At 43.8% G+C, this 134,336-nt stretch overlaps 1 protein-coding gene across 2 annotated transcripts; it reads left to right on the forward strand.

Annotated features, from left to right (window-relative positions):
- Nucleotides 1–23,436: 23,436 nt before the first annotated feature.
- On the forward strand, nucleotides 23,437–115,201 carry LOC115110655 (alpha-1,6-mannosylglycoprotein 6-beta-N-acetylglucosaminyltransferase B-like). Of its 2 annotated transcripts, XM_065010222.1 has the most exons (18): nucleotides 23,437–23,502; nucleotides 23,623–23,964; nucleotides 25,669–25,781; nucleotides 52,009–52,156; nucleotides 54,867–54,976; nucleotides 57,063–57,136; nucleotides 57,455–57,622; nucleotides 58,656–58,820; nucleotides 64,765–64,934; nucleotides 82,355–82,486; nucleotides 95,765–95,898; nucleotides 101,997–102,127; nucleotides 104,191–104,346; nucleotides 104,475–104,621; nucleotides 104,812–104,928; nucleotides 109,696–109,770; nucleotides 113,675–113,946; nucleotides 114,259–115,201. In XM_065010222.1, the coding sequence occupies exons 2-18, from the start codon at nucleotides 23,897–23,899 to the stop codon at nucleotides 114,455–114,457; spliced, it is 2,379 nt and encodes a 792-aa protein (XP_064866294.1). In that variant the 5' UTR covers nucleotides 23,437–23,502; nucleotides 23,623–23,896; the 3' UTR covers nucleotides 114,458–115,201. The 2 variants fall into 2 exon arrangements, with proteins under 2 accessions (XP_064866294.1, XP_029492340.1); XM_029636480.1 differs by having other exon boundaries at nucleotides 23,465–23,964.
- The last annotated feature ends 19,135 nt before the right edge of the window (nucleotides 115,202–134,336 follow it).

The following is a 134,336-nucleotide window of genomic DNA, read 5'->3' on the forward strand; positions in this document are numbered from 1 at the left end:
GCATGGAGCCCCAGACTGAGGGTGATTGACCGTCATCTTGAACTTCTTCCAATTTCTAATAATTGCGCCAACAGTTGTTGCCTTCTCACCAAGCTGCTTGCCTATTGTCCTGTAGCCCATCCCAGCCTTGTGCAGGTCTACAATTTAACCCTGATGTCCTTACACAGCTCTCTGGTCTTGGCCATTGTGGAGAGTTTGGAGTCTGTTTGATTGAGTGTGTGGACAGGTGTCTTTTACACAGGTAACGAGTTCAAACAGGTGCAGTTAATACAGGTAATGAGTGGAGAACAGGAGGGATTCTTAAAGAAAAACTAACAGGTCTGTGAGAGCCGGAATTCTTACTGGTTGGTAGGTGATCAAATACTTATGTCATGCAATAAAATGCAAGTTAATTACTTAAAAATCATACAATGTGATTTTCTGGATTTTTTATTTAGATTCCGTCTCTCACAGTTGAAGTGTACCTATGATAAAAAAAATTACAGTCCTCTACATGCTTTGTAAGTAGGAAAACCTGCAAAATCGGCAGTGTATCAAATACTTGTTCTCCCCACTGTATGTGCTACTGGTTGAACTCAACCAGCAGCTCCTGAAGAGGAAGATCACCATGGTTGGCACAGTTACAAAGAATATTCCTGAGCTCCCCCCTGCACTCCTCGCAAACAAGGGGGAGACAGGCCTTCTCATAAAAGTTTGCCTTCACCCCAACCACCACTCTTGTTTCCTACCTCCCAAAGAGGAACAAGAATGTGGTCCTCCTGAGAACACTGCACAAAACGGCTGAGCTCAGTGATCGTGAGGACAGGAAGCCAGCCATCATCCTGGACTACACCCACAACAAAGGAGGCACGGACAACCTAGACAAGGTGATTGGAATTTACAGCTGTAGGAGGATGACTGCCCGTTGGCGCCTGGTCATCTTCCATAACATCATTGATGTGTCCTCATACAATGCCTTCATGATATGGAACAAGATCAACCCTACCTGGATGCCTGATAAGCTGAACAAGAGGAGGGTGTTCCTGGAGCAGCTGGGAAAGGCACTTGTAACCCCACACATTCAAATAAATGAGCCCCTCCCCCACACAGCAGCCTCTGCAGCTTTTCCTGATCCACCTGAGGCTGCAGCTGGGGCAGGCAAGAGGAGGAGATGTCAATTCTGCCCCCCAAAGAAGGACTGTAGAACAAATAGTATGTGCTGAACATGTGAGAAATACATCTGCCAAGTCCATTCACACACACTTGCATACTGTCCTACATGTGCTAATTAGAGTTGATTGATTTATGCTCTTCAAGTTTTTGTTTTGTATCTATTATTTGTTGTTGTTTATACACCTTGTTGTTGGGGGCAATGGTTAAACAAATGTGAGAAGACTAGTATTTTGTAGTTGAATTCGTCATTGTACATTATACAAGAATATATGGGGCGGCAGGTAGTCTAGTGGTTAGAGCGTTGAGTCAGTAACCGAAAGGATTCGCTAGATCGAATCCCCGAGCTGACAAGGTAAAACTCATCATTCTGCCCCTGAAAAAGGCAGTTCACCCACTGTTCCTAGGCCATAATTGTAATTAAGAATGTGTTCTTAATTGACTTGCCTAGTTAAACAAAGGTTAAATAAATTAAATATCACTATGTTGACATAAAAGTTCAAGACTATTATTGTTTCCTTTCAGTAAAATGCATTCAAAACTACTTTCTGCACATTTCTGCTTTCTTAGGCTATACAAGTGCTATCTCTTGCTAAAAATGTTATGTTTACACCTATGCGATACCTTTAGCAATAATAATAATAATAATAATAATGAACCTCTACTTTAGTAAAGAAACAATTATGACAGATGTGTTATAATAAAAAACGAGTGGTGTCCACTGATTAAATGCAGCCTTTCTGCATTGTGAAGAGGGAAAACCCACTTTTATGAGAAGGCCTGTCTCCCCCTTGTTATGAATGACCTGTCTTTGTGAATATGTGGGTCTTCATGCAAAATAGATTTGGGGTTTAAAATTCAATTAAGCTGCTTTATTTTAGGGTTTTAGTGAAGGCGGGTAACTTTTTAAACCTTAGAACAAGCGTGTTAATTAAAACAATTTAATTTTTATTTTTAACCTTTATTTAACCAGGCAAGTCAGTTAAGAACAAATTCTTATTTTCAATGACAGCCTAGGAACAGTGGGTTAACTGCCTGTTCAGGGGCAGAACAACAGCATGTCAGCTCGAGGGTTTGAACTTGCAACCTTCCGGTTACTAGTCCAAAGCTCTAACCACTAGGCTACGCTGCCGCCCCAAAAGACTACACTGGTGTTAAACAGCTTGGTCCTGGCACAGGCTCGATCACAGCATGTTAAGACTACACTGGGGTTAAACAGCTTGGTCCTGGCACAGGCTCGATCACAGCATGTTAAGACTACACTGGGGTTAAACAGGGTTAAACAGCATGTTAAGACTACACTGGTCAGCTGGTCCTGGCACAGGCTCGATCACAGCATGTTAAGACTACACTGGGGTTAAACAGCTTGGTCCTGGCACAGGCTCTATCACAGCATGTTAAGACTACACTGGGGTTAAACAGCTTGGTCCTGGCACAGGCTCGATCACAGCATGTTAAGACTACACTGGGGTTAAACAGCTTGGTCCTGGCACAGGCTCGATCACAGCATGTTAAGACTACACTGGGGTTAAACAGCTTGGTCCTGGCACAGGCTCGATCACAGCATGTTAAGACTACACTGGGGTTAAACAGCTTGGTCCTGGCACAGGCTCTATCACAGCATGTTAAGACTACACTGGGGTTAAACAGCTTGGTCCTGGCACAGGCTCTATCACAGCATGTTAAGACTACACTGGGGTTAAACAGCTTGGTCCTGGCACAGGCTCGATCACAGCATTAAAGACTCTCCTCACAAGGTGAAGCAAACTGACATCTCTAGACTGGTGTGAATCAATGCAACATAGCCACACCAGAAGAACCAGAACCAGGTGCAAATGAGGACAAGTGTGTATTGGTTGAATATTGAGGAATCTTACACTCTGAGTGCTTTTGGTGAGGAGGAGGGGAGAGGTTCAGTTAGCGATGTCACATTTCCATCCAGTCCTACACTCTCTTGAGAGACAAGTTGGTGTAAATAAAGAAGTTACTTGTGTTAAAGTAGTGCTGTCAGATCTCAGACATCTCTGTTTTTCAATATATGTGTCAGAGTACAGCACAGTGCTTCTTATTTAGTGTAGTCTATACAGACGCCAGCACCGCATTCAGCAGTTATTCTTCTGGGGTATAAACCAGCCTGTTCCTCACAGGTGGAATACAAAGGAAAAAGAGGAAGGAAAGAGACTCCAAACCTTCAGAGCCATTTCCCTTTCATGTGTCACTGTGCTGAGCAGTGTACAGATGTAGGATCTTCATTTGATCACTTTTTTGTTGCTGAGAATTTGTAAACTTGTAGTGTGTTTGAGTTTTAAAAATGTTTCTAAATTTCATATTTCCACTTTAAAATGTCAGACTTGAATTTGCCCTTATGAACAATGTATCAACCCCTACAAAAAATGTCCATATAATCCACATAAAAATTCACATAACTGTTGCTGCAGGATTATTTTCCTTCTCTAGCTATCTGGCTCAAATTAAGATCCTACATCTGTACCTGAGTAGTGAACAAATCCCCATCCACCAGCCATAGTCCAAAGCATGACAGATGAAGCAGAAGCCTGGCTGATTGATCTGCATTTCCTTTATACAGGGATTCATATATAGCACAGTACAATATATTCCAGGAAGGCAGAAGTATGATACTTACAGTATGACCTAGGAATAACAATCATTATGTTTTGGTCAGAAATGTATTGTAATGCCAATAACCATTGAGTAACTTGATCAACAACATAAAGAATACTCATACCATATTGCATGATTGTCATGGTCTTCCTCCTCTTCATCTGAAGAGGAGAGGCGAGAAGGATCAGAGGACCAATATGCGGCGTGGTATATGTTCATAGTGAATTTTAATAAAGAGAACACTGAACACTGCAACACTATACAAAATAGTAACAAAAACAATAAACCAATGACAACCGTGACGCTACAAATGAGACCTGTGCTGACACAAGCCACTAACATAGACAATCACCCACAAACAAACAGTGCAACCCAGGCTACCTAAGTATGATTCTCAATCAGAGACAACTAATGACACCTGCCTCTGATTGAGAACCATACTAGGCCGAAACATAGAAATCCCAAAACATAGAAAATCAAACATAGACTGCCCACCCAACTCACGCCCTGACCATACTAAATAAATACAAAACATAGGAAATAAAGGTCAGAACGTGACAATGATAATATTTTTGGTGCAGGAAATCACAGCACCATCATATCATTATGGAATGAAGAAAAAACCTTTCCCCCTTTGTCTGAATTATGATTCATAACTATAGAATTGTGATCAAACTTGAAAATGAGGGTTGGCATTTTGAGTACACAGTTCAGTGAGTTTCTTCTCTCCCTGCCTGCAGGTAATATCGCTGATGGGTAGAAGTGTTCCCGGGTCCCCTTAACCTGGTCTAAGGGGAGGAAGAGCATTCCATCTCTGGAAACAGCTTTGTTCATCTCCCCCTCACCGCCTGGAGCCACAATAAAGCAGCAAACAGTGCTGAAGTGCAGAAAGATGCCCTTTTCTTATCAGTGGGGAGGCTTGACAAAAGAAACCCTCAGGCCAAACGTATATATACAGTGGGGAGAACAAGTATTTGATACACTGCCGATTTTGCAGTTTTTCCTACTTACAAAGCATGTAGAGGTCTGTCATTATTATCATAGGTACACTTCAACTGTGAGAGACGGAATCTAAAACAAAAATCCAGAAAATCACATTGTATGATTTTTAAGTAATTAACTTGCATTTTATTGCATGACATACAGTAAGTATTTGATCACCTACCAACCAGTAAGAATTCCGGCTCTCACAGACCTATTAGTTTTTCTTTAAGAAGCCCTCCTGTTCTCCACTCATTACCTGTATTAACTGCACCTGTTTGAACTCGTTACCTGTATAAAAGACACCTGTCCACACACTCAATCAAAGAGACTCCAACCTCTCCACAATGGCCAAGACCAGAAGGCTGTGTAAGGACATCAGGGATAAAATTGTAGACCTGCACAAGGCTGGGATGGGCTACAGAACAATAGGCAAGCAGCTTGGTGAGAAGGCAACAACTGTTTGCGCAATTATTAGAAAATGGAAGAAGTTCAAGATGACGGTCAATCACCCTCGGTCTGGGGCTCCATGCAAGATCTCACCTCGTGGGGCATCAATGATCCTGAGGAAGGTGAGGGATCAGCCCAGAACTACACGGCAGGACCTGGTCAATGACCTGAAGAGAGCTGGGACCACAGTCTCAAAGAAAACCATTAGTAACACACTACGCCGCCATGGATTAAAATCCTGCAGCACACGCAAGGTCTCCCTGCTCAAGCCAGCGCATGTCCCATCTGAAGTTTGCCAATGACCATCTGGATGATCCAGAGGAGGAATGGGAGAAGGTCATGTGGTCTGGTGAGTCAAAAATATAGCTTTTTGGTCTAAACTCCACTCGCTGTGTTTGGAGGAAGAAGAAGGATGAGTACAACCCCAAGAACACCATCCCAACCGTGAAGCATGGAGGTGGAAACATCATTCTTTGGGGATGCTTTTCTACAAAGGCGACAGGACGACTGCACCGTATTGATGGGAGGATGGATGGGGCCATGTATCGCGAGATCTTGGCCAACAACCTCCTTCCCTCAGTAAGAGCATTGAAGATGGGTCGTGGCTGGGTCTTCCAGCATGACAATGACCCGAAACACACAGTCAGGGCAACTAAGGAGTGGCTCCGTAAGAAGCATCTCAAGGTCCTGGAGTGGCCTAGCCAGTCTCCAGACCTGAACCCAATAGAAAATCTTTGGAGGGAGCTGAAAGTCCGTATTGCCCAGCGACAGCCCCGAAATCTGAAGGATCTGGAGAAGGTCTGTATGGAGGAGTGGACCAAAATCCCTGCTGCAGTGTGTGCAAACCTGGTCAAGAACTACAGGAAACGTATGATCTCTGTAATTGCAAACAGAGGTTTCAGTACCAAATATTAAGTTATGCTTTTCTGATGTATCAAATACTTATGTCATGCAATAAAATGCAAATTAATTACTTAAAAATCATACAATGTGATTTTCTGGATTTTTGTTTTAGATTCCCTCTCACAGTTGAAGTGTACCCATGAAAAAATTACAGACCTCTACATGCTTTGTAAGTGGGAAACACTGCCGATTTTGCAGGTTATCAAATACTTATTATCCCCATTATCCCCACTGTATACAGTGGGGCAAAAAAGTATTTAGTCAGCCACCAATTGTGCAAGTTCTCCCACTTAAAAAGATGAGAGAGGCCTGTAATTTTCATCATAGGTACACTTCAACTATGACAGACAAAATTAGAAAAAAATCCAGAAAATCACATTGTAGGATTTTTTATCAATTTATTTGCAAATTATGGTGGAAAATAAGTATTTGGTCACCTACAAACAAGCAAGATTTCTGGTTCTCACAGACCTGTAACTTCTTCTTTAAGAGGCTCCTCTGTCCCCCACTCGTTACCTGTATTAATAGCACCTGTTTGAACTTGTTATCAGTATAAAAGACACCTGTCCACAACCTCAAACAGTCACACTCCAAACTCCACTATGGCCAAGACCAAAGAGCTGTCAAAGGACACCAGAAACAAAATTGTAGACCTGCACCAGGCTGGGAAGACTGAATCTGCAGTAGGTAAGTAGCTTGGTTTGAAGAAATCAACTGTGGGAGCAATTATTAGGAAATGGAAGACATACAAGACCACTGATAATCTCCCTCGATCTGGGGTTCCACGCAAGATCTCACCCGGTGGGGTCAAAATGATCACAGGAACGGTGAGTAAAAATCCCAGAACCACACGGGGGGACCTAGTGAATGACCTGCAGAGAGCTCGGACCACAGTAACAAAGCCTACCATCAGCAAGGGCATTGAAGATGAAATGTGGCATGACAATGATCCCAAACACACTGCCCGGGCAACGAAGGAGTGGCTTGGTAAGAAGCATTTCAACGTCCTGGAGTGGCCTAGCCAGTCTCCAGATCTCAACCCCATAGAAAATCTTTGGAGGGAGTTGAAAGTCCGTGTTGCCCAGCAACAGCCCCAAAACATCACTGCTCTAGAGGAGTTCTGCATGGAGGAATGGGCCAAAATACCAGCAACAGTGTGTGAAAACCTTGTGAAGACTTACAGAAAACATTTGACCTCTGTCATTGCCAACAAAGGGTATATAACAAAGTTTTGAGATAAACTTTTGTTATTGACCAAATACTTATTTTCCACCATTATTGGCTAAAGAATTCATTAAAAATCCTACAATGTGATTTTCTGGATTTTTTTTGTTGTAATTTTGTCTGTCATAGTTGAAGTGTACCCATGATGAAAATTACAGGCCTCTCTCATCTTTTTAAGTGGGAGAACTTGCACAATTGGTGGCTGACTAAATACTTTTTTGCCCCACTGTATATATATATATAAATATATACAGTTGATGTCGGAAGTTTACATACACCTGAGCCAAATACATTTAAACTCACGTTTCCTGACATTTATTCAGAGTAAAAATTCCCTGTCTTTATTTTAAGAATGTGAAATATCAGAATAGTAGTAGTGATTTATTTCTGCTTTTATTTCTTTCATCACATTCCCAGTGGGTCAGACATTTACATTGAGTATTTGGTAGCATTGGCTTTAAATTGTTTAACTTGGGTCAAACATTTCGGGGTATCCTTCCACAAGCTTCCCACAATAAGTTGGGTGAATTTTGGCCCATTCTTCATGATTGAGCTGGTGTAACTGGGTCAGGTTTGTAGGCCTCGTTGCTCGCACACGCTTTTTCAACTCTGCCCACATGTTTTCTATAGGATTGAGGTCAGGGCTTTGTAATGGCCACTCCAATACCTTGACTTTGTTGTCCTTAAGCCATTTTGCCACAACTTTGAAAGTACAGTCGTGGCCAAACGTTCTGAGAATGACACAAATATTCCTTTTCACAAAGTCTGCTGCCTCAGTTTGTATGATGGCAATTTGCATATACTCCAGAATGTTATGAAGTGATCAGATGAATTGCAATTAATTGCAAAGTCCCTCTTTGCCATACAAATGAACTGAATCCCCAAAAACATTTCCACTGAATTTCAGCCCTGCCACAAAAGGACCAGCTGACATCATGTCAGTGATTCTCTCGTTAGTGATTCATGTCAGTGATTCTCTCTGCACCCCAGATACTGGATAAAGATAAAGATAAATAAATAAATACAGTATGGGGATGAGATAGATTGGACGGGCTATTTACAGATGGTCTATGTACAGGTGCAATGATCTGTGAGCTTCTCCAATTGACTCAAATGATGTCAATTAGCCTATCAGAAGCTTCTAAAGCCATGACATCATTTTCTGGAATTTTCCAAGCTGTTTAAAGGCAGTCAACTTAGTGTATGTAAACTTCTGACCCACTGGAATTGTGATACAGTGAACTATAAGTGAAATTATCTGTCTGTAAACAATTGTTGGAAAAATTACTTGTGTCTTGCACAAAGTAGATGTCCTAACCGACTTGCCAAAACTATAGTTTGTTAACAAGTAATTTGTGGAGTGGTTGAAAAACAAGTTTTAATGACTCCAACCTAAGTGTATGTAAACTTCTGATTTCAACTGTATATCTCTCTCTCTCTCTCTCTCTTGGCCCTGATCTGTGCTATCCCAAGTGCCCCTCCTTTTCCACCTGAGGTAAATGTTTATTGGCATTGAATTAAGTGAGGTCTTTTTCCACTCTGTGCACAGCCAGGAGCAACAGTAGCATGGAGAATAAACCCTGACTGACCTGAACCTTGGTGTTGGTTTTGATTTAATACAAGTTAAGGCATGCTTTTTGTCTCCCTGTAGGAAAAAGAGGACCTAGCACGCCCCCATTCTCATCGACGGTTAAGGCATGCTTTTTGTCTCCCTGTAGGAAAAAGAGGACCTAGCACGCCCCCATTCTCATCGACGGTTAAGGCATGCTTTTTGTCTCCCTGTAGGAAAAAGAGGACCTAGCACGCCCCCATTCTCATCGACGGGGCTGCAGTGGAGCAGGTAGAGAGCTTCAAGTTCCTTGGTGTCCACATCACCAACAAACTAACATGGTCCAATCACACCAAGACAGCCGTGAAGAGGGCACAAAAAAACAGTCCCCCTCAGGAGACTGAAAAGATTTGGCATGGGTCTTCAGATCCTCAAGTGGTTCTACAGCTGTACCATCGAGAGCATCACTGCCTGGTATGGCAACTGCTAAGCCTCTGACCGCAAGGCACTACAGAGGGTAGTGCGAACATTCCAGTACATCACTAGGGCCAAGCTTCCTGCCATCCAGGACCTCTATACCAGGCGGTGTCAGAGGAAGGCCCTAAAAACTGTCAAAGACTTCAGCCACACTGGTCATAGACTGTTCTCTCTGCTACTACACGGCAAGCGGTACCGGAGCGCAAAGTCTAGGTCCAAGAGGCTTCTAAAACAGCTTCTACCACCAAGCCATAAGACTCCTGAACACCTCATAAAATGGCTACCCAGACTATTTTCATTGCCCCACCCTTTTACACCGCTGCTACTCTTTAATAACTCTACCTACCCCCTGCACATTGACTCTGTACATATTACTCCACAACTCTGTAGCACCCCCTGTATTGACTTGACTCTGTACCGGTACCCCCTGACTCTGTATATAGTCTCCACATTGACTCTGTACCGGTACCCCCTGTATATAGTCTCCACATTGACTCTGTACCGTATATAGCCTCCACATGTATATAGTCTCCACATTGACTCTGTACCGGTACCCCCTGTATATAGCCTCCACATCCACATTGACTTGACTCTGTACCGTTGTACCCCCTGTATATAGCCTCCACATTGACTCTGTACATGTATATAGACATTGACTCTGTACCGGTATATAGTCCCCACATTGACTCTGTATATAGTCTCCACATTGACTCTGTACCGGTACCCCCTGTATATAGTCTCCACATTGACTCTGTACCGGTACCCCCTGTCTGTATATAGCCTCCACATTGACTCTGTACTGGTCCACATTGACTCTGTACCGGTACCCCCTGTATATAGCCTCCACATTGACTCTGTACCCCCTGTATATAGCCCCACATTGACTCTGTATATAGCCTCCTCTGTACATTGACTCTTGACTCTGTACCCCCCTGTATATAGCCTCCACATTGACTCTGTACCTGTATATAGTCTCCACATTGACTCTGTACCGGTACCCCCTGTATATAGTACCCCCTGTATATAGTCTCCACATTGACTCTGTACCGGTACCCCCTGTATATAGCCCCACATTGACTCTGTATATAGCCTCCATTGACTCTGTACTACTGTATATAGCTCCACATTGACTCTGTACCCCCCCTGTATATAGCCTCCACATTGACTCTGTACCGTTACCCCCTGTATATAGCCTCCACATTGACTCTGTACCCCCTGTATATAGTCCCCATTGACTCTGTATATAGTCTCCACATTGACTCTGACTCTGTACCCTGTACCCCCTGTCTGTATATAGCCTCCACATTGACTCTGTATAGCTCCACATTGACTCTGTATATAGCCTCCCCGGTACCCCCTGTACTCCCCTCTGTACCGTATATAGTCTCCACATTGACTCTGTACCGGTACCCCCTGTATATAGCCTCCACATTGACTCTGTACCCCCTGTATATAGCCCCACATTGACTCTGTATAGCCCACATCTCTGTACATATAGCCTGACTCTGTACCGGTATATAGCCCATTGACTCTGTATATATATAGCCTCCACATTGACTCTGTACCGGTACCCCCTGTATATAGCCCCCACATTGACTCTGTATACCCCCTGTATATAGCCTCCACATTGACTCTGTACCCCCTGTATATAGCCTCCACATTGACCTGTATACTGTATAGCCTAGCCTCCACATATAGCCTGACTCTGTACCCCCTGTATAGCCCTCTGTACCGGTACCTGTATATAGCCTCCACATTGACTCTGTACCGGTACCCCCTGTATATAGCCTCCACATTGACTCTGTACCGGTACCCCTGTATATAGCCTCCACATTGACTCTGTATCGGTACCCCCTGTATATAGCCTTGACACATTGACTCTGTACATTGACTCTGTACCGTACCCCCTGTATATAGCCTCCACATTGACTCTGTACTGTACCCCCTGTATATAGTCTCCACCCTCTGTACTGTATATAGCCTCCACATTGACTCTGTACCGGTACCCCCTGTATATAGCCTCCACATTGACTCTGTACCCCCTGGTCCACCTCTGTACTCTGTATATAGCCTCCACATTGACTCTGTACCGGTACCCCCTGTATATAGCCTCCACATTGACTCTGTACTCCACATTGACTCTGTACCCCCCCCTGTATATAGCCTCCACATTGACTCTGTACCGGTACCCCCTGTATATAGCCTCCACATTGACTCTGTGACTCTGTATATAGCCGACTCTGTACCCCCCCTGTATATAGCCTCCACATTGACTCTGTACCGGTACCCCCTGTATATAGCCTCCACATTGACTCTGTATCGGTACCCCATTGACTCTGTATATAGCCTCCACATTGACTCTGTATCGGTACCCCTGTTCCACATTGACTCTGTGCCGGTACCCCCTGTATATAGCCTCCACATTGACTCTGTATCGGTACCCCCTGTATATAGCCTCCACATTGACTCTGTATCGGTACCCCCTGTATATAGTCTCGCTATTGTTATTTTATTGCTGCTGTTTAACACTTGTTACTTTTATTTGTTATCCGTATCTTTTTATACTACATTGTTTGTTAAGTAAGCATTTCACTGTAAGGTCCACACCTGTTGCATTTAGCGCATGTGACTAATATATTTTGATTTGATTATTTCAACTTAATTTGTCAATGAGGTGTGACGAATCTATGTGGAAAATTTGTTGGATTAAAAAAAAAAATTGACGGTGAAATTTCAACCACAGGATTATGTTATCATGGTAACCAAATTAAAACAAACATACCGCGGCGGCAGGGTATCCTAGTGGTTAGAGTGTTGGACTAGTAACCAAAAGGTTGCAAGTTTGAATCCCTGAGCTGACAAAGTACAAATCTGTCGTTCTGCCCCTGAACAGGCAGTTAACCCACTGTGCCTAGGCCGTCATTAAAAATAAGAATTTTTTCTTAACTGACTTGCCTGGTAAAATAAAGGTAAAATTAAAAATACCGTGTATAAAACATGTTGAATTTGTACCTGGGCAGGTAGGCTGGGCAGCACCTCCTGCTGGAGAATGAATGTATCTACAGCTACCTTTTGGTCTACCATCCAAGGTTATACCCACAGACTATTACCAATGTGCTATCGTGAGAATGATTGTTGAGAGATCTCTACTTAAAAACTAAATAGATTCACTGTTGCTATTGAAGTTATTCCACAGGGAAGGTTTAACAGAGAAAATGAAATGTGACCATACTTAATCAATCATCAAGGATGTTATTTACACCTGTATAGATTTGCAAAGTCACCAACAACAATTGGTTGAATTCAACCCAGAATTCCACTAAAAATAGACAATACAATAGACCTAGGGTTTCAAGCTCTGGTTGATTTGAAATGTAATGATAGTGATATTGAATTGTGTTTTGTTGTCAATGCAACCAAATATCAACATTTGAAGGAGATGTATCTTCTGCTTGGATAGTTACATCTCTGACACTGGCTTTAATTCCAGTTGGTCTACAAATAAAAAATGTATATTTTCAACCAAAAGTCAGAGTTAAAGAATATGCCTAAATCTTGACATAAAATACATTTAAAGTTTAATTTAATTTATTCCTATTCTATAACTTTTATTGTTGGTTGAGATGGAGATGTGAATCCAACACATCAATGATTATTTTGTAGACAAAGTGGAATTAAATAACTTTAGAAATACAATGAATAGCATATTAACTAATTGACAAGTTAAAACCTTGGGGGTCTAAGCTGACATATGGAATTGTTTTAAGATGGTCATACCATGGATCATTTTAGCTATTTAATTTAGAATTTTAAGACCCATTTAGGCAAAAAACATATATGAATTTGGCCTTCACTACTACAGCCCATAGAAACGCATTGAATAAATGGCAAAAATGACAGTCAAAAAGTAAATCATAAAGAATAAGGTTTTGAAGTGTCTGTCCTACGTGTATATCTAGGTGATATAAGAAATCTCAGGAAATATATATATATTGTTACACATATTTAACCCCTTTTTTTGTGGTAGGCACAAAACTACCTCCATACTTCCATTAATGTCTTTAACCGCTACTGGTTACCTTTAGATGAGTCCTGTGACACTTGTAGAGGTCATAGAGCAAAACCGAGAACACCATCCTGTTCGTGGGAATCTCCCTTTCCACAGTCCATCTGTCTGACTGCCAGATGGTGAAGTGTGATTGATCACTCCAGATAACCTGTTTCCACTGCTCCAGAGTCCAATGGCAGCGAGCTTTACACCACTCCTGCTCATGTTTGGCTTTGCGCATGGCGTTCTTAGGCTTGTGTGCGGCTGCTCAGTCATAGAAACCCATTTCATGAAGCTCCTGACGAACAGTTCTTGTGCTGATGTTGCTTCCAGAGGCAGTTTGGAACTCGTTAGTGAGCGTTGCATCCGAGGAGAGACAACTTTTTACGAGCTACATGCTTCAGCGGTCCCGTTCTGTGTGTCCTACCACTTCGCAGCTGAGCCGTTGTTGCTCCTAGACTTTTCCACTTCACGATAACAGCACTTACAGCTGACCGGGGCAGCGCTAAGCAGGGCAGACATTTTATGAACCGACTTGTTGGAAAGGTGGCATCCTATGACGGTGCCACGTTGAAAGTCACTGAGCTCTTCAGTAATGTTACGCGGAGTGGAACAGGGAAACCCAAGAGCGGACTCAGATGAAGAGACTGGGATGAAGTAACCAAGGTATTTATTGAAACACTGGGAAGACGGAGTGTAGGCCAGGGGAAGCTTGGGCGGGTTGCAGGAAACCAGGTGCGGAGGCTGAGGCTGGAGTGAGAGGAGTTGGGACAGGGTAAGCAGGCCCGGAGGGGAATCCAAGGGAACAGTAGAGTGGGAGATCCAGGACAGAGTAGCAGGATGAGGAGACAGGGACCAGAGTCAGAGCGGGCAGAACTGTAGCCGAAAGGAAAACTATGTCAGGCAAGGAAACCATGCACAACATGATCTAAATAGTAACAACCGGCTAGAACCGTAGACTGACTGAGAAGATATTACGATCTGGCAGTGTGGAAGTGGCAGGACTGAGTATTTGTAGAGGTCTTGATTATGGAACAGGTTGCAGCTGGTGGGGATCTGCTCTGACTCCAGCACACCTGTCTCCGCCCACACAATCACACACACAGACACACACACACACACACACACACACACACACACACACACACACACACACACACACACACACACACACACACACACACACACACACACACAGATAGGGAAAGAGCACTGAGACACAGGATGAGCAGTAGAGGGCATGGCAGGAGCAGATGTAACAAGTAAGGCCATTCTACTGCCAATGTTAGTGTATGGAGATTGCATGGCTGTGAACTTGATTTTGTGTGGCTGAAACATGTGTGGCTGAAATAGCCGAATCCACTAATTTAAAGGGGTGTCCACATACTTTTGTATGCAACTCTACTTGCTCACTAGCCTAACTTCCTTTCGTGGGCAACGATACGCCATGCCTGCTTGTTAACACTTGCAATCTACATCTAGCTACATATTGAACTTCCATCCTCTCAGGCCAGGGGCACAAGGTTTAAATTTAAGGTTAGATCAGAATCGTCATTCTAATCAATGGCCAGTACGGAGAATTAAGTAAAACCACAAGTCCAAATCCATATCTCCATCGATGGCTAATTTAGGATAGGGGCGATTTTAGCTAGCTAGTTAGCTAGCTAGCCACCAGAGGAAAACAACACAACCATACATTTTTTTCTTCAATAATGAAGTTTGACTTCAATAATGAAGTTTGGATTGGGCAAATCCAAACTGGCTTCCCTTGACACGTTTTTTTGTGCGCCAGCACCATACACAGCTGAGCTCAATCAGTTTAGCTCAACGCTGATTGGTTATTATTTGATTTGTTTTATATCAAGGGATGCCAAATGCTCGCTGGCTTCCCTTGCATTCAATGCTACTGGCGGCAACAATGTCATACTCTTTCTGACCAGACAGCATCAGATAGATACCCTACACACACTGAGACAGACGAAAGATAGATAGATAGACAAAAGATACATTATTTTGTGCATTTTGTTGTTGTTGTTTTAAGTGTTTTGGGGGAAGCCTGGCTTTCCTTGGCATCCATGAATACACGTCACTGGGTCTATGTAGCCTACAGTAAGTAGGCTGTTTGTATTTTAATGCAGTCATCTCGGTTTTCATTTTAAGCTGATTTGTATCCTTCGCTTGTTTGTAACAATTGCAAAGACATTGGCAACTTTCTACTTGTGGTCAACTTCGTTGTGAAGTTATCAGTGGTCACAGAGCTTCAGATAAACATCTTGGTTTATATGTTTAGCGGAGATCTTCTGTGTATAAAGTGACAAGGTAGGGAAAAACGCGTCTAACGACAGACTTAGCTGTTCTATGAGTGGTCTGAGGCAGTATGAGTGGTCTGAGGCAGTATGAGTGGTCTGAGGCAGTATGAGTGGTCTGAGGCAGTTGGTAAATTGAGTGGTATGAGGCAGTTGGTATATTTCAATTGCAACTTTAGTAACGATGGTATTGGGACGATGCACCTACGAAGGTTCTAACTACGAACTTAGCCTTAAGATGATTTTGGGAAACTGGGCCCAGGTCATTTGGTTCTGCTATTAGATATATATATACAAAATATCTGACATTGTATTCCCATTTGAACTTTTCTGTGCTTTAAGATGGTTGAAAGCAATAGTGATAAACACATTGTGCTTTTAGATGGTTGAAAGCATAGTGATAACACATTGTGCTTTAAGATGGTTGAAAGCATAGTGATAACACATTGTGCTTTAAGATGGTTGAAAGCATAGTGATAACACATTGTGCTTTAAGATGGTTGAAAGCATAGTGATAACACATTGTGCTTTAAGATGGTTGAAAGCATAGTGATAACACATTGTGCTTTAAGATGGTTGAAAGCATAGTGATAACACATTGTGCTTTAAGATGGTTGAAAGCATAGTGATAACACATTGTGCTTTAAGATGGTTGAAAGCATAGTGATAACACATTGTGCTTTAAGATGGTTGAAAGCATAGTGATAACACATTGTGCTTTAAGATGGTTGAAAGCATAGTGATAAACACATTGTGCTTTAAGATGGTTGAAAGCATAGTGATAACACATTGTGCTTTAAGATGGTTGAAAGCATAGTGATAACACATTGTGCTTTAAGATGGTTGAAAGCATAGTGATAACACATTGTGCTTTAAGATGGTTGAAAGCATAGTGATAACACATTGTGCTTTAAGATGGTTGAAAGCATAGTGATAAACACATTGGAAATGCAACTAACTTTTGTCTGTCTTTTTTTAGTGGGTGAAAATAGTTTGTAATCTCATTTATCAACGTCTCAACCAAATAGGACCCAATCAGTTATCCACGTTGAAATGACGTAGTGTGCTCAGTGGGATGTTACACTGAAACATATTGTCTTCATTGAGCCACTGCAGACAGAGTGCCGTCTGTCCAGTTGCGTGTGGCCATATCGACCACTGTGTACATGATGAATCAGCCCATAGAGGTGATGGAGGCGATAGAGCCCCTGAGAATAAAGGCCTCCCTCTGACTGTCAGCATGAGTCATCATGCTACTGGCAGCACATCACTGTGTTGGCTGTCTATCAGTGTCATTAGCTTGTATTAGTAAGTTCCCTTAATAAGGAATCAAACCCAGAATTAATTACAGTAGGTCAATGTGTTGACTCTTCACTTCATCTTGTAATTTCTACTTGTTTTCCAACTTTAATGGAAGTAAGTTACAAACATTAGCTGTGATGGGCTTTCTATAGCCTAATTGTTATTGGTGAAATTATATATTTGGTGTTGACTATTTGTTGACAGGAGATGTAATTTTCATCATATGCCCTCACCAGCTATGTTAGTCATCATTACGATGCCATTAGGACATCAGAGGTATTTTTCTTCCAATCTGTCTCAGTTGAATTAGCTTCAGCCTGTCCCAGGGTGTTTATACCATATGCAAATGTCTGACTGCCACTTCTGTTGTCATTGCACCTAGAACATCATAGTTCCTTGTCACGCTCTGTTACTCTCAATTCTCCCACTAAGGAAATTTAATTGTCTGAGATATCAAGTCAGGGGGTGTAATTTGACTTTAAAAGTATAGATTCACCAGGAAATGGAAAACCCTGAGGATGGCACTTGAGAACCAGAGTGATGATTTGCCGGCCCATTTCAAAAGTGCTTTAGCAGGTTTGTCATTTCAATCAATTGGTTTTAGTGTAGGTCACAAAGAAGGTTAACTTGAATAGCATTTGAGACAAGTGGAAATATGTAAGTGTTTGGAAAATGAATTTAATGTCTCGTACTATACCAGACATTTATCCGAGAATTATTCACAGTGGAGGGGTGAAATGAACTACACTCCAGTGAAACAACAAACCTTGTCAAAAAGACCTTTCTCAATATAAAATTCTACTCATAATTAGGCTGAGTCTGTTGAGGTTTGGTTCCCTCTTGTGTCAGTGGTTAGTCACAGCTTTTGTTTCCCTATGGGACGGGATGCCCTGCAACTCTCCAATCTTGCTTCCCTCTTCTTCCAGATGTCTGGCAGAAGAGCTGTGGGGGAAAATGCTGGACGGAGGCCAGATAATGTGTATCTAGGCCACCACTAAACTGTGTTTTATTCCATTCTGATCAGAGCTACAGTCTGTATGTAGGCCACTCACCACTAAACTGTGTTTTAATCCATTGTGATCAGAGCTACAGTCTGTATGTAGGCCACCACTAAACTGTGTTTTATTCCATTCTGATCAGAGCTACAGTCTGTATTCCATTCTGATCAGGCTACAGTCTGTACTCACTAAACTGTGTTTTATTCCATTGTGATCAGAGCTACAGTCTGTATGTAGGCCACCATTAAACTGTGTTTTATTCCATTCTGATCAGAGCTACAGTCTGTATGTAGGCCACTCACCACTAAACTGTGTTTTATTCCATTCTGATCAGAGCTACAGTCTGTATGTAGGCCACCATTAAACTGTGTTTTATTCCATTCTGATCAGAGCTACAGTCTGTATGTAGGCCACTCACCACTAAACTGTGTTTTATTCCATTCTGATCAGAGCTACAGTCTGTATGTAGGCCACTCACCACTAAACTGTGCTTTATTCCATTCTGATCAGAGCTAGAACATCTCAGTGAAAGAGAGCTATTGAATTTTCATCTTTGTTAATGACAGTGAAACTAAGGAGTTTGATGATACATGATCGGGGAGTGTGAAACAACACAAACATAGTATCTTTTCTAGTTAACACAGTCACAGCTCAACATAAAGTAATCACTTTTAAGAGTTCTATTGCCCTCCCAGAGGGGTTTCCCTCTGTGAACTCACATGAAAAGCAGACTGAGATAAAACTACTGAGTAGTGAGCAACAGCAGCAGATAGAACAAAGAGAGTTAGCTAGGGCTCTATTGTTTCTACTATATGGTTTGTGCTGAGCGCTGTGACTGAGCACACCAGGTCCTGAAGGTTGTGCAGTACTAACATGTTATGCCTTAAAGACTATTTTGATGCATGCACACACACACACACACACACACACAGTATCTCGTCCTGACATATCCTGCTACAAATGTCAGTCTGCTCTGCAATGAGTTTCCTTCCTGTCCAAACAAATAATTTGAAGGTCATCATAAATTAAAAGGGGGACCAATGCACTGCTCATGTAATGAATTAAAATGCATTTATTGTATGGCATGTTCAATGCAAACAAAGATGAAAAACTCTGACATGTTTTGGCTGCATGGCCTTCGTCAGGGAGTACAAAAATATGATAATGCAATGTCCTCTTTTGAACAGCTTTTTCCAATAAACCCTGATTTGAAGAGGGAGTGGTTACAGAATTCATGGGACAACACCTAGTAAGCAATAACATACACATAAAAAAGTGAAGTACTGTAGATATGTTATCAAAATGCAAATCACAGCTAGAAGCATCAGAACCTCTAGAAAAGTAGTTCTAACCTTGAATATGACTGGGCAAAGTGGTAAGAATAGGAGGATGGCACTAGATCACTAGATCACAGCAGACATGGACCACCGCAGTCTAAACATAGCCGAGGGAAATAGAGCAATATGTCCACTAGATGACAGCAAAGGGACCTCCTACGACCCTACAGGAAAGGTGATAAATCCATATCTTCATTTAAACCAGGGTACCTAGTGGCCTGTAGTTGTAAATCCATATCTTCATTTAAACCAGGGTACCTAATGGCCTGTAGTTGTAAATCCATATCTTCATTTAAACCAGGGTACTTAGTGGCCTGTAGTTGTAAATCCATATCTTCATTTAAACCAGGGTATTTAGTGGCCTGTAGTTTGTAAATCCATATCTTCATTTAAACCAGGGTACTTAGTGGCCTGTAGTTGTAAATCCATATCTTCATTTAAACCAGGGTACTTAGTGGCCTGTAGTTGTAAATCCATATCTTCATTTAAACCAGGGTATTTAGTGGCCTGTAGTTTGTAAATCCATATCTTCATTTAAACCAGGGTATTTAGTGGCCTGTAGTTTGTAAATCCATATCTTCATTTAAACCAGGGTACTTAGTGGCCTGTAGTTTGTAAATCCATGTCTTCATTTAAACCAGGGTACTTAGTGGCCTGTAGTTGTAAATCCATATCTTCATTTAAACCAGGGTACTTAGTGGCCTGTAGTTGTAAATCCATATCTTCATTTAAACCAGGGTACTTAGTGGCCTGTAGTTGTAAATCCATATCTTCATTTAAACCAGGGTACTTAGTGGCCTGTAGTTGTAAATCCATATCTTCATTTAAACCAGGGTACTTAGTGGCCTGTAGTTGTAAATCCATATCTTCATTTAAACCAGGGTACTTAGTGGCCTGTAGTTGTAAATTCATATCTTCATTTAAACCAGGGTACCTAATGGCCTGTAGTTCTAAATCCAAAGTCTTTCCCTTTGGTTTAGCTGTTTAAGACGGTTCCATTTTCTAATTGAGGCCGGAACATGATCAATACCCGTAGCTTGTAGGGAGGCAGGGTTGCCATGGTGTAAGGACTTGTAGTGCCTTGCCATGGGGTAATCGTGGTTGCCTACCCGTATGGCGCACTTGTGTTTGTCATTTAAGGGTGGGACATCTCTTAAAGCTTATGACTGGTGGCTCTGGGAAGACTTTGCATAGTAGCGTATCACTTTGGATGATTCCGCAATTATTTTTTATGTTTCTTTTAATGTTCTCTGCTTCAGTGCTATATTTTGTACCAAAGTACACTCTCTGGTGCATGACGAGGCGCTCTCCTTTGCAAAAAGTTCTCTCTATCAAGTCGTCTGGCCATTATACCTGGATCTTTCAGGACCTGAGCGCTGTAACCCTGGTTCAAGAAGCGATTCTCCAATTCAGCTGTCGTATTTTTCCTAATTCTGCGGACTCTTTGGAATTGGCCATATGGAATGTTCTCTTTTAGCCTTCTGGGGTGAAAGCTGTCTGCCCTCAGAATGGTATTCCCATCGGTAGGCTTCCTTAAGATTGATGTGTGCAAACAAACTTTGTCATTTTTACTGATGTCAAGGTCGAGAAAATGAATGTTATCCTTCTGTCTACCAAAACCTACTATTGTGTACCTTAGCAGCTTCTGTCTATGAAAACATATTATTGTGTACCTTAGCAGCTTCTGTCTATGAAAACCTATTATTGTATACCTTAGCAGCTTCTGTCTATGAAAACCTATTATTGTGTACCTTAGCAGTTTCTGTCAATGAAAACCTACTATTGTGTACCATAGCAGCTTCTGTCTATGAAAACCTATTATTGTGTACCTTAGCAGCCTCTGTCTATCAAAACCTATTATTGTGTACCTTAGCAGCTTCTGTCTACCAAAACCTACTATTGTGTACCTTAGCAGCCTCTGTCTATCAAAATCTATTATTGTGTACCTTAGCAGCCTCTGTCTATCAAAACCTACTATTGTGTACCTTAGCAGCTTCTGTCTATCAAAACCTATTATTGTGTACCTTAGCAGCTTCTGTCTATGAAAACCTATTATTGTGTACCTTAGCAGCTTCTGTCTATGAAAGCCTATTATTGTGTACCTTAGCAGCTTCTATCTATCAAAACCTATTATTGTGTACCTTAGCAGCTTCTGTCTATGAAAACCTATTATTGTGTACCTTAGCAGCTTCTGTCTATGAAAACCTATTATTGTGTACCTTAGCAGCTTCTGTCAATGAAAACCTACTATTGTGTACCATAGCAGCTTCTGTCTATGAAAACCTATTATTGTGTACCTTAGCAGCCTCTGTCTATCAAAACCTATTATTGTGTACCTTAGCAGCTTCTGTCTACCAAAACCTACTATTGTGTACCTTAGCAGCCTCTGTCTATCAAAATCTATTATTGTGTACCTTAGCAGCCTCTGTCTATCAAAACCTACTATTGTGTACCTTAGCAGCTTCTGTCTATCAAAACCTATTATTGTGTACCTTAGCAGCTTCTGTCTATGAAAACCTATTATTGTGTACCTTAGCAGCTTCTGTCTATGAAAGCCTATTATTGTGTACCTTAGCAGCTTCTATCTATCAAAACCTATTATTGTGTACCTTAGCAGCTTCTGTCTATGAAAACCTATTATTGTGTACCTTAGCAGCTTCTGTCTATGAAAGCCTATTATTGTGTACCTTAGCAGCTTCTATCTATCAAAACCTATTATTGTGTACCTTAGCAGCTTCTGTCTATGAAAACCTACTATTGTGTACCTTAGCAGCGCCTCCCTTCCTCCTTTTTTCACAAAATAATGTCAAGGGTTGAACTTGTCATCTTAAATGAATGTGAGCTGACTGTCAATGCCTTTGAAGCCAGAGCTTGGGTATAATGCCATTCTCCACACCATGACCGTACCAGGCCTGCCAGAGAGCCCTGTCGTGTCAGTCTGATTCAGGGCTCATAGGACTGCATGAAAATGGTTTCCATAGCAGCAGGGATGTAGATTGCTCTCTGTCATAGTAGGGATGGCCCTGGGTGACCTCAAGAATGGCTGCCTCCTCTCTGTCTTTCTGTCTCTTCTCTGTGATTTATTGCCTTAACCCAATGACATACTCCTCTCTCTCTCCTCTCTGACTAGTCCTGCAGGTGCAGGAGCACAAGTGGTCAGGCTGGTCACAGACATGTTGATTTTCATGGGTGTCTGAATGAAATCTAGGGATTGTGACAATCGGTTTCATTTATCTCTCCTCCAGTTTTCAGGTCTCATATCATTAGTTATCATATTTTATATAAAACATTTTCACTAGGTTACAAAAAGCCAGAGGGAGGATAGAGGATACATTGTGGAAAGGTGAGATCGTTCAACTTTGTGAGTAACTTCTGCCCATAGTTACCTAGCAAATATATTAGAATAGTAGAGTAGATTCTTAGCAATTGGATTCATAGAATGGGCCAAAGCAGCCCAGTCTAACAGGTGCAAACTCGTCAGGTCCTAGTCCTACCAGTCACACTGCAGCTGTCGATAAGAGACTTGGTTTGAGTGTCCTCCCATTCAGACCATTGAGTGCTGCTGTTGATAAACTCAGCAAAAAAAGAAATGTCCTCTCACTGTCAACTGCGTTTATTACAATGATGTGAAGTTATTATTACAATCTGTGAAGTTATTTGAATTTTTACGAATTATCTTTGAAAGACAGGCTCCTGAAAAAGGGACGTTTCTTTTTTTGCTGAGTTTATGTCTGCTCAGCTGCTGACGGCAAAGGGAACTGGCCATGGTGCTGAAAGTAAAAAAGTAGGCCAAGGCGTCAACGAAAAAATCTGGTAAGAAAGGTTGAAGTAATTTACACTGTCCAAAGACTAAACAACAGCATATTGAATAGCTTGTGTGTTTTTAAATGAAAACTGTAGGAACTAGGCTATCTATGATGTTGGCTTTCTATTCTTGAGACTAATTCACTGCTATTTTGATTTAGGCTTCTGTGCAGAGCTGACTGGGACATTTTTATGAAAACAGGAGTCATTTGTCCTGCAATACTGAAACTTTTGATTGTATGTATCACTCGTTAGATGGCGCTGCACTGAAGACATATCTAGGCTACTTGCACAATCTGGAAATACACAGCCAGTAAGCGAATGGAGCCTAGCACACGTTGTGTGCTCACTGGTGAGCAATGGACTTTTATGCTCGATAACTCTGCTACCCTTTTCCCAACTTGAAACACATACACGTTTACCATGTTAACAATGAGAGGAGTGAACAATATTACTTGTGTTTTTCCAACAGAACGGCTAGGACTCCGGAGTCGGGGTTAATTTACGGACTCATTTAAACTCAGCGGAAGCAAACTATTGTATGCAGCTGGGCAAGCGGAGTGTATTCCGTCCGTCCGAACTTTACTAAACCAAGCACGTGCAGTATTGGTTATCCGATTCCGAAGTCGATGTATCGATATTTTTAAAGCTCTATTCATTCATAATTACTATTTATGTTTGCGCTTAGGACACTGTGAAATATACACAATGTTGTGTGCTCTTTGCGTTTTCTCCTTCTCCGGAAAATGAGTGCTGTGAACACAGACTATTCAACTATGGTGAGAAGATGTCTTCTGACGTTCAAACCATTCAGGTAAGCATTTACATGTAGGCTACTGTTCTCGTGGTCTCAATGTACAGGCAGTGTTCTCTCTCTGTGTAGCCTAAGTCTCAAATTGAGTTGAAAAAAATGAGTTCACATGAAAATGGGAACGTCATGAGTAGACTACAACAAACTCACAGTGGTCAGGTTGCCTTGACAGAAGTACACACCTGTGATATCATAGAGGTGTGAAAATGGATCTGTCATGTCAGAAATATGTTATGACAACCTCATAAAAGCAAGGAGTAGGCTAACTGCATAACGGATGAAGGTGCATTGCAGATAGTGCACAACAAGACTGAATATGAACTACATATTTCTACAGTAGTTTGCATGCATTTTCCCCTGTACACAGAATGACATGCATGTACCTATACAGAAGGCCTATGCACTTGACACTTGAGTCAATATAGATCACTGCATTGTTTCAGAGCTCTTGGGCATACTCTGATCACTATGGTAAACCTGAACTCTGCCAGCACTCTAAAGGCAGTTAGACTTGTGCCTAGTGTCTACTGTGAATGAATTCATTGGTGTGTAGAATGTGTTCAGTGGCATGCAAACACACAAAGGTACACAAAGGTACAGATCAGCTGACAGTAGGTGATATCAACTAGTTTTGTGTATTTCTGAACACACTGGTTTTAGCTTTCATGAGCACAACACTCAGCTCTTCACCATTAGCCCAAATATTGGACAGTGATGGAGTATGACATCGCTCTTAGACAGTAAGAATGTAATATTACCTCTCAATTACATGAAGCTCTCTTTTAAAGGGCTACCCTTTAGGATGAGAAGAAAGAAAGCAATATCATAACCCGTGTTCAATGAGCAGCAAGTGATGTGAGCTGTGGTGTGTAATATGTCAATCTAGCTCTCCATCCAGCAGCTCTCCTCTGGAGGAATGGACCGGAATGGTTTCAAATATTTCAACATTTGCATGAGCATTTCTCAGTGGATCACCTTTCTCATGCAAGGATGTCATCTACAGTTTGAAAGGCATCTGTTATGAGCATTAATTTCCACCCACCATTCTGAACATTTGAAAATGTCTACAGTGATTGTGGTTGCAGTCACACATATGCAACTGTAATCCTTAATGTTATACTTTTTCAGTTGACTTTTCATACATCGTGTTGTACACAAGACCCATGTACTGTATGTAATATGCCATTTACCTTTGTCCACAACCAGATCCCCAGCATTGCCGTAGGTAGATTAGTTAAGAATGGTGATTGATTGATAATTCATCCATATCTAGTCTTGACATTTGGATTCTCTGCACTCTGTTAAATGGCAAGAAATGCAGTAATGGGATCAAAACACTAATTGAAACCTAACTGGACTTAAAAAAACGAAGTAAAAGCATTTGTTTTCATGATGCCGTCAGCTCCCATTTGCCGAGCTATGTGAGGTGCACCTGACGACCCCCATGAAAAGAATTGCAACGCATTAGACCAATGGCCATCAAATTCAAACTTGTCATCTTTAAGTTTCTTTGTTATTTTGCAACATCTTCTTGTGCCCCATTCCTTTTGTACTGTACAGCTCTTTTGCTTTCATTCTGACAGTTGACCCCCCCTCTTCTCTTCTCCCCTGCCTTAACTCCCTCGTTTTTCTCTTATTGTTCCCCCTGAGTTCTAACCCTGAGTCTTGCTCTCTGTCTCCTGGTTGCCCTGGTCCCTGTCCCTGCAGGATCTTTGTGGCGGGGATCGGCTTCTTCAGCCTGTGCTTCCTAATGACCTCCCTGGGGGGGCAGTTCTCGGCCAAGCGACCCGGAGACACTCCCTTCACCATGCGGGCCGAAGGTAAGCTCCAGAATACAGACATTACAGTGTCTTCTCTCTCTGTAAAGCCTGGCAGCCTCTGACTACATACGTTCTCTGCACACAATAAACACGTAAGAACACGCTCAGTGCAGCAGAAGCCCTTGATTGCAGGCAGCCGGCTGACAGACCTCATCAGTCTGCTGCTCACCAGGTGGGGGTTAGGGGGCTTGGGTCTTGTTACCCTCCCCTCACCTCCCTGTAGTCTTGCTAAGATGTCACCCACCTCAAGGTCTTTAGAATTCACCCTGGTCAGTGTTCCGTGCTCTGGGAAAGCAGGCTCTTAAATTTCGGAGCACGTTATCTGTGTTTGTTCTATGTGCCCCTGCATTTATATCACAGTGCACAGATCATTTAGAAGAGTCAATGTTAGCTTGGGCGCAGTTGCCTCTCAGCTGTATTACAGCCTGACACTCTGACACTGTCTCATCCTCATTGGGCAATGTGGGCATTATCAGGTGGACACAACCACCCAACAGAACAATAGAAAGTCAAGAGAACTCAGAATTATTCCTGTGCCTTGTTGTTTTACAGATGATTTGCTTTATAGTTTGTTCAGCAGTTTTGCTTGCTTGTAGACTAAAATGCTGCTGCAGTGCAGTGATAATACACAGTACAGTAGGAATCTCTAGTGACTGTTTGTTTGTCTGTGTGAAAGCCTGATCTAAAGCAGAATCCCTCTCTGTCCTCCAAACTGTGGATAAAATCCATAAGTGATGGATAATCTTCATACAATGTAATCCTCCGTGCTGCACGCCAACTCCAGCAGAGATAGGGAGAGGGATGTGGGCAGGCAGAGGAAGGCTGGAACGCTGCCTGATAAATTAACCACTCACAGGCTGCAGTCTAGGGAAGGCATTTGGCCCTCAGCTCATTAAACACTGCCTGTTACCCAACCAGGGAAAGCCAGGCTAAGTAAACCCTGAGCCTGTGTGTGTGTAATGAATGGGCAGGATGGAGGTCAGTGTTCATTGGAGCAGCACCAGGATAGTAGACACCAAGTCAGCTACTTCTGGCCCCAGGAGTGACACAGAGAGCCTGTTGACTGTGCGATCTGCTTTAGTGATGAGGGTCTTTTAGTGCACCCGCGCACACACACAATTTGTGTTTTGCAAGCGGGAGGAAAAAGGCTAGGGGCCAAGTAAATGTGGGATCGTTTTATGTATTAGACCAACTGAGCATAGAAATATATCCCAGATTGACTGTGATGGGAATAAGCCTTTTAGTAGAGCTCATGAATGGACCCATAGTTGATAGAGGAGGAGTTTAGATCTACAGTGTCACGGCTTTCTTTCTGGGAAGGAGAGGCAGACCAAAACGCAGCGTGGTTAGAGTTCGTGTTAATTTAATAAGGTAACTCAAACATGAACAGGATACAAAACAATAAACGTGAAAACCGAAACAGTCCTAACTGGTGCATAAAACACAAAGACAGGAAACAATCACCCACAAAATACCCAAAGAATATGTCTGCCTAAATATGGTTCCCAATCAGAGACTACAATAAACACCTGCCTCTGATTGAGAACCAATCTAGGCAAGCATAGACTTACCTAGACACCTAAACTGAACACAACCCCATAAATCTACAAAAACCCCTAGACAAGACCAAACACATAAATCCCCCATATCACACCCTGGCCTCACCAAAATAATAAAGAAAACAAAGATAACTAAAGCCAGGGTGTGACATACAGTCGTGGCCAAAAGTTTTGAGATTGACACAAATATTAATTTCCACAAAGTTTGCTGCTTCAGTGTCTAGATATTTTTGTCAGATGTTACTATGGAATACTGAAGTATAATTACACGCAATTCATAAGTATCAAAGGCTTTTATTGACAATTACATGAAGTTGATGCAAAGAGTCAATATTTGCAGTGTTGACCCTTCTTTTTCCAAGACCTCTGCAATCCGCCCTGGCATGCTGTCAATTAACTTCTGATGGCAGCCCATTCTTGCATAATCAATGCTTGGAGTTTGTCAGAATTTGTGGGGTTTTGTTTGTCCACCCGTCTCTTGAGGATTGACCACAAGTTCTCAATGGGATTAAGGTCTGGGGAGTTTCCTGGCCATGGAACCAACATATCTGTATGTTTTGTTCCCCAAGCCACTTAGTTATCACTTTTGCCTTATGGCAAGGTGCTCCATCATGCTGGAAAAGGCATTGTTTGTCACCAAACTGTTCTTGGATGGTTGGGAGAAGTTGCTCTCGGAGGATGTTTTGGTACCATTCTTTATTCATGGCTGTGTTCTTAGGCAAAATTGTGAGCCCACTCCCTTGGCTGAGAAGCAACCCCACACATGAATGGTCTCAGGATACTTTACTGTTGGCTTGACACAGGACTGATGGTAGTGCTCACATTGTCTTCTCCGGACAAGCTTTTTTCCGGATGCCCCAAACAATCGGAAAGGGAATTCATCAGAGAAAATGACTTTACCCCAGTCCTCAACAGTCCAATCCCTGTACCTTTTGCGGAATATCAGTTTGTCCCTGATGTTTTTCCTGGAGAGAAGTGGCTTTTTTGCTGCCCTTGTTGACACCAGGCCATCCTCCAAAAGTCTTTGCCTCACTGTGCGTGCAGATGCACTCACACCTGCCTGCTGCCATTCCTGAGCAAGCTCTGTACTGGTGGTGCCCTGCTCCCGCAGCTGAATCAACTTTAGGAGATGGTCCTGGCGCTTGCTGGACTTTCTTGGGCGCCCTGAAGCTTTCCTCACAACAATTGAACTGCTCTCCTTGAAGTTCTTGATGATCCGATAAATGGTTGATTTAGGTGCGATCTTACTGGCAGCAATATCCTTGCCTGTGAAGCCCTTTTTGTGCAAAGCAACGATGCCGGCACGTGTTTCCTTGCAGGTAACCATGATTGACAGAGGAAGAACAATGATTCCAAGCACCACCCTCCTTTTGAAGTTTCCAGTCTGTAATTTGAACTCAATCAGCATGACAGAGTGATCTCCAGCCTTGTCCTTGTCAACACTCACACCTGTGTTAACGAGAGAATGACTGACATGATGTCAGCTGGTCCTTTTGTGGCAGGGCTGAAATGCAGTGTAAATGTTTTTAGGGTATTCAGTTCATTTGCATAGCAAAGAGGGACTTTGCAATTAATTGCAATTCATCTGTTCACTCTTCATAACATTCTGGAGTATATGCAAATTGCCATCATACAAACGGAGGCAGCAGACTTTGTGAAAATTAATATTTGTGTCATTCTCAAAACTTTTGGCCACTACTGTCGATGGAAGGGAGAGGAAGTATAGAAATGAGGAAAACCAACAGACTGATTTCTAACGTAGGGAAGAGAAGGTTGCTTGATGAAAGGCGTTCCCCAGTGAACAGTTCACTCTCCCTCAGCAGTTTGTTTTTATAATGGAACTCACTTACAATGCAACCACAAGATAAAGCCTCAACAAAACTGTGTTAGGACAGTCCACTGTTTTCTGTTCATTATAGACAATACAGTCATTAGAGGCAGCCTGAGCCTATCATAACATGCTGTCCATAATGTTATTTCAGAGAAGTCTAAATTAAATTTGAGTAGATACGGTATACTACTATACAATAAATGATGCTGCTGTAGGCTAGTGGGAGGACTACAAATCAATGAATTGTTTGTAGATTCTTCCCAGATCCTGTCTGTATAGTATCCAACTATGCAAGCTTTGATGCTATTTACATTGGATTATCTGTTTGTCTAGGGCTTTATGGACTTGTTGTGTGGACAGGGAGATAATTAGCAGGCATACCGGCTCTGTTGTAGGATTCTCCCTGGTTGGATTAGTGACCACACTGGGGATATACACAAAGTTATACAGAATTGATACCCAACAATGAAATAGAATAGATTCCTAAGGTTTCATACAGACAGTTTGAATTTGCATTTCAGTTACCTCCACTTATTGATATGTCTCAATTCAGATCTGTCTGAGTCAACATCAATACCACTCAATATATTGTAGCCTGTTCTCAGTGACTGCTGTTGCTCAATTCTTATTGATAGTACAATATTGTACTATTTACTTCTTCTGTCCCGTTGCTTTACCTGGCTACACCCAGTAGGCCACTGAAATAATGTCTGTACAAACGTTTACCCCATTATTGGTGCAGGTTAACATTTTTGGGGATGAGTCTTGTCCGTGATGCAGAACTGAGTGATATCCACTAGATGTGCCAGCTGCAAAGTCAAAATTAGCTATATTGTAAAAATGAATGAAAACAAAATTTAGGTTAGTGTTAGGCATTAGGGTTAGCAGTGTGGATGGGGTTGTATGACTTTGTGGCTGGGCCAGCTAGTGACCACTGAGCAGAGCTGCCTCCAGCACATGAGTCATCCCAATATATGATCTCCTGCATTATGCAGGTGGTCTTTCATGGAACGTGAAACTAATGATGTGGTGGGGGACTATTTCCTGGAAAGGACGAAGGCGTAAAAGAGGGAAACGTTAGAGAGGATCAATCTTAAAGGCTGCAGAGGTGTTCCAGGGGCTTCTAATTATGTCTTTGAAGCCCTCCCTCACGGAGACCCCTTTTTCCATAGGGGCTATTAACGTGGCCCTGCCTGGCTGTTGGGTAGATGGAGGAAGGGTAAAGTTCATGAGCTCCAAGATTTTCCCTTGGCAGGCTGATGCTGTTTAAATGGTTGATATACAGTAGTTTGGATGTAAACATTGTGTCTATCCCACCTGTACTGCTGAGAGATGAGAGGCAGAAGTTCCATTGTGCTGTTCCACAGACTCAATCTGAGTAGCTATTCTATCAGACTCGCTATACGCACTCAATCAGAGCTAGGTTACAGCACTGTAGCATCCTTTAAGGAACCACCCATTATGAAGCTTCTGTGTGTCTATTCACTCAGTCACTGTAACAGTGTGTTTGTGTACTAGGCCTAAGGTGTTCTCTCAGCAAAATGCCACTGATGGATGTTGGTACACATCTAATTAACAGGAGGAGTCTGGCGCTAATATGGGGCCAGGGAAGTAGACTGGCTCACACACATTAGGCCCGGAGGCCAAGTGAGGGGTAATAACTCATGAACTCTCACCACATATGTTGTTTTCCCCTACATCTTGTAACCCATAGTAGGTCACGTATTGCATCAGAAAACATAGTGGTTGGGCAGGAGCCACTAAGGTGAGGATGAAACAGAGAGCGCTGTTTTCAGGATGTACACGAGTGAAAATCTAATTTGACCTCCATTCAATGTCATGGCTATCTTGTCACAATGTGTTCAATGAAATGCTAATAATGCAGTTAAATACATCAAAGTGCAAGGACTTCCACTGCAGCTATGTTAAGTGACGCGTTTATGACAATGATAGACCATGTATTGTGTAGCTCAGCAGTCATCACTACCTAAAGTTAGAGCAATTAACTGAAGTGAAGACATGGCTTTTTACTGTACAGGTCTCTAAAAAAAAAAAAAAATTGCCTCAGTGAAAGTAAGATGGCACGCTTGAAACAGAGGGCGGTCTTCTCAGAAGTGGTTTTGAAAAATAGGGAAGAATTGGCCTTTGTTACAGCATGCACGTGTAGTCCCCACGGACAGAGAGACACTGCAGGAGGTCCAGCAGGCTGTGTAGTCCCCACGGACAGAGAGACACTGCAGGAGGTCCAGCAGGCTGTGTAGTCCCCACGGACAGAGAGACACTGCAGGAGGTCCAGCAGGCTGTGTAGTCCCCACGGACAGAGAGACACTGCAGGAGGTCCAGCAGGCTGTGTAGTCCCCACGGACAGAGAGACACTGCAGGAGGTCCAGCAGGCTGTGTAGTCCCCACGGACAGAGAGACACTGCAGGAGGTCCAGCAGGCTGTGTAGTCCCCACGGACAGAGAGACACTGCAGGAGGTCCAGCAGGCTGTGTAGTCCCCACGGACAGAGAGACACTGCAGGAGGTCCAGCAGGCTGTGTAGTCCCCACGGACAGAGAGACACTGCAGGAGGTCCAGCAGGCTGTGTAGTCCCCACGGACAGAGAGACACTGCAGGAGGTCCAGCAGGCTGTGTAGTCCCCACGGACAGAGAGACACTGCAGGAGGTCCAGCAGGCAGTGTAGTCCCCACGGACAGAGAGACACTGCAGGAGGTCCAGCAGGCTGTGTAGTCCCCACGGACAGAGAGACACAGAGAGACACACAGGAGGTCCAGCAGGCTGTACTGAGGTGAGCTGCTGTGACTAAAGAAGACATGAGCTTCCATCAGGGTGGCCAGACAAAGAGACGGATGCTTTTCTGTTGGATTTTGATAAGCTCACGACAGCCATGTTATACAGATCTTTCTCACTCTATTTTCCATGATAGGCAGTGACATTTTGCTGAAGGAAAATACCATGTTTCTATGGGTAGGGAGGCTGCACAAATGTTTTTGATACCTAGCAGATCTGATGGCATCCACCAGGGTAAGAAGGCATGGGGTTCTGCAGAGGAGAGAGGAGGGAGAGAGGAGAGAAACCTCAAAGATTCCTCATCTTGAGCAGCTGAAAGGATTTAGTCATCTTGATTCTGTGTTGATTGATCGAACCTTCATCCAGTGAAAACACTGTCACAGTCATTAAGGGATTGTCCTTGTGTTCTCACAAACATTCTTTCTAGAAGATAAACTAATATGTACAATTACAGTGCAAACCTTTTTAAAGTTGTATAACTAACTGGAAGTCAATCTGCTTAAGAGCGCCTGCTAAATGACTAAAATGTCCAATTTAAATGATGAATTAGTTCTCTGGAGTGTTCAAGTATACAAAGAACACCTTCCTAATATTGAGTTGCACCCCTTTTGCCCTCTGAACAGCCTCAATTTGTTAGGGCATTGGACTCTACAAGGTGTTGAAATCATTCCACAGGGATGCTGGCCGATGTTGACTCCAATGCTTCCCAAGTGTCAAGCTGGCTGGATGTCCTTTGGGTGGTGGACCATTCTTGCTACACAGGGGAAACTGTTAAGCGTGAAAACCCAGCAGCGTTGCAGTTCTTGACACACTCAAACCAGTGCGCCTGGCACCTACTACCATACCCCGTTCAAAGGCACTTAAATCTTTTGTTTAGCCCATTCACCCTCTGAATGGCAAACATGAATACCTAATGCTGAACACAGTAGTCAGTATGTATTGTATTGTTTGAAGGAGTGTGTGTGTGTGTGTGTGTGTGAGAGAGAACTGGATGTGTGTACATTACATTGAATCAGAAACCTATCAGCGGTCCCTGTGCAGAGTCCCTGACTCAGCGGTTCCCCTCTTTGTGTTGTTGGTGGGGTCCGATTTCTTATTTACCCTGAAAATACCGGGCCACACGTTCTATCAGAACATAAGAATGGTGGTGGTTGGAGGTCAAATGTGAACTGAATGCTGAATGTAAACATGGTTAGTATCTACATAAAAGCTCCTCATCTAGTTCCACCTTATGTCTGCCATTCACACCAATGAAGAAGACTGGCCTTCAAATTGCTTGTGGTTCTCCTAAAATGTGTTTCGGGTTTGTTTGTGTCTGTGTATATTGTCTGTAGGGAGAGGGAGGGTTAATAGGAGGAAGAGGCAGGTTTTTAATTGAAGCTGTGGAGAAGCATAGACGGATAGTTTCCTCTTTCTGGGCTGTCAGGTGCAATGAGAGAGAGGATAAGTGACAGAGGTTGTCGGCTCTAATAGGTTCTGGTTCTGTCAGCTCCCCCATGGCTGCCGGGTACACTAGAGCAACTCAATCTCAATCAGTCCTCCTGTTAATGAATATTCGTATGAGGAGTGAGAGCAGCAGGGATAGGGGGAGTGTGAATCTACCAATCTAGCAGGTGAGAGGGGAAGGGGGGAGGGTCTGACACCCCAAGGGTCCTCAACCAGGAAAACAACACACACCTACACACACACACACACAGTAATCTCGAGTTATATGTACCAACATTTCTCAGTTGTACACAATCTTGTATAAAACCGTATGAAAAACTGAAGGCTAATTGTCAATAGGGATATGCATAAATGTAATGTTTTATGCGGAAACCACCAAGAATTCAATACAGTATGGTATGTGCAGGGTCAGGTATGTGTGTCTGCCTATGCATGTTATAGCCAATACATTGAATAGATTTGATCAAGATTTGTCTCTTTTTTTTGCTACTGTAGGTAGCATTAGTTGGCTGTACCTATGTTTTTCATCTTATAGCTTGTTCTCTCCTTTTTAAATAGTGAGCCAACATGCCTTCAGCACTTGTATTTCCCTGACTGATCAAAACTAATTTTCTCATGATCTCTCTTGTCTCTCTGCAGCAGACCAGAGGAGGCTGGTGGGAGGAGCTATAGGAGGACAGGCTCATTGTAAAGACTAGGATGGAATTATTGGAATGGTATCAAACACATAAAACATGGAAACCACATGCTGGACTCTGTTCCATCCCAGCCATTACAATGAGCCCATCCTCCTGAAGCTACTCCCACCAGCCTCCTCTGCAGCAGACATATAATGGGCATTATGTTTGGAACATCAAATCGCAAGTATCAAATCACAATTGTGGTGGTTATTTCTTTATTATCAAATGAGGAGAGACAAACTTATCACACAAGTCAGAGTTCTACTTAGTCTTTATTCGTTTTTGTGTGGAAACCAGGGTCTTGCCCCCAAAACAATGCTCACCTCATCATTATCCATACCGGAGAGCCATCTCTCCCTGATACCTTCCAGTCAGACCAGAGCAATCCCCCTCACATGAATGGAATGTGGCTTTTTATTTATTTATTTTTTATTTCACCTTTATTTAACCAGGTAGGCTAGTTGAGAACAAGTTCTCATTTACAACTAAGACCTGGCCAAGATAAAGCATAGCAATTCGACACACACAACACAGATTTACACATGGAATAAACAAAACATAGTCAACAATACAGTAGAACAAAAGAAAACAAAAAGTATATATACAGTGAGTGCAAATGAGGTAAGATAAGGGAGTTAAGGTAATAAATAGGCCATGGTGGCGAAGTAATTACAATATAGCAATTAAACACTGGAATGGTAGATGTGCAGAAGATGAATGTGCAAGTAGAGACACAGGGGTGCAAAGGAGCAAGATAAATAAATAAATAAATACTGTATGGGGATGAGGTAGTTGGATGGGCTGTTTACAGATGGGCTATGTACAGGTGCAGTGATCTGTGAGCTGCTCTGACAGCTGGTGCTTAAAGCTAGTGAGTGAGATATGAGTCTCCAGCTTCAGAGATTTTTGCAGTTCGTTCCAGTCATTGGCAGCAGAGAACTGGAAGGAAAGACAACCAAAGGAGGAATTGAATTGTCTTTGGGGGTGACCAGTGTGATATACCTGCTGGAGCGCGTGCTACGAATGGGTGCTACTATGGTGACCAGTGACCTGAGATAAGGTGGGGCTTTACCTAGCAGAGACTTGTAGATAACCTGTAGCCAGTGGGTTTGGCGACACGTATGAAACGAGGGCCAACCAACGAGAGCATACAGGTCGCAATGGTGGGTAGTATATGGGGCTTTGGTGACAAAACGGATGGCACTGTGATAGACTGCATCCAGTTTGTTGAGTAGAGTGTTTGAGGCTATTTTATAGATGACATCACCGAAGTTGAGGATCGGTAGGATGGTCAGTTTTACGACTGTATGTTTGGCAGCATGAGTGAAGAATGCTTTGTTGCCATATAGGAAAACGATTCTAGATTTAATTTTGGATTGGAGATGCTTAATGTGAGTCTGGAAGGAGAGTTTACTGTCTAACCAGACACCTAGATATTTGTAGTTGTCCACGTATTCTAAGTCAGAGCCGTCCAGAGTAGTGATGTTGGACGAGCGAGCAGATGCGGGCAGTGATCGGTTGAATAGCATGCATTTAGTTTTACTTGCGTTTAAGAGTAGTTGGAGGCCACGGAAGGATAGTTGTATGGCATTGAAGCTCGTCTGGAGGTTAGTTAACACAGTGTCCAAAGAGGGGCCAGAAATATACAGAATGGTGTCGTCTGAGTAGAGGTGTACCAGAGAATCACCAGCAGCAAGAGCAACATCATTGTTGTATACAGAGAAGAGAGTCTGCCCGAGGGTTGAAACCTGTGGCACCCCCATAGACTGCCAGAGGTCCGGACAACAGGCCCTCTGATTTGACACACTGAACTCTCAGAGAAGTAGTTGGTAAACCAGGCGAGGCAATCATTTGAGAAACCAAGGCTGTCGAGTCTGCCAATAAGAATGTGGTGAATGACAGAGTCGAAAGCCTTGGCCAGGTCGATGAATACGGCTGCACAGTAATGTCTCTTATCGATGGCGGTTATGATGTCGTTTAGGACCTTAAGCGTGGCTGAGGTGCACCCATGACCAGCTCTGAAACCAGATTGCATAGCGGAGAAGGTACGGTGGGATTCGAAATGGTCGGTAATCTGTTTAACTTGGCTTTCGAAGACCTTAGAAAGACAGGGTAGGATAGATATAGGTCTGTAGCAGTTTGGGTCTAGAGTCTCACCCCCTTTGAAGAGGGGGATGACCGCAGTAGCTTTCCAATCTTTGGGAATCTCAGACGATACGAAAGAGAGGTTGAACAGGCTAGTAATAGGGGTTGCAACAATTTTGGCAGATCATTTTAGAAAGAGAGGGTCCAGATTATCTAGCCCGGCTGATTTGTAGGGGTCCAGATTTTGCAGCTCTTTCAGAACATCAGCTATCTTGATTTGGATAAAGGAGAAATGGTGGAGGCTTTGGCAGGTTGTTGTGGAGGGTTCCCCGGGCAGTTGGCCGGGGTAGGGGTAGCCAGGTGGAAAGCATGTCCAGCCGTAGAGAAATGCTTATTGAAATTCTCAATTATAGTGGATTTATCGGTGGTGACAGTGTTTCCTAGCCTCAGAGCAGTGGGCAGCTGGGAGGAGGTGCTCTTATTCTCCATGGACTTTAGTGTCCCAGAACGTTTTTGAGTTAGTACTACAGGATGCAAATTTCTGTTTGAAAAAGCTAGCCTTAGCTTTCCCAACTGCCTGTGTATATTTGTTCCTAACTTCCCTGAAAAGTTGCATATCACAGGGGCTGTAACTGACAGTTAGACTTACAGGTTATGTCGTTGTCGTTTGTTTGAATTGTTTACGTGTCCGCTGTGCGGGGGAAATTATAATACAAGCGGAACTACGTAGCTAATACTGTTGTAACGGGGATCCTTATTGTAGCAACACACTTTTGGAGGGAAGGCAATCCTGCGCTGCGTTAGCTAAGTTTTCATGTCATCGGGTGTAGTTCATAAAGGTTGAAGAGTGTATGTTAGGATGAAGTGTGAATTCATTCATTCAATAATAAGTGTGAAGTTTGATTTCCTCCCTTCTGTAATAAGCAGCCAATGAGGTATTTTTTCCTTTATTCGTGTGTTTAATCTGAACCCGTTATAACGCCGGTTAAACTGTTATGTATGTAAGTACTTCAGAGTTATACCAAGCTAATAAGTCACTCGTAAGATAAGGTTGTAAGAGTGTGCTTAACTGTATTTTTAATTTACTTTATAGTTCTCAAGGAAGGTGATAATTCTGACTAAAACTACAGAATAAAGCCGCCAGTTAAAATCAAGGAACGGTTGTGCTCGTGGTTACTGATGGGAGCTACAGGGGCTATTTGATGCTAATGCAGAACGCTACAGGATGTTTTTGTGCTGGTCAAGGGCAGACAGGTCTGGAGTGAACCAAGGACTATATCTATTCCTAGTTCTACATTTTTTGAATGGGGCATGCTTATTTAAGATGGTGAGGAAGGCACTTTTAAAGAATAGCCAGGCCATCCTAACGGGATGAGGTCAATGTCATTCCAGGATACCCTGGCCAGGTCAATTAGAAAGGCTCGCAGAAGTGTTTTACGGAGCGTTTGACAGTGATGAGGGGTGGTCGTTTGGTCGCAGACCCATTACGGATGCAGGCAATGAGGCAGTGATCGCTGAGATCTTGATTGAAAACAGCAGAGGTGTATTTGGAGGGCGAGTTATTTAGGATGACATCTATGAGGGTGCCCGTGTTTACGGATTTGGAGTTGTACCTGGTGGGTTCATTGATAATTTGTGTGAGATTGAGGGCATCAAGCTTGGATTGTAGGATGGCCGAGATGTTAAGCATGTTCCAGTTTAGGTCACCTAGTAGCACGAGCTCAGAAGATAGATGGGGGGGCAATCAATTCACATATGGTATCGAGGGCACAGCTGGGGGCAGAGGGAGGTCTATAGCAAGCGGCAACAGTGAGAGACTTGTTTCTGGTAAGGTGAATTTTTAGAAGTAGAAGCTCGAATTGTTTGGGTATAGACTTGGATAGTAATACAGAACTCTGCAGGCTATCTTTGCAGTAGATTGCAACACCGCCCCCTTTGGCAGTTCTATCTTGGCGGAGAATAGTTAGCGATGGATATTTCAGCATTTTTGGTGGTTTTCCTAATCCAGGATTCAGACCTGGCTAAGACTTCCGGGTTGGCAGAGTGTGCTAAAGCAGTGAGTAAAATAAACTTAGGGAGTAGGATTCTAATGTTAACATGCATGAAACCAAGGCTTTTACAGTTACAGGAGTCAACAAATGAGAGCACCTGTGGAGTGAGAGTGGAGCTAGGCACTGCAGGACCTGGATTAACCTCTACATCACCAGAGGAACAGAGGAGAAGTAGGATAAGGGTACGGCTATACGAACTGGCCGTCTAGCACGTTCGGAACAGAGAGTAAAAGGAGCAGGTTTCTGGGCACGATAGCATAGATTCAAGGCATAGTGAACAGACAAAGGTAAGGTAGGATGTGAGTACATTGGAGGTAAACCTAGGCATTGAGTAATGATGGGAGAGATATTTAAACCAGGTGATGTCATCGCATATGTAGGAGGTGGGACAACATGGTTGGTTAAGGCATATTGAGCAGGGCTAGAGGCTCTACAGTAATGTTTTTATTTTACCTTTATTTATCTAGGCAAGTCAGTTAAGAACAAATTCTTATTTTCAATGACGGCCTAGGAACAGTGGGTTAACTGCCTTGTTCAGGGGCAGAACAACAGATTTTTATCTTGTCAGCTTGGGGTTTTGAACTTGCAACCTTGTCCAACGCTCTAACCACCAGGGTACCCTGCCGTAACCACTAACCAGGACAGTAATGGACGAGGCATATTGATATTAGAGAGAGGCATGCGTAGCCAAGTGAACATATGGGTCCAGTGAGTGGTTGGGCTGACTGGGAACACGGCGATTCAGACAGTTTACAGGCCGATGCTAACAGTTAAACAAGCTAGCAGTTAGCAGACCGGGTTAGCAAGCAAGCAGTTAGCAGAGGCTAGCAGTTAGCAGGCAAGCTAGCAGTTTGTAGACCAGGGCTAGCAAGTTAGCCTTTGGGGGACGTCGCGATGGGGGTATGTTTGTTTTTGCCTCTTCGTGCGGTGACGTTGATAGACCAGTCGTGGAGTTAGTATGGTTCCAAGTAGGTCTAGGTAGCTAGCAGGCCTAGCAGGTTAGCAGAATGGGCCTTCAGCGGGCGTCACGCCTGAGGGGCCTGTAGGAATCCTCGGGCAGATTATGTCGGTTTTCCAGTCGTAGATGATCAGTTGAGTTCAGTGCCCCCTACCGGCAGTAGAAGGGGTCCGGATATTGTAGCCCAGGAGTGGGCTTCGGTGGTAGCACAGGAGCCCTGGCCGGGCTAGCTTCAGGCTAATTGTTGCTTGCGCCGGGATGGAAATGCTAGCCAGGAGTGGTCACCCGGGATTGCAGTTAGCTAGTTGCGAAGATCCAGATGAAAATATTCAGAGTTTGCGGTAGGAATCCGGGGATATGGAGAGAAATAGGTCCGTTATGCTCTGCTTTGAGTCTCGTTGTTCGAACTGGCGAGAGCTTTCCGAGCTAAAGGTTAGCTGATGACCGCTAGCAATGGTTTCCTAACTGATAGCTTGTAGGTAGTTAGCTGGCTAGCTTCAGTTGAATTCCAGATCCGAAGTAAATAGAAAGATTTTGGTTAGGTTTATCACCTAAGGCATCATAAATCTACTGTCAGCACTAAGCCCCAGAGGCCCACTCTCAGTTCACAAACACAATAGAGTTCTAAGAACTATATTCTGTTGCATAAAACAACCATTTGATGCAATAACAGTATTATAACATAATCTTGTCATTTTGCTCTCACACAGTACATATACTGTAGAATCGTGATAATTACAATACATGTCTTATTGGCACCTAAGTATGGTGATAATATCATACCATGAAGTCCCTGGCAGTTCCCAACCCTAAACTAGCACTTTCTTTTTCTCATCCTACTCTCTCTCTCCTCAGCAGCAGTCCTTTTTCCTCCCCCCCCCCCCCCCCCCCCCCCACCTCACCTAGCATCTCATCACACACACACACACACACACTTAGCCATCTAGTACACATACTTTGCAGGTATTGATTTCGTCTCACGATTAAGTCATGAATTTACTTAATCAGTCCAAACATATACCCGCGGTTTAAATAACAAATGAGTGTTTTTCACAAGGCTAATAAAACCATCATCCGGATGTTGGAGCGAGTGTGTCTGCAGGATTAGCGCAGTGTGATGAGACACAATACAGAGCCATCCCTCTGTGATGCTGCTGGAGTGTCAGCCCAAGTCCACACCCACCACAGGAGGCTGAGGAAAGGATGCCCACAGACAGCCACAGTAGCAAAGGCAACACAACACAGGTTGACATTAGCCAAAGCATGGCTTGGCAAACACAAGCATTAAACTGTATCATGTTTGTGTGTCTGAAGCCTTACTGGATTACAGCGTACTGTATGCACACACAGGGCATGGATGATGCTTTACTGTTGTCTATTCCACAATGGTGGCCGTGTTTTTCTATCTTTTGCCAATTTTCCATTGATGAGCATTACTGCCCAAAAACTAGGAGGATGACTGCTCATGATTGTTATGTTAGCTCGCAATGACGCATAGCATGTCTCATGCTCTTGTAGTTTCCTGCAGTCAAATGACCAAATCGCCCTCTAGTGGCCTCACAAGTGGAATGTTATTAATGTTTGTCATAATTCCATAATTAATAAACATATATATACATGTATATAAAGTGTAATATTGGGATGTAAACTCAAAATGTTATACATTTCAACTCTACATCTGACATGGTACATACAGGTGCCTTATTATTTTAAGCCCATAACAATCTGTGTGAGGTGTATACTTTTTGTTTCAAAGTATATTTGTTTAGGACTACCAAGAAACACTCTGTGTGACCCTGATTTAGCCCACTGCAGTAAAAGGTTAATATTATTTTCAGAAAGAAGAAGTATACAGGCTCTTACAATGCTTCGCAGAGAGGGACATGTTCTTTTCTGAAAAGGTCTGGATGAAACGCAAAATAATAACTTATGTGGGAGTGCCCTTTGGCAAGGCTTTCATCTATCTGAACACTTGTATTTCAATCTAAATGACATGCGGCTCAGATTCAGATCTAACAGTGTCCAGGCAGTAAGAGCTCTCAGCTAAATGAATCTTAGCTGGAGTGATCAATAAACCAAGTTGGAATTTGATTAGTACTATGACGTTATATTGCCAACCAGGGCAATATTCACTTCACACCATTGAGTCATACATGCCTTATTAACCCACTGGGAGCCCTTCTGGTTCCTGAACTTATTATCTGTCCTCACCTCAGAGGCTCTGATGACGGGCTGCAGGAAACCGTTGTAGTTCAGACGCCAGACTCTCAGGACCTATAACGTTAATATGTGTCCCTACTAAAAGTCAATGAGAGAGCAGACAATTAGTAACTGTTCATGCAAAGCTGCTCGGGAAGGTACTACACTGATCTAATTAATTATTCCTATGAACAGGTGTTTCTCATCCTAGCTGGCAAGAAACAGAACACAGTGTTATGAGAAAAAGTGGTGAATGTAAGCAAATTATTTTTCACGTTTCTAACAACCCATTATACAGCGAGCCATAAAAAACTAAAATAAAGTGAAAGTCTGTTTGCTGTCCATCTATGTGACCAGTCCCATTTGGGGCGAGCTATTTCAAATCAGTGGTGGAGGCACAGTGACTGTGAAATGAGACTAGTCGAACCGGTGCTCCGCTCTCAGCTTGCTACGGTATGGCTATCTAATTATAATTTGTTCATAAAATCGATTGTGTTGTGGCACTTACGAAATGGAGTCGTTAAAGGAGATTAGTTCTTGTTAAATGGGCCCTTTATTAACCAGTAGATGAGGAATGACATGGCAACGGCCCACATTAGCACACAGATACTATCGGCAAACCGGCTGCTGAAACCACTAACAGCGCAGGACTTGGTGAAAACACATTAGCCTGTTCACCTCCAGGGGAGGCTAGTCGCTGGAGCAATAGAGGTAGCTGATGAACAATAGATTGCGAACATATATAAAATCATTCAAAATGTACTGCGTGGGAGGGGTGTTAGTTTCCATAACGATGATTTATGGGCGAGACGTGTGAGAAACGTCAGGAAAATAAGGGAGGTGTTCTTTGAAGTGTTTCTGTACATTACAGATCTCCCTCCCTCTCCTTTGAGGCATGTTGTTGCCAAACTGGTCCAGTCTGGGAATTTCATTTAAATTGATGTGCATTCTATGCATGTACAGTTGAAGTCGGAAGTTTTACATACACTTAGGTTGGAGTCATTAATACTCGTTTTTCAACCACTCCACAAATTTTGGTTTGTGAAACTATAGTTTTAGCAAGTTGTTTAGGACATCTACTTTGTGCATGACAAGTAATTTTTCCAACAATTGTTTACAGATTATTTCACTAATTCACTGTATCACAATTACAGTGGGTCAGAAGTTTACTTACACTAAGTTGACTGTGCCTTTAAACATCTTGGAAAATTTCAGAAAATGATGTCATGGCTTTAGAAGCTTCTGATAGGTTAATTGATATAATTTGAATCAATTGGAGGTGTACCTGTGGATGTATTTCAAGGCCTACCTTCAAACTCAGTGCCTCTTTGTTTGACATCATGGGAAAATCAAAAGAACTCAGACAAAATTGTAGACCTCCACAAGTCTGGTTCATCCTTCGGAGCAATTTTCAAACGCCTCAAGGTACCACGTTCATCTGTACAAACAATAGAATGCACGTATAAACACCATGGGACCACGCAGCAGTCATACCGCTCAGGAAGGAGACGCGTTCTGTCTCCAAGAGATGAATGTATTTTGGTGCGAAAAGTGCAAATCAATCCCAGAACAAGAGCAAAAGACCTTGTGAAGGTGATGGAGGAAACGGGTACAAAAGTATCTCTATCCACAGTAAAACAAGTCCTATATCGACATAATCTGAAAAGCCGCTCAGCAAGGAAGAAGCCACTGCTCCAAAACCGCCATTAACCTGTTGCGACGAGCAATCCCGTATCCGGGATCCTATTGATAGCCTCAAGCTCATTACCATAACGCAACGTTAACTATTCATGAAAATTGCAAATGAAATGAAATAAATATATTTGCTCTCAAGCTTAGCCTTTTGTTAACAACACTGTCATCTCAGATTTTCAAAATATGCTTTTGAACCATAGCTAAACAAGCATTTGTGTAAGAGTATTGATAGCCTAGCATAGCATTAAGCCTAGCATTCAGCATGCAACATTTTCACAAAAACAAGAAAAGCATTCAAATAAAATCATTTACCTTTGAAGAACTTCAGATGTTTTCAATGAGGAGACTCTGTTAGATAGCAAATGTTCAGTTTTTCCAAAAATATTATTTGTGTAGGACAAATCGCTCCGTTTTGTTCATCACGTTTGGGTAAGAGAACCCCCGAAAATTCAGTCATTACAACGCGAACTTTTTTCTAAATTAACTCCATAATATCGACAGAAACATGGCAAACATTGTTTAGAATCAATCATCAAGGTGTTTTTCACATATCTATCGACGATAAATCATTCGTGGCAGATTGGTTTCTCTTCTGAAGAAAGTGGAACGCGCATGGACCTGGAGATTACGCAATAATTTCGACGGAGGACACCGGGCGGACACCTGGTAAATGTAGTCTCTTATGGTCAATCTTCCAATGATATGCCTACAAATACGTCACAATGCTGCAGACACCTTGGGGAAATGACAGAAAGTCCAGGCTCATTCCTGGCGCATTCACAGCCATATAAGGAGACATTGGAACACAGGGCATTCACAATCTGGACCATTTCCTGTATGAAATTTCATCTTGGTTTCACCTGTAGCATTAGTTCTGGGGCACTCACAGATAATATCTTTGCAGTTTTGGAAACGTCAGAGTTTTTTCTTTCCAAAGCTGTCAATTACATGCATAGTCGAGCATCTTTTCGTGACAAAATATCTTGCTTATGTGGGAGAATTATATACATGATTTGATAACAAAAGAGAAAGATACACTTATGGGTTCATTCCCTGTTTTGGTAAAATGCATTTTCTATTGTATAGGGCAGGAAGCAGTTAAAGGCCGTGGGGGTATGGGATAGCTGAGAAACACTCCTAGACCAGATGTATATACAAAGATCAAAGGGATAGAAAAAGGAGGGTGTCAGCCAAATGACCAACTGATGGATTACAGACATCAATCACAGGGCAGCTAGGCACCCTAAAACTAAAGGAGATGAAAGACACATGCAGAGGGACACATAGAGTTAATTACAGAGCCAAAGCATAGGGTTGTAAAATAGAGGAATGTACACTATTTTTAGTATAGCTGGACATGCTAGAAACTGAGGAGACACATAGTCTGCTGATCCTAGATAATACACAAACAAAAGAATGCATTTAGCTAAGTGCAGGAACAGCAAGGGTCTTGTAATCTGCCGAAAGCAGATGTGGGCGTTACTGGTCTCAACAAACAAGACGCAAGGATTGGGATGTAACTGTATTTGCATTGGGGGATGAACTGATAATGTATGCATGGGTATAAATGGGAGAGCGAGAGCTCTGGAAAGGGGTGGGTCCCGCGGGGCTCTCCGGCTTATGATGCGGGTGTATTAAAAGTCTATCATTGAATTCAAAGTTCTTGGTCGTGTCATGTTTGAACCGATTGGCCACTACACTTAAAACGGGAACGTTTTTTTATCCAAAAATTAAAAGAGCGCCCCCTATCTCGAAGAAGTTAAAAGCCAGACTACGGTTTGCACCTGCACATGGGGACAAAGATCTTACTTTATGGAGAAATGTCCTCTGGTCTGATGAAACAAAAATATAACGATTTGGCCATAATGACCATCGTTATGTTTGGAGGAAAAAGTGGGAGGCTTGCAAGCCAAAGAACACACCATCCCAACCGTGAAGTACGGGGGTGGCTGCATCATGTTGTTGGGGTGCTTTGCTGCAGGAGGGACTCGTGCACTTCACAAAATAGATGACATCATGAGGAAGTAAAATGATGTGGATATATTGAAGCAACATCTCAAGACATCAGTCAGGAAGTTAAAGCTTGGTCGCAAATGGGTCTTCCAAATGGACAATGACCCCAAGCATACTTCCAAAGTTGTGGCAAAATGGCTTAAGGACAACAATGTCAAGGTATTGGTGGCCATCACAAAGCCCTGACCTCAATCCTATAGCAAATGTGTGGGCAGAACTGAAAAAGCGTGTGCGAGCAAGGAGGCCTACAAACCTGACTCAGTTACACCAGCTCTGTCAGGAGGAATGGGCCAAAATTCACCAAACTTATTTTTGGGAAGCTTGTGGAAGGAAGGCTACCCGAAACGTTTGACCGAAGTTAAACAATTTTAAAGGCAATGCTACCAAATACGAATTGAGTGTATGTAATCTTCTGACCCACTGGGAATGCGATGAAAGAAATAAAAGCTGAAAAAATAATTCTCTCTACTATTATCCCGACATTTCACATTCTTAAAATAAAGTGGTGATCCTAACTGACCTCAGACAGGGAATTTTTTATCGGATTAAATGTCAGGAATTGTGAAAAACTGAGTGTATGTAAACTTCCGACTTCAACTGTATGAACAGCCCCTGCTGTCAGCTTTAGTGAATGAAGAGAAGCCTATCTAGCCTGTTTTATTTATTCACTCTAGACCGGTATGGAAGATGTAACCATGACAGAATGAAAGGAAGACATTTTAGACAAAAGCGTGTCTGTATATTTACACACATGTCACACGGGCACACTTGTGCACACACACACACAGTAGATCTCCAGTGCAGGAAGATCAATTCCATTCTAATCAGTCCCCCCCTCCTTCCCTGATTAAGTGTTTTGTCGTGTGGTTTAATTTATGGTCAGTTTAGTTTTTTCTGGCGAAGGTGACTTTCTCGTAGACGGTGACAAATGAAGTCTGACAGTGAAAGCAAGTGAGTCTGCACACAATGCATTTTTAAGAGCCTAATATGCTTGATGAATGACCACATAAAGGTTAAGCTCTATTTCATTCACACCATAATCACAACATTTTGGGGCTGTTGTCGGTCAGTGTCAGTGTTCTTAACGGCTCAGACTGTCAGACATGGGCAAGGATAAGGCTGTTATTTAGTTTTGTATCTAGACTTCTGGTACAATGACCTAAAAGGAACACTCCTCTTTCAACAGCTTGTTAACCAGAGGCTGTACTATTCTCATGTAACGCTCATCGAAATGGGTAGACCAAGGCGCAGCATGATTTGGGTTCATCATAATTGATTTGAATGTGAACCAGCAACAAAAACAATAAAGAGAAACAAACGCACGAACGTACAGCCTTGTAGGGCTCTCAAGCAACAATACAAAAACAAGATCCCACAAAAAACAGGTGGGAAAAGGCTACCTAAATATGATCCCCAATCAGAGACAACGATAGACAGCTCCCTCTGATTGGGAACCATACCAGGCCAACATAGAAATAATAAACTAGAACATCCCCCAGTCACGCCCTGACCTACTCCACCATAGAAAATAAAGGCTTTCTATGGTCAGGACGTGACATCTCATTTAACTGCAGAGCTGGTTATATTGATTCAACATTCGGTTTGACTTGGGTGTGCTCTTTAGTTAATACAGTGAGGGGGGAAAAGTATTTGGACACCCTAAGAGAGCTCTTTGGTCTTGGCCATGGTGGAGAGTTTGGAATCTGATTGATTGATTGCCCCTTTGGACAGGCGTCTTTTATACAGTTAACAAACTGAGATTAGGAGCACTCCCTTTAAGAGTGTGCTCCTAATCTCAGCTCGTTACCTGTATAAAAGACACCTGGGAGCCAGAAATCTTTCTGATAGAGAGGTGTCAAATACTTATTTCCCTCATTAAAATGCAAATCAATTTATAAAATGTTTGACATGTGTTTTTCTGGATTTTTGTTGTTGTTATTCTGTCTCTCACTGTTCAAATAAACCTACCATTAAAATTATAGACTGGTATGTAGGATATGTGTGTATGTATGTATGTGTGTGTGTGTGTGTGTGTGTATACGCACACACACACACACACACACACACACACACACACACACACACACACACACACACACACACACAGTGGGGCAAAAAGTATTTAGTCAGCCACCAATTGTGCAAGTTATCCCACTTGAAAAGATGAGAGGCCTGTAATTTTCATCATAGGTACACTTCAACTATGACAGACAAAATGAGGGGAAAAAATCCAGAAAATCACATTGTAGGATTTTTAATGAATTTATTTGCAAATTATGGTGGAAAATAAGTATTTGGTCACCTACAAACAAGCAAGATTACTAGCTCTCACAGACCTGTAACTTCTTCTTTGAGGTTTCTCTGTCCTCCACTCGTTACCTGTATTAATGGCACCTGTTTGAACTTGTTATCAGTATAAAAGACACCTGTCCACAACCTCAAACAGTCACACTCCAAACTCCACTATGGCCAAGACCAAAGAGCTGTCAAAGGACACCAGAAACAAAATTGTAGACCTGCACCAGGCTGGGAAGACTGAATCTTCAATAGGTAAGCAGCTTGGTTTGAAGAAATCAACTGTGGGAGCAATTATTAGGAAATAGAAGACATACAAGACCACTGATAATCTCCCTCGATCTGGGGCTCCACGCAAGATCTCATCCCGTGGGGTCAAAATGATCACAAGAACGGTGAGCAAAAATCCCAGAACCACACGGGGGGACCTAGTGAATGACCTGCAGAGAGATGGGACCAAAGTAACAAAGCCTACCATCAGTAACACACTACGCCGCCAGGGACTCAAATCCTGCAGTGCCAGACGTGTCTCCCTGCTTAAGCCAGTACATGTCCAGGCCCGTCTGAAGTTTGCTAGAGAGCATTTGGATGATCCAGAAGAAGATTGGGAGAATGTCATATGGTCAGATGAAACCAAAATATAACTTTTTGGTAAAGACTCAACTCGTCGTGTTTGGAGGACAAAGAATGCTGAGTTGCATCCAAAGAACACCATACCTACTGTGAAGCACGGGGGTGGAAACATCATGCTTTGAGGCTATTTTCTGCAAAGGTACCAGGACGACTGATCCGTGTAAAGGAAAGAATGAATGGGGCCATGTATTGTGAGATTTTGAGTGAAAACCTCCTATCAGCAAGGGCATTGAAGATGAAACGTGGCTGGGTCTTTCAGCATGACAATGATCCCAAACACACCGCCCGGGCAACGAAGGAGTGACTTGGTAAGAAGCATTTCAAGGTCCTGGAGTGGCCTAGCCAGTCTCCAGATCTCAACCCCATAGAAAATCTTTGGAGGGAGTTGAAAGTCCGTGTTGCCCAGCAACAGCCCCAAAACATCACTGTTCTAGAGGAGATCTGCATGGAGGAATGGGCCAAAATACCAGCAACCGTGTGTGAAAACCTTGTGAAGACTTACAGAAAACGTTTGACCTCTGTCATTGCCAACAAAGGGTATATAACAAAGTATTGAGAAACTTTTGTTATTGAACAAATACTTATTCTCCACCATAATTTGCAAATAAATTCATTAAAAATCCAATGTGATTTTCTGGATTTTTTTCCCTCATTTTGTCTGTCATAGTTGAAGTGTACCTATGATGAAAATTACAGGCCTCTCTCATCTTTTTAAGTGGAAGAACTTGCACAATTGGTGGCTGACTAAATACTTTTTTGCACCACTGTATGTATGTATGTATATATATATATATATATATATATATACACCAAAAAAAAACATTTTTCTTAATCTTTTATTTTAATTGTTTTTTTATTTATTTTATTTATTATTATATATTTTAACTTATTTTTCTTTTCTTTTTTTAAGCCTGTCACATTTGTGAATGTGGAATGTGTTTTGTTGGTTGATTGAAAAACAAGAACACTTAAAAAACTTTAAATTGAAAAAAAATATATAGACAGTGGGCAAACGTACAAAATCAGCAGGGGATCAAATACTTTTTTCCCTCACTGTAAAATCTCCATTGTGGAGATAGAGCTGAGTAATTCGGTAAACATAAGGGAGAGCATGGCTTTAACATGTGAGTGTGGTGTGGTGGAGAACTGAGTTGACCCTGGTCTAATAGCTACGGGCTCTTTCATTGACCAGGTGAGGGCTAATAGCATCATTCTGGTTCCCTTGCTCTCTCTGGGTCATGGGTAATTGGAGCTGAGAAAGAAGGAAAAAACAAAAATGTTAGCCTAATTTGTTCCCTTCCTGTTGGTCCCTGTGTTCTCTGCCTCGGTAATGAAGGTCAAATGAAGGTATTTTTTTATTTATTTTTATCCCAGCCCGCGTCCCCTTCAGGAGGCCTTTTGGTAGGCTGTCAACGTAAATAAGAATCTGTTCTTACTGACTTGCCTAGTTAAGTAAAGGTTAAATAAATAAAATAGAGAAACTCCTGCATGTTGTTTTGTCAAGGTGCACCGAAAATACCTGGGGCCTGGCTGAGATATTCATGAAACATCTGTCTGCAATACATTGCATTCATAATTCAATCTTAATTCAATATTGGACAGCGGAGTCAATCACCACCTTCCGGAGACACCTGAAACCCCACCTCTTTAAGGAATACCTAGGATAGGATAAAGTAATCCTTCTCCCCCCCCTAAAAGACCTAGATGCACTTTGAAAGTGGCTGTTCCACTGGATGTCATAAGGTGAAAGCACCAATTTGTAAGTCGCTCTGGATAAGAGCGTCTGCTAAATGACTTAAATGTTAAATGTAAATATTGAGTGAATCTGTATTGTGACGCAGCCTTTGAAAAGGCATTGAGCTTCATTTTTATTTATTTTTTTATTTCACCTTTATTTAACCAGGTAGGCTAGTTGAGAACAAGTTCTCATTTACAATTGCGACCTGGCCAAGATAAAGCAAAGCAGTTTGACACATACAACAACACAGAGTTACACATGGAATAAACAAACAAACATACAGTCAATAATACAGTAGAAAAAGTCTATATACAGTGTGTGCAAATGAGGTAAGATAAGGGAGGTAAGGCAATAAATAAGCCATACTTGCGAAGTAATTACAATATAGCAAGTAAACACTGGAGTGATAGATGTGCAGAAGATGAATGTGCAAGTAGAGATACTGGGGTGCAAAGGAGCAAGATAAATAAATACAGTATGGGGATGAGGTAGTTGGATGGGCTATGTACAGGTGCAGTGATTTGTGAGCTGCTCTGGCAGCTGGTGCTTAAAGTTAGTGAGGGAGATAGGAGTCTCCAGCTTCAGTGATTTTTGCAGTTTGTTCCAGTCATTGGCAGCAGAGAACTGGAAGGAAAGGCGGCCAAAGGAGGAATTGGCTTTGGGGTGACCAGTGAAATATACCTGCTGGAGCGCGTGCTACGGGTGTGTGCTGCTATGGTGACCAGTTAGCTGAGATAAGGCGGAGCTTCACCTAGCAAAGACTTGTAGATGACCTGGAGCCAGTGGGTTTGGCGATGAGTATGAAGCGAGGACCAGCCAACGAGAGAGTACAGGTCGCATTGGTGGGTAGTATATGGGGCATTGGTGACAAAATGGATGGCACTGTGATGGACTGCATCCAATTTATTGAGTATAGTGTTGGAGGCTATTTTGTAAATGACATTGCCGAAGTCGAGGATCGGTAGGATGGTCAGTTTTACGAGGGTATGTTTGGCAGCATGAGTGAAGGATGCTTTGTTGCGATATAGGAAGCCGATTCTAGATTTAATTTAATTTTCATATTGGAGAATGGATAGGCCGTGGGAGTTGGGAAGCAGGAGGTTTGTCCCCTAGGTTCTGTGTTGTACTTAGCCCAGGGATTGATTGTTTAGTTGAACTTATTTTGGATGATGCTGATATTCTGACAGTATGGATGAGAGAGGCAATGGTGCTTGTACTTCCAATGTGTCTGATTTAACTGGCAGTTCTATTTGTCAATATAGCAGTTAACCACACAACAGATCTCTATCACTTGTCTGTCTGTCTGTCTGTCTGTCTGTCTGTCTGTCTGTCTGTCTGTCTGTCTGTCTGTCTGTCTGTAATGTAGTTTACGAACATTCAATCAGTAAGGCTGGACTGAATGGATTGTCACTTTTCATTCATCGAATAAACTCACATTCACATTACTATCTCACTCATCAGTATAGCCCATGGCAACTCCAGTCCTCGGGGGCCTGATTGGTGTCACTTTTGCCCCAGCTAACACACCTGACTCCAATAATCATCTAATCATGATCTTCAGTTAAAAATGCAATTAGTTTAAATCAGGTGTGTTTGCTAGGGATGGGGGGAAAACTGACACCAATCAGGCCGGGGGCCTGGATAGCCAGTATTTATAGGGTAGTGCCTATAACATTACCTCATCAGTATAGCCAGTATTAATAGGGTAGTGCGTATAACATTACCTCATCATTATAGCCGGTATTAATAGGGTAGTGCCTATAACATTACCTCGGCCCGCCACAGGAGTCGCTGGTGCGCGATGAGACAAGGACATCCCTACCGACCAAGCCCTCCCTAACCCGGACGACGCTAGGCCAATTGTGCGTCACCCCACGGACCTCCCGGTCGCGGCCAGTTGTGACAGAGCCTGGGCGCAAACTCAGGGACTCTGATGGCACAGCTGGCGCTGCAGTACAGCGCCCTTAACCACTGCGCCACCCGGGAGGCCGTATTTAGCTCTTCAGGGATGAATTGAAGGCAGTCAATTCAGGAAGTGGTTTTAATAATAAAAAATAAAAAACATTGAAACATTTTTGAAAAAAGTAGCTTCTAGTCCTCAGTTTGAGAAGTCCTTAAAAATAGATGCAGTTTTTCCACATTTTGAATTGTTATTTAAGTTTACTTCCTGAATTTGACAGCCTTCAAATTGAATTGACCCCAGCCCTTGTGCTCTTATAATCGGACCTACTGTATGTGTCTGTGTGTTGGCAGTGCTGGGAGGTCCAGAGTCTCGCGGGGTGCTGAGGAAGATCAGTGATATGCTGGAGGTCATCATGAAGAGGATGGACACTTTGTCCAAACTGGGCAACACCACCACAGACTCCCACAGACTGGATGAGCTCAGCTCAGCACTGGACAGGTAGGGTTCTGGGGTTTGGTAGCAGGCCTGCCATTACATAATGTATGGTGTATGCATATATTTGTCTGCATATAAACAAATAATTGGAGGATATTTAAACTAGACGTTGTCTCATTAGTCTCAACATTTTCCTATCGATTTTTCCCTGTTATTGGGTGGACATGGACAGTCAGACAGGGATGCTGCGCTGCCAGACATGCAGAGGCTAACAACCTGGAGTTTGCTCTTCTGTCTCCATGGCAACGGACATCTCTCGTACAGGGGGTTGAGAGGCTCCCTCCTGCCGAGGTTTGCCCGTGTCTGACACTCTGACCATCCCTTCTGGACATCCCTGATCCTACACTCACTGTCTCACACCAGGAAAATAATCCCGGCTCAAACTATGCCTGAGAGTTGTGCTAACTGCCAGAATGCAGAGTTGTGGATGTTTGATATGGATTCTAAACACCAGAGTAGACAGTATTGTTAGAACATAAATTACTCTCACTATTCACATTCCTTGAAAGGTACTATAGAAATGATGAGGATTTTCTTCCTAAATGTTGCCGGAAAGAGGCCATTCATTGCTGTTTAAGTCAGCCTAACTGTAAGCGATTATGAAAAAGGGGGAGCATCTCTAGGCTTCAGTAGTTTGCCTCTGGTAATAAAGTCTAGTCTGCTTGGTGACTTGCTCAGAATTCAGCCAAGGTGCAGTTTAACAGATACAAAAACAATCCAGAGCCATTGAGTCCACTGTTAGGTCTTTAAAAAGGAATCAGCCGTCTCTCTCTCTTTAATGCTGTATATGGTTCTCCAGGGCCAGACACCCATTGTAAATGTATTAGTGGTGTTCTATAGAGGGAGGACAGGATTCTCTGTCTGTCCACAGGAATGTTTCCTATACTGATCAGTCTGTGCTGCAGTCTGGTGCTGTGCAGAGGACCACTCTGTCTGTGTCTGGCTCTCGTCTCTTCTGACATGCTGCCTCAGGAGGGAATAGGAAGTGATGGCTAATAGTTGCCCGTAGGGTCAAGTGATATTAGAGTGGGATTTTACGCAAAGTAATGCAGCATTTTAGACACACATACCACACCCATGCTCATAAACTTATTCCAGAAGCACTGGTCTAAACCATTGCCAATTTCTTCAACAACAAAAAACTCCCAACCATTCATTTAAATGGATATGTTAGATAAAGCTGTACAGTTTGAACAAAAGCAAAAGGCCAGTGTTGACCACTGTGTACAGTCAGCGTCTCATTGATATGACAGGGCTGTTAGACCCCAGCTATTGATTTGACTCTGGTTGATACTCCCTGATAAAACAGTGTCTTCAGCTCTGCAGAGTCCATCTGTAGTACAGTAGTACTCTTTAAGACCAGCATCCTTCCTATTGGAGGGTCCTCAGCTTCCCTGACCAGGTCACAGCAGCCTTGGGAAGACCCAGTGTAGAAGTAACAGATAGAGGCTGAATGGACTGGTGATGATTCTGTCTCGGAGGCCTTGCTTAACCATGGCTATGGCCGTGAGAACGTTTAGTCCTCAGTTCTCTACAGCACACACAGGAGCACTGTTCTTTTATACTGTGGGGCCCAGGCGGCTGACTGACTGCATTGAGATTATACACAATCATCATGGCTCCATAAAGACAGCTGGAAATCTCTGTGCCTCTTTGGACCTTTATGCTACATCAGCGAGGGCTGAGATTTCTGTCTTTATCGGAAGGGAGCCAAAGCAAGTTCACAATGTTCACACTGCCATAATGCTTCAGCTTGGAGTTCCCTGGGCACCTTCCAGTTTTCACTGCTAGTGCCTGAGATAGTTGTGAGTTCAGGGCTATCTCCCTCTTTCTATTGCTGTCTCCTTTTCTCTTTCTTTCTCACTCTCTTTTTTTCTGCTTGTTTTGCCAACACTAACATGGCAACAACAAGCCATGGCAGTCAGCTGCCATAAAAGGCATTTGCTAACAACCTAACAACCTAATTGCGCTCTGTTCTCAGTCTCTCAGGGACTGGCTTTAATGTGCTGAGTCACTTTTTCACCTCAACAAATAAATTGTGTCAGAGTTTAAAAGCTTTTTTATTTCACGCTTCAACCAAGTTCCACACAATCAGCATTTCCTCTCCTTGTTGAAGCTCAATTAGCAGGTAGCCTAGTGGTTAGAGGGTTGGACTAGTAACCGAAAGGTTGAAAGATCAAATCCCCGAGCTGACAAGGTAAAACTCTGTCGTTCTGCCCCTGAACAAGGCAGTTAACCCACTGTTCCTAGGCAAGGCAGTCATTGAAAATAAGAATTTGTTCTTAACTGACTTGCCTAGTTAAATAAAGGTAAAATAAATACATGAATTCTCTTTTGGGAGGAAACGTTAAGCGTATACTGTAGGAGGGTGGACTTAGATGAAAGAAGTAGCCTTCTATGTTTCTTTTTCTAGATGTGTCCAGGGAGTTTAAGGATTGAGATAAAGGATAAAGATTGAATGTGCATTCCCACTGGGCACAGACATCAATTCAATATCTATTTCAAAATAGTTTCATTGAAATGACTAGAAAAAAACGATTCATTCAACCAGTGTGTGCTCGGTGGGTTGTCATGGGGAAAGAGATGGCAGAAATGATAAGCAAGAAAGACATGCCTAACACTTCATTCACCTGTGCCTGCCCTATTGATGGTCATTCCCCTGTGTGTGTGTGTGTGTGTGTGTGTGTGTGTGTGTGTGTGTGTGTGTTGGCAGGATCCAGCCGATTGGTCTGGTGGAGAGGATCCAGGCTATCGCCCAGAACATGTCTGACATGGCTGTGAAGGTGGAGCAGATCCTACAGCGCAGCATGGTCACCAACAGAGGTACAAGAGACACACACACACACATCTGACCACTCTTCACATTTGAAAGGTAGTTGTGTATGTCTGCCACACTATAAGACCCTATTGAACATGACAGGCAGCATTTATGACAGTACTTCAAATGATGAGTCTCCATTCATGTCTTTGTGAAGAGAGCTACGCTGCAGGAGGGCTCCATCTCCCTGTCTCAGCATAATTATAAATAACGCTACATGATGTTCAGTGTATGCTGATGAATTCCCCTCTAGTTAAGAAGATCTGAGACTGTCAGCTTTCTTCTATTAGCTGTCCTCTGCTCAGTTCATTGTGCTCCTGTTCTGTTTGAGCAAGAGATACAGTAGGCTACTTAAATGCAAAGCGAGACTAACTCCACTAGCCGACACATTAGAAAGCCAATTATAGACTTTGCATATTGTCATTATTTGCCTTGTCATTGAGTAAAGCAGACATGTCCTATTCTGTAGAGACTGTTTTTGCTACCAGAACCTAATCCCCTGGCTAATTTAGTGACACCGCTAGTGTTAGCGCTCCACACTGTGACTGCTGTAGTTATAATGGTAATCAAACAGAATGGCTGCTAATCCTTTGTCTGTGATTGCGCTCACCCAGGCTTGGCGGCACGCTGGTAGAGAAACAGCTTCCGCTCTCTTTAATTAGGCTAATTGGAGCTGGCTGCCGACAAGTAGGGAGGGAGGGAGGCAGGGGAGAGAGGGAATGAAGGAGTGAGACTGGGGAGAGAGGGAACGAAGGAGTGAGACTAGGGAGAGAGGGAACGAAGGAGTGAGACTGGGGAGAGAGGGAATGAAGGAGTGAGAATGGGGAGAGAGGGAACGAAGGAGTGAGACTAGGGAGAGAGGGAGCAAAGGAGTGAGACTAGGGAGAGGGAGCAAAGGAGTGAGACTAGGGAGAGGGAATGAAGGAGTGAGACTAGGGAGAGAGGGAATGAAGGAGTGAGACTAGGGAGAGAGGGAATGAAGGAGTGAGACTAGGGAGAGAGGGAACGAAGGAGAGAGACAGGGAGTGAAGGAGTGAGAACGTGGGGGAGAGAGGGGATTTTATCAATCAAGCCCACGCAGTGTTGTCTATCCACTGTTCTCAGTAGGCATCAGAGATCAGCAAGGGAAGCCAGGCTTTCAGAAGTGGCTATTAACTAACCCAACAGTCTGTCTAAGGCTCTGTTCTATCCCCATGGCCAGTAGAGTTAACTAACCCAACAGTCTGTCTAACGCTCTGTTCTATCCCCCAGGAGAGTGGCCAGTATCCCCATGGCCAGTAGAGTTAACTAACCCAACAGTCTGTCTAACACTCTGTTCTATCCCCATGGCCAGGAGAGTTAACTAACCCAACAGTCTGTCTAACGCTCTGTTCTATCCCCATGGCCAGGAGAGTTAACTAACCCAACAGTCTGTCTAACACTCTGTTCTATCCCCATGGCCAGGAGAGTTAACTAACCCAACAGTCTGTCTAACACTCTGTTCTATCCCCATGGCCAGGAGAGTTAACTAACCCAACAGTATGTCTAACACTCTGTTCTATCCCCATGGCCAGTAGAGTTAACTAACCCAACAGTCTGTCTAACGCTCTGTTCTATCCCCATGGCCAGTAGAGTTAACTAACCCAACAGTCTGTCTAACGCTCTGTTCTATCCCTATGGCCAGTAGAGTTAACTAAGCCAACAGTCTGTCTAACGCTCTGTTCTATCCCCATGGCCACTAGAGTTAACTAACCCAACAGTCTGTCTAACACTCTGTTCTATCCCCATGGCCACTAGAGTTAACTAACCCAACAGTCTGTCTAACACTCTGTTCTATCCCTATGGCCAGTAGAGTTAACTAACCCAACAGTCTGTCTAACGCTCTGTTCTATCCCCATGACAAGGAGAGTTCTGTTCTAATACAAGAGACTAGTGCTAAAGCCAATATATGCTCCCTTTTAGGTATGACCCATTGAAAAGCTTGTCTGGTTTCTGCCCCAACTGCTCCACACTATCCCCATAGGACTGAATAGCAAAGTTATGAGCAGGTATTTTAAGGATTCTGACCATAGGGACGTGTTTGTTGTTAATACATGTGTTTTTGTCCCACAGTTAAGGATGGCGCAACAGGACAGTGTGAGGTGCCCAAAGACCCTCACTACCCAGACTGCCCCAGCAAGGTGGATGTAAGTCCGCATGTCATGCAATTTCACAGTGGTTTTCCTGATCCCACGGTCCCTATGTCCTTTTGCTCTTGGACTGTTTATTACCCTGCAACTCCAGCTTTACGATCAGCTTCAATCAACCCTGCCTTGTTTCACAAGGATCAATGTCTAGTGCTGTGTTCAGATCGATGAAAGGACCTTGACCAAGTCCAAGTCAGATTTCATGGGTTCCTTAGCTATAATACATTAATTTCTACACTGACATTTGACCTCCTTTGATACATAGACATACTGTATATATTTATCATTACTTGAGTCTCCCTTGACCTTTTCCCTCAGTGGATGCGTGCCCGCTGGACCTCAGACCCCTGCTATGCCTTCTATGGGGTGGACGGCTCCGACTGCTCCTTCCTCATCTACCTGAGTGAGGTGGAGTGGTTCTGCCCCCCTCTGACCTGGAGGAACCAGACTACCACACCCACGCACAAACCTTTCCCCAAGAGACAGGTGGGCTAGCTGGGTTGGCATGGGCTGTTTACAGGGCTGCTATAGTGTGTATGTGTGTGTGTGTGTACAGATTTAGTGTCTATACTAGTCTTTGTATTTCATCTCCACTCTAATTTCCCTGTATCCGACTGGCACACAGTCTCCTGGGAGGGGAGTGTGGATATACAGTCACTCACAGAGTCTATTCTCCCTCTGCCTTGAATCATGGCTGTTGCTGTTTTTCTTGTGAGAGCAGCATTCCAGTTATTTCTGGGTCCACCAGGGCCAGGTGTTCGAGTTCGTTGCTGCTCCCCGGAGCGCTGTACACTACACACCAATGGGTCGGCTGCTCATTTGAATGATCTGTGCAGCTTAATCATGGATTCTAATTACCTGCCTGGATCCAGCTGGACTAATCCTGTGACTTCTCTCAGGTGTTCCTCTGCGTTCACAGAAGCACCTACAAGTTGCTTTCCAAGCAATAATTAACTTGTAGTGCGAAAGTAATGCATCTCATATTGATTTTGTATGGGTGCATAAGCAAGAGAATGTGTGTGGAAGGAAAGAGGGATTGTGTGTGTGTGTGTGTGAGAGAGAGAGAGAGACGGAGAGGTTTGTGTGACTGTCTATGTGCCATTTATAAGTCCTCTGTGCTCCCTTATGCAGTTACAACATTGATTAGCACTTGGCTGCTCAGATTGCACTGTGATCCAGCGATTATAAAAGGCTGGGAAACACGCGGAGTGAAATGAAGGCAGCATGTTTATGAGCATGAGGCAGGAGTCCCTCAGGCAACACTATCTGGGAGCCCTGCCTCCAGGGGGAATGGGTATGACAGGGAGAGCTGTACTCATATAACACCCATCTCCACTCAACTCCAAGTAGGGCTGCTGGATATTAGTGGTTAACCATGTGGCTGTTTTGTACAGGTTTGGGGAGGTGTTTAATGTATTAAGTGTTTAATGTATTGGACTAATACATAGAAAAAGCTATGTGCTCAAAGTGATTAACATAGTAAGGGGAGAAAAAAAGTGTTGATTTTCCTGTCCTCCAGGCAGCATTCCGGTCAGACATCGGGGCCCTCCTGGAGCAGGTGGGTACGGGGAAGGAGTCTCTGAGTTTCATGAAGAGAAGGATGCGCAGGCTGGCTGCACAGTGGGCCTCGGCTGCACGCAGGCTAGATGACCGTCTGAGGAGTCAATGGAGGGAGCAGAAGAGGGTGAGTGTGTGGTGACTGTGGAGGGAGCAGAAGAGGGTGAGTGTGCGGTGACTGTGGAGGGAGCAGAAGAGGGTGAGTGTGTGGAGACAGAAGAGGGTGAGTGTGTGGTGACTGTGGAGGGAACAGAAGAGGGTGAGTGTGTGGTGACTGTGCAGGGAGCAGAAGAGGGTGAGTGTGTGGTGACTGTGGAGGGAGCAGAAGAGGGTGAGTGTGTGGTGACTGGCGGGAGCAGAAGAGGGTGAGTGTGTGGTGACTGTGGAGGGAGCAGAAGAGGGTGAGTGTGTGGTGACTGTGGAGGGAGCAGAAGAGGGTGAGTGTGCCGTGACTGTGGAGGGAGAGAGAGTTTCTGTGTCTCTGCTATGAGTCAAAAGGTTGACAGTTCACTCATATCTCTTCCCATGACAGTGCAGGCCAGTAATATGTTGTACAGGTAGGTGCACATTTTGGTTTGCTATATTTGATTCCCGAAAAAATAGGCAGACACACAACTGACAACAACAAGATGGACGGTTGACAAAAGATGGATCAAGACGAGGTGGCCTTCATGAACATTACAGTGGTGACGTTTTTCTCCACTAGCGATTACGGACCCATTTTCTGTGAGTGGTGTTACTGTGAATGGCTGAGAGAAGTAGAAGTAGAGGAGACTTACCAGCCGTTATCAGGAGAGCAGGCCTGGGATGTGTTGTCTTTAGTGCTCTTTAACCAGCCTGACATTTACAGGGACATTTTCAAAGAGTGGTGGAGGAGCCTGAATGCAGGAACACTGCTTTACCATCACTGATGAAATGACAATGACTGTAAAATCTCCCCAAGCCTGCCCTTTGTGTCAAAAACCTTTTCGTAATGTCATAAAAGGTTATAAATCAACCTCAGAATAATATTGGCATGTGTGTTTACATGTCTGTGCTTGTCTGCAGTGCACTAGATGGATTAAACAGTACCTGTGCTGATTTTCCTTTCACAGTGAAGTGAACAACATTACATTGACGAGCTAACCACCTCTGTCACCGGCTTCATAAGGAAATGCATCGGCGACGTTGTCCCCATAGTGAAGGGTCACGACGTTGTCCCCATAGTGAAGGGTCGCTGCTTCCCCAAACAAAAGCCCTGGATTAACACGGAGGTTGGCGCTAAAATAAAGGATGGGGGACAAAGGATACCGCACACAAGTCCCGCTACGCAAAATATCAAAAGGACTATAAGGTGGAATAATACTACACAGGCTCCGACACCAGGAGCTACAGTCCATTACGGATTCCAAAGGAAGACGTGCTCTGTCCAACCATGCCTCTCTTCCAGACGAACTCATTGCATTTTATGCACGCTTCGACCATAACAACACCGTTTCATGCGCGAGGGCCCCCACCATCCCAGAGAACTGGCTTATCTCACTCTCCGAGGCCAACGTGAGTAAGATCTTTAATCAGGTCAACACTCTCAAGGACGCGGGGCCAGACAGTACTCAAGGGCATGTTCTCAGAGCATACGCAGATCAGCTGGCAGGCATATTCACTATCCTCGTTCCTGTTCCCAAGAACTCTAAGGCTTCAAGCCATAATGACTACCGCCCTGAAGTGCTTTAAAAGGCTAGTTATGGCACACATCAACTCCATCAGCCCAGACACCCTAGACCCACCCCAATTTGCATTCCGCCCCAACAGATCCAAAGACAATTAATCTCAATTGCACTCCACACTGCCCTCACCCACCTAGATAAGAGGAATACCTATGTGAGAATGCTGTTCACTGACTAAGGACCCTGGGACTGAACACCTGACGGGCCCTCCCAGGTGGTGAGGGTAGGCAACATTACCTCTGCCATGCTGACCCTCAACATGGGGGCCCCACATGGGTGTGTGCTTAGTCCCCTCCTGTACTACCTGTTCACCCACGACTGCGTGGGTGAACTCCAACACCATCAAGTTTGCTGACGACACAACGTTGGTAGGCCTGATCACTGGCGTCGATGAGACAGCCTACAGGGAGGAGATCAGTGACCTGGCAGTGTGTTGCCGGGACAACAATCTCTCCCTCAACGACAGTAAGACCAAGGAGCTGATCAACACATCGATGGGGCTGCAGTGGAGCGGGTCGAGAGCTTCAGGTTCCTCTGTGTTCAACTCACTAAGGACTTTAAAATGGTCCATTCACACATGCACAGCCGTGAAGAAGGTGCAACATTGCCTCTTCCACCTTTTTATTTACATATTTTTATTGAATCTTTATTTAACTAGGCAAGTCAATTAAGAACAAATTCCTATTTACAATGATGGATTACCAAGAGGCAAAAGGCCTCCTGCGGGGACAAAACACACATCACGACAAGAGACACCACAACACTACATAAAAAGAGACCTAAGACAACACAACATGGCAGGAACACAACATGGCAGCAACACAACATGGCAGCAACACAACATGGCAGCAACACAACATGGCAGCTACACAACATGGCAGCTACACAACATGGCAGCTACACAAAATGGCAGCTACACAACATGGCAGCTACACAACATGGCAGCTACACAACATGGCAGCTACACAACATGGTAACAACACATGGTAACAACACATGATGACAACACAACATGGTAACAACACAGCAGGGCTGGCAGGTAGCCTAGTGGTTAGAGAGTTGGGCCAGTACCCAAAAGGTTTCTGGATCGAATCCCAGAGCTGACAAGGTAAAAATATGTTGTTCTGCTCCTGAACAAGGTTGTTTAACCCACTGTTTTCCGGTAGACTGAATTTGTTTTTAACTGACTTGCCTATTTAAATAGTTAAATAAAAGTAAAAGGTTAAAAAAAACATAACACAACATAGCAACAACATAGCAGCAGCACAAACTTTGTTAGGCATAGAAGACAAAGCAGCCACAAGTGTCAGTAAGAGTGTCCATGATTGAGTCTTTAAAGTAGAGCTTGAGATAAAACTGTTCAGTTTGAGTGTTTGTTGCAGCTCTTTCCAGTCGCTAGCTTGAGCAAACTGAAAAGAGGAGTGACCCAGGGATGAGTGTGCTTTAGGGACCGTTAACAGAATGTGACTGGCAGAATGGGTGTTAGATGAGGGTTGCAGTTGGTATCTCAGATAGGGGGGAGTGAGGCCTAACAGGGTTTTATAAATAAGCATCAACCAGTGGGTCTCGCGCCGGGTATACAGAAGATGGCCAGTTTACAGAGGAGTATAGAATGCAGTGATGTGTCCTATAAGGAGCATTGGTGGCAAATCTGATGGCTGAAGAACATCTAGCTGCTCGAGAGCACCCTTGCCTGCCAATCTATAAATGACATCTCCGTAATCTACCATGGGTAGCATGGTAATCTGAATCAGGGTTAGTTTGGCAGCTGGGGTGAACGAGGAGCGATTACGATAGAGGAAACCAAGTCTAGATTTAACCTTAACCTGCAGCTTGGATGTGTGCTGAGAGAAGGGAGGAAGTTGAAAAGGTTTGGCATGGGCCCTCATGACAGATCCTCAAAAGGTTCTACAGGCAGTATGAAAAGAAGGCTCGGAATATCATTAAAGACTCCAGAAACCCAAGCCATAGACTGTTCTCTCTGCTTCTGCACGGCAAGCGGTACCGGGGCATCAAGACTGACACCTATGCACACTCACAGGACTCTCCAACACACACACAACATGCACACACACTCACAGGACTCTCCAACACACACACAACATGCACACACACTCACATACAATCATAATTTGCGCTGCTGCTACTCTATCATCCTGATGTCTAGTCATCTTACCTCTATATCTACCTATTTCACTCCAGTATCCCTGCACATTGGAACTGACCCTTTTATAAACTGTGTTCTTTCTATTTTTATTGCTCATGTGTTTCTGTTCTACCTTGTTATTTTTAGTGCTATAATGATATTGATTACTATATTGCTGGATTTGCAAGAAAGGCATTTCACTGTACTTGTGCACATGGTGTTAAAAACTTGAAGCTTGAATTATTCACAAAACCAAGGCTGGGAAAGGTATAGATTGACTGCAGTATTCTTTGAGTTTACCACTGTGAGCATTCTCTTTGTGCAAACCCCACTCCTTTAATCCTTCTCTAGTTAAAAAGAGGCTCATAACTTCAAACGCCTGAGTGAACATGAGACGCAGGGATTGATAGGTGTTTGCTTTGCTTTGGGAAAGCAGGCCAGTCTGGTCTTTGGCCAAGAGATGCTTTCAGAACATATAGGATTCTTCTTTTCATCAGTCTCTCTTTAGAGAACTATTAGCTTGGATAAGCCAGCACCAGCGTTGTCAACACACAGCATCCCTCCCAAGCCTTTTCATCAGTCTCTCTTTAGAGAACTATTAGCTTGGATAAGCCAGCACCAGCGTTGTCAACACACAGCATCCTTCCCAAGCCTTTTCATCAGCCTCTCTTTAGAGAACTATTAGCTTGGATAAGCCAGCACCAGCGCTGTCAACACACAGCATCCTTCCCAAGCCTTTTCATCAGTCTCTCTTTAGAGAACTATTAGCTTGGATAAGCCAGCACCAGCGTTGTCAACACACAGCATCCCTCCCAAGCCTTTTCATCAGTCTCTCTTTAGAGAACTATTAGCTTGGATAAGCCAGCACCAGCGTTGTAAACACACAGCATCCTTCCCAAGCCTTTTCATCAGTCTCTCTTTAGAGAACTATTAGCTTGGATAAGCCAGCACCAGCGCTGTCAACACACAGCATTCCTCCCAAGCCTGTTCCTTGATCAGCCTTTAACGGCGTGTTCAACAGTAATATTTTCTGTCCATTAACTGGCCCCTCTGGGCTTGGCTGCAGCGTCTCTGACAGAACAGTGTTCAGAAAACAGACGAGGAAGAACTGCTGCGCTGCTGTGAAAACGCAGATGAGAGAACGATAATCTGCCGATGGAAATAGACTCGTTGAAGGTAGACTTCACAGAGGAGTGGAACTAGACAGCAGCCGTCTACCCCACCTGTCTCTCTCCTCTCTGTCTGCAACCTTGATTTTTCTGTGTCTTTCTCTCTCTACACTGAACTGTACTTTCATAGAGGCAAAATTGCTGTAGACAACTTTTTAAACTTCCAATTCCTTTTGTTGTCATTTGAAAATGAATTATTTCATGTAGTTATGGTGACGTGACAAGTATTGTGTGGCTGGCATGAGTACCATGGCACTACAGTGACACGACGATTCACTGGCATCATAGATGCAGGGGGCCTGTTGCGGTACTTCTGCCTGGTCATGGTGAGGCATTTGTGTTGCGTCCACTCTTAACGAAAGCAGAGCAATAAATCGCAATTGATTGTCATCGATTTCCCTCTTTGTATTGAGCGTGCACTGTGCAGTCATCTTGTCCTCTAGCAATTTCCTGCATTGTGCAATATTCAATGGGTCTGTGTTGGCTGCCTTCACTGAGTCCTTCGTTTTCTTCCATCTTTAGTGAGAATGGTTAAACTAGTTTGGAGCACGAACCCCAGAGTGGTTTGCTACTTTACTCTTTAGAAGTAAGATGAAAAAGTTTTGTGAGTCAAAAGTAACTGGGGAAGAATTAAAGGCTGCCATCTGTTGAGAAATCACACAGTCTGATTTCATTACACAGTTAACAGGCTGGAAGTCCCATCTTCTCCCATCAGCAATTAAAACAGTCTTGTACCATTAGGCATATTAATTATCTTCAGCAGATCAATCACTATTCAGATTCAGAAATTGTGTTTTTCAAGATTTGCTTGGGGATGAATGTTTCATGGCTCTTCCTGTCTTTTAGCATAAATATTCAGTTTGTTGCAATTCATCTCTCTTATCTCTATTCCAAGAACAATGGTTTTGGGGGGATCTGAGATGTACAGACATGAATGAAGCTAATATAGATAGCTATGGATAAGAACCATGGATCAGTCCTATTAGTTGGGAGACTGAAAACAATTCAATCCTATGGTTCCAACCCCTCAACCTTCTGTTTTTTTCTCAGATCCTGGTGCACGTAGGCTTCCTGACAGAGGAGTCAGGGGACGTGTTCAGCCCCAAGGTCCTGAAGGGAGGTCCTCTGGGGGAGATGGTCCAGTGGGCCGACATCCTCACAGCCCTGCACATCCTGGGACACAACCTCAAGATCTCTGTCTCGCTCAAGGAGCTGCAGGGGTGAGTCAGATGATGTCATGTTCTATCTATGTCTATATCAATATGTAAGGATGGAACCTATCACAGTATTCAGACTGAGTCTAGTGGTTCAGAACTTCTTCCTCTGGCTCAGATTATATAAAGTCATGCATGAGAGAGGACTTTTTCAGCACCATGGATAGCTCCAGGGAGAACCGTACTGTGGCCATTCAAACTGTTCTGTCAATTCTTAATCCCCTCACGAATGCTCTAGTCCTGTGATATTTATTGAGAGTCATGTGATTTGTCGTGACATCATGATATTTTTCCCAATTTGAGATGTTTTTTTGCACACACATTTGGATGAACAAACAAGCTTAAATTCTCTGGCACTCATGTCATACATATCTTATAAACCCATCTCTATTTATACCGTCTTACCTTTTTAGGTGATGTGTAACCATGTATAAGGCAGTCCATCTCAGGGTTCATTCCCACACAGTGTGTTTGGTCTCACCCTGATAAGCCACCTGTCTCCCTGTGGACTGGAGTTCCAGCCAGACAGACAGCGTTTATGTGTTCCTCTCCCAGCTCACTGACCCCAGACAGACAGCTTTTATGTGTTCCTCTCCCAGCTCACTGACCCCAGACAGACAGCGTTTGTGTTCCTCTCCCAGCTTACTGACCCCAGACAGACAGCGTTTGTGTTCCTCTCCCAGCTCACTGACCCCAGACAGACAGCGTTTATGTGTTCCTCTCCCAGCTCACTGACCCCAGACAGACAGTGTTTATGTGTTCCTCTCCCAGCTCACTGACCCCAGACAGACAGCGTTTATGTGTTCCTCTCCCAGCTCACTGACCCCAGACAGACAGTGTTTATGTGTTCCTCTCCCAGCTCACTGACCCCAGACAGACAGCGTTTGTGTTCCTCTCCCAGCTCACTGACCCCAGACAGACAGCGTTTATGTGTTCCTCTCCCAGCTCACTGACCCCAGACAGACAGCGTTTATGTGTTCCTCTCCCAGCTCACTGACCCTAGACAGACAGCATTTATGTGTTCCTCTCCCAGCTTACTGACCCCAGACAGACAGCGTTTGTGTTCCTCTCCCAGCTCACTGACCCCAGACAGACAGCGTTTATGTGTTCCTCTCCCAGCTCACTGACCCCAGACAGACAGTGTTTATGTGTTCCTCTCCCAGCTCACTGACCCTAGACAGACAGCGTTTATGTGTTCCTCTCCCAGCTTACTGACCCCAAACTGATAGCAGTGGCTGGCTGGGCCACAGAGCAACATCCGGTCTAACCAAGGCTTTATTTATCCATCTGAAAAGATAACGCTATTGATTTTCAAGTCGGCCAGGTGTGACTGCTGGAGTTAAGAGAGCAGATGGTTCAATCTGGGAGTAAATGCCATAAACGTCTTGGAGGACCCAGTCCCTGCCTCTCCTTTTATCATTTACCCTTTCCCAGTTTCACCCGGCCTGGTCTAAATTGCAGTGTTTAAGTCGGACTGGAGATATTGGATATTGTCGATTCCTGCCAGTGCAGACGTGAGAGAAATTGGACAGGCAGCAGCATATGGTGTGGCTTCTGTTATTGAACACATATTCCTCACTGTGGGGAAGCGTCAGAGTTATAGCTTCCCTGTGATCTCAAATTGGAGTTTTGAAGAAAGCGGCTTTGATAAGGGTAGACTGGAGATCAGTGAGAGCGGATGGGATTCTGCCTCTTCTGCCCACGCTATTATTTACCTCACTAATTGGTGTCATGGAGTATTGAATTACTGCATTCAGTCACCACAGGGAATGTGTCTTGTGAATGTTGATGAAACCGCATGAGACTGACAGTAATTGTCAATCAGAAACAAATTGGAGCTGTGCTAAAGCCAAGAGGCTCTGTTTCCAAATGTTGAAAGTGTGTGTGTGTGTGTGTGTGTGTGTGTGTGTGTGTGTTCTAGTGTGTTTGTTTATTGGTATATGTGAATGTGATGGTCTACTGTAAGGCCCATGCAGCTCTCTATTTGTCAGGAAATGGAATGTGCAGCCTTAGAGAAAATATAATAGAAGGTTGAAATTGGAGCCTATTGGATTTCAGACAGACCATTTCCCCCTTTTTCTCGCAGAGAAAAGAGACGCAGTACATTTCCCACTCTTTTTATGATTCTATCTTCTCAAATTGGCCAATAGAAGAGATTCTGAATGTCCAATACATTTCTTTCCAGGATCATTAATGAATAGGAAAATCGGACATTTCTCTCCATTTCTACCCCCTCTCTCTCTCTCTCTCTCTATCTCCGACTATTAAGTTGACAGATTGCTATATGGGTTGAGCTCCCACAGATTCCCCCAGGGTTGTATCTATTTAGATTTCTTCCTCCTATCTCCCCCACTCAGCCTGGGAAACATGTCATCCTAATAGCCCATGATCTGCAGCGGCTGTTATGAGAGGACGATGGTTGATATTGTTGTTTTGCAGATCATGGGTTGCTTGGTTTCATCCAAACCACCAGATACTGTAGCTACTACTACTCTAAGTTAGATATAGATTAGTAGTAGCTACAGTACATGGTGGTTTGGATGAAACCAGCAGTTTGCTTGAGTGGTTGTCACTTCCCCTGCCAGCTTTATGGACTAGTCCTCTGGCTCTCTTTTTTTCATACAATCTTTTTTTATTCAGACGTCTCCGTTCCACTCGCTACTTCAGCTGAGGGTCTTTTTTCTCGGTATAAGCTTCTGGCTCACGTCGCTTGCAGATGCTTAACTAAGCTGCTTTGGTATATTTTTTTGTGATATTTTTGGACAGAGAGGAGGACGCTCCTCTGCATGCAGCCAGATTCATCAAGTCCGCCTTCGCACAGAATAACAGCTTGAAAAGACATTCTCCAAGGACTGTTTCATCTGTATTTTTTCATGATTAATGTAAGCCCATTTTTCTGTTGCGGTAGGTCAAGTTGTGGTAGTAGTTGAGGATGGTATGTATGTTTATCTATGTTACAGTGTAAGTCACTCTGGATAAGAGCTTCTGCTAAATGACTAACATTTAAAAAATGGAAACATCCCATTATTGGTCACCCTCTTCCTCTGCTCAAATCAAATCAAATGAAATGTATTTATATAGCCCTTCGTACATCAGCTGATATCTCAAAGTGCTGTACAGAAACCCAGCCTAAAACCCCAAACAGCAAGCAATGCAGGTGTAGAAGCACGGTGGCTAGGAAAAACTCCCTAGAAAGGCCAAAACCTAGGAAGAAACCTAGAGAGGAACCAGGCTATGTGGGGTGGCCAAGTCCTCTTCTGGCTGTGCCGGGTGGAGATTATAACAGAACATGGCCAAGATGTTCAAATGTTCATAAATGACCAGCATGGTCGAATAATAATAAGGCAGAACAGTTGAAACTGGAGCAGTAGCACGGTCAGGTGGACTGGGGACAGCAAGGAGTCATCATGTCAGGTAGTCCTGGGGCATGGTCCTAGGGCTCAGGTCCTCCGAGAGAGAGAGAGAAGGAGAGAATTAGAGAACGCACACTTAGATTCACACAGGACACCGAATAGGACAGGAGAAGTACTCCAGATATAACAAACTGACCCTAGCCCCCCGACACATAAACTACTGCAGCATAAATACTGGAGGTTGAGACAGGAGGGGTCAGGAGACACTGTGGCCCCATCCGAGGACACCCCCTGACAGGGCCAAACAGGAAGGATATAACCCCACCCACTTTGCCAAAGCACAGCCCCCACACCACTAGAGGGATATCTTCAACCACCAACTTACCATCCTGAGACAATCCTGCTGTGTTGCCTTGATGGGCAGATGAGTCACTAGGCTGAGAGTGGGGATGGGAGGAAGTGATGACGCTCCAGTCTCTGTCAAGGGAGGTGAGGTTAATTGAAGGGGGAGCCTCAGTGGTTGTGACATCATATTTGTCGGGAACAGCATCATATGTGCTAAAAGGTGCCCGGCGGCGGTTAGCCAAGCAGTGCAGACAGCTGTCACTTCCTCTAGGGGATCTCCCCCCTGTTCCTCCCAGTGCGACGTGAGTAATTAGCCAGCACCAGAGGAGGAGAAAGGGAGAGGAGAGAGGGAGGGGATAACAGCCTGACAGAGCTGGCTGGCTGGCTCTGCAGTGACGACAGGGCCAGGAGAATACTGAGAACCCCCCCGCTACAGCAGCTCTGTCTGTCTCCACCTTCACAGACTCTGTCCTCCACCCTCTGAGACCAGTAGGAGAGAGAGAGAGGGAAAGGGAGGGGGTGATTCCACAATATGAGGAACATACATCATTTGAACCTTCAGCACGAGTCCAATCAGAAGCATGATATAGCCGTGCAATAAATGACGAGTGAGCTCAAACTGATCTGGAATCAGAACTAGCATCGATAAGGGCACAGCCACTATGTGTTTGGGAAGGAGGCACTAAGAAACATAACTCTCTCTGTCGTTTTACCCCTATCAAATCACAATTTGAGGCTGATTAGGCTTCCAGAATGGGGGCTGCTGTGTGTGCCTGCAAGTGCTACTGCGCTCTCTCACCCTCCAGCCTTTCCAACGATGTGCTTTTGTTTCTCGGCTTTGAAAAGCCAATCTAAAGCATCCCTGTTAAAAACAGATTGCTGTGTGTTTACAATATGTTGCAGTGCGCAGCACTTTTACAGAATCGTTGAGGGCAGAGTTTTATCGTTCGCAGTGATCAAAGCATTTGGGTCACGGCACGATAACATGATAGAATCATGTGACTTGATTTAGCTGCAGCGAGAGGGATTCGACTTCATCCAAGAGTCGTAGCGTGATGCCTAAATGAGATTGAGAGCAAAGGACTACATGGTGTGTTTTTGAGTGTTGCATGTCAGTTTTCATCCAGTTTGAATCGCTACAGTACTATATGCTGTATTGTAAACTCGGCAAAAAAAGAAACGTCCCTTTTTTTTCAGGATAATTTGTATAAATCCAAATAACTTCACAGATCTTAATTGTAAAGGGTTTAAACACTGTTTCCCATTCTTGTTCAATGAACCATAAACAATTAATCAACATGCACCTGTAGAACGGTCATTAAGACACTAACAGCTTACAGACGGTAGGCAATTAAGGTCACAGTTATGAAAATGTAGAACGCTAAAGAGGCATTTCTACTGACTCTGAAAAACAGCAAAAGAAAGGTGCCCAGGGTCCCTGCTCATCTGCGTGAACGTACCTTATGGCATGCTGCAAGGAGGCATTACACCGAGGCCTGTACCCTGGTGCGGGATCGATTTGGAGGTGGAGGGTCCGTCATGGTCTGGGGTGGTGTGTCACAGCATCATCGGACTGAGCTTGTTGTCATTGCAGACAATCTCAACGCTGTGTGTTACAGGGAAGACATCCTCCTTCCTCATGTGGTACCCTTCCTGCAGGCCCATTCTGACATGACCCCCCCAGCATGACAATGCCACCAGCCATACTGCTCGTTCTGTGTGTGATTTCCTGCAAGACAGGAATGTCAGTGTTCTACCATGGCCAGCAAAGAGCCCAGATCTCAATCCCATTGAGCACGTCTGGGACATGTTGGCTAGGGTCATTCCCCCCAGAAATGTCCGGGAACTTGCAGGTCACTTGGTGGAAGAGTGAGGTAACATCTCACAGCAAGAAATGGCAAATCTGGTACAGTCCATGAGGTGGAGATGCACTGCAGTACTTAATGCAGCTGGTGGCCACACCAGATACAGATTTTGACCCCCCCCCCCCCCCCCCCCTTGTTCAGGGACACATTATTCAATTTCTGGTAGTCACATGTCTGTGGAACTTGTTCAGATTGTCTCAGTTGTTGAATCTTGTTATGTTCATACAAATATTTACACATGTTAAGTTTGCTGAAAATGAACGCAGTTGACAGTGAGAGGACATTTATTTTTTTGCTGAGTTTACATTGTAACATTGCTCTTTGATTTGTTCCACTTGAACATTGTGACATTTAATTGGACACACCCTGTATTTTGAAAAAGTAGGACCAAATATGAACAGCCGTTGTATACTGTATATATCGTGCAGTCGACATGGAGCAGGAGAGCCCAAACACAGTTCACAGTAGCTGCAGTAGTGTCTGCTAGCTCCACTCAATCTTCTCCACATTGAGGTTTTGACTCACAGGACTGACTGTACAGAGCCAAAAAGTGGGCGGTCGACATTCAACACTAACAATAAGCAATCAGTGAATAAAAGTGCGGAAATAGCATAACAAGTGGGTGTTCCACATTAAGAGGAAGCTGTGCTTTTGTTGTTGAAGGAGGCAGCTTCTCAGTCTCTTATGCCCAACTCTCACAACTGGCTCATTACTATGCCTGGCTCTGCTCTGCCAAGCAGGTCTCCACGCTGCCACTACCCTCTCTCTGCCTGTTTCTTTTCTTCCACACTGAGCCCTCTGCACCCCATGGCTTCACCCTGGCCTCCTTCCTGTGAATGTGGCACGGCATCTGCCACGGCCAATTCTCCTCACCGTCTGACTTCCTCCTCTCTGTTAGATAGATTTCTGCTCAGCTACAGTATAAGGTTCTCTCTCTGATATCTGGCAGCACGGTGCAGGTGGCCAGTCCACTCAGTTTGATACACCAAGATGGCCTGGTGCATGTAGCTGGTTCTTTTCTCATGGGGTGCCAGTCCATCCTCCCCTCCTCTCTTCTTCCGCTCCTTCTCCCTCCCTCCCTCCCTCCCTCCCCCTTTCTTCACCTACTCTCTCCCACTCCTGCCGAACTCACAGCAGGACAGTCAGCCCCAGATGTCTTTCCTCTAGTGTGTGCGTCAGACTCAGTGTGTGTGTGTGTGTGTGTGTGTCAGACTCAGTGTGTGTGTGTTTGTTCGTGTGCATGTGTTGCTTCTTATTCAACTGCTGCTCATTTTCAGCTCCATAACTGCAAATGTAATCCCCCTGTTCTCTCCAAGTGTGCAGGGATTTGCATATATCCAATTAAAGCCCTGAACACAGCAGATTTAGTGCATTTGTGTGCAATACTGCCTCATGGGGTCACATAATGCAATTATTATACATTTGTTCTCACATTATCACACCACATCTTTTCTGATCTATCCCTTAAATCATTGTTTTACATGTTCTAATAAATACAGTACCTCCGTTCTATTGGCGAACGTACAATCGCTGGAGAACAAACTGGATGAGTTCCATTCGAGACTATACGTTCAACGGGACCTGAAGGACTGCAATATGTCTTTCTCTGAGTTGTGGCTGAACTAGGACATGGACAATATACGTTTAGCTGTTTTTTCTAAGCATCGGCAGGACAGAACGGCAGTGTCGGGTAAACTCAAAGAGGGAGGTGCGTGTCTCTTCGTTAACAACAGTTGGCGCACGATCTGTAATAATCTGCTCTCCTGAGTAAGAATACCTCATGATCAGCTGTAAACTCTATTTAGCAAGAGTTTTCAACTATATTTTTCGTAGCTGTCTATTTACCACATCAAACCAATGCTGGCATTAAGACCACACTTAACAAGCTGTATATGGCCATAAGCAAACAAGAAAATGCTCATCCAGAAACTGTGTTCCTAGTGGCAAGTTATTTTAATGCAGGAAAACTGAAATCGCTCTTACCTCATTTCTACCAGCATGTCACTTGTGCAACTAGAGGCAAAGAAAACTCTAGATCACTTTTACTCCACACACAGAAACGCATACAAAGCTGTCCCTCACCCCCCATTTGGCTAATCTGACCATAACTTAATCCTCCTGATTCATGCTTTAAATAAAAACTCAAACAGGAAGTACCAGTGGTCCGTGAAGCGGCTGCTAAGCTACAGGACTGTTTTGCTAGCACAGACTGGAATATATTCCGGGATTTATCTGATGGCATTGAGAAGTTTACCACATCAGTCACCGGCTTCATTAATAAGTGCACAATGACATCCCCACAGTGACCGTATGTACGTAGGCACATATCCCAACCAGAAGAGGGATTAAAGGCAATCTCCGCAATGTGCTAAAAGCTAGAGCTGACGCTTTCAAGGAGCGGGACACTAATCCGGACGCTTATGAGAAATCCCGCTATGCCCTCCGATGAACCATCAAACAGGAAATGCGTCAATACAACAGATCGAATAGGCTTTGATGCTTGTCGGATGTGGCAGGGCTTGCAAACTATAACGGAGTACAAAGGGAAACCCAGCCAAGAGCTGCTCTGTGACACGAGCCTACCAGACGAGCTGAATGCCTTCTATGCTTGCTTCGAGGCAAACAACACTGAACCATGCATGAGAGCACCAGCTGTTCTGGACGACTGTGTGATCACTCTCTCCGTAGCCAATGTGAGTAAGACCTTTAAACAGGTTAACATTCACAAGGTCGCAGGGCCAAATGGATTACCAGGATGCATACTCCGAGCATGTGCTGACCAGCTGGCAAGTGTCTTCATTGACATTTTCAACCACTCTCTGACCCAGTCTGTAATACATACTGTACATGTTCAAGCAGACCACCATACCTGTGCCCAAGAACGCCAAGGTTACCTGTCTAAATGACTATCGCCCTGTAGCACTCACATCTGTAGGCATGAAATGCTTGGCTGGTAATGGCTCACATCAACACCATCATCCCAGACACCTTGGAGCTACTCCAATTTGCATACCGCTCCAACAGATCCACAGATGAGGGGATCTCTATTGCACTCCACACTGCCCTCCACACTGCCCTTTCTCACCTGTGCAAGAGGAACACCTATGTGAGAATGCTGTTCATTGATTACAGCTTAGCGTTCAAGACCAAAGTGCTCATCGCTAAGGACCCTGGGTTTGAACACATTTACATTTACATTTAAGTCATTTAGCAGACGCTCTTATCCAGAGCGACTTACAAATTGGTGCATTCACCTTATGACCTCCAGTGGAACAGTAGTGCATCTAAATCTTTTCAGGGGAGGGGGTGAGAGGGATTACTTTATCCTATCCTAGGTATTCCTTAAAGAGGTGGGGTTTCAGGTGTCTCCGGAAGGTGGTGATTGACTCCGCTGTCCTGGCGTCGTGAGGGAGTTTGTTCCACCATTGGGGGGCCAGAGCAGCGAACAGTTTTGACTGGGCTGAGCGGGAACTGTACTTCCTCAGTGGTAGGGAGGCGAGCAGGCCAGAGGTGGATGGATCCTGGACTTCCTAACAGGCCTCCCCAGGCGGTGAGGGTAGGCAACATCACATCCGCCACGCAGACCCTCAACACAGGGGCCCCTCAGGGATGCGTGCTTAGTCCACTCCTGTACTCCCTGTTCACCCACGACTGTGTGGCTGCACACAACTCCAACACCATCATTATGTTTTTGGTGACACAACGGTGGTAGGCCTGATCACTGACGACGATGAGAACCTATAGAGAGGAGGTCAGAGACTTGGCAGTGGGGTGCCAGGAGAAAAACCTCTCCCTCAATGTCAGCAAGACAAAAGACCTGATTGTGGACTACAGGGAATGGAGGGCCGAACACGCCCCCATTCACATCAACGGGGCTTGTAGTACGTGCGTTGAGAACTTCAAGTTCCTCGGTGTCCACATAGCTAAGGATGTACACACCAACCCAGTCGTGATGAGGGCACAACAATACCTCTTCCCCCTCAGGAGGCTGAAAAGATTTGGCACGGGTCCTCAGATTCTTAGAAAGTTCTAGAGCTGCATCACCACTTGGTATTGCAACTGCTTGGCACCTGACTATAAGGCGCTACAGAGGGTAGTGCTTACAGGCCAGTACATCACTGGACCCAAGCTACTGTTTTATATGTTTTTTATTCCTAGTTTATATTTAAATATCTACCTCAATTACCTCATACCCCTGCACATCGACTCGGTACTGTGTATATAGCTGTCACTGTGTATATAGCTGTCACTGTGTATATAGCTGTCACTGTGTATATAGCTGTCACTGTGTATATAGTTGTCACTGTGTATATAGTTGTCACTGTGTATATAGTTGTCACTGTGTATATAGCTGTCACTGTGTATATAGCTGTCACTGTGTATATAGCTGTCACTGTGTATATAGTTGTCACTGTGTATATAGTTGTCACTGTGTATATAGCTGTCACTGTGTATATAGTTGTCACTGTGTATATAGTTGTCACTGTGTATATAGTTGTCACTGTGTATATAGTTGTCACTGTGTATATAGTTGTCACTCATTATGTATTTATTATTACTTTTATTATTACGTGTTTTAACTTTTCTATTATTTCACTATTTTCTTTCTCTCTGCGTTGTTGGGAAGGTAAGCATTTCACTGTTGTCCACACCTGTTGTTTACAAAGCATGTGACTAATACAATTCAATTAAATGTGATATTCAAGGTTATAAATGCCACTTTTCAGTGGGTTAGATGAGTTCCACCTGTCTGAACTGCTGCAAGGTGTCATGGGTGTGTTAGAGAGACATCCGAACGAGCTCAGCCTTTTAATTCTTAAACTGGGAACATTTTGATGCTGTACGGAATTTTACAACATGATGTCATAATCGGAACGATTGGGAACTTTTTCACGCAGGGAACATTTTTACATGACACAAGGCCCTATACACAGGTGAAGCCACAGTATTTAGAACAGTATGTTGCTGTCAGATACACTACATGTGTCATAATATAAAATAGAATAGAAAGCTGTATATTGTTAAATCTACTGTTGTCCCCGGGGAAGGTAGGTATGCCACTGCTTGAGCCATGGTGAGGTTAAATTACTTCTCTAGCTTTTCAAGGTGAGAGAATGTCTCGCAGCTCCTTCACTTCCCCTGTGGGTTGTATTAGATTGACCATTCTGACTTTGCTACAGTGTATCTGTCCTTAATAAAATACAGAGCAAATCCCTCCACACACACACACACACACACACACACACACACACACACACACACACACACACACACACACACACACACAACACACACACAGAGAAGGGTGAGGCATGCCAATGCCATTTTGGGAGTGAAAGTTTGCCACAGTAGACCATAGTGGGGGCAAATCACCCCATTTAGGAGCAGTCATGCTTGAAATTAAGCCTGGCGTGTTCATTTCCAATAGTAAAACATGACACTACCCGACAAAAATGCAAACTGTCCAAGTTGAGTTATTTGAATGCCAGACACAGGGTATGATTTTACTGTAGGTCTTTGGGTTACTATGCAGGCCCACACTGCAATAAGATTAATTTCAGTCAGGTGAAGTGTACAAGGCTTGTGTTTGGGTGCTGTTTGGATGCACATACAGGCATACATCCATACAAGTGGCTTGACTAGTGCTCTGTATTCTTGAGTGAGGTGCTGGCAAAGAGAATTGAATCCACTCTTGAGTGAAGACCCCTTTTTGTTTTTGTACGCCTTTATACTGTCGTGTCTTTGGCATCATTAAAACTATTTATCAAATAACTCTCTGTAATTATTGTTACACGATTTAAGCTGATTAGTCATGTAACTGTAATTAACTAGGAAGTCTGGGCACCAAGAAAAATATTCAGATTACAAAGTTATAATTTTCCTAATATAACTTTAAGATATTTATTATCTGATCAATTCGTCCTCGAATTAATTAATTAGTCTTTACCTCACGTTAGTCTCATTCCAAACGTTGTACATTGTTGGTGATCTGCATGAACCCAGTCTTCACTATGAGTCATCAATACATCAATTGTCTTAAATCATTTATTTACTAACTAAGGAATTCACAGAAATGCATAAACAAACCGTAGATAGTTACAAGGAAATGATAACGGAGTTTCCCTAGTGGGATAAACCGGTATCGCGGCTTGGTGGACAGAAAGGAAGTGGGGGTCAACTGAGATGAGACACTACAAAGTTGATAATTATAACAATTGAAATACTAATCCTTTGCACATGAACGCTCACTCATTCGGGAATAATTGCAATCAATCAATATATTTACGCTCAGTGTGTCGTCGGGATCTCTGTGGAAAAGTTTGTTTCTGTTGGAGAGTTTGTCCTCTCTCTCTCTCTCTCTCTCTCTCTCTGCCCTGGTTATAATGGCTAGTTCAGAGTGACATTCATTCATGTCGTTATAGAATAGTTGTTTTGGCGGTCTTCGCGTTCAATGCTACCGAATTCCTAGCTGCAGACTAGTAATTAATATCAAAGACTTGTCCTTATTCTGTCGCTATCTATAGTCTAAGAGTTTAACCACGTGGGATGGTTAAAAGATTCAGCAATCTATTCAAACCCTTATTTCCCTCTGTGATAGAGGTACTGGTATGGTTTCAAACCTTGGCCCTCTCGTTATCGAGGTAAGCTGGTCTAGTGATAGAAAACCTAGGTGGGGGTTTTATTCGGAACATCGAAAAGGGCTGTCTCATGACGCCAGGTCCTGTCTGTGCCCCTGGGGGCGTGCCAATGACTTAGTGAAACTTTAAACAGAAAAACAATTTTCTCACATTAACATCATTACATAGCACCCGTCCTTTCACATAGTATCATCTTTACTCATTCATTTTGTACAACAACTAGATGAGGCTATTGTATAAACAGCGTTATGGTAATGTGGCGGTATTGTCTCTCATGAGTTTTACAAAATTGTACCAAACGGACCAGTTCGTAGCTTTTATACCTTCTCCAGAACATAAATATATATTTTTTGTTGTTGAATTTTACCCCCCTTTTCTCCCCAATTTCGTGGTATCCAATTGTTAGTAGTTACTATCTTGTCTCATCGTTGAATTTTGGGAAAGACGAAGGTCTTTCCTCTCCCCAATGCTTCTTAACACAGCGCGCATCCAAAGCCAGCCGCACCAATGTGTCGGAGTAACACCGTTGGCGACCTATCTGCGCCTGGCACGCCACAGGAGTCGCTAGTGCACGATGAGGCACCCCACGGACGTCGCGGCCGGCTGCGACAAAGCCTGGGCGCGAACCCAGAGTCTCTGGTGGCACAGCTATCACTGCGATGCAGTACCCTAGACCACTGCGCCACCCGGGAGGCCCAGAACATAAATATTGTTTGGACCTCTAGTTCTGTGAGGTGGAAGAAATTCCTTTGTTCTCTCTATGAAAACTCACTCTCTATACGGTGGCCATGAGGAGATAGTCTCCTCCAGGAATATACGACCTCTCTGACCACAGCAGCCTGTGTGTAAGGAGACAGAGAGAGATGGTGCAGAGGTAGGGGGATGGTGCTCACTGTGTCCAAAGAGGGCAACGTCATGACAATACAATTGACTGATGAAGCTCTAGTCTAAAGCAGGGATGGCTGACAAAGACTCTCTGCTCATTATCAAATCTACTGCAGAGGAACATTCTACCGTGCCTGTTTCCACCAGTTTGCAATTCCGACTAAATCAGTTGAGAAAACAAAAGCAAAATCGATAGCTTTTATTTGCAGGGGTGTGTGTGTGTGTGTGTGTGTGTGTGTTTGTGTCTGTTTATTCACACTGTTTATACAATAGCAGTCTAAGCCTTTCTGCTGTTATCGCAAAGCCTCGCTAGAACAGCTGTGAGCATGAACACATTCAGAAGACCACACAGCAAAGCATCTAAATCAACCACACAAACACTGTCATCCTTCATCTACATAGATCTATACAACTTAGCCTGGAAACTGTGCAATCAGGTTAATATGTTAACAAGATTTTGTGTGCAGAATGCACATTATGGACAGACGTGTTGTGCTGTATGGACCAGATCTGGGTCAAATTCAACTATTCAACAAACTCAACTAGTTGGATAGTATAAAAATAAGTTGCATTGAATTTTGAGGTGGATAACATCATCTTTTAGCTACCATTATCTCTACCTCTGCTTATACCATGTCATGTACAGAACTGCTCCCAGATGCTGTCCATCTCCCTTTAAAAAGGCAATGTGTTGACAATATTCCCGTCTGCTGTGCAATCACAAAAAAATCGTATAATTTAGAGGCAGACATAATTCAGCTGAAAACCGTTTGATTGCAGGGGCCATTTTGTGTCTGACAGCCTACTGAAACTTCGGCTCTAGCAAAGGGAAGCAATTACTCTGGCTGCTGACTAGTGCAATCTCACTGCATCTGAAGAACACTCCAACATTAGAAACCTAGCCACTCTGTAAAGTGGAATCTGGAGGAATTAATCAAGACCTGCAATTAACATGTTTACCTTGTAAACTGGACTAATGTCAGTGTGTGTGGTGCTTGATTTGAGGCACCTGAGCTGAATAGCAAGACTTAGACTGTTTCACAGTCAGTCAGAGAACACGAAGACTCTGTCATTATTGTTTCCCCCCAGCTATTTCTGGAAATTGTAACGAGTGGCCAATTTCCTGGACTCCAATTCTTGGTGTTACGGTCATTAGCATAAGTTGTAGCTGCAGAACGGTGTGCATTTCTGACAGCCAGAGAGATAAAAGTCTGGATAGGGGGCAGATAGCTGTCATTTTCATTCCAATGCCTCACTACCTCTTCCACAGGGTGTCATTTGGAAGCTTCTCCCTACTCAGCCATGCATTACGGACAGCAATGATATGGTAAATCAGGTGTTTAGATATCCCTGTACATACTGCCTGCCTATCCGTTATCTCTCTGAGGTGATTGTGGGTCACTGATATGGCTTAATAATCAACAACATCAATGGTTATTGAGAGAGTCACTCCTATGAGAGAGTCAGGTAATATTGTGTTGACAGACATCAGAATATGTGAATAACAGGCAGGGTCCACCCTCTGTTTTGAAACATTTATTTAAAATCCCTTTGGCCATTTTACAAAGACTGCAGGTGTTTTTCCTAGCCAGGTGGCTGGTGTAGAGAAGGTTTTACAAAGGGAAATAAATTAAAATGTGTTTGTTTGCATTTTGGCAAGCAAGTGATTGTTTTCATGAAAATACAGTTTTTAGTGTGGACAGTCTAAAAAGCTTAGACCTCTTGAGGTGAGCTGAGATGCATTGCTTGTTTTATTGCTCACGGCAACACGTACACCTTTTAATTTCTCTACTAATTGCACATAGAGCGAGTAGCAAAGCAGTGGCTGAATTAGGAACATTTCTGCACCTCCACCTATCAGACTTCTGGTATCATTCCCCTTACACCCGACACATTTAGTTGACGTGACTAGAGCTGGGAGCTCTGATGGCTGGGGCTCCTCATCTCTCTCTCACACACACACCACTTGGGAGATGGCACACAACATTTATGGAAACTTCCAGGCCATTTCAGAGCATTAGAATTACCCCCCTTAAGGCATTTCAGCTTTTTACAGCAACATAGTATGTCCCTGCTTTTTATAGGAGCAGAGTATGTCCCTGCTTTTTATAGGAGCAGAGTATGTCCCTGCTTTTTATAGGAACAGAGTATGTCCCTGCTTTTTATAGGAGCAGAGGATGTCCCTGCTTTTTACAGGAGCAGAGTATGTCCCTGCTTTTTACAGGAGCAGAGTATGTCCCTGCTTTTTACAGGAGCAGAGTATGTCCCTGCTTTTTACAGGAGCAGAGTATGTCCCTGCTTTTTACAGGAGCAGAGTATGTCCCTGCTTTTTACAGGAGCAGAGTATGTCCCTGCTTTTTACAGGAGCAGAGTATGTCCCTGCTTTTTTACAGGAGCAGAGTATGTCCCTGCTTTTTTACAGGAGCAGAGTATGTCCCTGCTTTTTACAGGAGCAGAGTATGTCCCTGCTTTTTACAGGAGCAGAGTATGTCCCTGCTTTTTACAGGAGCAGAGTATGTCCCTGCTTTTTACAGGAGCAGAGTATGTCCCTGCTTTTTACAGGAGCAGAGTATGTCCCTGCTTTTTACAGGAGCAGAGTATGTCCCTGCTTTTTTACAGGAGCAGAGTATGTCCCTGCTTTTTTACAGGAGCAGAGTATGTCCGCTGCTTTTTTACAGGAGCAGAGTATGTCGCTGCTTTTTTACAGGAGCAGAGTATGTCGCTGCTTTTTTACAGGAGCAGAGTATGTCGCTGCTTTTTTACAGGAGCAGAGTATGTCGCTGCTTTTTTACAGGAGCAGAGTATGTCCCTGCTTTTTTACAGGAGCAGAGTATGTCGCTGCTTTTTTACAGGAGCAGAGTATGTCGCTGCTTTTTTACAGGAGCAGAGTATGTCCCTGCTTTTTTACAGGAGCAGAGTATGTCCCTGCTTTTTTACAGGAGCAGAGTATGTCCGCTGCTTTTTTACAGGAGCAGAGTATGTCCGCTGCTTTTTTACAGGAGCAGAGTATGTCCGCTGCTTTTTTACAGGAGCAGAGTATGTCCCTGCTTTTTTACAGGAGCAGAGTATGTCCCTTCTTTTTTACAGGAGCAGAGTATGTCCCTGCTTTTTTACAGGAGCAGAGTATGTCCGCTGCTTTTTTACAGGAGCAGAGTATGTCCGCTGCTTTTTTACAGGAGCAGAGTATGTCCCTGCTTTTTACAGGAGCAGAGTATGTCCTCTGCTTTTTACAGGAGCAGAGTATGTCCCTGCTTTTTATAGGAGCAGAGTATGTCCGCTGCTTTTTACAGGAGCAGAGTATGTCCGCTGCTTTTTACAGGAGCAGAGTATGTCCCTGCTTTTTATAGGAGCAGAGTATGTCCCTGCTTTTTATAGGAGCAGAGTATGTCCGCTGCTTTTTACAGGAGCAGAGTATTTCCCTGCTTTTTACAGGAGCAGAGTATGTCCCTGCTTTTTACAGGAGCAGAGTATGTCCCTGCTTTTTACAGGAGCAGAGTATGTCCCTGCTTTTTATAGGAGCAGAGTATGTCCCTGCTTTTTATAGGAGCAGAGTATGTCCGCTGCTTTTTACAGGAGCAGAGTATGTCCGCTGCTTTTTACAGGAGCAGAGTATGTCCCTGCTTTTTATAGGAGCAGAGTATGTCCCTGCTTTTTATAGGAGCAGAGTATGTCCGCTGCTTTTTACAGGAGCAGAGTATTTCCCTGCTTTTTACAGGAGCAGAGTATGTCTCTGCTTTTTATAGTAGCAGAGTATTTCAGCTGCTTTTTTACTGTGTCTTGTTCCCTTCATTGTGTGGATATACAGTCTTACTTATATTATAGGGAACTGGACAATGTGTAGTATTTATTTTCCAAGTCTGTTATTCTCTGTGTTGATTGTTAATATACATTCCTCTCATATTGACAGTGGACATACAGTACCAGTCAAATGTTTGGACACACCTACTCATTCAAGGGGTTTTCTTTCTTTTTACTATTTTCTACATTGTAGAATAAATGTGAAGACATCAAACCTATGAAGTAACACATGCCAAGAGTGTGCAAAGCTGTCATCAAGGCCAAGGGTTGCTACTTTGACGAATCTCAAATATAAAATATATTTTGATTTGTTTAACATTTTTTTTTGGTTACTACATGATTCCATATGTGTTATTTCATAGTTGTGATGTCTTCACTATTATAATACAATGGAGAAAATTGTAAAAATAAAGAAAAACCCTTGAATGAATAGGTGTGTCCAAACTTTTGACTGGTACTGTTTTGTACAGTGATGAAGTTGTGTTGTGACGTGTTTGCGGTGTCTAAGCCGAGCTTCTCTGTGTGTGTGTGTGTGTGTGCAGGTTTCTTGGGGTCCCCCCTGGAAGAGGAAGCTGCCCCCTGACAGGACCTCTGCCCTTTGACCTCATCTACACAGACTACCATGGCCTGCAGCAGATGAGGCAGCACATGGGTCTCTCTCTGAGGAAGCACAAGTCAGTGGGTTTTTATAATATGTTTTCTATATGCAGTTGCGGTCAAATATCTGCACTTTACGATGCAGTGCAATGGAGCAGAATGGTCTGATTTCTCTTTTCAAAACTGGTTGAATGGCCATTTTTACCCTGTAGGCACCTGCAACTTACCACAGGTGAGATAGATTACACAAAAACGAGAATCACTCTCCTCCAACAAAATTAATTAGAATATTTTATAAGTTAGTCCAGGCCATTTTTTGTTTTTTACTTGAAGAGAAAAATCTCAATTTCAGTTTAGATTTTTTTCTTTCTTGGTCCTATGCAGTTCTAAATCAAAGAAATACACGTGTGAACACCAAAGGTTTTTTAAGTGTCTTATTTTAGAAGAATTTGTGAATCGTGCAAGGGTGCCAAAATATTTGACCACAACTGTATGTGTGTTTGTGGGTGTGTGCTTACTGTGAGTGTAGGCATGGAATGTACAATGCACCATATCAAAAATGAATTCATCTCTTCTGGAGGAGGAACAGACTTGTCCATGTGATGCGTAAGTTAAACTGTCTGTGTGTTTCTTTGTTGCTGGCATTTCTGTTGTGCTGGTTAATCATTGGCTTATTGGCCTGCTGCCCTTATTGGCTGGTATTTGGTCAGCTGGTTGGTCCTGTGAGTCACCATAGCACTTCCAGGGGGAATCTGCATGAGAGCAGCCCACACAGTGATCAATTGGATAAATAATGAGTCCCAGATTAACTAATAGAAATGCTAAATAGCACAGTGGAGAAATGGCCCCGCTTAAAGCCCCTGAGTTCTCTGTATACATTTTGAACTTTGCAATGTACAGGTGAATATAAGATCAGCGTCAACTCACCATCAGTACGACCAAGAATATGTTTTCCGCGACGCGGATCCTGTGTTCTGCCTTACAAACAGGTCAACGGAATTGATTCCTGCAGCGACCCCAAAAAACGACTCCGAAAAAGAGGGAAAAGAGGCGGTCTTCTGGTCAGACTCCGGAGACGGGCACACCGTGCACCACTCCCTAGCATTCTTCTTGCCAATGTCCAGTCTCTTGACAACAAGGTTGATGACAGAAACTTAAACAAGAGGCTCCCACGCTGAGGTCTGTCCAACGCTGGTCCGACCAAGCTGACTCCACACTCCAAGACTGCTTCCATCACGTGGACTGGGACATGTTTCGTATTGCGTCAGATAACAATATTGACGAATACGCTGATTCGGTGTGCGAGTTCATTAGAACGTGCGTTGAAGATGTCGTTCCCATAGCAACGATTAAAACATTCCCTAACCAGAAACCGTGGATTGATGGCAGCATTCGCGTGAAACTGAAAACGCGAACCACTGCTTTTAATCAGGGCAAGGTGTCTGGTAACATGACCGAATACAAACAGTGCAGCTATTCCCTCCGCAAGGCTATCAAACAAAGACAAAGTAGAATCTCAATTCAACGGCTCAGACACAAGAGGCATGTGGCAGGGTCTACAGTCAATTACGGACTACAAGAAGAAACCCAGCCCAGTCACGGACCAGGATGTCTTGCTCCCAGGCAGACTAAATAACTTTTTTGCCCACTTTGAGGACAATACAGTGCCACTGACACGGCCTGCGACGAAAACATGCGGTCTCTCCTTCACTGCAGCCGAGGTGAGTAAGACATTTAAATGTGTTAACCCTCGCAAGGCTGCAGGCCCAGACGGCATCCCCAGCCGCGCCCTCAGAGCATGCGCAGACCAGCTGGCCGGTGTGTTTACGGACATATTCAATCAATCCCTATCCCTATACCAGTCTGCTGTTCCCACATGCTTCAAGAGGGCCACCATTGTTCCTGTTCCCAAGAAAGCTAAGGTAACTGAGCTAAACGACTACCGCCCCCCGTAGCACTAACTTCCGTCATCATGAAGTGCTTTGAGAGACTAGTCAAGGACCATATCACCTCCACCCTACCTGACACCCTAGACCCACTCCAATTTGCTTACCGCCCAAATAGGTCCACAGACGATGCAATCTCAACCACACTGCACACTGCCCTAACCCATCTGGACAAAAGGAATACCTATGTGAGAATGCTGTTCATCGACTACAGCTCGGCATTCAACACCATAGTACCCTCCAAGCTCGTCATCAAGCTCGAGACCCTGGGTCTCGACCCCGCCCTGTGCAACTGGGTACTGGACTTCCTGACGGGCCGCCCCCAGGTGGTGAGGGTAGGCAACAACATCTTCTCCCCGCTGATCCTCAACACGGGGGCCCCACAAGGGTGCGTTCTGAGCCCTCTCCTGTACTCCCTGTTCACCCACGACTGCGTGGCCACGCACGCCTCCAACTCAATCATCAAGTTTGCGGACGACACAACAGTGGTAGGCTTGATTACCAACAACGACGAGACGGCCTACAGGGAGGAGGTGAGGGCCCTCGGAGTGTGGTGTCAGGAAAATAACCTCACACTCAACGTCAACAAAACTAAGGAGATGATTATGGACTTCAGGAAACAGCAGAGGGAACACCCCCCTATCCACATCGATGGAACAGTAGTGGAGAGGGTAGCAAGTTTTAAGTTCCTCGGCATACACATCACAGACAAACTGAATTGGTCCACTCACACAGACAGCATCGTGAAGAAGGCGCAGCAGCGCCTCTTCAACCTCAGGAGGCTGAAGAAATTCGGCTTGTCACCAAAAGCACTCACAAACTTCTACAGATGCACAATCGAGAGCATCCTGGCGGGCTGTATCACCGCCTGGTACGGCAACTGCTCCGCCCTCAACCGTAAGGCTCTCCAGAGGGTAGTGAGGTCTGCACAACGTATCACCGGGGCAAACTACCTGCCCTCCAGGACACCTACACCACCCGATGTTACAGGAAGGCCATAAAGATCATCAAGGACATCAACCACCCGAGCCACTGCCTGTTCACCCCGCTATCATCCAGAAGGCGAGGTCAGTACAGGTGCATCAAAGCTGGGACCGAGAGACTGAAAAACAGCTTCTATCTCAAGGCCATCAGACTGTTAAACAGCCACCACTAACATTGAGTGGCTGCTGCCAACACACTGACATTGACACTGACTCAACTCCAGCCACTTTAATAATGGGAATTGATGGGAAATGATGTAAATATATCACTAGCCACTTTAAACAATGCTACCTTATATAATGTTACTTACCCTACATTATTCATCTCATATGCATACGTATATACTGTACTCTATATCATCGACTGCATCCTTATGTAATACATGTATCACTAGCCACTTTAACTATGCCACTTTGTTTACTTTGTTTACATACTCATCTCATATGTATATACTGTACTCGATACCATCTACTGTATGCTGCCCTGTACCATCACTCATTCATATATCCTTATGTACATATTCTTTATCCCCTTACACTGTGTATAAGACAGTAGTTTTGGAATTGTTAGTTAGATTACTTGTTGGTTATTACTGCATTGTCGGAACTAGAAGCACAAGCATTTCGCTACACTCACATTAACATCTGCTAACCATGTGTATGTGACAAATAAAATTTGATTTGATTTGAATTTGCCCGAGGCCCAATTGTCGACTAAGCAAATAAAACATGTAATTATTGGTCCTAGTTATTGCAGGACAATTTTAAGTGATAGGATTGTAAAAGTGAAAATGATAATGTTTCCATTTCTTGGTTGGAGAGAAACTAATATGTCTGGGGTGTGATAAATCTGTTCTGTTATATTACATTATACTGTGGAGTAGTGTTCCAGTCTGTTTTGTCCCTAGCTGCATATTCAATTTCCTGTTCCACAACCTCCATTTAGCTCATTATACACATGCATGCACTCAAACATCAGCACACTTGCATGTGCACCTAAAGCTACCCCACTGCTTATAACTAACTATAAGTTAAAAGTAGACATATGTCAAAGATGCAGAAAGAATACAGCATAGTGTTCAATTTCCACGACAACTAAGAGCTTTGAAGCGTGAGTCTCAACTTCTCCTTTTTTGTCCTGTGGCTACCACATTACAAAAGTGGGAAGCGAACCTGTGCACATGTTGTGTGACTGTGTGAAAGCAAAGTCGTGCATCTCGCTCATCGCATTATCTGCGATGCTGCTCGTGGCAACATAATTTCACTCAGTCTACCTTTAACTATCTAAGATGAGCCAAATACATTTTCTCCAGCTCCATCTACTGTGTGCACTGCCTGTAACACGGTATACCCATACATGTACATGGTACTTCAGCAGTACTGTATCATTTGAATTATTTTAGTCAATAAGATTCCTGCTACGTAAGCTTAACTTTCTGAACATTCGAGACATGTAGTCCATTTGTCATTCCAATCTCCTTTGCATTAGCGTAGCCTCTTCTGTAGCCTGTCAACTATGTGTCTGTCTATCCCTGTTCTCTCCTCTCTGCACAGACCATACAAACGCTCCACACCGCGTGGCCGCGGCCACTCTAATCTGGTGGTCCCAGCGCGCACGACCCACGTGGAGTTCCAGGTCTCCGGTAGCCTCTGGAACTGCCGATCTGCGGCCAACAAGGCAGAGTTCATCTCAGCCTATGCCTCCCTCCAGTCCCTCGACTTCTTGGCACTGACGGAAACATGGATCACCACAGATAACACTGCTACTCCTACTGCTCTCTCTTCGTCCGCCCACGTGTTCTCGCACACCCCGAGAGCTTCTGGTCAGCGGGGTGGTGGCACCGGGATCCTCATCTCTCCCAAGTGGTCATTCTCTCTTTCTCCCCTTACCCATCTGTCTATCGCCTCCTTTGAATTCCATGCTGTCACAGTTACAAGCCCTTTCAAGCTTAACATCCTTATCATTTATCGCCCTCCAGGTTCCCTCGGAGAGTTCATCAATGAGCTTGATGCCTTGATAAGCTCCTTTCCTGAGGATGGCTCACCTCTCACAGTTCTGGGCGACTTTAACCTCCCCACGTCTACCTTTGACTCATTCCTCTCTGCCTCCTTCTTTCCACTCCTCTCCTCTTTTGACCTCACCCTCTCACCTTCCCCCTCTACTCACAAGGCAGGCAATACGCTCGACCTCATCTTTACTAGATGCTGTTCTTCCACTAACCTCACTGCAACTCCCCTCCAAGTCTCCGACCACTACCTTGTATCCTTTTCCCTCTTGCTCTCATCCAACACTTCCCACACTGCCCCTACTCGGATGGTATCGCGCCGTCCCAATCTTCGCTCTCTCTCCCCGCTACTCTCTCCTCTTCCATCCTATCATCTCTTCCCTCTGCTCAAACCTTCTCCAACCTATCTCCTGATTCTGCCTCCTCAACCCTCCTCTCCTCCCTTTCTGCATCCCTTGATTCTCTATGTCCCCTATCCTCCAGGCCGGCTCGGTCCTCCCCTCCTGCTCCGTGGCTCGACCACTCATTGCGAGCTCACAGAACAGGGCTCCGGGCAGCCGAGCGGAAATGGAGGAAAACTCGCCTCCCTGCGGACCTGGCATCCTTTCACTCCCTCCTCTCTACATTTTCCTCTTCTGTCTCTGCTGCTAAAGCCACTTTCTACCACTCTAAAGTCCAAGCATCTGCCTCTAACCCTAGGAAGCTCTTTGCCACCTTCTCCTCCCTCCTGAATCCTCCTCCCCCCCCCCTCCTCCCTCTCTGCAGATGACTTCGTCAACCATTTTGAAAAGAAGGTCGACGACATCCGATCCTCGTTTGCTAAGTCAAACGACACCGCTGGTTCTGCTCACACTGCCCTACCCTGTGCTCTGACCTCTTTCTCCCCTCTCTCTCAGATGAAATCTCGCGTCTTGTGACGGACCGGCCGCCCAACAACCTGCCCGCTTGACCCTATTCCCTCCTCTCTTCTCCAGACCATTTCCGGAGACCTTCTCCCTTACCTCACCTCGCTCATCAACTCATCCCTGACCGCTGGCTACGTCCCTTCTGTCTTCAAGAGAGCGAGAGTTGCACCCCTTCTGAAAAAACCTACACTCGATCCCTCCGATGTCAACAACTACAGACCAGTATCCCTTCTTTCTTTTCTCTCCAAAACTCTTGAACGTGCCGTCCTTGGCCAGCTCTCCCGCTATCTCTCTCAGAATGACCTTCTTGATCCAAATCAGTCTGGTTTCAAGACTAGTCATTCAACTGAGACTGCTCTTCTCTGTATCACGGAGGCCCTCCGCACTGCTAAAGCTAACTCTCTCTCCTCTGCTCTCATCCTTCTAGACCTATCGGCTGCCTTCGATACTGTGAACCATCAGATCCTCCTCTCCACCCTCTCCGAGTTGGGCATCTCCGGCGCGGCCCACGCTTGGATTGCGTCCTACCTGACAGGTCGCTCCTACCAGGTGGCGTGGCGAGAATCTGTCTCCTCACCACGCGCTCTCACCACTGGCGTCCCCCAGGGCTCTGTTCTAGGCCCTCTCCTATTCTCGCTATACACCAAGTCACTTGGCTCTGTCATAACCTCACATGGTCTCTCCTATCATTGCTATGCAGACGACACACAATTAATCTTCTCCTTTCCCCCTTCTGATGACCAGGTGGCGAATCGCATCTCTGCATGTCTGGCAGACATATCAGTGTGGATGACGGATCACCACCTCAAGCTGAACCTCGGCAAGACGGAGCTGCTCTTCCTCCCGGGAAGGACTGCCCGTTCCATGATCTCGCCATCACGGTTGACAACTCCATTGTGTCCTCCTCCCAGAGCGCTAAGAACCTTGGCGTGATCCTGGACAACACCCTGTCGTTCTCAACTAACATCATGGCGGTGGCCCGTTCTTGTAGGTTCATGCTCTACAACATCCGCAGAGTACGACCCTGCCTCACACAGGAAGCAGCGCAGGTCCTAATCCAGGCACTTGTCATCTCCCATCTGGATTACTGCAACTCGCTGTTGGCTGGGCTCCCTGCCTGTGCCATTAAACCCCTACAACTCATCCAGAACGCCGCAGCCCGTCTGGTGTTCAACCTTCCCAAGTTCTCTCACGTCACCCCGCTCCTCCGCTCTCTCCACTGGCTTCCAGTTGAAGCTCGCATCCGCTACAAGACCATGGTGCTTGCCTACGGAGCTGTGAGGGGAACGGCACCTCAGTACCTCCAGGCTCTGATCAGGCCCTACACCCAAACAAGGGCACTGCGTTCATCCACCTCTGGCCTGCTCGCCTCCCTACCACTGAGGAAGTACAGTTCCCGCGCAGCCCAGTCAAAACTGTTCGCTGCTCTGGCCCCCCAATGGTGGAACAAACTCCCTCACGACGCCAGGACAGCGGAGTCAATCACCACCTTCCGGAGACATCTGAAACCCCACCTCTTTCAGGAATACCTAGGATAGGATAAAGTAATCCTTCTCACCCCCCCCCCCCCCTTAAAAGATTTAGATGCACTACTACACTTGTAAAGTGGCTGTTCCACTGGATGTCTTAAGGTGAACGCACCAATTTGTAAGTCGCTCTGGATAAGAGCGTCTGCTAAATGACTTAAATGTAAATGTAAATACCCCGGTATGGTACAGGAACGGTATGAAGGTGTGCAAATCTGGGTACTGCCCTACCCTATCTCGCGCCCACACACACACACACACACACAAACACACTAATATTATTATAGAGACCACATGAGATTGGTGGCACCTTAACTGGGGAGGACGGGCTCGTGGTAATGACTGGCGCGGAATGAGTGGAATGGTATCAAATACATCAAACACATGGAATGGCATCATACACCTGCTAACCATCTGCTCCTTTTCCCGGCCATTGTTATGAGCCGTTCTCCCCTCAGCAGCCTCCTGTGATAGAGACATGCAAACGCAGCACAATATTTGAAGTGCACACACTATTGTTTGCGATCACACAATGAAGCTCACTCAAGGTCACTTGATTAGCCGATGTGTTTCAACTGTCCAGGCTAATACTTTAATTTCCTCTGCAGGCCTCCCAGACTGCTTAGAGATGCAGGACACTGATAAATCAACCAGATCTGATAATATCCCTTGATTCCTTCAGTCTGGATATGCAGAGCTGAGGAAGCTGGGAGATAAAACAATGCTCCATGCTCGACTCACCCTCTCAGTATTCTCAAATGGCTTCCTTTCCCTATCCTTCCTCAACCTTTCTCATTCCTTCCTTTCCCTATCCTTCCTCAACCTTTCCCTATCCATCCTCTTCCTTTCCCTATCCTTCCTTTCCCTATCCTTCCTCAACCTTTCCCATTCCGTCCTCTTCCTTTCCCTATTCTTCCTTTCCCTATCCTTCCTCAACCTTTCCCTATCCTTCCTCTTCCTTTCCCTATCCTTCCTTTCCCTATCCTTCCTCAACCTTTCCCTATCCATCCTCTTCATTTCCCTATCCTTCCTCAACCTTTCCCATTCCGTCCTCTTCCTTTCCCTATTCTTCCTTTCCCTATCCTTCCTTTCCCTATCCATCCTCTTCCTTTCCCTATCCTTCCTCGACCTTTCCCTATCCATCCTCTTCCTTTCCCTATCCTTCCTTTCCCTATCCTTCCTCAACCTTTCCCATTCCGTTTCCTTTCCCTATCCTTCCTTTCCCTATCCTTCCTCAACCTTTCCCTATCCATCCTCTTCCTTTCCCTATCCTTCCTTTCCCTATCCTTCCTCAACCTTTCCCATTCCGTCCTCTTCCTTTCCCTATTCTTCCTTTCCCTATCCTTCCTTTCCCTATCCATCCTCTTCCTTTCCCTATCCTTCCTTTCCCATTCCGTCCTCTTCCTTTCCCTATTCTTCCTTTCCCTATCCTTCCTTTCCCTATCCATCATCTTCCTCCCCCTTCTTCCTTTCCCTATCCTTTCTTTCCCTATCCTTCCTCTTTCTTTCCCTGTCCGTCCTCTTCCTTTCCTTGTCCTTCTTTCTTTCCCTATCCTTCCTATTTTCTTATTTTTCATCTAATCTAAAGTAGCGAAGAGCATGCCCCACCCATCTGAGGATCTGTTTTTTTCAGCCATATATTTCCTGTGTTTGAGGGCTGCAAAATCCATTTGTTACATAAATCTCCGTGGACTGATTGCTTTTTGTGACTGTTCATACTCTTGCCTGCACATGTCGTTTTTCCCCCGTTAATTTTACGACAACGGAAATGTTTGTAAAGACATGTCAAACACACCCCGGTAATGGTTGAAATGGGCTCAATGGGATACATTGGCTGTTAGTTGAATCGAGAAGAACACTAAAGCTTCATCTGGAATTGAACGTATCGTCTCGACACTTACAGAAAGAGAAGATAACTTTATTTTGATAGGTGTACATTTTTTTGTGGAATTGAAAAAAGTTGTAATTTAATACAGTTGAAATGTTTACAAATGAGATGCACTGAAATGAAAGCAATTTCTGAAAATGAACTCGGATTATAGTGATATTATGTCTGATCTCGCAAACAATGTAAAGTATGTTTAGATAGGCGTAATCGTGTTGATACCCTTTTATCCGAGGGTAACCTGCTATTGACACACTTGCTGAATTATGCAAGAGAATGTGACAACAACCGTTATTAATCAGGCAGTCTAGACAGCGCAGGTGAGTGCAGATAGGGAAGACAGAGCAGGTGAGTGCAGATAGGCTAGACAGAGCAGGTGAGTGCAGATAGGCTAGACAGAGCAGGTGAGTGCAGATAGGGAAGACAGAGCAGGTGAGTGCAGATAGGGAAGACAGAGCAGGTGAGTGCAGATAGGCTAGACAGAGCAGGTGAGTGCAGATAGGCTAGACAGAGCAGGTGAGTGCAGATAGGGTAGACCGAGCAGGTGAGTGCAGATAGGGAAGACAGAGCAGGTGAGTGCAGATAGGCTAGACAGAGCAGGTGAGTGCAGATAGGCTAGACAGAGCAGGTGAGTGCAGATAGGGAAAACAGAGCAGGTGAGTGCAGATAGGCTAGACAGAGCAGGTGAGTGCAGATAGGCTAGACAGAGCAGGTGAGTGCAGATAGGGTAGACCGAGCAGGTGAGTGCAGATAGGGTAGACCGAGCAGGTGAGTGCAGATAGGCTAGACCGAGCAGGTGAGTGCAGATAGGGTGGAACAGAGCAGGTGAGTGCAGATAGGGTAGACCGAGCAGGTGAGTGCAGATAGGCTAGACAGAGCAGGTGAGTGCAGATAGGCTAGACAGAGCAGGTGAGTGCAGATAGGCTAGACAGAGCAGGTGAGTGCAGATAGGCTAGACCGAGCAGGTGAGTGCAGATAGGGAAGACAGAGCAGGTGAGTGCAGATAGGCTAGACAGAGCAGGTGAGTGCAGATAGGCTAGACAGAGCAGGTGAGTGCAGATAGGGAAGACAGAGCAGGTGAGTGCAGATAGGCTAGACAGAGCAGGTGAGTGCAGATAGGCTAGACAGAGCAGGTGAGTGCAGATAGGGTGGAACAGAGCAGGTGAGTGCAGATAGGGTAGACCGAGCAGGTGAGTGCAGATAGGCTAGACAGAGCAGGTGAGTGCAGATAGGGTAGACAGAGCAGGTGAGTGCAGATAGGCTAGACAGAGCAGGTGAGTGCAGATAGGCTAGACAGAGCAGGTGAGTGCAGATAGGCTAGACAGAGCAGGTGAGTGCAGATAGTAGGGACAGAGCAGGTGAGTGCAGGTAGGGTAGACAGAGCAGGTAGGGTAGACAGAGTAAGTGTTTGGTGGTTGCAGCCCTGTTCCTCACCTGTTATGTTAATGTATTCATACACTGAAGAAAAATATAAACACAACATGTAAAGTGTTGGTCCAATGTTTCATGAGCTGAAATTAAAGATCCCATACATTTTCCATACGCACAAAAGGCTTATTTCTCTGAAATGTTTTGCACAATTTTTAAAAAAATCCCTGTTAGTTAGCATTTCTCCTTTGCAAATATACTCCATCCACCTGACAGCTATGGTATATTAAGAAGCTGATTAAATATCATGATCATTACACAGGGTGCACCTTGTGCTAAGGACAATAAAAGGCCACTCTAAAATGTGCAGTTTTGTCACACAATGCCATGCCATAAGTGTCTCAAGTTTTGAGGGACCGTGCAATGACTGCAGGAATATCCACCAGAGCTGTTGCCGGATACATTTTTATGTTATCTACCATAAGCCGCCTCCAAAGTCACTTTTGAGAATTTGGCAGTACGTCCAAATTCGGCTTCACAACCGCAGACCACGTGTATGGCGTTATGAGGGCGAGCGGTTTGCTGTTCACATTGTGAACAGAGGGCCCCATGGTGGCGATGGGGTTATGGTATGGGCAGGCATAAGCTACGGACAAAGAACACAATTGCATTTTATCAATAGTAATTTGAATGGACAGAGATACCGTGACGAGATCCTGAGGCCCATTGTCATGCCATTCATCCACCTCTCATGTTTCAGCATGATGATGCACAGCCCCATGTTACAAGGATCTTTACACATTTCCTAGAAAATGTCCCAGTTCTTCCATGGCCTGCATACTCACCAGACATGTCACCCATTGAGCATGTTTGGGATGTTCTGGATTAGAGGTCGACCGATTAATCGGAATGGCCGATTAATTAGGGCCGGTTTTCAAGTTTTCATAACAATCGGAAATCTGTATTTTTGGACACCGATTTTGCAGATTATTTTTTTTTGTCCGTTAAGAACACATTCTTATTTTCAATGACGGCCTAGGAACAGTGGGTTTAACTGCCTTGTTCAGGGGCAGAACGGCAGATTTTTACCTTGTCAGCTCGGGGGACTCAATCTTGCAACCTTACAGTTAACTAGTCCAACGCTCTAACCGCCTGCCTCTCATTGCACTCCATGAGGAGCCTGCCTGTTACGCGAATGCAGTAGAAGCCAAGGTAAGTTGCTAGCTAGCATTTAAGCGTATCTTATAAAAAACAATCAATCAATCATAATCACTAGTTAATTAACTACACATGGTTGATGATATTACTAGTTTATCTAGCGTGTCCTGCGTTGCATATAATCGATGCAACGCAGGGGGATGATTTAACAAAAGCGCATTTGCGAAAAAAGCACAATCATTGTACGACTGTACCTAACCACAATGCCTTTCTTAAAATCAATACACAGAAGTATATATTTTTAAACCTGCATATTTAGCTAAAAGAAAGGTTAGCAGGCAATATTAACCAGGTGAAATTGTGTCATTTCTCTTGCGTTCATTGCACGCAGAGTCAGGGTATATGCAACAGTTTGGGCAGCCTGGCTCATTGCGAACTAAGTTTCCAGAATTTTATGACATAACATTGAAGGTTGTGCAATGTAACAGGAATATTTAGACTAATGGATGCCAATCCTTAGATAAAATACGTAAGGGTTCCGTATTTCACTGAAATAATAAACGTTTTGTTTTCGAAATGATAGTTTCCGGATTCGACCATATTAATGACCAAAGGCTCGTATTTCTGTGTGTTATTATATTCTAACTAAGTCTATGATTTGATAGAGCAGTCTGACTGAGCGATGGTAGGCACCAGCAGGCACTTAAGCGTTCATTCAAACAGCACTTTCGTACATTTTGCCAGCAGCTCTTCACAAGCACAGCTCTGTTTATGACTTCAAGCCTATCAGCCTAATGGCTGGTGTAACCGATGTGAAATGGCTAGCTAGTTAGCGGGGTGCGCGCTAATAGCGTTTCAAACTTCACTCGCTCTGAGACTTTGAGTAGTTGTTCCCCTTGCTCTGCATGGGTGTTCCTGATTCGAGCCCAGGGAGGAGCGAGGAGAGGGACGGAAGCTATACTGTTTTATGAGCTATAATTCAGTCAATATCTGATGGATTATAAAAATGTTAAAAGTTTGGAGTATGTTCATCCATTGTCCAACACAGGAGGTTGGTGGCACCTTAATAGGGGAGGATGACCACATGATAATGGCTGGAGCGTTTTCCAAAGTGTTTGATGCCGTTCCATTTGCTCTGTTCCAGCCATTATTAAGAGCCGCCTATTAGGAAGCAGCCCCTCACACATTATGCCCCAGCAATGTCAGAGACCCACCAAAGAAGGGAGGTATCCTTGCTGTGTTTGGAGGTGGTTGCATTGCTGTGAGTAAGAGCTCTCCATTTATCTCCCCTGTGGTGTGTAGTAGCCTAGCAGCGTGTGATTTAAAGTCAATTTCCCCCCACCTGGAGGGCAGGCTGAGCCCAGCACACTGAGGGAGAGGAGAGGCACGGTGACATCCATCACCTTTGACTACTTTACGGTTCATGTCTCCTGGGCTTGGTTCCCATACCACTGCTTGTTATGGGCTTTTACCAGATAAATATTCTATCATCGCAACAGGAGGCAATGTCTATCTATGTTCTGCTATTTTGACATACAGAACCCATTCATTCTCCCACCTCTTTCCTCTGTCTCTCAGGTGCCACATCCGTGTGATTGACACATTTGGCACAGAGCCGGCATACAACCATGAGGACTACGCCACCCTGCACGGCTACAGGACCAACTGGGGCTACTGGAACCTCAACTGCAGGCAGTACATGACCATGTTCCGTGAGTGAACTCTGAGCATAATCTCTCTTCTGACACTGGATGTGAGGGGAATGGTGTTGCGCTTGTTTATCAGGTATCAACCTCAGAAAGAGAGAAAGTGAGAAAGGGTAATAGGGATTTTAGTGGAGGTTTGGCTTTTGGAGTGTGTGTGTGGGCACAGATGTTGTGGGGCACTTGTGTGGGCCTCTGGCCTCTCATAGTGGAAGCTCAGGGTCAGAGAGACGAGAAGGAGCCTGGGAGGGTAACAACAGTTGTGGCCAAACAGATGCCTAGAGCTAGACACTAGAACTTAGCACCATAGGCTCTCACTGGCACGCACACAGAGCTCAAACATCCAGCTGGGATCAGTGGAAGGAGAGGAGACTTCAGCTGTGTTTGTGGTCTTCCAATTAACTCAGTGAGCATAGCTTCTGTGGAAGTACTGCTGTTTTGGAAATACACATTGTAATTGCAAGCCACACTCATATTGGGTTTGAAATAGGAACACGTTTTATATATATATATATATATATATATATATGATTCTCATGGCTATTTTGTTTTTTATGCTTACTGGGAATACTCAGGCCGTGCTTTGTTTCCTGGTTTATAGAGTGACCACTGTCCTTCTCTTAGGTGATGTGGTCCCAGCTGGCCCAATCAATTCCTTTAACCACTGTCTCTTTATTCCTATAACTTACTCAACATGCTTCTGACTTCATCTGAAACTGAATGGCAATATTTAGTTTAGTGTTTGGCTGTCACATGTGCTCCCTTTCCGGCCTCTAGGTCACCAGGCTGCTCGTTATGGCGCACACCTGTCACCATCGTTACGCGCACCTGCGGGTCTTCAGACTCACTTGGACTCCAATCACTTTCTTTATTACCTGCCCTATATACAGTTGAAGTTGGAAGTTTACATACATTTAAACTCAGTTTTTCACAATTCCTGACATTTAATCCTAGTAAAAATTCCCTGTCTTAGGTCAGTTATGATCACCACTTTATTTTAAGAATGTGAAATGTCAGAATAATAGTAGAGTGATTTATTTCAGCTTTCATTTCTTTCATCACATTCCCAGTTGGTCAGAAGTTTACATGCTACCAAATTCTAATTGAGTGTATTGCCTTAAACAATTTTAACTTGGGTCAAACGTTTCAGGTAGCCTACCACAATAAATTGGGTGAATTTTGGCCCATTCCTCCTGACAGAGCTGATGTAACGAGGTCAGGTTTGTAGGCCTCCTCGCTCGCACACGCTTTTTCAGTTCTGCCCACACTTTGAGGTCAGGCCTTTGTGATGGCCACTCCAATACCTTGACTTTGTTGTCCTTCAGCCATTTTGCCACAACTTTGGAAGTATGCTTGGGGTCATTGTCCATTTGGAAGACCCATTTGTGACCAAGCTTTAACTGATGTCTTGAGATGTTGCTTCAATATATCCACATAATTTTCCTCCCTCATGATGCCATCTATTTTGTGAAGTGCACCAGTCCCTCCTGCAGCAAAGCAACCCCACAACATGATGCTGTCACCCCCGTGCTTCACGGTTGGGATGGTGTTCTTGAGCTTGCAAGCATCCCCCTTTTTCCTCCAAACATAACGATGGTCATTATGGCCAAACAGGTCTATTTTTGATTCATCAGACCAGAGGACATTTTTCCAAAAAAAGTACGATCTTTGTCCCCATGTGCAGTTGCAAACCGTAGTCTGGCTTTTTAATGGCAGTTTTGGAGCAGTGGCTTCTTCCTTGCTGAGTGGCCTTTCAGGTTATGTCGATATAGGACCTGTTTTACTGTGGATATAGATAATTTTGTACCTGTTTCCTCCAGCATCTTCACAGGGTCCTTTGCTGTTGTTCTGGGATTGATTTGCACTTTTCGCACCAAAGTACGTTCATCTCTAGGAGACAACGCGTCTCCTTCCTAAGTGATGTGACGGCTGCGTGGTCCCATGGTGTTTATACTTACGTACAATTGTTTGCACAGATGAACGTGGTACCTTCAGGCATTTGGAAATTGCTCCCAAGGATGAACCAGAATTGTGGAGGTCTACAATTTTTTGGCCGAGTTCTTGTTATTTTCCCATGTGTCATGCAAACAGGCACTGAGTTTGAAGGTAGGCCTTGAAATACATCCACGGGTACACCTCCAATTGACTCAAATGATGTCAATTAGCCTATCAGAAGCTTCGAAAGTCATGATATCATTTTCTGGAGTTTTCCAATCTGTTTAAAGGCACAGTCAACATAGTGCATGTAAACTTCTGACCCACTGGAATTGTGATACAGTGAGATAATCTGTCTGTAACAATTGACTTGTGTCATGTGCAAAGTAAGATGTCCTAACTGACTTGCCAAAACTATAGTTTGTTAACCTGTTGCGTCGAGCAATCCCTTATCCGGGAGCGTAATTATAGCCTCAAGCTCATTACCATAACGCAACGTTAACTATTCATGAAAATCACAAATGAAATTAAATAAATATATTGGCTCACAAGCTTAGCCTTTTGTTAACAACACTGTCATCTCAGATTTTCAAAATATGCTTTTCAACCATAGCTACACAAGCATTTGTGTAAGAGTATTGATAGCTAGCATAGCATTAAGCCTAGCATTCAGCAGGCAACATTTTCACAAAAACAAGAAAAGCATTCAAATAAAATAATTTACCTTTGAAGAACTTCGGATGTTTTCAATGAGGAGACTCTCAGTTAGATAGCAAATGTTCAGTTTTTCCAAAAATATTATTTGTGTAGGCGAAATCGCTCCGTTTTGGTCATCACGTTTGGCTAAGAAAAAACCCTGAAAATTCAGTCATTACAACGCCAAACTTTTTTCCAAATGAACTCCATAATATCGACAGAAACATGGCAAACGTTGTTTAGAGTCAATCCTCAATGTGTTTTTCACACATCTATTCGATGATAAGTCATTCGTGGCAGTTTGGTTTCTCCTCTGAAGCAAATGGTAAAATGCACGCAGCTGGAGATTGCGCAATAATAGCAACGGAGGACACCAAGCGGGGCACCTAGTAAATGTAGTCTCTTATGGTCAATCTTCCAATGATATGCCTACAAATACGTCACAATGCTGCAGACACCTTGGGGAAACGACAGAAAGTGTAGGCTCATTCCTTGCGCATTCACAGCCATATAAGGAGACATTGGAACAAAGCGCATTCAAAATCTGGGGCATTTCCTGTTTGAAATTTCATCTTGGTTTCGCCTGTATCATCAGTTCTGTGGCACTCACAGATAATATCTTTGCAGATTTGGAAACGTCAGAGTGTTTTCTTTCCAAAGCTGTCAATTATATGCATAGTCGAGCATCTTTTCGTGACAAAATATCTTGTTTAAAACGGGAACGTTTTTTTATCCAAAAATTAAGAGCGCCCCCTTTTTATTTTTTAACCTTTATTTAACCAGGCAAGTCAGTTAAGAACAAATTCTTATTTTCAATGACGGCCTAGGAACAGTGGGTTAACTGCCTGTTCAGGGGCAGAACGACAGATTCGTACCTTGTCAGCTCGGGGGTTTGAACTCTAACGCTCTAACCCAATGGTTCTTAACCTTGTTGGAGGTACTGAACCCTACCAGTTTCATATGCGCATTCACCGAACCCTTCTTAATTGGAAAAATAAAATATGATTTTTTTTCAAATTCAAAACATAGATATATATTTTACTGGTGCACAAAATGAACCGTGCATCAACATCACTGTGTTCAAAGAACAAAATCATCAAAACATGATTTTCACACAAAAACATAAATGAATATTTACTGCAAATCAGTGTGACTTCTGCTGTTGCCTTTCAGAGACCAGTTCAGAAATGCGCGGCTTCACCTTGGCAAGTGCCACTCTCATGTAATTTTCGCAACAAAGTCTGTTCCTTTTCTTCGTTTTTATGTCCAGCATCCTCAAAAAGGATTGCTCGCAAAGATATGTTGTAACAAACGGTATGAAAATCTCCAGAGCTTTCTTGGCAATAACAGGGTACGTTACCATTTGTTGACACCAAAACGTTGAAAGCGTTGTTGTTCTGAAGAGTTGCTGTTGAACCTGGCTCTGCTGAATTTCAATGATTTCATCAAGGTATTCATCATTGACATATGTTGTCTCAACACTAAACGTGAACGGCTGTCTCACCCATGCTGGATATGACTCTCTTGTAGGGAAGTATCCGTCCAGTTCCGCGGGTACAGAAATGACTCCGATTCCAGATACATCTTCGATCTAACTTACACAGTCGTCCAGCAGGGGAAAGTGTGCGAAGTTATCGTTCTCTGTTCGTCGTTTCCATAACAGTAGCTTTTTTTGAAAAGCCTTCAGGTTTTCCTCCGCTTCGATGATGTTGACTCCACCGCCCTGCATCTTTTGATTGAGATGATTGAGAGCTGCGAAGATATCAGCCACGTACGCTAAAATGAGAATGAATTCAGAATTTTTGAAGCAATTTGCATGACAATGTTGGTGCTCTTGCAAAAACAGGGCTAATTCCACATGCACGGCAAAAACACGATTCAGCACCTGTCCCCGGGATAACCACCGAACGTTAGAATGGTACAGAAGTACCTCGAATTCAGAGCCCATTTCTTTACACAGCTCACTGAAGATGCGGTGCCTCAGAGCACTAGTTCGCACATAGTTCACGCATTCCACTACAATTTTTAATACGTTTTTGATGCCAACGCATGCCTGTGCAGGATACAATGCGTAACAATGATGTGTGGTGCATCGGCTTTCACTAGCGCACCAAAACCAGACTTTCTTCCCAGCATGACTGGAGCTCCGTCCAAACAAACTGCAGAAACCATATCCCACGAAAGATTGTTGTCTTTGAAGAAGTCATCCACAAGTTTCTTCACATCGGCTGCCTTAGTTGTTGTTGTAAGAGGCTTACAAAATAAAAAAATCTTCCTTTATCACGTTGTCTTTCACATAGCGCACGAATACAGCAAGCTGGCTTAGATTGGAAACGTCTGTGGTTTCGTCGAGTTGAAGGCTGAATTTTGCCGTGCTTGAAATCAGATCTGCAACTACTTGAGCCAAGATGTCTTTGCTCATGTCCTCTATTCTGTCGCTGATGGTGTCATTTGAAAGAGGAATTTGGGATAACTTAACTTCCGCCTCTTTTCCCAGCATGATATTCACCATCTTCAACACAGCTGGTTTTATGAGTGTTTCACCAATGGTGTGTGGTTTGCCCTGCCTTACGATCAGGTAAGCTACTTCGTACATGCTGTGAGGATCGGTTTGTTGATCGGTACAAAGCTGAGAGCAGGCAGAGTAGCCTTTTCATCGAATCTGGCTCTCTTCACCTTGAATTCAGCGAGCTTGTGTTCTTGTATTTTCCATCTCCATGCAGCTTAAGGAAGTGTTCTCTTAGTTTTGCCGGTGCTAGACTAGAATTGCTCAACTTGGCATTACAAATCATGAAGTTAGGACGCTGACTCCCATCACGTTCCGTTATACATGTGAATCCATATTGTACATATTTGTCCGACCACTTTCTTTTTTTGCTCGACATAGTAAGTATGAAGGGATTAAAATATTAAGAAAGAAATCACAAGACGTACCATCACGACAGTCACAAGTCGACTACTGAGCGCACCAAATTCCCTGCAGCACAGATAGGCCAAGCGATGTAGCGTGATCACCTGAAGCCAATGATGGCCAAGCGGGGCGTGTCATCACGAATCATATGAGTCGGATGTGTGTCTTAACCTCCGCGGAACCCCTGAGACTGACTCACCGAACCCCTGGGGTTCGACCGAACCCAGGTTAAGAACCACTGCTCTAACCACTAGGCTACCCTGCCGCCCTGAAGAAGTTAACAAGACATTTGTGGGGTGGTTTTGAGTTTGAATGACTCCAACCTAAGTGTATGTAGACTTCCGACTTCAACTGTATGTCACTTCCTTTGGTTACTTCCCCAGGCGTTATTGTTTCTGTTTCATGTCTGTGTGCTGTTAGTTTTTCTTGTTTTGTATTTGTATTATGTTCTGTTCATTTTATTAATACACTCAGTCCCTGCACTTGCTTCCCGACTCTCAGAGCACGTCGTTACATTGACTTTGACTTATTGAGCTTGACACTTTGCTATGTTCGTCCCTTACAGCACACACTCCCGACAACTCCTTCATGGGTTTTGTGGCTGAGGAGCTGAACGACACAGAGAGGCTGAGCATCCAGAGGAACAAGGTGGACAGCATGGCAGTGGTGTACGGCAAAGAGGCCAGCATGTGGAAGGTGATCATATGGATATAAATGTTCAATTTCTAGAACCTCTAAAGAAAACCATATTGCTGAGAGTGCATTTGACTGACACCCCAATGGGCGTATCACCTGCTCCTGTCTACAAGATATCAACAAACAAATGACTTTTTCCCTACTAAGATGCAGTCCAGTTGAGGTGGCGTCTCAACATATTTACACAACAGTCAGCAGTCTGTTATACGCTGCAGTGTATTCTGTCATGATGTCATAAATGGAGTGCACCCCACTTCCAGAGACAAGCTGAAACGTGCCTAAGTTATTCTCTCCTATCTGCCAAGCATGACACTTCAATCTGCTAGGTATATGTATGTACGCCCAGAGAGGTGTGAGTGTTGTGGAAGCGGCAATTGTTTTTGTTTAGCGTAAATTCTCCCTCCAAGCTACAGGAAAAAGGCATCACTTATTCATGTGTCTGGCCGCCTCACCGTGGTTGAATCAGCTGCATTTGTTCTCTCACTCTCTACGCTTATTGAATTCCCCCTCACTCTGAACAGTTTGAGGTACGGCGTGCGAGGTATAATATTTATGAGTGTGATTGCCATCTGTGTCTGGCTCTCCCTCGACACTGACTACCCCTCACTGCTTCTGGCATCATCCTCAGCTCTCCGGTTCACATGCTTGTCAGCTATGTGTTGTACTACAGCTGTATGTCCACAAGGAGACAAAATGACTATCATTTTATCTCTCCCACTCACTCTCTCTTCTCTTTTCTCCTTCCCACGTGGTTTCCTCCTATTCTCCTCTCATGTCATGTTGACGGATCATCTCCAGCTCCAAGTAAGGATACCTGCACTTCCTGTCAATGATTGACATTTTGAACACCCTCTGAAACTTTGTTTAACATTGAGCCGTAGTACAGACTGTCCCTGGTGTTTGGTTTCCTTGCAGATTCCTATTATAGAGATTGATACTGTTCATGCACAATGAATGTGTTAATGTTCCATTAAATGTGCCAGACAGTTAACTACAATTATTTTGGAATGAGTCAGCAGCTTTAGCTCTTCATACACAGAAAGATGTTTCAGGTGAATCATCTTTATCTACCATAAAGATACAAGGGTTTTCATAAAAAGGCCTGAGGTTTGTTATGCATTCATCCTGGTCTATCTGCATCTTCTGTCACCCCCCTGTCAGATCAATAAACTGCTGCCCTATAACAGGTTTAGGAAAATACAAAAGGTGGAGTTTTAATCAATACTCAGAATGTCAGTCTCTTTTATATGGAGCATCTGCAATGACATCAGTGGTTCTATTTACAACTGTTGGTGGAAGTGTTCTTAGTCTACAGAGGGAAAGCTCATGCATATTTATTTCTATTGTGTTCCGTACAAATGTTCTATGTTAGGCTAAGTATGTCACTGAAGATTTGAAACGTACAACATTCTCACCACTATATGTAAATCATGCTCACCCAATACATCTCTATGATTAGCGACCAGTGTGCTGCTGTAGCCAAGGTGAAACCCATGCTTACTCTTCACACTCTATGGCCATTCTCGTGTCATTTGCCCCTGGTGCTGCTGTAGCTTGGTGTAGGAAATCAGATCACCCCTCTAATTGGCTATGCCAGTCTGTATGCACCAGAGGCCCCAGTAGCCACCCCACTAATCCTAGTAACAGTCAGTCATACAGGCTTCTGTCCACACTGCCCTGCACCAATCAGAATCTCTCCAGGGTGAGAGGCCTATCAGTCAAGGGTTTTTAAAACTCTTTAGAGAGATGAACTCCATGCTACTGTAGTCTTCACAGGTTGAGCACATTCTCCGTTGCTCTTCAGTCCCAGGAGGGTGACACCGATAATATGGAAGAATCTCTAAGCGGAAGAGCCTGACAGCCAATGTCATGAATAACATGTTTGCCCCTGTCTTGGTTATGCCTGCAACCAACACACTGAACATAACTTTATGTTTGAGAAGAACTTTGAACTCTTACAGAATTGGTTAAAAAAAGGAGTTACATTCTGCATATTTGGGGGGGACAGGTAGATTATACTGTGTGGCCAGTCCGTCCTAACCATTTGTTCCATTGACTCATAGGGTAAGGAAAGGTTCCTGGCCATTCTGCACCGCTACATGGATATCCATGGGACTGTCTATTATGAGACACAGCGCCCTCCAGAGGTGCCTGCTTTTGTCAAAAACCACGGCCTGCTGCCCCAACAAGAGCTGCAACAGCTGCTCAGAAAGGCTAAGGTATGGAGGGTTTCAATACCATTTTATATAATATACTTCAAGTACAAGTTGCCAGTAAACAGCAGCCAGGAACCTTTCCTTACCCTATGACCCTTGGTTAATATTTTTCTTTTCCTCTTTCAAACAAGCTCTTCATTGGGTTTGGCTTCCCATACGAAGGGCCAGCCCCTTTAGAGGCCATAGCCAACGGCTGCATCTTCCTGCAGCCCAAGTTTAAGCCGTCCCACAGTTCCCTCAACCATGAGTTCTTCAGAGGGAAGCCCACTTCCAGACAGGTGAGCAGGTTGTCTCTGTGGTGGCAGTGGACTGTCTCCATACTGTCGAGAAAATGAATGTTAGTCTGTGAATTAGTGCAAGGTAGGCCTCAACCTGACTCGTGTGCTTCTCTGCTCGTGGCTGTGTCCATGTATTGTCTGGACGGAGACTGTATTGACTGATATAGTATTGTGTTAATTCCTCCATCAGGTCTCCTCACAGCATCCCTATGCTGAGCAGTATATAGGCAGGCCACATGTCATCACGGTGGATTTCAACAACTCCCAAGAGTTTGAGTCTGCCATACGGGACATCATGAGGACCAAAGTTAGTATGCTAATTTCACTTGAGATGATAATATAATATATGCCATTTAGCAGACGCTTTTATCCAAAGCGACTTAGTCATGTGTGTATACATTTTAAGTATGGATGGTCCCGGGAATCAAACCCACTATTCTGGCTACAGAGGACCACATGATTTTCACAGAGATAAGCGTGGCTGTTCAGAGACAAATGACCTTTCAGATGTATTATCTTCACTGCATCTCATGTTAAAGAAAGTCTTGAGTATTAACATTACCTACGCATATGATTAATGGTGCCGTGGAGGTATATAATCTCTTCTCCCACAGACTGTATTTCCAGTTGTGACCCACTTCTCTCTCACATTGCTAATTGAGCTGTTAGTCACAGGATCCAGTGTAACTGCAAACTGCATAGCTGGGATGTTTCCAAGGACTTTAGTCCTAATTGCCTCAGAGATGGATTTGCTTAGTAGGTAAACTGCGCAGCAGACACCTGGGTTAGCATGGCAGTCTTCCAGAGGGCCCATACTGTCTTCCCCATGCACTAACCATTGTCTACTGGAGATTATATTAATCTATCATGCTGTGCTCAATCTGTCGCCAGGCCAACATGCAAGGTACGTCCAATCGATCCCCCACCACGCGGGGAATAATGGTAGGTTAAATATAGCCCAGACTTGCTGTTGAGGGAACCAAAAGCGAGCATCTACTTGACGTAATGCTGTGGTAGAACACGTGCATGTAATGGGTTAGGAGTGGAGGAGAGGGGCAGGAGGAAAACAAAGCAACAAAATAATACAGGACACAAGCACTTCTCATTATGTTGATATACAGTACATTCAGAAAGTATTTAGACCCCTTGACTTTGACATTTTTTATAATATGAATTTTTTACCCCACTTTTTTCGTCATATCCCATTACGATCTTGTCTCATCGCTGCAACTCCTCAACGAGCTCGGGAGAGGCGAATCATGACCCACCAAACCACACTCCTTAACACCCGCCCACCTAACCCGGACGCCATCCACACCAATGTGTTGGAGTAAACACCGTTCAACTGATGACCGAAGTCAGGCTGTAGGCACCTGGCCCACCACAAGAAGTCACTAGAGTGCAATGAGCAAAGTAAGGCTCCCCCAGGTCAAACCCTCCCTAACCTGGACGACGCTGGGCCAATTGTGCGCCGCCCTACGGGACTCTCGTTCATGGCTGGTTGTGATACAGCCAAGAATCGAACCCGGGTCTGTAGTGACGCCTTGGGTAACCTTTGCACCTCCCGGGAGGCCCCAGACCCCTTGACTTTTTCCACATTTTGTTACATTACAGCCTTATTCTAAAATGTATTAAATGAATTAGTTTCCTCATCAATCTACACACAATACCCCATAATGGCAAAGTGAAAACAGTTTTTTATGTTAGCAAGTTTATTATAAATAAAAACATGTCACATTTTACATGTACAAGTATTCAGACCCTTTGCTATGAGACTTGAAATTGAGCTCAGGTGCATCCTGTTTCCATTGATCATCCTTGAGATGTTTCTACAACTTGATTGGAGTCTACCTGTGGCAAATTTAATTGATTGGACATGATTTGGAAAGGCACAAACCTGTTTATATACAGTAAGGTCCCACAGTTGACAGTGCATGTCAGAGCAAAAATCAAGCCCTGAGGTCAAAGGAATTGTCCGTAGAGCTCCGAGACTGGATTGTGTCGAGGTACAGATCTGGGGAAGGATACCAAAAAAATGATGTAGCATTGAAGGTCCCCAAGAACACAGTGGCCAACCATCTCTGGAGCGCTCCGCCAATTAGGCCTTTGTGGTAGAGTGGCCAGACGGAAGCCACTCCTCAGTAAAAGACAAATGACAGCCGGCTTAGTTTGCCAAAAGGCACCTAAAGGACTCTCAGACCATGGGAAACAAGATTCTCTGGTCTGATGAGACCAATATTGAATTATTTGGCCTGAATGCCAAGCCTGGAGGAAACCTGGCACCATCCCTACGGTGAAGCATGGTGATGGCAGCATCATGCTGTGGGGATGTTTTTCAGCAGCAGGGACTGGGAGACTAGTCAGGATCGAGGGAAAGATGAACAGAGAAAAGTACAGAGAGATCCTTGATCAAAACCTGCTCCAAAGCCCTCAGGAACTTCAGACTGGGGGTGAAGGTTCACCTTCCAACAGTACAACGACCCTAAGCACACAGCCAAGACAACGCAGGAATGGCTTCGGGACATGTCTCTGAATGTCCTTGAGTGGCCCAGCCAGAGCCCGGACATGAACCTGATCAAACATCTTTGGAGAGACCTGAAAATAGCTATGCAGCGATGCTCCCCAACCAACCTGACAGGGCTTGAATCTGCAGAGAAGTGGTAGAAATCAAATCAAATCAAATGTATTTATATAGCCCTTCGTACATCAGCTGATATCTCAAAGTGCTGTACAGAAACCCAGCCTAAAACCCCAAACAGCAAGCAATGCAGGTGTAGAAGCACGGTGGCTAGGAAAAACTCCCTAGAAAGGCCAAAACCTAGGAAGAAACCTAGAGAGGAACCAGGCTATGTGGGGTGGCCAGTCCTCTTCTGGCTGTACCGGGTGGAGATTATAACAGAACATGGCCAAGATGTTCAAATGTTCATAAATGACCAGCATGGTCGAATAATAATAAGGCAGAACAGTTGAAACTGGAGCAGCAGCACGGCCAGGTGGACTGGGGACAGCAAGGAGTCATCATGTCAGGTAGTCCTGGGGCATGGTCCTAGGGCTCAGGTCCTCCGAGAGAGAGAAAGAAAGAATTAGAGAACGCACACTTAGATTCACACAGGACACCGAATGGACAGGAGAAGTACTCCAGATATAACAAACTGACCAAATACTTGTGTGCCAAGCTTATAGCATCATACCCAAGAAGACGGAAGGCCGTAATCACTGCCAAAGATGCTTCAACAAAGTACTGAGTAAAACAGGGTCTGAATACTTATGTAAATGTGATATCCCCCCCAAAAAATATTATACATTTGCAAAAATGTCTAAAAATCTGTTTTTAATTTGTCATTATGGGGTATTGTGTGTAGATTGATTAGGGGAAATGAATGTAATACATTTTAGAATGAGGAAAAAGTCAAGGGGTCTGAATACTTTCCAAATGCACTGTGCTATACAGTACACACTGAAGGTGAAGAAAAACATGTCCCCTCTTTGATCCAATGCGGGTGAACAACTATACTAATCCCTGTGGTATTCACTGGTGTAAAAAGTACCCAATTGTCATACTTGAGTAAAAGTAAAGATACTTAAATAGAAAATGACTAGTAAAAGTGAAAGTCACCCAGTAAAAGTCTAAAAGGATTTGCTTTTAATTATACTTATATATCATTTCACATTCCTTATATTAAGCAAACCAGACGGCATGATTTTCTTGTTTTATTATTTTACAGATAGCCAGAGGCACACCTCAACACTCAGACATAATTCCTAAACCAAGCATTTGTGTTTACTGAGGCAGAAGCAGTAGGGATAACCAGGGTTGTCCTCATGATAAGTGTGTGAATTGGCAAATATGTCTGTCCTGCTAAGCATTTGAAATGTAACTCGTACTTTTGGGTGTCAGGGAAAATGTCAGGGAAAATGTATGTAGTAAAAAGTAAAAAGTACATTATTTTATTTTCTTTAAATAGTAAATTAAAGTAAAGATACCCCATAAAAAAACTACTTAAGTAATACTTTCTAGTATTTTTACTTAAGTACTTTACACCACTGGTGATATTGTAATCAGGTATACTGGTCAGACATGATGAGTATGTATGCAGTAAATGCGGTCGGTTTAGAGATGTTAATGTATTTTAAAGCTGAATTCAATTCAGACTCCATGGAGAGCAGTTTTTTTCCTGTTCCTTTCTTTCCATTATATAAAGATGCCCAAAAGGCAAATTGCATTCTGGAATAGATGATGAGGTGCCAGATACATTTCATTAAACTCAGATGAAATAAACGAGTAAGTGAGCGCTAAAAGGAAGTGAATGCTAAAAGGAACCATTTATCAGTTTAAAAGCCCAAGTGCCTCTGAGAGGCCTGATGGTAAACAATGAGATCTCTTTTAAATGGCACAGACATCTTAGGTTAGGTGATGTGGAATGGGACTACAGTACCATCACACTGATTGAACATTTCCCACTTCAACATGTATCATACTTATTCATGTAATCGAACCCAAATAGGCTTTGGATAACAGCAAAAATAGAAAGCATTGACCTGCAGACTTCATCCTTTGACACTGATGACTAACGTGTGTTCACTGCTGCATTGAAAAGAGATGCCTTCGCTGTGCTGTTTTCACTGCAGTGTCACAGCAGCTGTCGTGTATGTAACATACATTCTAATCTGTAACTCTATGAAATGTGCCAGCTCTGGAGAAAGTTTTCACATCATCTGGTAAAGGTCAAAAGTGGGATGGTCATCACATCCTCCCAGTGAGTTGTTAAAAAGATTCAGACACTCGGTTTAGCAGCTCGTACATAACCTGTGGTCGATTGTCAGCTTAATCCATTGTTTGTCATATTGATGTAGTCGATGTTAATAGAGTAATGAAATCAAGTCAAAGGCTGTCACCTGTGATGTATGAGGTCATTGATTCTAATATGACGCAGCTCATAATGAAGCCGTTCACAGTGACCTTAATGAATTCGTCAGCTTTGATTAACGGTAAACCGTTCCAGTACTATTATGGCTGTGGTGTTAGAGGTCTAAAGCCGATGGTGTGTGACGGTGTATGATTTCCTTTCTGCAGGTGGAGCCATATCTGCCCTATGAGTACACCTGTGAGGGGATGCTGGAGAGAGTGCATGCTTACATCCAGAACCAGGTGGGTTTGTGTTGCATACACCGGCCTTCATTACCCCGGAGATGGTACAGCCAACCTCATCCACATTTATTTATGCACAGGCAAGATGAAGTCACACTGTACCCTATACATATAAAAGAGTGAACGTACACACACACAGTCCTGTTTAACTAACCTTGTGGGGACACATAATTCAGTTCATTCAAAATCTTCTTTTCCCTAACCCTAAAACTAACCCTAGCTCCAAACCCTGAACCTAATTCTAAACCTAACACTGATTCTAACCTTAAACCCAAACCACCTAGAAATAGCATTTGACCTTGTGAGGACGAACAAAATGTCCCCAGTTGGTCAAATGTTTTTGTTTATTAATCTTGTGGGGACTTCTGCTTCCCACAAGTATAGTTAAACACGTCCACACACACAACCACGCACACACTAAAAGCCTTTTTAATATTTATATGCACAATTACACACATTGTCATGCTCCAGTACGTTCATCATGCTGAGATGATTTGTGCGGTGCACCGAGGGGCTTGTCTTCCAGTCTGGTTAAGGCAGTGGGAGAAAAGAGGAAATAGGGTGGCCTATGCCCAGCTCTGATCCACTCCCCCATCTGTCCATCACACACAGAGTAGTGTGCTCAGTGGGCTGTGACTGACTGAGACTGCCCGCCTGGCATGTACGAGCCCAGACTCCCAATCAGCGACAACCCTTCTATCCTCCTCCTTGGGCAGCACTGACCCCCATGATCCTCACGGATTCTTTATTGAGAATTTTTATACTGCTTTCTCATGACACACACACACACACACACACACACACACACACACACACACACACACACACAGATTCCGGATGAGGTGTCTGATCGCTCGCCCTGTTTTCCTGTTGAGCAGTAGCCCAGGGCTGGGGGGCTGTGGTGTGGTGGAGTGGAGGAGGCCTAGTTATTGCAGCAGGGCGCTGGGAGCCTGTTTAATAAACCGGACTGGGGGTCAGAGGAAGATGTCGCAGAAATATTATTACCTGTTCCTTATGAATAGGACCGACTGGGGGAGGTGCTCTCCCAAGGTTGATTCCTGCCTGAAACTCATTTGATTATTGGTGGCATAACTGTATTATAGACATGACGATAGTTCAGTGTTAAATTCATATCTCCCAACCATCATATCTAAGCCAATATGACACCAATCTCAATGAAAATTCGCAAATCAACTTGATTGGAGGTACTCAACACACTCCCTCTTGTCATGAGCCGTTACTGAGAACCACATAATAGTCTGTCTTGTGCTTACCCAGCTAAAATTCTAGACGTCGGATTAAAACGGGACTATAGCGTCCATAAAGCGACCAATTTATCATTTATCGCTCTCATGTGCTCATTTCTGTCCGTTAAGTGCCAAAGATGCTACTTTTTAGTAGCATTTCTGAAAGAATATGTAAGCGGTGCAAATCCATGTTTGCTAGCATCAGAGAAACTCATCAGTTTAATATCCATAATACATTCCAGGACACTCTTACACAGTGCCAAACTAACAACTCTGCCAAGTGTTGGATATTTTTCAACTCTGTCTCGGACACCTGTGTGAAGCTAGCCACAATAGTGGAATTTGCAGTTCACCTTCAAAATAAATGCCCCCATTGAAAGTGACTCAAACTGAAACAAATAGTGGATGAGATGTTGAACAGCCCTTAGCTGTGGTATATTGGCCATATACCATACCCTCCCGGGCCTTATTGCTTAATTATGTTGTATAATAATGTTGCATAATCACCTTCCAGTGTAAAAACCTTGGAATTTAAAAACAAGGTTTTAAGTGAGAATAGGCATTGGTCTGAAGCTGAAAAAATAAAGGAAATTCCCATGAGCACCACATTGCCTTTTTCACCCATGCTCTACCTAGGGTTTCCAGCACATCTACAGTAGCTATGTTGTTCTTCAAACTATGTGTAGGCAGGTTGCTTAGGATTCATACTCTTCAGAGGGATAATGGACTTTACAGTGTCCTGCTATCAAAATTATGTATACCGGTATGTGTGTATATACAGTACCAGTCAAAAGTTCTGACACACCTACTCATTCATGGGTTTTTCTTAGTTTTTACAATGTCGAAAATAATGAAATAATATATATGGAATCATGTAGTAAACCAAAAAGTGTTGATCAAATCAAAATATATTTTAGATTCTTGATGACAGCTTTGCACACTCTTGGCATTCTCTCAAGCAGCTTCACCTGGAATGCTTTTCCAACAGTCTTGAAGGAGTTCTCACATATGCTGAGCACTTGTTAGCTACTTTTATTTCCCTTTGCGGTCCAACTCATCCCGAACCATCTCAATTGGGTGGAGGTTGGGTGATTGTGGAAGCCAGGTCATCTGACGCAGCACTCCATCACTCACCTTCTTAGTCAAATAACTCTTACACAGCCTGGAGGTGTCTTGGGTCATTGTCCTGTTGAAAAACAAATGATAGTCCCCCTCAATGCAAACCAGATGGGATGGCATATCGCAGCAGAATGCTATGGTAGCCATGCAGGTTAAGTGTGTCTTTCAAAATAAATCAGACAGACGGTGTCACCAACAAAGCACCATCACACCACCTCCTCCATGCTTCAAGGTGGGAACCACACATGCAGAGATCATCCGTTCACCTACTCTGTGTCTCACAAAGACATGGCTGGAAACAAAAATCGCAAATTTGGACACATCAGACCAAAGGCCAGATTTGCACCAGTCTAATGTCCATTGATCGTGTTTCTTGGCCGAAGCAAGCCGCTTTTTCTTATTGGTGTCCTTTAGTAGTGGTTTCTTTGCAGCAATTCGACAATGGCCTGATTCACGCAGTCTCATCTGAACTGTTGCTGAGATGTGTCTGTTACTTGAACTCTGAAGCATTTATTTGGGCTGCAATCTGAGGTGCAGTTAACTCTAATGCAGCAGAGGTAACTCTGGGTCTTCCTTTCCTGTGGCAGTCCTCATGAGAGCCAGTTTCATCATAGTGCTTGATGGTTTTTGCGACTACACTTAAAGAAACTTTAAAAGTGATTAATTTTACGTATTGACTGACCTTCATGTCTTAAAGTAATGATGGACTGTCGTTTCTCTTTGCTTATTTGAGCTGTTCTTGCCATAATATGGATTTGGTCTTTTACCAAATAAGGCTATCTTCTGTATACCACCCCTACCTTGTCACAACACAACTGATTGACTCAAACGCATTAAGAAGGAAAGAAATTCCACAAATTAACAACACACACCTGTTAATTGAAATGTATTCCAGGTGTCTACCTCATGAGCTGGTTGAGAGAATGCCAATAGTTTTCAAAGCTGTCAAGGCAAAGGGTGGCTACTTTGAAGAATCTCAAATATAAAATATATTTGGATTTGTTTACTGCATGATTCCATATGTGTTATTTCCTGGTTTTGATGTCTTCACTATTATTTTACTTGTGTAGAAAATAGTAAAAATAAAGAAACCTTTGAATGAGTAGGTGTGTCTAAACTTTTGACTGGTACTGTATATTCATATTATTCCAGGAGGCTGGAAGGCAATGTGTATGTCATAAGAGCTATGGCTTTTATTATTCTGTAAAAATCAGAACCCATCAGAATGTATAGCAAATAAATGAATGTATAGTTCACAGCTGAATTACACACAGGACAGGTGCAGTAAAATGTGTTGTTTTACAGGGTCAGTCATATTAGTACAGCCCACCTGGAGCAAATTAGGGTTAAGCCTTGCTCAATGGCACCGACAGATTTTTCACCTTGTCGGCTTGGGTATTTTGGTTACTGGCTCAACGCTCTAACCACGAGGCTACCTGCCGCTTCAATGCTGAATGTAGGCTACAGTAGAATTGATTGATGAATGTAATGCTGAATAGCCAGATTGTGTAGTTATTCTGTTGTATTGTACTCGGCAGGAATTCTGTGCACCCGAAGCTCCATTTCCCTCAGCGAATACCTCCAGCAGTTGGCCAGGCAGCCCCCCCAACCCCTTTGTCCTGCTGCCCAACTCCAGTGCCCTGACCTGGGCCTCCAACATCAGCACTCCCCCCTCCTGGCCCCCGCTTAGCGCCCTGAGGCTGCTGGCCTCCCTGGAGGGCCAGTCATGTATAGATGCGTGCCAGAGCGCAGGCCTCATCTGTGAGCCCGCCTTCTACCGCTTCATCAATATCAAAGAGGCCTTCAGTGGGTGAGCTGCTGCTGCCTCCCTCCACCACCATGTGATCACACTACCATCTGTTACACAACATTCATCTTGTAATTTAACATTCAGCATATTATACAGCACAATCACTGAGGAAACAAACAATGAATATGAGCATCTTAAATTCTTCTGAATAACCTCCCTCATTCTAATGCACTACCCAATGTGCTTTGGTGTAATGAATATTGATAGCCATTTATGAAGCCTTTTTTAAAAAGCATTGATTATAATGTAAATCACATGACTTAATATGAATAATGATATATAAAGAAATATCTCTCTGGTGTCTCTGCCCAGGCTGGAGGTGCAGTGTGAGTGGGTGGAGGCTGAGATCAACCACATCTTCCCAGCCTTCTCAGTGGAGAGTAGTGAGTGTGGCCTCCAGAAAGACCCTCTGCTGTTCAGCTGTGCCGGGGCCAACACCAAGTACCACCGCCTCTGTCCCTGCAGGGACTACCGTAAGGGCCAGGTGGCGCTATGCAGGGACTGCTTATGACTGTGACCAGCACCTGGGGGAAGATGACCTGCCACCACTCCCTCAGCCTTGGCCATCCCAGGGGCCCTTTTTATAGGTGGGAGGGACACTGAGGAGGATGGCCCTGCTGGAGGTCACTGTGGGTGACACAGAGGTACCAGTAGGGTCGGTCGCCATGGGGTAGAGGAGCAGCTGTACAAAAGATCACTGCTGGTATCATTATAGCACAGGGGGGAATGCTTCATGGAACTGGACAGCTGGATAATGTTACAATGAGACTCCCTATCTGCTGCTCTGACCGGAGGCTCAGTGCATTGGCAATTCTGAAATTACTAGAATACCCGGTCGCCAAACCCACAAAATTGCTGCCAAACAAGACGTGTGGCTGACATAATGCATCTCAGGGAAATGCATGATTGTACTGTACCCTGCTAAAGTGATGACGCTGCTATAAGGTGAACGTTTTACAATAGTCTTTATGGACTACATTGGGTCCAACAACAGGAACGTTAGGGGGTGGAGTTATGAGGAACACAGAAATGAGGGGATTCAAAAAGATATCCCTGATAATTGTACTGCAATGCTATAGTTGCTAATATCTGCATTGCTTCAAGTGACATGCAGATACTGTATGGAATGTAATGTTCTGTGAAATCATAATGCAGTTGGGATATTTGTACAGTAGATGCACTACTAGATGTAATATTTTCCATGTCTCATACATTAGTATATTTGTACATACATGTTGATTAATAAAAAAGACAATTGAAACATTCTGGTACAACTCTTCTCTGGTACAACTCTAAAACAGAGCCATGTTACGTCTTGAGACATGAATGAGTCTGTAGATTTAGAAAAGCAATTGAGTGTAAAGCTGGCATCCATCTTTTTTGGTCAATTTCACAAAGCCAAATGGAAAAGAATGTTCTAATGACTTCTTTCAGAGTTAGTGATTTCTCTGCAGGCACTGTTGGCTTGGACTCATTCAGTTCACGGAGTGGTGCCTAAATACCCACAGACAATTTGTGAGAAGGTTGCCAGTGGGAGGAAGGCTGCATTTAGATGGTGCAGATCTTAGTGAGTTCTGTTGGGACGGAGAGTAGTGTTGGCTTATCCATGGGTCTTGGTGCAATAGATCCCACCTCTCAACACAACCAGCAGCTCTACAGTTCGTTGCTATTTTTGTCTGTCCGACTTCAGGATTTTCAGTCTTGTAGACACCAATGATTTACTGAAGTAACTGTCAAACACAAACTTATACTCCACAGTTGACATACCCCAATACCATGATGAGACCCAGTAAAGTGAGTTTGGAGGGGAGCCGGTCCATGCCCCAGTCTGTCTGAGGGAGATTGACCTGGAGGTAGATGTTGAGAAAGCCCATATACTGTAGACAATCATTCAATTATCCCTTTGCAATCAACAGGGTTGATAGCTCTCATCAGCATTTCCCATTCCCTGACCTGGGTGTAAAATGAGCGTCATCATTCACTTGTTGAGGCTGCCAATAATGTACTCGTATTCATTTACATAGATTTTGATATAGAGGCACCAATATGGATTTAGCGAGGAAACTGACGGAGACATTTCTACAACATCTGATGTGAATTTTACGATTCTTCCACTGGTATAGACAAGTAGATCACCCTTTCATAAAACACATGGAAGACACTCTGAAACACATGACTGATGCTATCATTTCAGAGAAAAACATTAACTGACACATCAGACAATCTGCTCTGATGACCAAACAAAGTTTTAGTTCCAAACTCCTGTTTGTCCTCCAATGGTCTTCTCCCTCCTGTGGTTGTCCTGATTAAGATGCCATTACCAGGTTGTGTATCACTCGAGACGGTAGAAATGAGAAAGATGAACCTACCTTCAGGCCTGAAAAAAAAAGGGGGAAGATGTCTACAGGCAAACCTGCAAGCTCTAACTTCAAACAGGTGTCTACCATATAGAGTTGGGAACCAGGCCATTCATAGTCCTGAGAGCTATATCAAACTTTTATCGCCAACGTCATGTCTGCACAAGTGTTTTGTGGCAGTCTGTCCAGATATTAAAAAGGAAAATGTACACTGTTGGACAGAATGAGCGATTTTTTAATGGAATGGTGAAATATGTGCATTCTGAAGTGCATTTCAATCTGCAATGAGAAACTTTTTCCAATTGGGTCTTTCTTCCTTTAATGTTTTGTCCAGTAGATATATCTACTACTGACTTGAATCACAACTACAGTACACTGCTTTGTTGACTTGGTGCGGCATATTGTACGGTATGTTTTTGTTACATGATTTAGGTGATATGAGATTTAATGACATTTTATAGTACCAGAATTAATCCGCCAACTATTTCTACCACGCTAGCCTGACATGCACAAAATGGCTGAGGTGACGTGAAAGACACTCATCATACCTGCTCCAGAAATGCTGAACACTCTTAGCCAAGATAAGAGAGGTTTTAATGAGATATGTTGAGAGAAGATGATTGGAATTTGCCAGCTTAATGAAGGTGCTTATCCTCCATTGTCACCTGAGTTTAATGGAGAGACACATTTAAGCCCATTCTAATAATTTTCCTGTCTGTGAACTCAAGTTGAACTTTAGCTTGAAAAAGCACAGACAGGAGTGAGAACTGAAGGATGGCGAGGAGGAGAGGATCGAGATGGGAACGGGGCGAGGGAGCCGATGAGCTTTTCCTGTTCCTAACTTTGAACCTAAATTCAATGACATGGTGATATTTTTTTGTTGAGTTCACGTTGAATTCGTGTTAGTTTAACCAAATGTAAATCCAAACTAGACTGACTGACGTCTGTGCCCAGTGGGGAGCCTCTCCCTTCGCACAATCGTCCTTTTGATTGAAATGTTCATCTGAGGTCCTGACTCTGTAGTCACTAAAGACAAATCCCATCCCCTCACACTACCTTTGCCAATGACATAACTATATTACAGACCATATGTGTTTCTCTAATGCTGCAGGTAATAGCCAGGTCACATTCCCCAGCTGGTGTAACTCCACCATGCGTTAAGCAGCGGTCTAACTGTGACTTTGCGAGGTGAAAGTGGACTGAAGAAGCAGAGAGGTCTATAATGTATTATTATCTCATAAGCTACAGTGCATCTCTGCTGGTCAGGAGATAAGAGGATTAGACTGTAGAAAGCCAACCGCACAGGTTGGAGCATCTTGACTCTCAAGAGGCTGTCTTTGAATTTATACGTGTGTTGTTTTCTGGAGAGTGTTCAACTGTCATGGTCAAGAACCAAACGTAGAAAGGGTCATTTAAATGCCATGCAGTAGTTCTGGCTCACCTAACTCCCTCCTTCACAGCTTACCGTACAGGTCTTATCAAAACAAATTGTATTTGTCATATGCGCTGAATACAACAGGTGGACCTCACAGTGAAATGCTTACAAGCTCTTCCTCAGCAATACAGAAAATAAAAACACATGAGAAATTAAACACACAAGAATGAAGCTTCATACAGTGGCCAGAAAAAGTATGTGAACCCTTTGGAAATACCTGGATTTCTGCATAAATTGGTCATAAAAATGTATCTGATCTTCATTTAGGTCACAACAATAGACAAACACAGTCTGCTTAAACTAATAACACACAAACAATTATACTTTTTCATGTCTTTATTGAACATACCATGTAAACATTCACAGTGCAGGGTGGGAAAAGTATGTGAACCCTTGGATTTAATAACTGATTGACCCTCCTTTGGGAGCAATAATCTCAACCAAAAGTTTTCAGTAGTTGCAGATCAGACCTTCACAACGGTCAGGAGGAATTTTGGATCATTTCTCTTCACAAAACTGTTTCAGCTAAGCAATGTCCTTGGGATGTCTGGTGTGAACTGCTCTCTTGAGGGCATTCCACAGCATTGCAATTGGGTTGAGGTCAGGACTCTGACTGGACCACTCCAGAAGGCATATTTTCTTCTGTTGAAGCCTTTTTTTCTCTACACACAGTGTTGTGTATTCCTTCCAAACAACTCAACTGTAGTTTAATCTGTCCACAGAATATTTTCCTAGTAGCACTGTGGAACATCCAGGTGCACTTTTGCAAACTTCAGATGTGCAGCAATGTTTTTTTGGACAGCAGGGACTTCTTCTGTGGTGTCCTCCCATGAACACCATTCTTGTTTAATGTTTTACGTATCGTAGACTCGTCAACAGAGATGTTAGCATGTTCCAGAGATTTTTGTAAGTCTTTAACTGACACTCTAACATTCTTCTTAACCTCATTGTGCATTCTGCTCTGTGCTCTTGCAGTCATCTTTGCAGGAAGGCCATTCCTAGGGAGAGTAGCAACAGTGCTGAACTTTCTCCATTTATAGATAATTTGTCTTACTGTGGACTGATGAACATCAAGACTTTTAGAGATACTTTTGTAACCCTTTCCAGCTTTATGCAAGTCAAAATGTTTAATCTTAGGTCTTCTGAAGTATCTTTATTTGAGGCATGGTTCACATCAGGCAATGCTTCTTGTGAATAGCAAACTCAAATTCTGTGAGTGTTTTTTATAGGGCAAGGCAGCTCTAACCAACATCTCCAATCTCATCTCATTGATTGGACTCCATGTTAGCTGACTCCAATTAGCTTTTGGAGAAGTCATTAGCCTAGGGGTTGTTGGAGGAAATGATAGTTTAAATGATTAATTATGTATACATTTATTTAAGAACTATTTATTTTAATACTATTATGTTATGGTATGAAATGTATGGGTTCTTGGTTAAACTGTTACTGAAAATGTAAGTAAAACAAATTAATTATCTGTACCTTGTGGGAAAGGGAGAAGGGAGGCATATATCTTTTCTGACAGATAAGAATGGTCTTTGATGTTCCAGTAGTGGAGGAGAAGATGTCTTTTAGACAGATTGGCACAGCTATTTTCAGGTTTCTCCGGAGATGTTAGATCGGGTTCATGTCCGGGCCCTGGCTGGGCCACTCAAAGACATTCAGAGAGCTGTCCCGAAGCCACTCCTGCTGTCACGCCCTGACCTTAGAGATCCTTTATTCTCTATTTTGGGTTAGGTCGGGGTGTGACTAGGGTGGGCATTCTAGTTTCTTTATTTCTAGGTTGGCCTGGTATGGTTCCCAGTCAGATGCAGCGGTCTTTCATTGTCTCTGATTGGGGATCATACTTAGGCAGCCTTTTCCCACCTGTTGGTTGTGGGATCTTGTTTTGTGTATAGTTGCTGGTTAGCATTACATAGCTTCACGTTCGTTTCTTTCTTCTTTATTGTTTTTTGCAGGTTGACGTTAAATGATGATGATGAACCCAAACCACTCTGCATTTTGGTCCGATTCTTACAACAATGATCGTGTTGTCTTGGCTGTGTGCTTAGGGTTGTTGTCCTGTTGGAAGGTGAACCTTAGGACCTCAGACTGGGGCGGAGTGCTCTGGAGCAGGTTTTCATCAAGGATCTGTCTGTACTTTGCTCCGTTCATCATTCCCTCGATCCTGACTAGTCTCCCAGTCCTGCCGCGGAAAAACATACCCAAAGCATGATTCTACCATTTTACTACGATAAAGCATGGTGGTATGCTTTATCGTAGGGATGGTGCCAGGTTTCCTCCAGACGTGGCGCTTGGCATTCAGGCCAAATAGTTCAATGTTGGTTTCATAAGACCAAAGAATGTGGTTTCTCATGGTCTGAGAGTCGTTAGGTGCCTTCCATCTGGCCACTCTACCAGAAAGTCTTAATTGGTGGAGTGCTGCAGAAATGGTTGTCCTTCTAGAAGATTCTCCCATCTCCACAGAGGAACTCTGGAGCTCTGTCAGAGTGACCACCAGGTTCTTGGTCACCTCCCTGACCAAGGCCCTTCTCCCCGATTGCTCAGTTTGGCCGGGTGGCCAGCTCTAGGAAGAGTGTCGGTGGTTCCAAACTTCTTCAATTTAAGAATGATGGAGGCCACTGTGTTGTTGGGGACCTTTAATGCTGCAGAAATGTTTTGGTACCCTTCCCCAGATCCGTGCCTCGATACAATCCTGGCTCGGAGCTTGATGGACGATTCCCTCGACTTCATTGCTTGGTTTTTGCTCTGACATGCACTTTCAACAGACCTTATATAGACAGGTGTGTGCCTTTCCAAATCATGTCCAATCAACTTAATTTACCACAGGTGGACTCAAGTTGTAGAACCATCTCAAGGATGACCAATGGAAACAGGATGCACCTGAGTTCAATTTAAATTCTCATAGCAAATAAGTTAGTTATTTCTGTTTTTATTTTGAATACATTTGCACAAATGTCTAAAAAACAGTTTTTGCTTGTCATTATGGGGTATTGTGTGTAGATTGATGAGGACCTTTTTTAATAAGGCTGTAACGGGTATTGTGTGTAGATTTTAATACGGCTGTAACGTAACTAAATGTGGAAAAAGTCAAGGAGTCTGAATACTTTCCAAATGCACTGTACAAGGAGTACCAATAACATTTAAATGTGCAGGCATACATGGTCGTTAAGGTAGATTTGGACATGTAGGCAGGGGTAAAGTAACTGGGCATCAGGATAGATAATAATAAGAGTAAAAAGTAGCAGCAGCGTATATGATGTGTGATCGTGTGTGTGGCATCAGTATGTGTGTTATGTGTGTGGCGTCAATATGTGTGCGTCATGTGTGTCAGTGTGAGTGTGCGCATAGAATCCGTGCAGATAGCCGGATAGCCATTGATTGGCTGTTCAGCAGTCTTATTGCTTGGAGACAGCAGCTGTCTCGGAACGTGCCAGATGGTAGCAGAGAGAACAGTCCATGGCTTGGGTGGCTGAAGTCTTTTGCAATTTTCTGGGCCTTCCTCAGACACTGCCTCGTATAAAGGTCTTGGATGGCAGGGAGCTCAGCCCCAGTGATGAACTGGGCCGTCCGCTCCACTCTCTATAGAGCCTTGCGGTGGTGCAGATGTAAGTACTCTTGGGGATCTGGTGGCCAATGACAAACTTTTTCAGCCTCTGGAGGGAGAAAAGGTGCTCTTGTGCCCTCTTCACGACTGTGTTGGTGTGTATGGACCATATTCACTAAGATATGTGTACACCAAGGAACTTCCACTACAGCCCCGATGGGCGTGGGGCGTGGATGCTCTGAGCACATGCCCTGGTATTGCGTCTGGTCCCTGGCCTTGCAAATGTTAACCCTTCTAAATGTCTTACCCCCCTTGAGCCATAGAGAGCTAGATGGCATAGTCGCCCGGGAACAGTGGGAACCCTCACACCTATGCTCGCTTTGAGGTAAACAACACGAGCCATAAGGCATTTAGCTCGTCTGGGAAGGAGGCATCATTGGGCAACTCACGGTTGGGTCTTCCTTTGTAATCTGTAATAGTCTTCAAGCCTTGCCACATGTCACATTCGTTGTAACGAGGAGACCAAGGCGTAGCGTGATACGAATACATTCCTCTTCATTAAAGGAAGAACACTTAAACAAACTAACAAAAGGCCATTGACGCTATAAACACTAGTGCTAACACAGAAAACTATACATAGACAATAACCCACAAAACCAACATGGAAAATGGCAACAGAAATAGGATCCCCAATCAGAGACAACGATAAACAGCTGTCTCTGATTGGGAACCAATTCAGGCCACCATAGACCTACATTTACCTAGACAATCCCAAAACTCCATAGATATACAAAAAACCCTAGACAGGACAAAAACACACATACCACCCTCGTCACACCTGATTCATCACTCCAGAGAATACGTTTCCACTGCTCCAGAGTTCAATGGCGGCAAGCTTTACACCACTCCAGCCGACACTTGACATTGCGCATGGTGATCTCAACGATAAACAGCTGTCTCTTATTGGGAACCAGTTCAGGCCATCACAGACCTACATTTACCTAGACAATACCAAAACTCCATAGATATACAAAAAACCCTAGACAGGACAAAAACACACATGCCACCCTCGTCACACCTGATTCATCACTCCAGAGAATACGTTTCCACTGCTCCAGAGTTCAATGGCGGCAAGCTTTACACCACTCCAGCCGACGCTTGGCATTGCGCATGGTGATCTCAGGCATGTGTGCGGCTGCACGGCCATGGAAACCCATTGGAGGAAGTTTCCAACTAACAGTTATTTTGCTGATGTTGAATCCAGAGGCAGTTTGGAACTCGGTAGTGAGTGTTGCAACCGAGGACAAACAGTTTTTACTCACTACTTGCTTCAGCACTTGGCTGTCCCGTTCTGTGAGCTTACAGTTGTCACCTAGCTCCACTAGGTGACTAGGTATCAGGATATGTGATAAAACAGAGTAGTTGCAGCGTATATGATGATTGTATGTGAGTGGGCATGTGTAAAGTCAGTGTAAATGTATGTGCACATTATGTGTGTGAGAGCAAAGGATAGAGTGAGTTTGTATGCGTGTTGGAATGAGAGTGTGCATAAGAAGAAAATATAAAGGTCAACTCAGAAGCTCAGAAGTTTGATGGCTTGACGAAGGTTGTAGCAGGACTTCTTGTATGCGTCCGTGTCCCGTCCTTAAAATACAATAGTTCTAGCCTTCAGTTTCAAAGTTGTATTGTCACACGCACAGAATACAGCAGGTGTATAACAGCACAGTGAAATGCTTACTTGCAGCTCTTTCCAACAATGCAGTGATAATGTAAACATACAAGAAATAAGAGAAGAAAAAAAAACAGGAGAATGAAAGTTATATCCAGGTCAGTGCCAGTACCATTATTACAATGTGCAGGGGTACTGGGGCAATTGAGAGTGTTATGTACATGTGAACAGAGGTAGAAAGTGACTAGTAACAGGATAATACATAATGGTAATAGTAATCAGTAATAATCAGAACCCTTAATCCAAGGCTTTCAGTATGAAATATAAAAGAAATGAAAAGACATACAGAACATGGTGTACTGGCTGCACTGTAGGTAAGGAACAATATGTAAGCTCAGTATAAAGTAGAGTGGACAGCCACCGGTCAACCAGTTGAATGTGTTTTCTCCATCAGTGAATTAGCCCATACAGTGGCCATGAAACGGCATGATTCAAAGCGAGGGAGGCCAACCTCCCCACAGAGAGTCACAGGCTAGGATTAATCACCTTTATCTAAACTGCTGGCCAGGCCTCCCACTCTCTTCTCCTCGCTCTGGTTTCTGTGGTGCTTTTCTTTGTGTGACAGTGGGGTTAAAGCTGCTTCCTCATGTCCCATACCAGCAGCCTTCCCTTTTGATTAATGCAACACACACCCCTAATGGCTTCCTCACCTGCTCTCTCAAATGAATCTGACTCACGTGTCTGTATGTGTTCTCTCACATACCTTAATTGGCAAAGCGTCTTCAATGAAATTGGATCACTTCCTGCCTTGACTGGTCTGGCTCTCTCTGAGTAAAGCGTGCATTGGGGGAGAGAAATTGGCATGTTTTTCTTAGTGTTATTTAATGAGCTGTGGTTTGCTGCTGGTCATTTCCATGTAAAAAGACCCAACACCAACATGTGAAGTTCATATGCCAGCAGCACACCACCCTGCATCCCAATGCTGGCTTGCCTCTGAAGCTAAGCATGGTTGGTCCTGGTCGGTCCCTAATTGCGAGACCAGATGGTGTTGGAGGGCCAGTAGGCGGCCATCTTTACTATGGTCCCCCCAAAAATATCCCAATCCCCCAGGGCAGTGATTGGGGATATTGCCCTGTGTAGGGTTCAGTCTTTCAGATGGGACGTTAAACGGGTGTCCTGGCTCTCTGTGATCACTAAAGATCACATGGCACTTATCGAAGAGTAGGGGTGTTAACCCCAGTGTCCTGGCCCTCATAGCCACCTAATCATCCTCAGCTTCCAATTGGCTCACTCACTCACCCCCCCTCCCCTGTAACTATTCCACAGGTCTTTGCTGTAAATGAGAATGTGTTCTCAGTCAACTTACCTGGAAAAATAAGGAGATTTTTTTTTTATATACAGTGGGGCAAAAAAGTATTTAGTCAGCCACCAATTGTGCAAGTTCTCCTACTTAAAAAGATGAGAGGCCTGTAATTTTCATCATAGGTACACTTCAACTATGACAGACAAAATGAGGAAATAAATTCCAGAAAATCACATTGTAGGATTTTTTATGAATTTATTTGCAAATGATGGTGGAAAATAAGTATTTGGAGCTTCTTTGAGAGGCTCCTCTGTCCTCCACTCGTTACCTGTATTAATGGCACCTGTTTGAAGTTATCAGTATAAAATACACCTGTCCACAACCTCAAACAGTCACACTCCAAACTCCACTATGGCCAAGACCAAAGAGCTGTCAAAGGACACCAGAAACAAAATTGTAGACCTGCACCAGACAGGGAAGACTGAATCTGCAATAGGTAAGCAGCTTGGTTTGAAGAAATCAACTGTGGGAGCAATTATTAGGAAATGGAAGACATACAAGACCACTGATAATCTCCCTCGATCTGGGGCTCCACGCAAGATCTCACCCTGTGGGGTCAAAATGATCACAGGAACGGTGAGCAAAAATCCCAGAACCACACAGGGGGACCTAGTGAATGACCTGCAGAGAGCTGGGACCAAAGTAACAAAGCCTACCATCAGTAACACACTAAGCCGCCAGGGACTCAAATCCTGCAGTGCCAGACGTGTCCCCCTGCTTAAGCCAGTACATGTCCAGGCCCGTCTGAAGTTTGCTAGAGAGCATTTGGATGATCCAGAAGAAGATTGGGAGAATGTCATATGAAACCAAAATAGAACTTTTTGGAAAAAACTCAACTCGTCGTGTTTGGAGGACAAAGAATGCTGAGTTGCATCCAAAGAACACCATACCTACTGGGAAGCATTGGGGTGGAAACATCATGCTTTGGGGCTGTTTTTCTGCAAAGGGACCAGGACGACTGATCCGTGTAAAGGAAAGAATGAATGGGGCCATGTATCGTGAGATTTTGAGTGAAAACCTCCTTCCATCAGCAAGGGCATTGAAGATGAAACGTGGCTGGGTCTTTCAGCATGACAATGATCCCAAACACACCGCCCGGGCAACGAAGGAGTGGCTTCGTAAGAAGCATTTCAAGGTCCTGGAGTGGCCTTGCCAGTCTCCAGATCTCAACCCCATAGAAAATCTTTGGAGGGAGTTGAAAGTCCGTGTTGCCCAGCAACAGCCCCAAAACATCACTGCTCTAGAGGAGATCTGCATGGAGGAATGGGCCAAAATACCAGCAACAGTGTGTTACCACAGTGTTACCTTGTGAAGACTTACAGAAAATGTTTGACCTCTGTCATTGCCAACAAAGGGTATATAACAAAGAATTGAGATACACTTTTGTTATCGAACAAAAGGAACATTTATTGTGTAACTGGGAGTCTCTTGAGTGCAAACATCAAAGATCATCAAAGGTAAGCGATTCATTTTATTGCTTTTCTGACTTTCGTGACCAATCTACTTGGCTGCTAGCTGTTTGTAATGTTTTGTCTGCTGAGAGAGATGTTCTCACATAAACGCTTGGTTTGCTTTCGCTGTAAATCTTTTTGAAATCTGACACGCCAGGTGGATTAACAACAAACTAAGCTGTGTTTTGCTATATTGCACTAATTTAATTTGAATTTGGCGCTCTGCAATTCAGCGCATGTTGACGAAAATGATCCCGCTTACGGGATGGGTGCGCCAAGAAGGTTTAACAGAACGTATCCTAAAGGTTCAAACATGGTTACATTTAATTTCAATTCTGGTAATGGTCTAGCAACATTCTCCAACTGGTTTGACATTGGGAATGTTTTCAAGTAGTTTAGAGAATGTTAAGGAACAATGGAATTTCAGTACATTGTAACGTTTCCTACTGGTTGCCCCATGGTTCTACTTTAAGTCATGTTCTCAAATTGTTCCAAGAATGTTAAGAAAACTTTCCATTAAAACCACAAGAACATTTTTGTAACGTTCAGAGAACGTTCTAAGATTGGAATGTATATATTTGTAAATAACATTGTCACCATCAACAAAAATCTCTCTATCCTCTATTTTGTTAAGTGTGTTCAGGTTGGTTGGCCTCGCCCACTAATTGGCCACACCTGATCTTAATGAATGCTTGTTTCCCTTTGAAATGGGGTCTGTTTTAATGACTAAGAGGAACATCTTTGTATGCAACAAAGAAATGGCATTCTAGCTTCATCCTGGTGGTGCAGTGGACTAATTCCATGGATAGAGGACAGACTATAGGTGTGAATTTCACTGATGCCATGTCACAAAAAATAAATGTTTGCATTATTAATGGCTGAGGAAATAAGCTAGTTGTGTTATTGAAAGTTATTCATAAACTTCCAAATAATCTATAATTTCCGTTCTCAAAGCGTTAATAAACCTCCCAGAATTTTCTTTCAAGAAACCAGAGTAAAACATGCTCAGAACCTCCCAGCAACCTAAAAATAAATGTTCCCAGAACAGCCGAAATGATCACTTCCGTTCTCAGAATGTATAAAAAAAACGTTCCGTTTTACTGGTCAGAAACATATGGCTTTGTTCCCAGAACCAACAGGAAACCAAAAACATACTTTCCAACAACTCCCAAGGAACCAAATGTGCGAGCTGGGTAGTATCATCCAGATCTCGGCCACTGGTGCTGAGTCTGCCCAGAGGCATCCGAAAAGAGGAAGGTTGGGTTTGTGTCTCTGCCTCTTCACCTCATTAGCAATCTGTCAGTCACCCCGCCGGACACTCGGGCAGTTCACCTCTACGGATGGGGGTTATTTTCATATGTAAGGTGGTAATCACATTGGCTAATGCAGTCTCCATCCTGGCTGACTTAATTGCTTCCCTGCTCAGGGTCATATCCAAGGCGATTGACTCGGTAGCGAGTGCAGAGATTTTCAAATCACAACTACTGTTAAAGTTCATTTGGCCTGAAATGATGGGCTAAAACTAATCTGGAAGGGGATATTCACCAATCATTCTTATTTTGGATACCTCTCTCTGGGCTATATGTATTATATTTACACATTAATATTTTCCAAAGTCAGAGAGGCAGCAAAGTCTTCCACAGAGCTGAGGAAATAGGCTCTCCAGGAAAATGCCCTCAAATATCAGCGCACTCACTCAAAATGCCCTTTCACTCCTCTTCTGTTGTCATCTATGGTTGATGTCACTCAGCCTGGTCACTGACGTATACTATGGTACATGCTATCCGATCAAGCAGGCTCAGGGGTGCATGCCATCCTGCACGCATGCTACCCACCCAAAATAGTTGTGTGTGGAATGATAGCTAGAGCTCAAGCTGTAAAGGTGCGTGGAATGATAGATAGAGCTCAAGCCGTAAAGGTGTGTGGAATGATAGCTAGAGCTCAAGCCGTAAAGGTGTGTGGAATGATAGCTAGAGCTCAAGCTGTAAAGGTATGTGGAATGATAGCTAGAGCTCAAGCCGTAAAGGTGTGTGCTAACTGACAGTGGAAAGGAGCTGAGGACAGAAGACATACCCATCAGCAGGTGAGCCTGTGCAGCTCGGGCCAGCTGGCAGATCCAGGACCAGTCTATTCATGCTGCATCTGTCACTGTTCTGACAGACACACTGTCACTGCAAAGGTCACACAATTACAGAGTTTATAGACTGCGATCTAGCAGCATGACACACAGACGGTATAGCCACTCTCAGTGGTAAATCAGGTGCTGCTGAAGGACTGAAGAGCATCTGTGGTCTGGATTTTAGGAAAAGTGTGTGGCGTGTTGACTGTTGACTGTCTGGAGAGGTGGAGCAGAGAGAGAGAAAGAGAGAGAGAGAAGATACAGGTAGATAGAGAAGAGGTTTCTAAATCCCAAGACATTCCCTTCACATGATCCTGGTGTCTGAGTGGCCTGCCAAAATGTCCACTTGTATTGATGGAGAAAGGAGATGAGAAGGAGAGCGCTAAGGGAAAACAAGCAGAGAAAGAATGAGGGAACACAGTAAGAGGGACACGTGAGGCTGAATGAAAATAATGGCATATAAACGGGATAGAAATCAAGAGTGCGGGATTAAAAGAGTAAAATAGTCACTTAGATGTGGAAAATAAACTCAGCAAAAAAAGAAACGTCCCTTTTTCAGGACCCTGTCTTTCAAAGATAATTAGCAAAAATCCAAATAACTTTACAGATCTTCATTGTAAGGGGTTTAAACACTGTTTCCCATGCATGTTCAATGAACCATAAACAATTCATGAACATGCACCTGTGGATCGGTCGTTAAGACACAAACAGCTTACAGACGGTAGGCAATTAAGGTCACAGTTATGAAAACTTAGGACACTAAAGAGGCCTTTCTACTGACTCTGAAAAACAGCAAAAGAAAGATGCCCAGGTTCCCTGCTCATCTACGTGAACGTGCCTTAGGCATGCTGCAAGGAGGCATGAGGACTGCAGATGTGGCCAAGGCAATAAATTGCTATGTCCGTACTGTGAGACGCCTAAGACAGCGCTACAGGGAGACAGGATGGACAGCTGATTGTCCTCGCAGTAGCAGACCACGTGTAACAACACCTGCAACATCACACCTGTGGGACAGGTACAGGATGGCAACCACAACTGCCCGAGTTACACCAGGAACGGACAATCCCTCCATCAGTGCTCAGACTGTCCGCAATAGGCTGAGAGAGGCTGGACTGAGGGCTTGTAGGCTTGGTGTAAGGCAGGTCCTCACCAGACATCACCGGCAACAATGTCGCCTATGGGCACAAACCCACCGTTACTGTACCAGACAGGACTTGCAAAAAGTGCTCTTCGCTGACGAGTCACGGTTTTGCTCACCAGGGGTGATGGTCGGATTCACGTTTATCGTCAAAGGAATGAGCATTACACCGAGGCCTGTACTCTGGAGCGGGATCGATTTGGAGGTGGAGGGTCCGTCTTGGTCTGGGTCACAGAATCATCAGACTGAGCTTGTTGTCATTGCAGGCAATCTCAACGCTGTGCGTTACTGGGAAGACATCCTCCTCCCTCCTCCCTCATCATGACCCTCCAGCATGACAATGCCACCAGCCATACTGCTCATTCTGTGCGTGATTTCCTGCAAGGCAGGAATGTCAGTGTTCTGCCATGGCCAGCAAAGAGCCCACATCTCAATCTCATTGAGCACATCTGGGACATGTTGGATCGAAGGGTGAGGGCTAGGGCCATTCCCCCGAGAAATGTCCGAAAATTTGGTGCAGTCCATGAGGAGGAGATGCACTGCAGTACTTAATGCAGCTGGTGGGCACACCAGATACTGACAGTTACTTTTGATTTTGACCCCCCCTTTGTTCAGGGACACATTATTCCATTTCTATAGAACTTCTTAAGTTCATGGCTCAGATGTTGAATCTTGTTATGTTCATAAAAATATTTACACATGTTAAGTTTGCTGAAAATGAACGCAGTTGACAGTGAGAGGACGTTTCTTTTTTTGCTGAGTTTAGAATAGTGGAAGAAGAGAGTTAGACTGAATAAGTGAGGGAGAGAACAGGAGAGAGGTAAACTGAAGACACTCCTACCCACTGGCTACACACTGGTTGAATCAATGTTGTTTCCACATCATGTCAATACAATTTTGTTGAACCAACGTGGAACAGACATTGAATTGACGTTTGTGTCCAGTGGGTATTTGCTATTGCTCTGGACTTATTCAAAGTCTCAGCACCACTGATCCATTGGCAGCACACCAGGTTGTCTTGAACTGACTGGTCAGAAATACACTCTCATTACCCAACAATGATCTCATGAAACCCTTCCAAGCAATATACATTTCACATTCAAAGGAAAACAGCACAGGGTGAGTGATCTTTTCTGATCCAAATCCAGAATATATGAAGGAAAGAAGCCTCAAACGGGATTCACAGAATGGCAAAATTCTGAAATCCATCCAATTAGATCCTTGATGTAAAAGTCTTGGTAGAGATCAAAGCCTGTGTGAATTTCAGAGCCAGCTTGTTTCCAGCCCACTTGTTCTCATGAGTTATTTAGCATGCTGTGGATTGATGGAGTGAGAGGGGGAGTCAGTGTGTGTGTGAGAGAGAGAGAAGGGATATGCTGTACTACATACTGGCAGGCATATCCCCAGAGCCATCCTCAGACACAGCAACGCAGCAGAAGAGAACTCTAGTATCTCCCACTTTACATGGTGCAGCCACAGGGAACAGGGCACAGCTGTGGGTCCAATTCATTGAAAGGGAAGAGAGAGAGGAGAGAGAGAGTGAAACAAAAAAGTCCCATTCAGTCTCCGTGCTGCCCCTGAAATATGAGAGTTAAAGGAAGCTAGCTAGGAGTGGGGGGGGGAGGTTTTTCACTGCTCTTACCTTAATTAATGATTCATTTAATGCCCGGCATATATTTATCCTTGATTTTCAGCATGTAGTGGATTGATCCAGAACTCGATAGAACCTCAGTACAATGATAGTGTTCCTGTAGACTGTGAAGCCGCAGCAAAGATGATCAGTAGTCACCAGTCGTCTGCTCTGATTGTGGAGATGCTTCCGACAGCCTCTGATACTGTCTGATCCCCTTTGATCTCTCCAAATGAGATGGCCAAGCGTTAGAAGTGACTGCAGCAATCTCACTAAGGATGGATCTCCCGGGGAAACATAGTGAACCGTGTGATTATGGATTGTCTCTCTCCTCATTGCAACACACCTCTGTCTCGCTCTGTCTTTCTCTCTATTCAATTCACCTTTTCGCCTCAAGAAAATGAATATTGCCGCTTGGTATCAAACAATTATTCCCAGTGGACGGTTTTTGATCTGCTATTGTCACTTAAGCAAGCCAAGCAAAGCCCCAGAAATAACCAACAATTAAAATATATAAAACCACGCCACCAAGTTTGTAAATAAGGATACTCTAAAAAACTATTCCCAAAGGAAATAAGTGCGTGATAACTTGAAAAACAAACAAAACAGTTAATGTTATGCTTCACACGTTCCCTGTCTGCGCTGACGTAGAGAGGGCCTGAATGATGGGCGTCTGTGCCTGGGTGGCAGAGCAGAGGCAGGCTGAATAATGAATTAGGATGGCATGACTCAGGCCCGTCTCACAAACAGCTGTAATCTCCTGCTTTGATCAGGCCTAATTGATCTCATTTGTGCTGGTTAAGGCTGCCTAAGCTGCAGCAGAAACAGCTGTCACCCAGCTTGTCAGGGCCTGCTAATTAGAGCCAGCACAGATAAACACTGGATACTTGATAAACACTTATATCTGAAAGCCTATCTAGCTATGGTTAATGCCTGTTTCTTTGTGACTACCTGTGGTCTGGCATGTTACATTGGGTTACTATGCAGACTAAAATATTGAATGGAATAATATGGTGAGTAGGGCTAAATCTTCTAGGCTCTCCATTACTGTAGATATCTAGGTGAGCAGACTAGAGTGGCCCATTATAAAAGGCATTGGGGTCTTTGAGCCGCGGTTTGAGAAAACGTCACAATGCGTGACTCTTCTCTGACTCCTCTCAGGTGCCCAGTGTATTAATGTCCCGATGAGATAAAGCCGAGCTGACAGACACGGAGTGAGCTCATCTCTCTCTCTCTGGTCTTTTGGCAGACTTCGCTTACTATGGCCGGGCAGCCCTGTGAAGCCTACATCTTTCTCATTTCAATGTGGAAGGACTTGTGCGTTCATCATGATTGATCCGGAAGAGATTGAAGGAAGTTTTTTTATTTTATTTTGAGTTTAACAAATTCGAATCATCTCGCTATTTGAAAACCAACACATTATGGATTTACTATTGTCATGTCTTTGGCTATGCCGGATTAAGTGATATGACATGCTATTCTATAAAATCCTTTCTCCGTAATTAATATTACCAGATTGAGCTAATCATGTAAATGTAATTAACTAGAGTGTCGAAACACCACAAAATAAAATTTATAGAGCTATTATCTTCCGAATAAACTCTTAAAGACCTAGTAATATTTTACATCAATAGCAGTCAATATTAATCGTCACCTTAATTGAGTCTCATCTGAAAGTTGTAAATTATTGGTTATCTTCACTAACCCTGGCTAACAAGTTGAATCCGCAATACAAAATTGGGTTTAATTATTTATTTACCAAATACCTAACTAATCACACAGAATTACATATACACAGAATGAATTATAACTTGATTACAAATGACATAAAGGAAAACGTCCCTAGCGGGCGGAACAGATATGACAGCTGGTTAAGCAAGAAAAGGGTCTGGGTTTGAGTGAAAGAGCGGGAAGACTGAGGGACAAAGGGAGAAGCTGTGCTATCGTAAATATAGTATATTATGCATTCTAAATTACCGCCCATTTGGAAAAGGAAAATGCAATAAATATTTACTCTGAGCTGCGCTTCGGTAGGTTGGTGGTAGATGGAAGGCCGTGTTGCCTTGAGTCCTTTGTCCTTTGAAGAATGTCTTTGGTGGTCAATTGTAGACGTTGTAGTAACGTTGTTGTGTGGTAGACGGGATACTCTGTCTGTTCTTTCCTAGCCCGCGTTTGCAGCTGCTGTTGCTAACTCAACAGCTAGGAGGTATCACTTCTGTAGTGAATAAGAGTTCAAAGTTTATACCATTCGCAACCAAAGCTCACGCTAAGGTTGGCTTAGTTCTGTAGTTGACATGTTAGTCCTTTTAACGCAGAGGCTGCAGACCTCAAGTACTTGGAACAGGAGGTTACATTTTCGTCAAGGCTTTATATAGTGGAGCGAGAAGGGTGTGTCTGAAAAGTTGTATGTCTCTTCACAGGGGCGGGCCACTGATTGAGCAGAGCCCTAACCTTATGACAACCCATCTCTCATTTGGAAGCTAAAATTACATTTAATCTCTTCACCAATAATTTTATATTCAAACATTTAAATTGAAAAACAATTCCATGTGAATCCAATAACTCTGATGTGTAGACTTTCCACTGTAGAGTTTATGTCATCCTATCATTGATGAGAATGTCCCAGATGACAACCGAACTGACATCATATTCATTAAGTACCACCACATATGTTCAATTGGTCGGATTACCAGAATATAGTTAATTTCCCCCCACCTTCCGATGTTCCTAGAATCTCTATGTTAACCAAGGGGTTTCAAATTTCACATCAGTAGGGTAGAGAGAGGGAAAAGGGCAGGGAGGGGTATTTATGACTGTCATAAACCTACTCCCAGGCCAACGTCATGACACTATTAATATATTCTGAGGCTATCAATTAAATTTAAACAGGCCATGGGCCTCATTTATCAATATTGTTAAACTATTCTAAAATACTACTTACAAATGGAATTTAGAATAGAATAGTAGTTCTTTATCAAACAATCCTACATGCTTCATATGCACACTGGTAAGCGATAACCATTGATAAATACCAATTGTTCTCAGCCTTAGTGGTCGTACATGACCATGACCCCTAATTAAACATATTGTCAAATCATCCATTTAAAGCCTGTGTGGAATATACAACACCGTACCATGAAATAGAAAGGCGCAACCAAAAAAAGCAAATATCTTTTTTACTTTTCTGAGACTGAAATGGAGGTGCTAGTGTCAGAGATTGAGTACAACCAAAATGTTTTAATTGGCTCCCTGCAGTTGTGGCTTGACCAGTAAATATTAAAACATGGCTACAAAGAGGACCATTAGACGATTCAAGTTGCTTTTGCAATGGAAAATGTATTTGAATGAGAAGGCAACACTCACCAATAAGCCATCCATCCTCAACAGCTCTCCCCTGTAGGCGTATAGGCCAACATTGCTGTTCTGCAGAACAAGTTGGGCCACTTTGCCACCACATTCAGCAGGGTATTTTACGCATCGCATCACCTGCACATAAAAAGTGGAAGCCTTTTCTGTTCACATAGTTGAAACGATTTTGCGATGGTATTTTTTGTTTTGGGTTTGGGTGCCGTCTATCGCTATGTTCGTATGACCAACCTGTTGTGCGATGGTGTATGGAAATTGTATGCTTTTGCTGATGATTGCATCCAAAACATTGGCTCATCGAGGGCTGTGAGATGC

This window comes from Oncorhynchus nerka, linkage group LG26 (genome assembly GCF_034236695.1).
Source record: "Oncorhynchus nerka isolate Pitt River linkage group LG26, Oner_Uvic_2.0, whole genome shotgun sequence".
NCBI lineage: Eukaryota > Metazoa > Chordata > Actinopteri > Salmoniformes > Salmonidae > Oncorhynchus > Oncorhynchus nerka.

Bases quoted from the DNA above. Each gene is read 5' to 3' on its own strand.
- LOC115110655 (XM_065010222.1), top strand. From the start codon at position 23,897: ATGAGTGCTGTGAACACAGACTATTCAACTATGGTGAGAAGATGTCTT. The intron at 25,782-52,008 runs GTAAGCTCCAGA...GTGTGTTGGCAG, and splicing joins CTTCACCATGCGGGCCGAAG to TGCTGGGAGGTCCAGAGTCT. The intron at 95,899-101,996 runs GTGAGTGAACTC...CGTCCCTTACAG, and splicing joins GCAGTACATGACCATGTTCC to CACACACTCCCGACAACTCC.